Raw genomic sequence first — 144,179 nt, 5'->3', positions numbered from 1 at the left:
TCTCCTCTGAAACTACTGAGCCAAATTAATCCAAACTTGGCCACAATCATCTTTGGGGTATCTAGTTTAAAAAATGTGTGGCGTGACCTGGTCAACCAACCAAGATGGCCGCCACGGCTAAAAATAGAACATAGGGGTAAAATGCAGTTTTTGGCTTATAACTCAAAAACCAAAACATTTTGAGGAAATCTGACATGGGATAAAAATGTTTATCAGGTCAAGATCTATCTGCCCTAAAATTTTCAGATGAATCGGTCAATCGGTTGTTGGGTTGCTGCTCCTGCATTGTTAATTTTAAGGAAATTTTGCTGTTTTTGGTTTTTATCTTGAATATTATTATAGATAGAGATAAACTGTAAACAGCAATAATGTTCATCAAAGTAAGATCTACAAATAAGTCAACATGACGGAAATGGTCAGTTGACCTGTTTAGGAGTTATTGCCCTTTATAGTCAATTTTTAAAATTTTTTTCGTAAATCTTAGTTATCTTTACAAAAATCTTCTCCTCTGAAACTACTGGGCCAAATTAATCCAAACTTGGCAACAATCATCTTTGGGGTATCTAGTTTAAACAATGTGTGGCGTGACCAGGTCAACCAACCAAGATGGCCACAAAGGCTAAAAATAGAACATAGGGGTAAAATGCAGTTTTTGGCTTATAACTCAAAAACCAAAGCATTTAGAGCAATCTGACTTGGGGTGAAATTGCTTATCAGATCAATATCTATCTGCCCTGTAATTGTCAGATGAATCTGACAACCTGTTGTTGGGTTGCTGCCCGTGAATCGGAAATTTTAAGGAAATTTTGCTGTTTTTGGTTATTATCTTGAATATTATTATAGATAGAGATAAACTGTAAACAGCAATAATGTTCAGCAAAGTAGGATCTATAAATAAGTCAACATGACCGAAATGGTCGATTGACCCCCTAAGGAGTTATTGTCCTTTATAGTCAATTTTTAATTAACATTTCCACTGATACTTCTGGGCCAAGTTCATTATAGATAGAGATAATTGTAAGCAGCAAGACTGTTTAGTAAAGTAAGATTTAAAAACACATCAGCATCAACAAAACACAATTTTGTCATGAATTCATCTGCTTCCTTTGTTTAATATTCACATATACAAAGGTGAGCGACACAGGCTCTTTAGAGCCTCTAGTTTTTTCACACAAAGTGCATATCAGTATTGTTAGAGGTGTAACAGGAGGGGGTCAGTGTCTACACCTCCTGGGGTCAATTTCACAAAAATACTTTAGACTAAGATTGAACGTAAGTCATGAACAATTCAATATACTTACCATCTTAGTCTTACGTGTTTGTGTGAAATCTACTCATTGTTAGAGGTGTAACAGGAGGGGGTCAGTGTCTACACCTCCTGGGGTCAATTCCACAAAAATACTTAAAACTAAGATTGAACGTAAGTCATGAACAATTCAATATACTTACTATCTTAGTCTTACGTGTTTGTGTGAAATCTACTCATTGTTAGAGGTGTAACAGGAGGGGGTCAGTGTCTACACCTCCTGGGGTCAATTTCACAAAAATACTTTAGACTAAGATTGAACGTAAGTCATGAAAAATTCCAATATACATGTACTTACTATCTTAGTCTTACGTTTTTGTGTGAAATCTACTCATTGTTAGAGGTGTAACAGGAGGGGGTCAGTGTCTACACCTCCTGGGGTCAATTTCACAAAAATACTTTAGACTAAGATTGATCGTAAGTCATGAACAATTCAGTATACTTACTATCTTAGTCTTACGTGTTTGTGTGAAATCTACTCATTGTTAGAGGTGTAACAGGAGGGGGTCAGTGTCTACACCTCCTGGGGTCAATTCCACAAAAATACTTAAGACTAAGATTGAACGTAAGTCATGAACAATTCAATATACTTACTATCTTAGTCTTACGTGTTTGTGTGAAATCTACTCATTGTTAGAGGTGTAACAGGAAGGAGTCAGTGTCTATACACCTCCTGGAGTCAATTCCACAAAAATACTTTAGACTAAGATTGAACGTAAGTCATGACAAATTCCAATATACATGTACTTACTATCTTAGTCTTACGTTTTTGTGTGAAATCTACTCATTGTTAGAGGTGTAACAGGAGGGGGTCAGTGTCTACACCTCCTGGGGTCAATTTCACAAAAATACTTTAGACTAAGATTGAACGTAAGTCATGAAAAATTCCAATATACATGTACTTACTATCTTAGTCTTACGTTTTTGTGTGAAATCTACTCATTGTTAGAGGTGTAACAGGAGGGGGTCAGTGTCTACACCTCCTGGGGTCAATTTCACAAAAATACTTTAGACTAAGATTGATCGTAAGTCATGAACAATTCAGTATACTTACTATCTTAGTCTTACGTGTTTGTGTGAAATCTACTCATTGTGAGAGGTGTAACAGGAGGGGGTCAGTGTCTACACCTCCTGGAGTACATATCAGTATTGTTAGAGGTGTAAAAGGAGGGGGTCAGTGTCTACACCTCCTGGAGTCAATTTCACAAAAATACTTTAGACTAAGATTGATCGTAAGTCATAAACAATTCAGTATACTTACTATCTTAGTCTTACGTGTTTGTGTGAAATCTACTCATTGTTAGAGGTGTAACAGGAGGGAGTCAGTGTCTACACCTCCTGGAGTCAATTTCACAAAAATACTTTAGACTAAGATTGAACGTAAGTCATGAAAAATTCCAATTTACATGTACTTACTATCTTAGTCTTACGTTTTTGTGTGAAATCTACTCATTGTTAGGGGTGTAACAGGAGGGGGTCAGTGTCTACACCTCCTGGGGTCAATTTCACAAAAATACTTTAGACTAAGATTGATCGTAAGTCATGAACAATTCAGTATACTTACTATCTTAGTCTTACGTTTTTGTGTGAAATCTACTCATTGTTAGAGGTGTAACAGGAGGGAGTCAGTGTCTACACCTCCTGGAGTCAATTTCACAAAAATACTTTAGACTAAGATTGAACGTAAGTCATGAAAAATTCCAATATACATGTACTTACTATCTTAGTCTTACGTTTTTGTGTGAAATCTACTCATTGTTAGAGGTGTAACAGGAGGGGGTCACACTAGTGTCTACACCTCCTGGGGTCAATTTCACAAAAATACTTTAGACTAAGATTGAACGTAAGTCATGAAAAATTCCAATATACATGTACTTACTATCTTAGTCTTACGTTTTTGTGTGAAATCTACTCATTGTTAGAGGTGTAACAGGAGGGGGTCAGTGTCTACACCTCCTGGGGTCAATTTCACAAAAATACTTTAGACTAAGATTGATCGTAAGTCATGAACAATTCAGTATACTTACTATCTTAGTCTTACGTGTTTGTGTGAAAGCTACTCATTGTTAGAGGTGTAACAGGAGGGGGTCAGTGTCTACACCTCCTGGGGTCAATTCCACAAAAATACTTAAGACTAAGATTGAACGTAAGTCATGAACAATTCAATATACTTACTATCTTAGTCTTACGTGTTTGTGTGAAATCTACTTATTGTTAGAGGTGTAACAGGAGGGGGTCAGTGTCTACACCTCCTGGGGTCAATTTCACAAAAATACTTTAGACTAAGATTGAACGTAAGTCATGAAAAATTCCAATATACATGTACTTACTATCTTAGTCTTACGTTTTTGTGTGAAATCTACTCATTGTTAGAGGTGTAACAGGAGGGGGTCAGTGTCTACACCTCATGGGGTCAATTTCACAAAAATACTTTAGACTAAGATTGAACGTAAGTCATGAAAAATTCCAATATACATGTACTTACTATCTTAGTCTTACGTTTTTGTGTGAAATCTACTCATTGTTAGAGGTGTAACAGGAGGGGGTCAGTGTCTACACCTCCTGGGGTCAATTTCACAAAAATACTTTAGACTAAGATTGAACATTAGTCATGAAAAATTCCAATATACATGTACTTACTATCTTAGTCTTACGTTTTTGTGTGAAATCTACTCATTGTTAGAGGTGTAACAGGAGGGGGTCAGTGTCTACACCTCCTGGGGTCAATTTCACAAAAATACTTTAGACTAAGATTGATCGTAAGTCATGAACAATTCAGTATACTTACTATCTTAGTCTTACGTGTTTGTGTGAAAGCTACTCATTGTTAGAGGTGTAACAGGAGGGGGTCAGTGTCTACACCTCCTGGGGTCAATTCCACAAAAATACTTAAGACTAAGATTGAACGTAAGTCATGAACAATTCAATATACTTACTATCTTAGTCTTACGTGTTTGTGTGAAATCTACTTATTGTTAGAGGTGTAACAGGAGGGGGTCAGTGTCTACACCTCCTGGGGTCAATTTCACAAAAATACTTTAGACTAAGATTGAACGTAAGTCATGAAAAATTCCAATATACATGTACTTACTATCTTAGTCTTACGTTTTTGTGTGAAATCTACTCATTGTTAGAGGTGTAACAGGAGGGGGTCAGTGTCTACACCTCATGGGGTCAATTTCACAAAAATACTTTAGACTAAGATTGAACGTAAGTCATGAAAAATTCCAATATACATGTACTTACTATCTTAGTCTTACGTTTTTGTGTGAAATCTACTCATTGTTAGAGGTGTAACAGGAGGGGGTCAGTGTCTACACCTCCTGGGGTCAATTTCACAAAAATACTTTAGACTAAGATTGAACATTAGTCATGAAAAACTCCAATATACATGTACTTACTATCTTAGTCTTACGTTTTTGTGTGAAATCTACTCATTGTTAGAGGTGTAACAGGAGGGGGTCAGTGTCTACACCTCCTGGGGTCAATTTCACAAAAATACTTGAGACTAAGATTGAACGTTAGTCATGAAAAATTCCAATATACATGTACTTACTATCTTAGTCTTACGTTTTTGTGTGAAATCTACTCATTGTTAGAGGTGTAACAGGAGGGGGTCAGTGTCTACACCTCCTGGGGTCAATTTCACAAAAATACTTTAGACTAAGATTGATCGTAAGTCATGAACAATTCAGTATACTTACTATCTTAGTCTTACGTTTTTGTGTGAAATCTACTCATTGTTAGAGGTGTAACAGGAGGGAGTCAGTGTCTACACCTCCTGGGGTCAATTTCACAAAAATACTTTAGACTAAGATTGATCGTAAGTCATGAACAATTCAGTATACTTACTATCTTAGTCTTACGTTTTTGTGTGAAATCTACTCGTTGTTAGAGGTGTAACAGGAGGGAGTCAGTGTCTACACCTCCTGGAGTCAATTTCACAAAAATACTTTAGACTAAGATTGATCGTAAGTCATAAAGAATTCAGTATACTTACTATCTTAGTCTTACGTGTTTGTGTGAAATCTACTCATATTTAGAGGTGTAACAGGAGGGAGTCAGTGTCTACACCTCCTGGAGTCAATTTCACAAAAATACTTTAGACTAAGATTGAACGTAAGTCATGACAAATTCCAATATACATGTACTTACTATCTTAGTCTTACGTTTTTGTGTGAAATCTACTCACTGTTAGAGGTGTAACAGGAGGGGGTCAGTGTCTACACCTCCTGGGGTCAATTCCACAAAAATACTTTAGACTAAGATTGATCGTAAGTCATGAACAATTCAGTATACTTACAATCTTAGTCTTACGTTTTTGTGTGAAATCTACTCATTGTTAGAGGTGTAACAGGAGGGAGTCAGTGTCTACACCTCCTGGAGTCAATTTCATAAAAATACTTTAGACTAAGATTGATCGTAAGTCATGAACAATTCAGTATACTTACTATCTTAGTCTTACGTTTTTGTGTGAAATCTACTCATTGTTAGAGGTGTAACAGGAGGGGGTCAGTGTCTACACCTCCTTGGGTCAATTTCACAAAAATACTTTAGACTAAGATTGATCGTAAGTCATGAACAATTCAGTATACTTACTATCTTAGTCTTACGTTTTTGTGTGAAATCTACTCATTGTTAGAGGTGTAACAGGAGGGAGTCAGTGTCTACACCTCCTGGGGTCAATTTCACAAAAATACTTTAGACTAAGATTGATCGTAAGTCATGAACAATTCAGTATACTTACTATCTTAGTCTTACGTGTTTGTGTAAAATCTACTCATTGTTAGAGGTGTAACAGGAGGGGGTCAGTGTCTACACCTCCTGGGGTCAATTTCACAAAAATACTTTAGACTAAGATTGATCGTAAGTCATGAACAATTCAGTATACTTACTATCTTAGTCTTACGTTTTTGTGTGAAATCTACTCATTGTTAGAGCTGTAACAGGAGGGAGTCAGTGTCTACACCTCCTGGGGTCAATTTCACAAAAATACTTTAGACTAAGATTGATCGTAAGTCATGAACAATTCAGTATACTTACTATCTTAGTCTTACGTTTTTGTGTGAAATCTACTCATTGTTAGAGGTGTAACAGGAAGGAGTCAGTGTCTACACCTCCTGGGTCAATTTCACAAAAATACTTTAGACTAAGATTGAACGTAAGTCATGAAAAATTCCAATATACATGTACTTACTATCTTAGTCTTACGTTTTTGTGTGAAATCTACTCATTGTTAGAGGTGTAACAGGAGGGGGTCAGTGTCTACACCTCCAGGGGTCAATTTCACAAAAATACTTTAGACTAAGATTGAACGTAAGTCATGAACAATTCAATATACTTACCATCTTAGTCTTACGTGTTTGTGTGAAATCTACTCATTGTTAGAGGTGTAACAGGAGGGGGTCAGTGTCTACACCTCCTGGGGTCAATTCCACAAAAATACTTAAAACTAAGATTGAACGTAAGTCATGAACAATTCAATATACTTACTATCTTAGTCTTACGTGTTTGTGTGAAATCTACTCATTGTTAGAGGTGTAACAGGAGGGGGTCAGTGTCTACACCTCCTGGGGTCAATTTCACAAAAATACTTTAGACTAAGATTGAACGTAAGTCATGAAAAATTCCAATATACATGTACTTACTATCTTAGTCTTATGTTTTTGTGTGAAATCTACTCATTGTTAGAGGTGTAACAGGAGGGGGTCAGTGTCTACACCTCCTGGGGTCAATTTCACAAAAATACTTTGGACTAAGATTGATCGTAAGTCATGAACAATTCAGTATACTTACTATCTTAGTCTTACGTTTTTGTGTGAAATCTACTCATTGTTAGAGGTGTAACAGGAGGGAGTCAGTGTCTACACCTCCTGGGGTCAATTTCACAAAAATACTTTAGACTAAGATTGATCGTAAGTCATGAACAATTCAGTATACTTACTATCTTAGTCTTACGTTTTTGTGTGAAATCTACTCATTGTTAGAGGTGTAACAGGAGGGAGTCAGTGTCTACACCTCCTGGAGTCAATTTCACAAAAATATTTAGACTAAGATTGATCGTAAGTGATGAACAATTCAGTATACTTACTATCTTAGTCTTACGTGTTTGTGTAAAATCTACTCATTGTTAGAGGTGTAACAGGAGGGGGTCAGTGTCTACACCTCCTGGGGTCAATTTCACAAAAATACTTTAGACTAAGATTGATCGTAAGTCATGAACAATTCAGTATACTTACTATCTTAGTCTTACGTTTTTGTGTGACATCTACTCATTGTTAGAGGTGTAACAGGAGGGAGTTAGTGTCTACACCTCCTGGGGTCAATTTCACAAAAATACTTTAGACTAAGATTGATCGTAAGTCATGAACAATTCAGTATACTTACTATCTTAGTCTTACGTTTTTGTGTGAAATCTACTCATTGTTAGAGGTGTAACAGGAGGGAGTCAGTGTCTACACCTCCTGGGGTCAATTTCACAAAAATACTTTAGACTAAGATTGAACGTAAGTCATGAAAAATTCCAATATACATGTACTTACTATCTTAGTCTTACGTTTTTGTGTGAAATCTACTCATTGTTAGAGGTGTAACAGGAGGGGGTCAGTGTCTACACCTCCTGGGGTCAATTTCACAAAAATACTTTAGACTAAGATTGAACGTAAGTCATGAAAAATTCCAATATACATGTACTTACTATCTTAGTCTTACGTTTTTGTGTTAAATCTACTCATTGTTAGAGGTGTAACAGGAGGGGTCAGTGTCTACACCTCCTGGGGTCAATTCCACAAAAATACTTAAGACTAAGATTGAACGTAAGTCATGAACAATTCAATATACTTACTATCTTAGTCTTACGTCTTTGTGTGAAATCTACTCATTGTTAGAGGTGTAACAGGAGGGAGTCAGTGTCTACACCTCCTGGAGTCAATTCCACAAAAATACTTTAGACTCAGATTGAACGTGAGTCATGACAAATTCCAATATACATGTACTTACTATCTTAGTCTTACGTTTTTGTGTGAAATCTACTCATTGTTAGAGGTGTAACAGGAGGGGGTCAGTGTCTACACCTCCTGGGGTCAATTTCACAAAAATACTTTAGACTAAGATTGAACGTTAGTCATGAAAAATTCCAATATACATGTACTTACTATCTTAGTCTTACGTTTTTGTGTGAAATCTACTCATTGTTAGAGGTGTAACAGGAGGGGGTCAGTGTCTACACCTCCTGGGGTCAATTTCACAAAAATACTTTAGACTAAGATTGATCGTAAGTCATGAACAATTCAGTATACTTACTATCTTAGTCTTACGTGTTTGTGTGAAATCTACTCATTGTGAGAGGTGCAACAGGAGGGAGTCAGTGTCTACACCTCCTGGAGTCAATTCCACAAAAATACTTTAGACTAAGATTGATCGTAAGTCATGAACAATTCAGTATACTTACTATCTTAGTCTTACGTTTTTGTGTGAAATCTACTCATTGTTAGAGGTGTAACAGGAGGGAGTCAGTGTCTACACCTCCTGGAGTCAATTTCACAAAAATACTTTAGACTAAGATTGATCGTAAGTCATGAACAATTCAGTATACTTACTATCTTAGTCTTACGTGTTTGTGTAAAATCTACTCATTGTTAGAGGTGTAACAGGAGGGAGTCAGTGTCTACACCTCCTGGGGTCAATTTCACAAAAATACTTTAGACTAAGATTGATCGTAAGTCATGAACAATTCAGTATACTTACTATCTTAGTCTTACGTGTTTGTGTGAAATCTACTCATTGTTAGAGGTGTAACAGGAGGGGGTCAGTGTCTACACCTCCTGGGGTCAATTCCACAAAAATACTTAAGACTAAGATTGAACGTAAGTCATGAACAATTCAATATACTTACTATCTTAGTCTTACGTGTTTGTGTGAAATCTACTCATTGTTAGAGGTGTAACAGGAGGGAGTCAGTGTCTACACCTCCTGGAGTCAATTCCACAAAAATACTTTAGACTAAGATTGAACGTAAGTCATGACAAATTCCAATATACATGTACTTACTATCTTAGTCTTACGTTTTTGTGTGAAATCTACTCATTGTTAGAGGTGTAACAGGAGGGAGTCAGTGTCTACACCTCCTGGAGTCAATTTCACAAAAATACTTTAGACTAAGATTGATCGTAAGTGATGAACAATTCAGTATACTTACTATCTTAGTCTTACGTGTTTGTGTAAAATCTACTCATTGTTAGAGGTGTAACAGGAGGGGGTCAGTGTCTACACCTCCTGGGGTCAATTTCACAAAAATACTTTAGACTAAGATTGATCGTAAGTCATGAACAATTCAGTATACTTACTATCTTAGTCTTACGTTTTTGTGTGACATCTACTCATTGTTAGAGGTGTAACAGGAGGGAGTTAGTGTCTACACCTCCTGGGGTCAATTTCACAAAAATACTTTAATCTAAGATTGATCGTAAGTCATGAACAATTCAGTATACTTACTATCTTAGTCTTACGTTTTTGTGTGAAATCTACTCATTGTTAGAGGTGTAACAGGAGGGAGTCAGTGTCTACACCTCCTGGGGTCAATTTCACAAAAATACTTTAGACTAAGATTGAACGTAAGTCATGAAAAATTCCAATATACATGTACTTACTATCTTAGTCTTACGTTTTTGTGTGAAATCTACTCATTGTTAGAGGTGTAACAGGAGGGGGTCAGTGTCTACACCTCCTGGGGTCAATTTCACAAAAATACTTTAGACTAAGATTGAACGTAAGTCATGAAAAATTCCAATATACATGTACTTACTATCTTAGTCTTACGTTTTTGTGTTAAATCTACTCATTGTTAGAGGTGTAACAGGAGGGGGTCAGTGTCTACACCTCCTGGGGTCAATTCCACAAAAATACTTAAGACTAAGATTGAACGTAAGTCATGAACAATTCAATATACTTACTATCTTAGTCTTACGTCTTTGTGTGAAATCTACTCATTGTTAGAGGTGTAACAGGAGGGAGTCAGTGTCTACACCTCCTGGAGTCAATTCCACAAAAATACTTTAGACTCAGATTGAACGTGAGTCATGACAAATTCCAATATACATGTACTTACTATCTTAGTCTTACGTTTTTGTGTGAAATCTACTCATTGTTAGAGGTGTAACAGGAGGGGGTCAGTGTCTACACCTCCTGGGGTCAATTCCACAAAAATACTTTAGACTAAGATTGAACGTTAGTCATGAAAAATTCCAATATACATGTACTTACTATCTTAGTCTTACGTTTTTGTGTGAAATCTACTCATTTTTAGAGGTGTAACAGGAGGGGGTCAGTGTCTACACCTCCTGGGGTCAATTTCACAAAAATACTTTAGACTAAGATTGATCGTAAGTCATGAACAATTCAGTATACTTACTATCTTAGTCTTACGTGTTTGTGTGAAATCTACTCATTGTGAGAGGTGCAACAGGAGGGAGTCAGTGTCTACACCTCCTGGAGTCAATTCCACAAAAATACTTTAGACTAAGATTGATCGTAAGTCATGAACAATTCAGTATACTTACTATCTTAGTCTTACGTGTTTGTGTGAAATCTACTCATTGTTAGAGGTGTAACAGGAGGGGGTCAGTGTCTACACCTCCTGGGGTCAATTCCACAAAAATACTTAAGACTAAGATTGAACATAAGTCATGAACAATTCAATATACTTACTATCTTAGTCTTACGTGTTTGTGTGAAATCTACTCATTGTTAGAGGTGTAACAGGAGGGAATCAGTGTCTACACCTCCTGGAGTCAATTCCACAAAAATACTTTAGACTAAGATTGAACGTAAGTCATGACAAATTCCAATATACATGTACTTACTATCTTAGTCTTACGTTTTTGTGTGAAATCTACTCATTGTTAGAGGTGTAACAGGAGGGGGTCAGTGTCTACACCTCCTGGGGTCAATTTCACAAAAATACTTTAGACTAAGATTGAACGTAAGTCATGAAAAATTCCAATATACATGTACTTACTATCTTAGTCTTACGTTTTTGTGTGAAATCTACTCATTGTTAGAGGTGTAACAGGAGGGGGTCAGTGTCTACACCTCCTGGGGTCAATTTCACAAAAATACTTTAGACTAAGATTGAACGTTAGTCATGAAAAATTCCAATATACATGTACTTACTATCTTAGTCTTACGTTTTTGTGTGAAATCTACTCATTGTTAGAGGTGTAACAGGAGGGGGTCAGTGTCTACACCTCCTGGTGTCAATTTCACAAAAATACTTTAGACTAAGATTGATCGTAAGTCATGAACAATTCAGTATACTTACTATCTTAGTCTTACGTTTTTGTGTGAAATCTACTCATTGTTAGAGGTGTAACAGGAGGGAGTCAGTGTCTACACCTCCTGGGGTCAATTTCACAAAAATACTTTAGACTAAGATTGATCGTAAGTCATGAACAATTCAGTATACTTACTATCTTAGTCTTACGTTTTTGTGTGAAATCTACTCATTGTTAGAGGTGTAACAGGAGGGAGTCAGTGTCTACACCTCCTGGAGTCAATTTCACAAAAATACTTTAGACTAAGATTGATCGTAAGTCATGAACAATTCAGTATACTTACTATCTTAGTCTTACGTGTTTGTGTAAAATCTACTCATTGTTAGAGGTGTAACAGGAGGGAGTCAGTGTCTACACCTCCTGGGGTCAATTTCACAAAAATACTTTAGACTAAGATTGATCGTAAGTCATGAACAATTCAGTATACTTACTATCTTAGTCTTACGTGTTTGTGTGAAATCTACTCATTGTTAGAGGTGTAACAGGAGGGGGTCAGTGTCTACACCTCCTGGGGTCAATTCCACAAAAATACTTTAGACTAAGATTGAACGTAAGTCATGAACAATTCAATATACTTACTATCTTAGTCTTACGTGTTTGTGTGAAATCTACTCATTGTTAGAGGTGTAACAGGAGGGAGTCAGTGTCTACACCTCCTGGAGTCAATTCCACAAAAATACTTTAGACTAAGATTGAACGTAAGTCATGACAAATTCCAATATACATGTACTTACTATCTTAGTCTTACGTTTTTGTGTGAAATCTACTCATTGTTAGAGGTGTAACAGGAGGGGGTCAGTGTCTACACCTCCTGGGGTCAATTTCACAAAAATACTTTAGACTAAGATTGAACGTAAGTCATGAAAAATTCCAATATACATGTACTTACTATCTTAGTCTTACGTTTTTGTGTGAAATCTACTCATTGTTAGAGGTGTAACAGGAGGGGGTCAGTGTCTACACCTCCTGGGGTCAATTTCACAAAAATACTTTAGACTAAGATTGAACGTTAGTCATGAAAAATTCCAATATACATGTACTTACTATCTTAGTCTTACGTTTTTGTGTGAAATCTACTCATTGTTAGAGGTGTAACAGGAGGGGGTCAGTGTCTACACCTCCTGGTGTCAATTTCACAAAAATACTTTAGACTAAGATTGATCGTAAGTCATGAACAATTCAGTATACTTACTATCTTAGTCTTACGTTTTTGTGTGAAATCTACTCATTGTTAGAGGTGTAACAGGAGGGAGTCAGTGTCTACACCTCCTGGGGTCAATTTCACAAAAATACTTTAGACTAAGATTGATCGTAAGTCATGAACAATTCAGTATACTTACTATCTTAGTCTTACGTTTTTGTGTGAAATCTACTCATTGTTAGAGGTGTAACAGGAGGGAGTCAGTGTCTACACCTCCTGGAGTCAATTTCACAAAAATACTTTAGACTAAGATTGATCGTAAGTCATGAACAATTCAGTATACTTACTATCTTAGTCTTACGTGTTTGTGTAAAATCTACTCATTGTTAGAGGTGTAACAGGAGGGAGTCAGTGTCTACACCTCCTGGGGTCAATTTCACAAAAATACTTTAGACTAAGATTGATCGTAAGTCATGAACAATTCAGTATACTTACTATCTTAGTCTTACGTGTTTGTGTGAAATCTACTCATTGTTAGAGGTGTAACAGGAGGGGGTCAGTGTCTACACCTCCTGGGGTCAATTCCACAAAAATACTTAAGACTAAGATTGAACGTAAGTCATGAACAATTCAATATACTTACTATCTTAGTCTTACGTGTTTGTGTGAAATCTACTCATTGTTAGAGGTGTAACAGGAGGGAGTCAGTGTCTACACCTCCTGGAGTCAATTCCACAAAAATACTTTAGACTAAGATTGAACGTAAGTCATGACAAATTCCAATATACATGTACTTACTATCTTAGTCTTACGTTTTTGTGTGAAATCTACTCATTGTTAGAGGTGTAACAGGAGGGGGTCAGTGTCTACACCTCCTGGGGTCAATTTCACAAAAATACTTTAGACTAAGATTGAACGTAAGTCATGAAAAATTCCAATATACATGTACTTACTATCTTAGTCTTACGTTTTTGTGTGAAATCTACTCATTGTTAGAGGTGTAACAGGAGGGGGTCAGTGTCTACACCTCCTGGGGTCAATTTCACAAAAATACTTTAGACTAAGATTGAACGTTAGTCATGGAAAATTCCAATATACATGTACTTACTATCTTAGTCTTACGTTTTTGTGTGAAATCTACTCATTGTTAGAGGTGTAACAGGAGGGGGTCAGTGTCTACACCTCCTGGGGTCAATTTCACAAAAATACTTTAGACTAAGATTGATCGTAAGTCATGAACAATTCAGTATACTTACTATCTTAGTCTTACGTGTTTGTGTGAAGTCTACTCATTGTGAGAGGTGTAACAGGAGGGAGTCAGTGTCTACACCTCCTGGAGTCAATTCCACAAAAATACTTTAGACTAAGATTGATCGTAAGTCATGCACAATTCAGTATACTTACTATCTTAGTCTTACGTGTTTGTGTGAAATCTACTCATTGTTAGAGGTGTAACAGGAGGGGGTCAGTGTCTACACCTCCTGGAGTACATATCAGTATTTTTAGAGGTGTAACAGGAGGGGGTCAGTGTCTACACCTCCTGGAGTCAATTCCACAAAAATACTTTAGACTAAGATTGATCGTAAGTCATGAACAATTCAGTATACTTACTATCTTAGTCTTACGTGTTTGTGTGAAATCTACTCATTGTTAGAGGTGTAACAGGAGGGAGTCAGTGTCTACACCTCCTGGAGTCAATTTCACAAAAATACTTTAGACTAAGATTGAACGTAAGTCATGAAAAATTCCAATATACATGTACTTACTATCTTAGTCTTACGTTTTTGTGTGAAATCTACTCATTGTTAGGGGTGTAACAGGAGGGGGTCAGTGTCTACACCTCCTGGGGTCAATTTCACAAAAATACTTTAGACTAAGATTGAACGTAAGTCATGAAAAATTCCAATATACATGTACTTACTATCTTAGTCTTACGTTTTTGTGTGAAATCTACTCATTGTTAGAGGTGTAACAGGAGGGGGTCAGTGTCTACACCTTCTGGGGTCAATTTCACAAAAATACTTTAGACTAAGATTGATCGTAAGTCATGAACAATTCAGTATACTTACTATCTTAGTCTTACGTTTTTGTGTGAAATCTACTCATTGTTAGAGGTGTAACAGGAGGGAGTCAGTGTCTACACCTCCTGGAGTCAAGTTCACAAAAATACTTTAGACTAAGATTGATCGTAAGTCATGAACAATTCAGTATACTTACTATCTTAGTCTTACGTGTTTGTGTAAAATCTACTCATTGTTAGAGGTGTAACAGGAGGGGGTCAGTGTCTACACCTCCTGGGGTCAATTTCACAAAAATACTTTAGACTAAGATTGATCGTAAGTCATGAACAATTCAGTATACTTACTATCTTAGTCTTACGTGTTTGTGTGAAATATACTCATTGTTATAGGTGTAACAGGAGGGGGTCAGTGTCTACACCTCCTGGGGTCAATTCCACAAAAATACTTAAGACTAAGATTGAACGTAAGTCATGAACAATTCAATATACTTACTATCTTAGTCTTACGTGTTTGTGTGAAATCTACTCATTGTTAGAGGTGTAACAGGAGGGAGTCAGTGTCTACACCTCCTGGAGTCAATTCCACAAAAATACTTTAGACTAAGATTGAACGTAAGTCATGACAAATTCCAATATACATGTACTTACTATCTTAGTCTTACGTTTTTGTGTGAAATCTACTCATTGTTAGAGGTGTAACAGGAGGTGGTCAGTGTCTACACCTCCTGGGGTCAATTTCACAAAAATACTTTAGACTAAGATTGAACGTAAGTCATGAAAAATTCCAATATACATGTACTTACTATCTTAGTCTTACGTTTTTGTGTGAAATCTACTCATTGTTAGAGGTGTAACAGGAGGGGGTCAGTGTCTACACCTCCTGGGGTCAATTTCACAAAAATACTTTAGACTAAGATTGAACGTTAGTCATGAAAAATTCCAATATACATGTACTTACTATCTTAGTCTTACGTTTTTGTGTGAAATCTACTCATTGTTAGAGGTGTAACAGGAGGGGGTCAGTGTCTACACCTCCTGGGGTCAATTTCACAAAAATACTTTAGACTAAGATTGATCGTAAGTCATGAACAATTCAGTATACTTACTATCTTAGTCTTACGTGTTTGTGTGAAATCTACTCATTGTGAGAGGTGTAACAGGAGGGAGTCAGTGTCTACACCTCCTGGAGTCAATTCCACAAAAATACTTTAGACTAAGATTGATCGTAAGTCATGAACAATTCAGTATACTTACTATCTTAGTCTTACGTGTTTGTGTGAAATCTACTCATTGTTAGAGGTGTAACAGGAGGGGGTCAGTGTCTACACCTCCTGGAGTACATATCAGTATTGTTAGAGGTGTAACAGGAGGGGGTCAGTGTCTACACCTCCTGGAGTCAATTCCACAAAAATACTTTAGACTAAGATTGATCGTAAGTCATGAACAATTCAGTATACTTACTATCTTAGTCTTACGTGTTTGTGTGAAATCTACTCATTGTTAGAGGTGTAACAGGAGGGAGTCAGTGTCTACACCTCCTGGAGTCAATTTCACAAAAATACTTTAGACTAAGATTGAACGTAAGTCATGAAAAATTCCAATATACATGTACTTACTATCTTAGTCTTACGTTTTTGTGTGAAATCTACTCATTGTTAGAGGTGTAACAGGAGGGGGTCAGTGTCTACACCTCCTGGGGTCAATTTCACAAAAATACTTTAGACTAAGATTGATCGTAAGTCATGAACAATTCAGTATACTTACTATCTTAGTCTTACGTTTTTGTGTGAAATCTACTCATTGTTAGAGGTGTAACAGGAGGGAGTCAGTGTCTACACCTCCTGGGGTCAATTTCACAAAAATACTTTAGACTAAGATTGATCGTAAGTCATGAACAATTCAGTATACTTACTATCTTAGTCTTACGTTTTTGTGTGAAATCTACTCATTGTTAGAGGTGTAACAGGAGGGAGTCAGTGTCTACACCTCCTGGGGTCAATTTCACAAAAATACTTTAGACTAAGATTGAACGTAAGTCATGAAAAAAATTCCAATATACATGTACTTACTATCTTAGTGTTACGTTTTTGTGTGAAATCTACTCATTGTTAGAGGTGTAACAGGAGGAGGTCAGTGTCTACACCTCCTGGGGTCAATTTCACAAAAATACTTTAGACTAAGATTGAACGTAAGTCATGAAAAATTCCAATATACATGTACTTACTATCTTAGTCTTACGTTTTTGTGTGAAATCTACTCATTGTTAGAGGTGTAACAGGAGGGGGTCAGTGTCTACACCTCCTGGGGTCAATTTCACAAAAATACTTTAGACTAAGATTGAACGTAAGTCATGAAAAATTCCAATATACATGTACTTACTATCTTAGTCTTACGTTTTTGTGTGAAATCTACTCATTGTTAGAGGTGTAACAGGAGGGGGTCAGTGTCTACACCTCCTGGGGTCAATTTCACAAAAATACTTTAGACTAAGATTGATCGTAAGTCATGAACAATTCAGTATACTTACTATCTTAGTCTTACGTGTTTGTGTGAAATCTACTCATTGTTAGAGGTGTAACAGGAAGGAGTCAGTGTCTACACCTCCTGGAGTCAATTTCACAAAAATACTTTAGACTAAGATTGAACGTAAGTCATGAAAAAAATTCCAATATACATGTACTTACTATCTTAGTGTTACGTTTTTGTGTGAAATCTACTCATTGTTAGAGGTGTAACAGGAGGAGGTCAGTGTCTACACCTCCTGGGGTCAATTTCACAAAAATACTTTAGACTAAGATTGAACGTAAGTCATGAAAAATTCCAATATACATGTACTTACTATCTTAGTCTTACGTTTTTGTGTGAAATCTACTCATTGTTAGAGGTGTAACAGGAGGGGGTCAGTGTCTACACCTCCTGGGGTCAATTTCACAAAAATACTTTAGACTAAGATTGAACGTAAGTCATGAAAAATTCCAATATACATGTACTTACTATCTTAGTCTTACGTTTTTGTGTGAAATCTACTCATTGTTAGAGGTGTAACAGGAGGGGGTCAGTGTCTACACCTCCTGGGGTCAATTTCACAAAAATACTTTAGACTAAGATTGATCGTAAGTCATGAACAATTCAGTATACTTACTATCTTAGTCTTACGTGTTTGTGTGAAATCTACTCATTGTTAGAGGTGTAACAGGAAGGAGTCAGTGTCTACACCTCCTGGAGTCAATTTCACAAAAATACTTTAGACTAAGATTGAACGTAAGTCATGAAAAATTCCAATATACATGTACTTACTATCTTAGTCTTACGTTTTTGTGTGAAATCTACTCATTGTTAGAGGTGTAACAGGAGGGGGTCAGTGTCTACACCTCCTGGGGTCAATTCCACAAAAATACTTTAGACTAAGATTGATCGTAAGTCATGAACAATTCAGTATACTTACTATCTTAGTCTTACGTTTTTGTGTGAAATCTACTCATTGTTAGAGGTGTAACAGGAGGGAGTCAGTGTCTACACCTCCTGGAGTCAATTTCACAAAAATACTTTAGACTAAGATTGATCGTAAGTCATGAACAATTCAGTATACTTACTATCTTAGTCTTACGTTTTTGTGTGAAATCTACTCATTGTTAGAGGTGTAACAGGAGGGAATCAGTGTCTACACCTCCAGGGGTCAATTTCACAAAAATACTTTAGACTAAGATTGATCGTAAGTCATGAACAATTCAGTATACTTACTATCTTAGTCTTACGTTTTTGTGTGAAATCTACTCATTGTTAGAGGTGTAACAGGAGGGAGTCAGTGTCTACACCTCCTGGGGTCAATTTCACAAAAATACTTTAGACTAAGATTGAACGTAAGTCATGAAAAATTCCAATATACATGTACTTACTATCTTAGTCTTACGTTTTTGTGTGAAATCTACTCATTGTTAGAGGTGTAACAGGAGGGGGTCAGTGTCTACACCTCCTGGGGTCAATTTCACAAAAATACTTTAGACTAAGATTGAACGTAAGTCATGAAAAATTCCAATATACATGTACTTACTATCTTAGTCTTACGTTTTTGTGTGAAATCTACTCATTGTTAGAGGTGTAACAGGAGGGGGTCAGTGTCTACACCTCCTGGGGTCAATTTCACAAAAATACTTTAGACTAAGATTGAACGTAAGTCATGAAAAATTCCAATATACATGTACTTACTATCTTAGTCTTACGTTTTTGTGTGAAATCTACTCATTGTTAGAGGTGTAACAGGAGGGGGTCAGTGTCTACACCTCCTGGGGTCAATTTCACAAAAATACTTTAGACTAAGATTGAACGTAAGTCATGAAAAATTCCAATATACATGTACTTACTATCTTAGTCTTACGTTTTTGTGTGAAATCTACTCATTGTTAGAGGTGTAACAGGAGGGGGTCAGTGTCTACACCTCCTGGGGTCAATTTCACAAAAATACTTTAGACTAAGATTGAACGTAAGTCATGAAAAATTCCAATATACATGTACTTACTATCTTAGTCTTACGTTTTTGTGTGAAATCTACTCATTGTTAGAGGTGTAACAGGAGGGGGTCATTGTCTACCCCTCCTGGGGTCAATTTCACAAAAAATACTTTAGACTAAGATTGAACGTAAGTCATGAAAAATTCCAATATACATGTACTTACTATCTTAGTCTTACGTTTTTGTGTGAAATCTACTCATTTTTAGAGGTGTAACAGGAGGGGGTCAGTGTCTACACCTCCTGGGGTCAATTTCACAAAAATACGTAAGACTAAGATTGAACGTAAGTCATGAAAAATTCCAATATACATGTACTTACTATCTTAGTCTTACGTTTTTGTGTGAAATCTACTCATTGTTAGAGGTGTAACAGGAGGTGGTCAGTGTCTACACCTCCTGGGGTCAATTTCACAAAAATACTTTAGACTAAGATTGAACGTAAGTCATGAAAAATTCCAATATACATGTACTTACTATCTTAGTCTTACGTTTTTGTGTGAAATCTACTCATTGTTAGAGGTGTAACAGGAGGGGGTCAGTGTCTACACCTCCTGGGGTCAATTTCACAAAAATACTTTAGACTAAGATTGAACGTAAGTCATGCAAAATTCCAATATACATGTACTTACTATCTTAGTCTTACGTTTTTGTGTGAAATCTACTCATTGTTAGAGGTGTAACAGGAGGGGGTCAGTGTCTACACCTCCTGGGGTCAATTTCACAAAAATACTTTAGACTAAGATTGAACGTAAGTCATGAAAAATTCCAATATACATGTACTTACTATCTTAGTCTTACGTTTTTGTGTGAAATATACTCATTGTTAGAGGTGTAACAGGAGGGGGTCAGTGTCTACACCTCCTGGGGTCAATTTCACAAAAATACTTTAGACTAAGATTGAACGTAAGTCATGAAAAATTCCAATATACATGTACTTACTATCTTAGTCTTACGTTTTTGTGTGAAATCTACTCATTGTTAGAGGTGTAACAGGAGGGGGTCATTGTCTACCCCTCCTGGGGTCAATTTCACAAAAAATACTTTAGACTAAGATTGAACGTAAGTCATGAAAAATTCCAATATACATGTACTTACTATCTTAGTCTTACGTTTTTGTGTGAAATCTACTCATTTTTAGAGGTGTAACAGGAGGGGGTCAGTGTCTACACCTCCTGGGGTCAATTCCACAAAAATACTTAAGACTAAGATTGAACGTATTCAGTATACTTACTATCAATCTTAATCTTAATTGTTTTTGTGAAATCGACCACTGGACCGTCAAGTGGCTAGTACTTAGTCCCTATTAGATCATCAGGATACCTGCTATAATAATTTGGCTGAACAAACATAGATTGATTGATTATTGGTGTTTTAACGCCATTTTTAAGCGCCGCATTTGGATCATTTTGGTTTTTTTTGGCCGGTTACGGGACGTATTATGGTATACCGTTGTCCATCTTTCTGTACGTCTGTTGCAACATGTCAGACATTAACTCAAAAACGCTTTACCCAATTTGTATAAAACTTTGGTGAATTGTATATCTATTGACGTGAGCTCCCTTTCGTGTTTCATAAATTGTAGATTTTATGTTTCCGAGAAATGGGGTTTTATTCATTAATTTTTAGCTCACCTGGCCCAAAGGGCCAAGTGAGCTTTTCACATCACTTGGCGTCCGTCGTCCGGCGTCGTCCGGCGTTAGCTTTTACAAAAATCTTCTCCTCTGAAACTACTGGGCCAAATCAAATCAAACTTGGCCACAATCATCATTGGGGTATCTAGTTTAAAAAATGTGTGGCGTGACCCGGTCAACCAACCAAGATGGCCGCCACGGTTAAAAATAGAACATAGGGGTAAAATGCAGTTTTTGGCTAATAACTCAAAAACCAATGCATTTAGAGCAAATCTGACATGGGGTAAAAATGTTTATCAGGTCAAGATCTATCTGCCCTGAAATTTTCAGATAAAATCGGTCAATCGGTTGTTGGGTTGCTGCCCCTGAATTGGTAATTTTGAGGAAATTTTGCTGTTTTTGGTTATTATCTTGAATATTATTATAGATAGAGATAAACTGTTAACAGCAATAATGTTCAGCAAAGTAAGATCTACAAATAAGTCAACATGACCAAAATGGTCAGTTGACCCGTTGAGGAGTTATTGCCCTTAATAGTCAATTTTTAACCATTTTTCGTAAATTAAAGTAATCTTTTACAAAAATCTTCTCCTCTGAAACTACTGGGCCAAATTAATCCAAACTTGGCCACAATCATCTTTGGGGTATCTAGTTTAAAAAATGTGTGGCGTGACCTGGTCAATCAACCAAGATGGCCGCCACGGCTAAAAATAGAACATAGGGGTAAAATGCAGTTTTTGGCTTATAACTCAAAAACCAAAGCATTTTGAGGAAATCTGACATGGTATAAAAATGTTTATCAGGTCAAGATCTATCTGCCCAAAAATTTTCAGATGAATCGGTCAATCGGTTGTTGGGTTACTGCCCCTGAATTGGTAATTTTGAGGAAATTTTGCTGTTTTTGGTTATTATCTTGAATATTATTATAGATAGAGATAAACTGTAAACAGCAATAATGTTCAGCAAAGTAAGATCTACAAATAAGTCAACATAACCAAAATGGTCAGTTGACCTGTTTAGGAGTTATTGCCCTTTATAGTCAATTTTTAACCATTTTTCGTAAATTAAAGTAATCTTTTACAAAAATCTTCTCCTCTCAAACTACTGGGCCAAATTAATCCAAACTTGGCCACAATCATCTTTGGGGTATCTAGTTTAAAAAATGTGTGGCGTGACCTGGTCAATCAACCAAGATGGCCGCCACGGCTAAAAATAGAACATAGGGGTAAAATGCAGTTTTTGGCTTATAACTCAAAAACCAAAGCATTTTGAGGAAATCTGACAGGAATAAAAATGTTTATCAGGTCAAGATCTATCTGCCCAAAAATTTTCAGATGAATCGGTCAATCGGTTGTTGGGTTACTGCCCCTGAATTGGTAATTTTGAGGAAATTTTGCTGTTTTTGGTTATTATCTTGAATATTATTATAGATAGAGATAAACTGTAAACAGCAATAATGTTCAGCAAAGTAAGATCTACAAATAAGTCAACATGACCAAAATGGTCAGTTGACCTGTTTAGGAGTTATTGCCCTTTATAGTCAATTTTTAACCATTTTTTGTAAATTAAAGTAATCTTTTACAAAAATCTTCTCCTCTGAAACTACTGGGCCAAATTAATCCAAACTTGGCTACAATCATCTTTGGGGTATCTTGTTTAAAAAATGTGTGGCGTGACCCGGTCAACCAACTAAGATGGCCGCCACGGCTAAAAATAGAACATAGGGGTAAAATGCAGTTTTTGGCTTATAACTCAAAAACCAAAGCATTTTGAGGAAATCTGACAGGGATAAAATGTTTATCAGGCATGTCAGGTCAAGATCTATCTGCCCTGAAATTTTCAGTTGAAACAGTCAACCCGTTGTTGGGTTGCTGCCCCTGAATTGGTAATTTTGAGGAAATTTTGCTGTTTTTGGTTATTATCTTGAATATTATAATAGATAGTGATAAACTGTAAACATCAATAATGTTCAGCAAAATTAGATTTACAAATAAGTCAACATGACCGAAATGGTCAGTTGACCCCTTTAGGACTTATTGCCCTTTATAGTCAATTTTTAACCATTTTTCATAAATCTAAGTAATCTTTTACAAAATCTCCACTGAAACTACAAGGCCACAATCATCTTTGGGGTATCTAGTTTGAAAAACGTGTCCGATGACCTGGCCATTCAACCAAGATGGCCGCCACGGCTAAAAATAGAACATAGGGGTAAAATGCAGTTTTTGGCTTATAACTATGAAATCAAAGCATTTAGAGCAAATCTGACAAGAAGTTAAAGTGTTAAGCAAGTCAATATATATCTGCCCTGAATTTGTCAGATGAATTGGACAACTGGTTGTTGGGTTGCTGCCCTCCAATTGGTAATTTAAATTTTTACCAAATATAGTTCTCTGTTACTAATGGGCAAAGTTCATTATAGATATAATTGTAAGAAGCAAAATCGTTCAGTAAAGTAAGAACTTCAAACACATCACCATCACCAAAATACAATTTTGTCATGAATCCATTTGTGTCCTTTGTTTAATATGCACATAGACCAAGGTGAGCGACACAGGCTCTTTAGAGCCTGTAGGTTTTTTTTTCAGTTTTCAGACAATAACTCAAAAATTTGCAAGAAACTTTTGTCAATTGTTTTTATCTATTGACATGCGCTACCTTTCAATTTTTATAAATTTTAGATTTTGCGGTTCCGAGAAATGGGGTTTTATTCATTAAAAAAGGGGGATTTTCCAGTTTTCGGACAATAACTCAAAAATGCTTTCAGCAGTTCTCATGAAACTTTGGTAACCCTAACCCTTAAACCCTGTTAAAGTTCATGAAGAGTCTGTAATCGTCATTATGCAGGATAAACAAGAAATAATATTTGTTCCTTAAGTACCTAATTACAATTTCCTTACAACAACAGTGCTGATTATCATTTATAAGAATTCAATTTGCTGAATAATAAGTGCAATATAGCATTATCATTTTTCAACCAATCTCTCAATATAGGAACGATATAAATATCAAAATGATTCTCTTTTAGTTGTGGCCTGTTATCTATTAAAGAGATAAATCTTTATCACACTGCAAGGAGTAAGATACGAAAACGTAATACAAAAACTGATTTAATTTGATTGGCCTAATTTCCCATGACGATATCATATGACGATATCAATTATTTTTAAATGATTTATTTCATGTTTATTTGCAGATTGTTATTGACCTGTGGTAGCTGGTATTAACGCCATGATGACACCCTTTGAAATAAGCTGAAGTTTTAACTGGAGTTTGTTGAAGGATAATTTGTAGTTGACAGTTTCAGAACTAGAACCAACAGACTTCTGGTTGGGACTTTGGGTACTTAATCATACTCAGTATATATCTATACGATTAAACGAAAAGACCTCATTTTTGGTGTCGCTTCTCTTCTTTCCACAATAAATTAATCAACACGCCTCTGTGTCCTATAGGTACAGTGCATAGTGGCATTTGTCATCCATTCATATGATTATTCAGATTGAGGTATTTTTGGAGAAAAACGAGAAAAAAGGCATCCGGATATTGTTCCGCCATTGGACGAAATTTTAAGTAAGATTAGACTTCCGGTTTGCGTTTTTCTGTATACTTTGAACATACATATACAAAGAATAAAGTGTATTTTCAAAATTCTATCTGCTATCATTTTCTTTTAAGTTAACTATCCACGGCAGTCACAGAGTTTATTAAATAGAGAGGGTCTGTATACTTTTCTGTATACTTTGAACATACATATACACAGAATAAAGTGTATTTTCAAAATTCTATCTGCTATCATTTTCAAGTTAACTATCCACGGCATTCACAGAGTTTATTAAATAGAGAGGTCTGTATACTTTATCAATGACCACTATGGATCGATTTGTAAACTTCGAATATAAAAAGAATAAAGTGTATTTTCAAAATTCTATCTGCTACCATTTTCAAGTTAACTATCCACGGCATTCACAGAGTTTATTAAATAGAGAGGTCTGTATACTTTATCAATGACCACTATGGATCGATTAGTAAACTTCGAATTGAAAGTAAATACACTATATTTATATAGTAATGAATGTTCATAATATACAGATAAGCGCTACAATTATTCATGTGAACTTTTTCTGAAAATTTTACAAAATTCATTGATTACAAAAAAAGAAGATGTGGTATGATTGCCATGTTGAGACAACTCTCCACAAGAGACCAATATGACACAGATATTAACAACTATAGGCTACCGTACGACCTTCAACAACGAACAAAGCCCATACAGCATACTCAGTTTTAAAAGGCCCCGAACTGACAATGTAAAACAATTCAAACCAGAAAACAAGCGGCCTTATTTATGTTCAAAAAAATGAACGAAAAACAAATATGTAACACATAAACAAACAACAACCACTGAATTACAGGCTCCTTACTTGAATGTTCATAACATACTAAATGTATGTTCATATTGAAATTGATAGAGAACCAAAAAATGGGAATATTGGAAATAAAGGAGGAGGGATAAAAAAAAAGCATTTTCCTGTCCCCAATAACCTATGACTTATGATACTTTTGCTGAAATTTTCCAGTCATTCAATATTTTACAAAATTCTTCCAACAACACTTTAATACTTTAAACTACGCTCTGAATGCCCGCGATTTCGCGGGTGTGTTCTAGTATATATATATTTCTGATATGAATAAAAACATTGTCAGTGCAACAGCTAAACAGAAATTATTTCTAGTGATCAAACATGCTAAAGGAGGGATAATCACATTAACTTTCTTCAATATACTGGCCATATGTCTGTGTGCCTTGTCATTGTAACACCTGGACAAATATTGTTTCTGGTGGTCTAACATGTTAAAGGGGAGATAATCAAATAAACTTACTTCTATATACCATGTATACTGTCTGTATGTCTGTGTGCCATTCAGTGTAACAGCTGGACAAATATTGTTTCTGGTGGTCTAACATGTTAAAGGGGAGATAATCAAATAAACTTACTTCAATATACCATGTATACTGTCTGTATGTCTGTGTGCCATTCAGTGTAACAGCTGGACAAATATTGTTTCTGGTGGTTTAACATGTTACAGGGGAGATAATCAAATAAACTTGCTTCTATATACCATGTATACTGTCTATGTCTGTGTGCCATTCAGTGTAACAGCTGGACAAATATTGTTTCTGGTGGTTTAACATGTTTAAGGGGAGATAATCAAATTAACTTGCTTCTATATACCATGTATACTGTCTGTATGTCTGTGTGCCATTTGTTGTAACAGCTGGACAAATATTGTTTCTGGTGGTCTAACATGTTAAAGGGGAGATAATCAAATAAACTTACTTCAATATACTGTCTATATGTCCATGTACCTTGTCGTTGTAACAACTGGACAGATATTGTTTATGGTAAACCAAAGTTTACATGTTAAAGGGGAGGTAATAAAATCAACTGTCTTTAGTAAACTTATGTCTGTTTGCCTTGTCAGCCCTTTACTTCTTCTCAGATGATGGATACATTAACCTTTACATAGTGGAGAAAAAGTATGGCCTAAATCAATGGTTAAAATATTAGTCAAAGAATTTAAACTAATATATATATATATTTTAAATGTGTACTTTTTTGCAGGATAAAATGGCAGATTGGAATAAGGTAAGATTTTCTTCTTAAAGGTTAATGGTCATGTGACCTATTTGTGTCTATAAATGTGTAATTTATTGTATTCATTGAGGGAAAATAGAAGAAATTCAAAATGACAAGAGTTATAAGAATGTTAATGGACAAAATTTGAAGGAGCAAACCTGATGCATTATACAATGATACAAAGTGTTTTCTTCTCTAAAAAACTCAGAAATTACAAACAGCGGTTTAACTGTCTTAGTCAGTTGGTAGTTGTTACATTTGAAAAGCAAACTTTAAAAGTAGACATCTTAAGCAGAATAACTCAGACTATAAAAAAAGTAGTTTGTTAATTTGTTAATTACAATATTTTTAATGTATAACACATGTCACTATAATTACCAATATACTCAATTAGTTACTTAATTTGAATTTATACATTTATCATACATTAGTATGTGCAGGAGAGAAATGCTTAAGCTTTGTTTTACTTACAGAAACTTTGTACAGCTGCTCTGGAGGGAAATCTTAAAGATGTGGAATTATCATTGAGGACTGGAGCTGAGTTGGAATATAAAAGTGTAAGTGAAGTAGAAATATTTGATCATAAAAAGGTATTTACTGACAGTACACACAAGATGAATCATATATAAATCCCCCTTGTTTGTTCTGAGTGATTTGTTATATAGATGAATATTGGTTATCACATGTATTTCTGTATTTTACATAAGAAGTAAGAAACATTGTTATTTACATTTTTTTTGTATAGATTAGACCATTGGTTTTCACGTTTGAAAGGTTTTACACTAGTAATTTTTTGGGGCCCTTTATAGCTTGTCTTTAAGTGTGAGCCAAGGCTCCCTGTTGACGATCATACCTTGACCTATAATGGTTTACTTTTATAAATTGTGACTTGGATGGAGAGTTGTTTCAGTGGCACTCATACCAAATCTTCCTATATCTATTTACACACCAACAATACACTTAACTTCTGTTTTTACACGAAATTTATCAACAAAACATGGATGTATTACCTATCAACCAGAGAAAATAGAGGATAAATACCAAGGAGGCAATCAACTTACATAAGTAGAAGTAGAATTCAATGGCAGAAACAAAATATTAAAAAGACAAAACAATAGTTCCTAAAACACTTCACAGGGCACCAAGAACAGACATGAAATATGCTATTAAACTTTTATGTTATTGGGTTACTGTCTCAAGCTTTAAAATAAGACACAGTCAAATCTTATTAACATGATTAAGTTGAAGGGACTGGACAAAAGTATTTGACTTATCTGAGGTTAGAATCATCCAAGTTCAAAAGTGTCATAATCTAGAATGCATAAAATACAGTATGAGATTTGTGTAAACTAAATATTTTGAATAGTGTGACATGACAATTTGTTATTATGTATTGAAGCTCCATCTTCTTTTTTTTATCCTTCATAATAATTGAACACACAAGTACAGATACAAAACATTCACAAACAAAATCAATAAACAAATATTTACAAACATTTGACAAAGGGCAGTCACTATAAATTATGGAATCACTTTCATAACAAAACAAAATCAATAAACAAATATTTACAAACATTTGACAAAGGGCAGTCACTATAAATTATGGAATCACTTTCATAACAAAACAAAATCAATAAACAAATATTTACAAACATTTGACAAAGGGCAGTCACTATAAATTATGGAATCACTCTCATAACAAAACAAAATCCCAAAAGATCACTGGTAATGGTTGTCTGCTTTGCATTCAATAATTGTAAATTTGTCATAATTCTGCAAAACCTTTAATTATTGCAATTAAGGTGGTACATAGCACTACAGGGAGATAACTCTGTATAAATCAGCTGAACGTTTTAATCACGTTCTATTGTTAAGGAAATATTAAGTTTCTCAATGATCAAAATTAGTGTTTGTCAAACTGCTATATATATCCAATGAAATTTTTCTGATAAAGTGTGTAGTTAAAATTTTTATATTTTTGTCAAAGGGTCAAGGTAAATATTTTGTCAAAATTTTATGAAAATTAAACAAGACAAATTACTTTTAGTCAATGTGTTTGGTACCACCTTAATGAATGTTGGTTCTAACTATTTATCTGATTACACTCTGGTCATTTAAGTTTGTTTTGTTTTAATATCAGGTGAAATATGTTAAAGTTCCGCATGGACGATCGAAACAGGTGTTAATTACTGGTCATCAGAAACATGTCATTTTAAATGTTATACGAACAAGTATGTGTGACACCTGATAATAAAACACTCTTGTTCTCTTGTAGTGAATATGACATGTGACACCTGATAATAAAACACTCTTGTAGTGAACATGACATGTGACACCTGATAATAAAACACTCCTGTAGTGAACATGACATGTGACACCTGATAATAAAACACTCCTGTAGTGAACATAGCATGTGACACCTGATAATAAAACACTCCTGTAGTGAACATGACATATGACACCTGATTAAACATCATTCATTGACCACTTCTGTACTGAAAATGACATGTGACACTGGATCATACAACATTCATTGACCACTCCTGTACTAAACATGACATGAGACACCTGATCATACAACATTCATCATCCACTCCTGTATTGAACATGACATGTGACATCTGATCATATAACATTCATTTACCACTCCTCTACTGAACATGACATGTGACACCTGATCATACAACATTCATTTACCACTCCTGTACTGAACATGACATGTGACACCTGATCATACAACACTCATCAACAACTCTTGTACTGAATATGACATGTGACACCTGATCATACAGCATTCATTGACCATTCCTGTATTGAACATGACATGTGACACCTGATCATACAACATGTCATTAACCACTCCTCTACTGAACATGACATGTGACACCTGATCATACAATATTCATTGACCACTCATGTACTGAACATGACATGTGACACCTGATCATACAACATTCATCATCCACTCCTGTATTGAACATGACATGTGACACCTGATCATACAAAATTCATCAACCACTCCTGTATTGAACATGACATGTGACACTGGAACATACAACATTCATTAACCACTCATCTAGTGAACATGGCAAGTAACACCTGATCATACAACATTCTTTGATCAGTACTCTAAGGAACATGACATGTGACACATGATCAAACAACATTCATTGACCAATCCTGTATTGAACATGACATGTGACACCAGATCATACAATATTCATTGACCACTCCTATACTGAACATCACATGTGACATCTGATCATACAACATTCTTTGACCAGTCCTCTAAGGAACATGACATGTGACACTGATCAAACAACAGTCATTGACCAATCCTGTATTGAAAATGATATGTGACATCAGATCATACAATATTCATTGACCATTCCTATACTGAACATGACATGTGACACCTGATCATACATCATTCATTTACCACTCCTGTAGTGAACATGATGTGTCACACCTGATCATACATCATTCATTTACCACACGGTACCGAACAAGACTTGACATCTGATCATACAACATTCATTTACCACATGGTACTGAACAAGACTTGACATCTGATCATACAACATTTCGTTACCCCTTCTGTACTGATCATGACATGTGACATCTGATCATACAGCATTCATTTACCACAAGGTACTGAACAAGACTTGACATCTGATCATACAACATTTCGTTACCCCTTCTGTACTGAACATGACATGTGACATCTGATCATACAACATTTCGTTACCACTTCTGTACTGAACATGACATGTGACATCTGGTCATACAAAATTCATTTACCACTCCTGTACTGAATGTGACACTTGATCATACAACATTTTATGTACCACTACTGTACTGAACATGACATGTGACACCACATCATACAATATTCATTTATTACTTCTGTACTGAACATGACATGTGACACCTGATCATACATCATTCATTTACCAGTCCTATGCTGAACATGACATGCAGCACCTGATGATACAACATTCATTTACCACTCCTATGCTGAACATGACATGTGTCACCTGATCATACATATTCATTTACCACTCCTGTATTGAGCATGACATGTGACACCTGATCATACAACATTCATCATCCACTCCTGTATTGAACATGACATGTGACACCTGATCATACAAAATTCATCAACCACTCCTGTATTGAACATGACATGTGACACTGGAACATACAACATTCATTAACCACTCATCTAGTGAACATGGCAAGTAACACCTGATCATACAACATTCTTTGACCAGTCCTCTTAGGAACATGACATGTGACACATGATCAAACAACATTCATTGACCAATCCTGTATTGAACATGACATGTGACACCAGATCATACAATATCCATTGACCACTCCTGTACTGAACATGACACGTGACACCTGATCATACAACATTCTTTGACCAGTCCTCTAGGGAACATGACATGTGACACCTGATCATACAACATTCATGTACCACTAATGTACTGAACATGACATGTGACACCACATCATACAATATTCATTTACCACTTCTGTACTGAACATGACATGTGACACCTGATCATACATCATTCATTAACCACTCCTGTAATGAACATGACATGTGACACCTGATCATACAATATTCATTGACCACTACTGTACTGAACATGACATGTGACACTGGATCATACATCATTCATTTACCAGTGCTGTACTGAACATGACATGTGACACCTAATCATACATTATTCATTTACCACTCCTGTACTAACATGACATGTGACACATGATCATACAATATTCAGTCACTACTCCTGTACTGAACATGATATGTGACACTGGATCATACATAATTCATTAACCACTCATGTAGTGAACATGACATGTGACACTGGATCATACAACATTCATTTACCACTCCTAAATTGAACATGACATGTGACACCTGATCATACAATATTCAATCACTACTCCTGTACTGAACATGAAATGCAACACCTGATCATACAACATTCATTTACCACTCCTGTAATGAACATGACATGTGACACCTGATCATACAACATGCATTTACAACTCCTGTACTGAGCATGACATATGACACCTGATCATACAACATTTATTTACCACTCCTATGCTGAACATGACATGTGTCACCTGATCATACATCATTCATTTACAACTCCTGTACTGAACATGACATATGACACCTGATCATACAACATTCATTTACCACTCCTGTACTGAACATGACATGTGACACCTGATCATACAACATTCATTTACGACTCCTGTACTGAACATGACATGTGACCACTGATCATACATCATTCATTTATCACTCCTGTACTGAACATGACATGTGACACTTGATCATACATCATTCATTTACCAGTCCTGTACTGAACATGACATGTGACACCACATCATACAACATTCGTTTATTAAGTCTCCCAAACAAAGTTTGGAGACTTATTGTTTTTGCTCAGTTCTTATTATTTTTATTATTCTTCTTCTTTTTATGGCACCCTCAACGGAGTTGGGGTGACATATTGTTATTGTTCGTTTCTTTTTATGTCACCCTGACGGAGGTCGGGTGACATATTGTTATTGTACGATTCTTTTTTTCTTATTATTCTTATTCCGCACTTTTTGTCCAGCTTAGTTCTTGGAACTGAATGGACCAATGTTGATGGAACTATAACATAATGTTAATCACCATGTGTAGTTTTGCATCTTACTTTGGAATTTAAAAAATGGCTGCCATTGCCATGGAAACAGCAAAAATGTGAAAAATAGAAGTGTGTTCCAATCTATATGAAACTTCTATGATATTAAGAGACTCATGCACACTTCAACATGGTACATTTTTTTTTCAACTGGGGGGTCTCTTGACATAATTTGAGGGGGGTGAATTTTTCATGGAACATTCCAGAACATAAGTGTTAAAATAGTTTTGCAGACATTTTAAAAATGTTATATAATTGTATATTATTATGGGGAGAACAATATGCAGCAGTAATTTGACTTTGGAATTTTTAAAATGGCGGCCGTTACCATGGAAACAGCAAAAATACAAAAAATATCAAAATGCTCCAAATTCATTGGAATTTAAAACAGAAATATCTATTGTCATGCAAAAATCTGCATTCACTGATGGACAATTTCGAAATGGCTGCTGTTTAGTGTCAATTGGCAGACCAGGGTGACATCCGCTATTGCTTGCAATGGCAATTCAAGTTTTTCTTATTTTTATTTTTCCACACATTTTGTCCACGCTATTTCTCGGAATTGGTCAGACCAATGTTGATGGAACTATACCATAATATGAACCTCCATGTGAAGTTGTGCAAGAGACATTGGAATGGTAAAAAATGGCCGCCGTTACCATGGAAACTGCAAAAATGTAAAAAAAAATCCAAATTCTAAATCTTTTATTATAAGAGCCAACCTAATGAAACTTTATGTAAATGTTGGCAGAGATGCCCTGAGGTACCAACAGTACTTAGCTTCTGCAAAATCTGTACCATTGCCATGGAAACTGGAGAAAAGTATAACATTGAACCTATGGGAAAAAACATCAAACTAGCCTTTTCTAAAGGAATATAAGATCAAACTCAAAGAAACTTTATGAATATATAACATGGCATAAGTCGATATTGAACTGTTGTTGGAATTTTCGAAATGGACACCGTTACCATGGAAACAGCAAAAATGTCCAAAAATCTCAAAATGCTCCAAACTTAATGAAACTCATTATAAATGACCAATGGCAAGTAAAGATCAGACTTTTGACTTAGGAATTTTCAAAATGGCCGCCGTTGCCATGGAAACTACAAAAATTTCAAAAACTTCAAAATGCTCCAAAATTGAGGAAGCGTTACAGCAATGTTAGTAAACATCTGTAGATGCGGTTTTTGACTTTGGAATTTTCGAACTGGCTGCAGTTTAGTGGCAATGTGGGAAGGGTGCCATCCGCTATTGCTTGCAATGGCAAATCTAGTTCTTTTTCTTTTTCTTCTTCCGCCACTTTAAAAAATGAACTTGTCCGCAGCGTTTCTCCAAAACCGCTTGTCAGATTTACTTAGGGTTTCATAAAATGTTAGACTAATATGTCTAGGTGAGCCATCAATCGTACGTTTGTGCATTGGGGTCTATTAAGGGATATTTTCGGGGGCCGAAAGAAGGGAGGGGTTTACTATAGAACCCTATGGGATTTTCAAATGAATATAAACACACAGTCTTCAGAAATGATCATAGGACAACAAAACAAATCACATGAAATAAAGGGGGAATCCCTGAGGGGTCATTCCCACCCCCTTAAATTTGAGAATATGCTATTATCATGTAAACAGTCCAATCCCTACTCCTAAACCATATATATATTCTTGAATGGGACGATAAAACAAATTTAATAAAATAAAAGGGAAGTCCCTGGGGGTCACCCCCACCCCATTCAATTTGAGAATGTTCTATTATCTTGTAAACGGTCCAGATCCCCACCCCTAAACCATACATATTCTTGTAAGGGACAATAAAACAAATAAAAAGAAAGAAAAGGGAAGTCCCTAGGGGGTCACCACACCCCCTCTTGTTTGAAAAGTTGTAAACGGTCCAAATCCCCACCCCTAAACCATATATATTATTGAATGGGACGATAAAACAAATTTAATGAAATAAAAGGGAAGTCCCTGGGGGTCACCCCCACCCCATTCAATTTGAGAATGTTCTATTATCTTGTAAACGGTCCAGATCCCCACCCCTAAACCATACATATTCTTGTAAGGGACAATAAAACAAATAAAAAGAAAGAAAAGGGAAGTCCCTAGGGGGTCACCACACCCCCTCTTGTTTGAAAAGTTGTAAACGGTCCAAATCCCCACCCCTAAACCATATATATTATTGAATGGGACGATAAAACAAATTTAATGAAATAAAAGGGAAGTCCCTAGGGGGTCACCACACTCCCTCTTGTTTGAAAAGTTGTAAACGGTCCAAATCCCCACCCCTAAACCATATATATTATTGAATGGGACGATAAAACAAATTTAATGAAATAAAAGGGAAGTCCCTGGGGGTCACCCCATCCCGTTTAATTTGAGAATGTTCTATCATCTTGTAAACGGTCCAGATCCCCACCCCTAAACCATATATATATTGTTGTAGGGGACAATACAACAAATCAAATGAAAATTGAAGGGAAGTCCCTGGGGTCACACCCACCCCATTCAATTTGAGAATGTTTTATTATCTTGTAAACGGTCCAGCTCCCCACCCCTAAACCATATATATTCTTGTAGGGGACAATAAAACTAATGAATAGAAATAAAAGGGGAGTCCCTAGGGGGTAACCCCACCCCCTCTTGTTTGAAAACTTGTAAATGGTCAAGATCCCCACCCCTAAGCCATACATATTCTTGTATGGGACATTTAAACAAATCAAAAGAATATGGGAGCTTTGTTTGGGAGACTTCGTAACAGCATCCTGTTACAATTACTTCTTGTTACTTCTGTACTGAGCATGACATGTGACACCTGATCATACAACATTCTTTGACCAGTCCTCTTTGGAACATGACATGTGACACATGATCAAACAACATTTATTGACCAATCCTATATTGAACATGACATGTGACACAAGATCATACAATATTCATTGACCACTCCTGTACTGAACATAACACATGACACCTGATCATACAACATTCATGATTCTTTGACCAGTCCTCTAAGGAACATGACATGTGACACTGATCAAACAACATTCATTTACCACTCCTGTACTGAATATGACACCTGATCATACAACATTCATTTACCACTCTTGTACTGAACATGACATATGACACCTGATCATACATCATTCATTTACCAGTCCTGTACTGAACATGACATGTGACACCACATCATACAACATTCATTTACTACTTCTGTACTGAGCATGACATGTAACACCTGATCATACAACATTCATTTACCACTCCTGTAATGAACATGACATGTGACACCTGATCATACAACATTCATTTACCACTCCTGTTATGAACATGACATGTAACACCTGATCATACAACATTCAATTACCACTCCTGTACTGAGCACAACATGACAACACCATCATTTGACCTAACACTCTTTTCCTTAACACCAACATGTGACATATCTTGGACACTTTTATACTCAACACCAATATGTGACATAGCAATAACACTCTTAAACTAAACACATCGCATAAACTAGCCATACCAATCTTATATGTAACACTCTTATGCTCAGCATCAATTAATCTGAATCAGAAAATATAACTTGTTTTTATTTTTCTTGAAATATTTTTTTTAAACTTTGATCATTATTGTTAATCAGACAGATTTAATGAAAAAAAAATATTTGTTAGAATTTTAATGAGAAGTTGATGAGAACAAGTTGTGTTAACATCTTTAGTCAGATAATGTTAATTCTACAGATCTAATGTAAAACATCTTTTAAAAATAACAAATACTTGACAGAATTATATAAAGTGGGGTCTTATTTTTCTTGTCTCTTTGTACTGAATTCGAAAATATAACTCGTTTTTATGTTTCTTGAAAAAAAGTTTTTTTTAACTTTGATCATTCTACTGAATCATTGTTAATCAGACAGTTTTAATGGATAACAAATATTTGATAGAATTATATAAAGTGGGGTCTTCATTTTAATTGTCTTGTTCAGCTGAGTCCATTGATATAAATATTGTTTATGTTTCTTGAAAAAAGTTTTTTTTTTAACCTGACAGTTCTGATGGAAGTTCTGACATCTCACAATAAAAATGGGCGTCAAGTTGGTTACCTATTCCCTATTCCCTATTCGTTACCTATTCCCTATTCCCTATTCGTTGCCTATTCGTTACCTATTCCCTATTCCCTATTCGTTACCTATTCGTTACCTATTCCCTATTCCCTATTCGTTACCTATTCGTTACCTATTCCCTATTCCCTATTCGTTGCCTATTCGTTACCTATTCCCTATTCCCTATTCGTTACCTATTCGTTACCTATTCCCTATTCCCTATTCGTTACCTATTCGTTACTTATTTGATTTTTAATATCCTTCCCCCTTTTTAATTATGGCATGGAATAGTTTAATATGGCTGCCGTTACCATGGAAACAGCACAATTGTGAAAAAAATGAGCTTTTGGTTTTTGGTGAACTGTTTGGATATGCTTCAACTCAGAATCATCATATTTTAAAACAATGTAGGTGCCCACTATATACAGGTGTTGGATGATTTTGGCGATCATTGGAACTACTATGTTGCCATGGAAACTACACCAAAATTTTCAAAATTCTAAAAATGCTCAAAACTTCATGAAACTTCACAGTAATGATGAGCAACATTGGAGTTGGAATTTCCAAAATAGGTCTTGTTACCATGGAAACAATGCAAAAAGGTCAAAAATTTCAAAAATAAGAATTTTCCGCAAACTGGATGAAACTTTACAGGAATGGTAACTGGCATAGGCAGAGTTGGATTTTGAAGTTAGAATTTTCAAAATGGCCGCCGTAACCATGGAAACAGCAAAAATATCAAAAATTCAAAATGTTCAAACTTAATGAAACTTTGCAAAAATGTTACTAGACATCTGTAGATGCTCTCTTTGACTTTGGAATTGTCAAAATGGCTGTCGCTCACCTGGTAATAGGGGGAAGGGGTGCCTTCCGTTATTGCTAGCAATTACAAATCTAGTTGTTAATAGTCTTACATATGGTAATAGTTCTGAATTGGTTGAGGTAAAATGATCTTTTTATGACCTATTTATATGTGTTTGTGCTCAACCGATCCTTTTACTTCATGTTCGATACGCATTTGTTCCTTACTTGTTTTTTATACGTTCTACCTTTTAACTGCTTTATGTCCGTATGTTTGAAGATGGATCTTGGTTCGACGGGATGAAATCACCGTGTTAGCGCTTGCGTAAAAACGAAGATGTGGTATGATTACCAATGAGACAACACTCCACATTAGACCAAAATGACACAGAAATTATCAACTATAGTTCACTGTACGGCCTTCAACAATGAGCATAGCCCAAACCGTGTAGTCACCTATAAAAGGCCCAGACATGACAACCTCATACAATTCAAACAACAAAACTGACGGTCGTATTTCATATACAAAAAAATGAACGGAAATATGTAACACAAAAACAAACGATAACTACTAAGGCTCTTGTCTAGAAACAGGCACATACTTACATAATGTGGTAGAGTTAAACATGTAAGCAGGGTGTACATCGTTTCGGAGCATGCTATTACCTTGTTTAATTCGTTCCATCACTCGCTTATAATTCGCTTATAATACGTGTATCTTACGTTGCACCTTTTAAAACATGATTTTCAATTGTTTTGTTGTCTCTGGTGGAAGATTTGGGCTCTTAGAGGTGATATAACTCTATAAGTGCATTTGTATCCGTTCCAGCGGTCGGATAATACCCTGTTAAATATTCGTTACTAATTCGCTTTTAAAAAGTTTGTTGTACGTTGCACCTTTTAGAAAAGGATTTCCAATTGTGTTCATATCTCTGGTGGTAATAATGTGTTCTTATAGATGAAATACCCCTATAAGCGCATATGTACTCGTTCCAGCGATCGGTTAATACCCTGTTACCTATTCGTTACCTATTCGTTACCTATTCACTTATAGTACGTTTGTTGTACGTTGCACCTTTTAGAAAAGGATTTTCAATTAAATTCATATCTCTGATGGTAACAATGTGTTCTTAGAGATGAAATGACCCCATTAGAGCGCATGTACCCGTTCCAGCGCTCGGTAAATAACCTGTTACCTATTCGTTACTTATTCGCTTTTAACGCGCGGGGTATACGGTGCACCTTGAAATAAATCGTTTTTTAATTGTGTTCAGGTCTCTGGTGGTAAGAATGTGTTCTTAGAGATGAAATTACCCTATTAGCGCGCATGTACCCGTTCCAGCGCTCGGTTAATACCCTGTTACCTATTCGTTACCTATTCGTTACCTATTCGCTTATAATACATTTTTTTATACGTTTCACCTGTTAGAAAAGGATTTTCAATTATGTCCAGGTCTCAGACGGTAACAATGTGTTCTTAGAGATGAAATGACCCCATTAGAGCGCATGTACCCGTTCCAGCGCTCGGTAAATAACCTGTTACCTATTCGTTACCTATTCGCTTTTAATGCGCGGGTTATACGGTGCACCTTGAAATAAATCGTTTTTTAATTGTGTTCAGGTCTCTGGTGGTAAGAATGTGTTCTTAAAGATGAAATGACCCTATTAGCGCGCATGTACCCGTTCCAGCGCTCGGTTAATACCCTGTTATCCATTCGTTACCTATTCGTTACCTATTCGCTTATAATACATTTTTTTTTATACGTTTCACCTGTTAGAAAATGATTTTCAATTATGTCAATGTCTCAGGTGGTAACAATGTGTTCTTAGAGATGAAATTACCCTATTAGCGATCATGTACGCGTTCCAGTGCTCGGTAAATAATCTTGTTACCTATTCGTTACCTATTCGCTTTTAATGCGCGGGGTATACGCTGCAACTTGAAATAAATCGTGTTTTAATTGTGTTCATGTCTCAGGTGGTAACAATGTGTTATTAGAGATGAAATGACCCCATAAGAGCGCATGTACCCGTTCCAGCGCTCGGTAAATAACCTGTTACCTATTCGTTACCTATTCGCTTTTAATGCGCGGGGTATACGGTGCACCTTGAAATAAATCGTTTTTTAATTGTGTTCAGGTCTCTGGTGGTAAGAATATGTTCTTAGAGATGAAATGAACCTATTAGCGCGCATGTACCCGTTCTAGCGCTCGGTTAATACCCTGTTACATATTCGTTACCTATTCGTTACCTATTCGTTACCTATTCGCTTATAATACATTTTTTTATACGTTTCACCTGTTAGAAAAGGATTTTCAATTATGTCCATGTCTCAGGTGGTAACAATGTGTCCTTAGAGATGAAATGACCCCATTAGAGCGCATGTACCCGTTCCAGCGCTCGGTAAATAACCTGTTACCTATTCGTTACCTATTCGCTTTTAATGTGCGGGGTATACGCTGCACCTTGAAATAAATCGGGTTTTAATTGTGTTCAAGTCTGGTGGTAACAATGTGTTCTTAGAGATGAAATGACCCCATTAGAGCGCATGTACCCGTTCCAGCGCTCGGTTAATAACCTGTTACCTATTCGTTACTTATTCGCTTTTAACGCGCGGGGTATACGGTGCACCTTGAAATAAATCGTTTTTTAATTGTGTTCAGGTCTCTGGTGGTAAGAATGTGTTCTTAGAGATGAAATTACCCTATTAGCGCGCATGTACCCGTTCCAGCGCTCGGTTAATACCCTGTTACCTATTCGTTACCTATTCGCTTATAATACATTTTTTTATACGTTGCACCTGTTAGAAAAGGATTTTCAATTATGTCCAGGTCTCAGACGGTAACAATGTGTTCTTAGAGATGAAATGACCCCATTAGAGCGCATGTACCCGTTCCAGCGCTCGGTAAATAACCTGTTACCTATTCGTTACCTATTCGCTTTTAATGCGCGGGGTATACGGTGCACCTTGAAATAAATCGTTTTTTAATTGTGTTCATGTCTGGTGGTAACAATGTGTTCTTAGAGATGAAATTACCCTATTAGAGCGCATGTACTCGTTCCAGCGCTCGGTTAATACCCTGTTACCTATTCGTTACCTATTCGTTACCTATTCGCTTATAATACATTTTTTTATACGTTTCACCTGTTAGAAAAGGATTTTCAATTATGTCCAGGTCTCAGACGGTAACAATGTGTTCTTATAGATGAAATGATCCCATTAGAGCGCATGTACCCGTTCCTGCGCTCGGTAAATAACCTGTTACCTATTCGTTACCTATTCGCTTTTAATGCGCGGGGTATACGCTGCAACTTGAAATAAATCGTGTTTTAATTGTGTTCATGTCTGGTGGTAACAATGTGTTCTTAGAGATGAAATGACCCCATTAGAGCGCATGTACCCGTTCCAGCGCTCGGTAAATAACCTGTTACCTATTCGTTACTTATTCGCTTTTAATGCGCGGGGTATACGGTGCACCTTGAAATAAATCGTTTTTTAATTGTGTTCAGGTCTCTGGTGGTAACAATGTGTTCTTAGAGATGAAATTACCCTATTAGCGCTCATGTACCCGTTCCACCAGAGACATGAACACAATTAAAAAACGATTTATTTCAAGGTGCAACGTATACCTCGTGCATTCAAAGCAAATAAGGAACGAATAAGAAGCAGGGTATTAACTGAGCGCTGGAACGAGTACATATGCGCTAATAGGGGTATTTCATCTAAAAGAACACATTATTACCACCAGAGATATGAACTGAATTAAAAATCCTTTTCTAAAAGATGCAACGTACAACAAACGTAATATAAGTGAATAGGTAACGAATAGGTAACAGGTTATTTACCGAGCGCTGGAACGGGTACATGCGCTCTAATGGGGTAATTTCATCTCTAAGAACACATTGTTACCACCTTAGACATGGACATAATTGAAAATCCTTTTCTAACAGGTGAAACGTATAAAAAAATGTATTATAAGCGAATAGGTAACGAATAGGTAACGAATAGGTAACAGGGTATTAACCGAGCGCTGGAACGGGAACATGCGCTCTAATGGGGTCATTTCATCTCTAAGAACACATTGTTACCACCAGACATGAACACAATTAAAACACGATTTATTTCAAGTTGCAGCGTATACCCCGCGCATTAAAAGCGAATAGGTAACGAATAGGTAACAGGTTATTTACCGAGCGCTGGAACGGGTACATGCGCTCTAATGGGGTCATTTCATCTCTAAGAACACATTGTTACCACCAGACATGAACACAATTAAAACACGATTTATTTCAAGTTGCAGCGTATACCCCGCGCATTAAAAGCGAATAGGTAACGAATAGGTAACAGGTTATTTACCGAGCGCTGGAACGGGTACATGCGCTCTAATGGGGTCATTTCATCTCTAAGAACACATTGTTACCGTCTGAGACCTGGACATAATTGAAAATCCTTTTCTAACAGGTGAAACGTATAAAAAAAAATGTATTATAAGCGAATAGGTAACGAATAGGTAACGAATAGGTAACAGGGTATTAACCGAGCGCTGGAACGGGAACATGCGCGCTAATAGGGTCATTTCATCTCTAAGAACACATTCTTACCACCAGAGACCTGAACACAATTAAAAAACGATTTATTTCAAGGTGCACCGTATACCCCGCGCATTTAAAGCGAATAGGTAACGAATAGGTAACAGGTTATTTACCGAGCGCTGGAACGGGTACATGCGCTCTAATGGGGTCATTTCATCTCTAAGAACACATTGTTACCACCTGAGACATGAACACAATTAAAACACGATTTATTTCAAGTTGCAGCGTATACCCCGCGCATTAAAAGCGAATAGGTAACGAATAGGTAACAAGATTATTTACCGAGCACTGAAACGGGTACATGAGCGCTAATAGGGTAATTTCATCTCTAAGAACACATTGTTACCACCAGACATGAACACAATTAAAACACGATTTATTTCAAGTTGCAGCGTATACCCCGCGCATTAAAAGCGAATAGATAACGAATAGGTAACAGGTTATTTACCGAGCGCTGGAACGGGTACATGCGCTCTAATGGGGTCATTTCATCTCTAAGAACACATTGTTACCGTCTGAGACCTGGACATAATTGAAAATCCTTTTCTAACAGGTGAAACGTATAAAAAATGTATGTATAAGCGAATAGGTAACGAATAGGTAACGAATAGGTAACAGGGTATTAACCGAGCGCTGGAACGGGTACATGCGCGCTAATAGGGTAATTTCATCTCTAAGAACACATTCTTACCACCAAAGACCTGAACACAATTAAAAAACGATTTACTTCAAGGTGCACCGTATTCCCCGCGCATTAAAAGCGAATAAGTAACGAATAGGTAACAGGTTATTTACCGAGCGCTGGAACGGGTACATGCGCGCTAATAGGGTCATTTCATCTCTAAGAACACATTCTTACCACCAGAGACCTGAACACAATTAAAAAACGATTTATTTCAAGGTGCACCGTATACCCCGCACATTAAAAGCGAATAAGTAACGAATAGGTAACAGGTTATTTACCGAGCGCTGGAACGGGTACATGCGCTCTAATGGGGTCATTTCATCACTAAGAACACATTGTTACCACCAGACATGAACACAATTAAAACACGATTTATTTCAAGGTGCAGCGTATACCCCGCGCATTAAAAGCGAATAGGTAACGAATAGGTAACAGGTTATTTACCGAGCGCTGGAACGGGTACATGCGCTCTAATGGGGTCATTTCATCTCTAAGAACACATTGTTACCGTCTGAGACCTGGACATAATTGAAAATCCTTTTCTAACAGGTGAAACGTATAAAAAAATGTATGTATAAGCGAATAGGTAACGAATAGGTAACGAATAGGTAACAGGGTATTAACCGAGCGCTGGAACGGGTACATGCGCGCTAATAGGGTAATTTCATCTCTAAGAACACATTCTTACCACCAGAGACCTGAACACAATTAAAAAACGATTTATTTCAAGGTGCACTGTATTCCCCGCGCATTAAAAGCGAATAAGTAACGAATAGGTAACAGGTTATTTACCGAGCGCTGGAACGGGTACATGCGCGCTAATAGGGTCATTTTATCTCTAAGAACACATTCTTACCACCAGAGACCTGAACACAATTAAAAAACGATTTATTTCAAGGTGCACCGTATACCCCGCACATTAAAAGCGAATAAGTAACGAATAGGTAACAGGTTATTTACCGAGCGCTGGAACGGGTACATGCGCTCTAATGGGGTCATTTCATCTCTAAGAACACATTGTTACCACCAGACATGAACACAATTAAAACACGATTTATTTCAAGGTGCAGCGTATACCCCGCGCATTAAAAGCGAATCGGTAACGAATAGGTAACAGGTTATTTACTGAGCGCTGGAACGGGTACATGCGCTCTAATGGTGTCATTTCATCTCTAAGAACACATTGTTACCACCAGAGACATGGACATAATTGAAAATCCTTTTCTAACAGGTGAAACGTATAAAAAAATGTATTATAAGCGAATAGGTAACGAATAGGTAATGAATAGGTAACAGGGTATTAACCGAGCGCTGGAACGGGTACATGCGCGCTAATAGGGTCATTTCATCTCTAAGAACACATTCTTACCACCAGAGACCTGAACATAATTAAAAAACGATTTATTTCAAGGTGCACCGTATACCCCGCGCATTTAAAGCGAATAGGTAACGAATAGGTAACAGGTTATTTACCGAGCGCTGGAACGGGTACATGCGCTCTAATGGGGTCATTTCATCTCTAAGAACACATTGTTACCACCTGAGACATGAACACAATTAAAACACGATTTATTTCAAGTTGCAGCGTATACCCCGCGCATTAAAAGCGAATAGGTAACGAATAGGTAACAAGATTATTTACCGAGCACTGGAACGTGTACATGAGCGCTAATAGGGTAATTTCATCTCTAAGAACACATTGTTGCCACCTGAGACATGGACATAATTGAAAATCCTTTTCTAACAGGTGAAACGTATAAAAAAATGTATTATAAGCGAATAGGTAACGAATAGGTAACGAATGGATAACAGGGTATTAACCGAGCGCTGGAACGGGTACATGCGCGCTAATAGGGTCATTTCATCTCTAAGAACACATTCTTACCACCAGAGACCTGAACACAATTAAAAAACGATTTATTTCAAGGTGCACCGTATACCCCGCGCATTAAAAGCGAATAAGTAACGAATAGGTAACAGGTTATTTACCGAGCGCTGGAACGGGTACATGCGCTCTAATGGGGTCATTTCATCTCTAAGAACACATTGTTACCGTCTGAGACCTGGACATAATTGAAAATCCTTAACAGGTGAAACGTATAAAAAAATGTATTATAAGCGAATAGGTAACGAATAGGTAACGAATAGGTAACAGGGTATTAACCGAGCGCTGGAACGGGTACATGCGCGCTAATAGGGTAATTTCATCTCTAAGAACACATTCTTACCACCAGAGACCTGAACACAATTAAAAAACGATTTATTTCAAGGTGCACCGTATACCCCGCGCATTAAAAGCGAATAAGTAACGAATAGGTAACAGGTTATTTACCGAGCGCTGGAACGGGTACATGCGCTCTAATGGGGTCATTTCATCTCTAAGAACACATTGTTACCATCAGAGATATGAATTTAATTGAAAATCCTTTTCTAAAAGGTGCAACGTACAACAAACGTACTATAAGTGAATAGGTAACGAATAGGTAACGAAGATTTATCCTGCAATTGGGTGTCCTACTATACAGATACAACCCTACAGATATCGCTATGCTGTATCTGTATACTATACAGATATCGCTTTAAAGCTCCACCCACTGCCGGACTGAGGATTGTTTGAACCTAAGTGACCTCAGAATGTGTATTCCCGTTGCATGCCAATGACGTTGACAATTGTCGATTTCAAAACTTGAATGTGTATGATTGTATTACAAAATCAACCATGTCAATTTCAGCATGCATGTTTGGTGAATGTCAAGTCTGAAGCGTAGGACAATTCGTACACTTCTGTTTCAAATTTGATAATGCTTTGTTATTTGTTTTTACTGTTGAAATTAGTTGTTATGTTAAAATAGATAATTATATACCTTGAGCGATGTATTATTGTTGATCATTCGAGATTCTTGTTTTGCGAACCCGTCTTCAGCGTAATGTGTGATTTTGATATTACTACGCGGGCCTCTAAGGGGTTACAAATCGAAAATAAATGCTAAATATGTTAGTTTTTGTGTCTTTCAAAACAAAAACAATATACGGAATTAATTGCAGGATAAAGACAATAACTGTTTAGTGTCTTTAAATATCAGCTGTATGTGTACTCGGCTCGAAACAGGTGTAGTAGCTCGCTAAAAGCTCGCCTACACCTTGTTTCCTAGCCTCGTACAAATACAGCTGATATTTAAAGACACTAAACAGTTATTGTCTATGTAACAGGGTATTAACCGATCGCTGGAACGAGTACATATGCGCTTATAGGGGTATTTCATCTATAAGAACACATTATTACCACCAGAGATATGAACACAATTGGAAATCCTTTTCTAAAAGGTGCAACGTACAACAAACTTTTTAAAAGCGAAATAGTAACGAATATTTAACAGGGTATTATCCGACCGCTGGAACGGATACAAATGCACTTATAGAGTTATATCACCTCTAAGAGCCCAAATCTTCCACCAGAGACAACAAAACAATTGAAAATCATGTTTTAAAAGGTGCAACGTAAGATACACGTATTATAAGCGAATTATAAGCGAGTGATGGAACGAATTAAACAAGGTAATAGCATGCTCCGAAACGATGTACACCCCGCTTACATGTTTAACTCTACCACATTATGTAAGTATGTGCCTGTCCCTAGACAAGAGCCTGAAATTAAGTAGTTATCGTTTGTTTTTGTGTTACATATTTCCGTTTATTTTTTTGTATATGAAATACGGCCGTCAGTTTTGTTGTTTGAATTGTATGAGGTTGTCATGTCTGGGCCTTTTATAGGTGACTACACGGTTTGGGCTATGCTCATTGTTGAAGGCCGTACAGTGAACTATAGTTGATAATTTCTGTGTCATTTTGGTCTAATGTGGAGTGGTGTCTCATTGGCAATCATACCACATCTTCGTTTTTACGCAAGCGCTAACACGGTGATTTCATCCCGTCGAACCAAGATCCATCTTCAAACATACGGACATAAAGCAGTTAAAAGGTAGAACGTATAAAAAACAAGTAAGGAACAAATGCGTATCGAACATGAAGTAAAAGGATCGGTTGAGCACAAACACATATAAATAGGTCATAAAAAGATCATTTTACCTCAACCAATTCAGAACTATTACCATATGTAAGACTATTAACAACTAGATTTGTAATTGCTAGCAATAACGGAAGGCACCCCTTCCCCCTATTACCAGGTGAGCGACAGCCATTTTGACAATTCCAAAGTCAAAGAGAGCATCTACAGATGTCTAGTAACATTTTTGCAAAGTTTCATTAAGTTTGAACATTTTGAATTTTTTTTTATATTTTTGCTGTTTCCATGGTTACGGCGGCCATTTTGAAAATTCTAACTTCAAAATCCAACTCTGCCTATGCCAGTTACCATTCCTGTAAAGTTTCATCCAGTTTGCGGAAAATTCTTATTTTTGAAATTTTTGACCTTTTTGCATTGTTTCCATGGTAACAAGACCTATTTTGGAAATTCCAACTCCAATGTTGCTCATCATTACTGTGAAGTTTCATGAAGTTTTGAGCATTTTTAGAATTTTGAAAATTTTGGTGTAGTTTCCATGGCAACATAGTAGTTCCAATGATCGCCAAAATCATCCAACGCCTGTATATAGTGGGCACCTACATTGTTTTAAAATATGATGATTCTGAGTTGATCAGAAGCATATCCAAACAGTTCACCAAAAACCAAAAGCTCATTTTTTTCACAATTGTGCTGTTTCCATGGTAACGGCAGCCATATTAAACTATTCCATGCCATAATTAAAAAGGGGGAAGGATATTAAAAATCAAAAGTAACGAATAGGTAACGAATAGGGAATAGGTAACGAATAGGTAACGAATAGGGAATAGGGAATAGGTAACGAATAGGCAACGAATAGGGAATAGGGAATAGGTAACGAATAGGTAACGAATAGGGAATAGGGAATAGGTAACGAATAGGCAACGAATAGGGAATAGGGAATAGGTAACGAATAGGGAATAGGGAATAGGTAACCAACTTGACGCCCATACAATAAAACATGTTGTTTATTTGTTGTTTATGTAGAATATAAATACAAGTGTGACTGGTCATTTTATTCAGTTTTGACCACTGATTCATGTGATATATATTTTGTTTATATTTATTACACAACATTGTCCAGTTTATGACACAAGTTTTGATGTCTGTTATATGTTGATATTACAGGATGGAAAGACACCATTAATGTTGGCGGCTGTGGGAGGACACCTGGAGGTAGTGACGTACCTCATCAGTCACAGCAGTCGGTTAGAGGCCACAGACTACGTAATGATAGATATAATCAACTTACTCTGACCAAACATCACTTTATACAGTATCTACACAAAATCATGTTGTTAATCAGACAGGTTTAATGGACAACAAATATTTGTTAGAATTATATAAAGTGGGGCCTCATTTTATTCGTAACACAAAACTGAATCAGAAATTTAAGGTTTTATTTTGTTTCCTGACAAAAAATTATTTTGTAAACATCTGATTTTAATGAGAACAAGTTGTGTTAACATCTTTAGTCAGATAATGTTAATTCTACAGATCTAATGTAAAACATCTTTTAAAAATAACAAATACTTGACAGAATTATATAAAGTGGGGTCTTATTTTTCTTGTCTCTTCGTACTGAATCAGAAAATATAACTTGTTTTATTGTTTCTTGAAAAAAAGTTTTTTTTAACTTTGATCATTCTACTGAATCATTGTTAATCAGAGAGATTTAATGGACAACAAATATTTGTAAGAAATATATAAAGTGGGGTCTCATTTTAATTGTCTTGTCCAGCTGAGTCCATTGATATAAATATTGTTTATGTTTCTAGAAAAAAGTTATTTTTTTAACCTGACAGTTCTGATGGAAGTTCTGACATCTCACAATAAAACATGTTGTTTATTTGTTGTTTATGTAGAATATAAATACAAGTGTGACTGGTCATTTTATTCAGTTTTGACCACTGATTCATGTGATATATATTTTGTTTATATTTATTACACAACATTGTCTAGTTTATGACACAAGTTTTGATGTCTGTTATATGTTGATATTACAGTTTGGAGGAAAGACACCATTAATGTGGGCCGCTATGAGAGGACACCTGGAGGTGGTGACGTACCTCATCAGTCAGGGCAGTCAGTTAGAGGCCACATCCTTGGTAATGATAGATATAATGACCTTACTCTAACCAAACATCACTTTATACAGAATCTACACAAAATCATGTTGTTAATCAGACAGGTTTAATGGACAACAAATATTTGTTAGAATTATATAAAGTGGGGTCTTATTTTTTTCGTAACACAGAACAGAATCAGATAGTTAAGGTTTTATTTTGTTTCCTGACGAAAAATTATTTTGTTAACATCTGATTTTAATGAGAAGTTGATGAGAATAAGTTGTGTTAACATCTTTAGTCAGATAATGTTAATTCTACAGATCTAATGTAAAACATCTTTTAAAAATAACAAATACTTGACAGAATAATATAAAGTGGGGTCTTATTTTTCTTGTCTCTTCGTACTGAATCAGAAAATATAACTCGTTTTAATGTTTCTTGAAAAAAAGTTTTTTTTTAACTTTGATCATTCTACTGATTCAGAATCATTGTTAATCAGACAGATTTAATGGACAACAAATATTTGATAGAATTATATAAAGTGGGGTCTTATTTTAATTGTCTTGTCCAGCTGAGTCCATTGATATAAATATTGTTTATGTTTCTTGAAAAGAGTTTTTTTTTTTAACCTGACAGTTTTGATGGAAGTTCTGACATCTCACAACAAAACATGTTGTTTATTTGTTGTTTATGTAGAATATAAATACAAGTGTGACTGGTCATTTTATTCAGTTTTGACCACTGATTCATGTGATATATATTTTGTTTATATTTATTACACTACATTGTCCAGTTTATGACACAAGTTTTGATGTCTGTTATATGTTGATATTACAGTTGGGAAGGACACCATTAATGTGGGCGGCTGGGGGAGGACACCTGGAGGTAGTGATGTACCTCGCCAGTCAGGGCAGTCAATTAGAGGCCACAGACGACTTGGTAATGATAGATATAATGACCTTACTCTGAACAAACATCACTTTATACAGAATCTACACAAAATCATGTTGTTAATCAGACAGGTTTAATGGACAACAAATATTTGTTAGAATTATATAAAGTGGGGTCTCATTTTATTCGTAACACAGAACTGAATCAGATAGTAAAGGTTTTATTTTGTTTCCTGACAAAAAATTATTTTGTTAACATCTGATTTTAATGAGAAGTTGATGAGAACATGTTCAATGTGTTAACATCTTTAGTCTGACAGATAATGTTAATTCTACAGATCTAATGTAAAACATCTTTTAAAAATAATAAATACTTGACAGAATTATATAAAGTTGGGTCTCAATTTTCTTATCTCTTCGTCCTGAATCAGAAAATATAACTGGTTTTTATGTTCCTTTTTTTTCAACTTTGATTATTCTACAAAATCAACATAAAATCATGTTGTTAACCAGATAGGTTAAATGGACAACAAATACTTGTTAGAATTATATTAAATAGGGTTTGCTATTATTTTTTCATGTTTTGTAGAACTGAATCAGAAAATATATATTTAGTTTATAATCTTAATCTACCATTTATCAGTTTATACACAAGTATAATTGGATATTTTCTTAGCCAATGTTATATTTCTTACATTTAGATAAATTGTTTGACACCTCTCTTGATTTATTATCACACACCATTAACATGTTTATATATTATATTGTTATAGTTTGGAGAAACAGCTTTACATCATGCTGCTAAGTATGGACGGATTGATGTAACAAAATGGTTAATAGATCAAGGATGCAGTCCTTGGGTGAAATCAGAACAGGTAACATTCATTTTTATTCGCGATCTTTCTTAACAAAAAATGTATACATTTTAAATTGATATATAGAACAAAATTTCACTTGAATTTATGTGAAACAAGTATTTAACATGGTGTAGTCACTTGATTTACAAACATTAATCAGACCAACCCACAGACCACACTTTAAATCACCAATCAACACAGACAAATAATCAAAGTATTTAACATGGTGTAGTCACTTGATTTACAAACATTAATCATACAAACCCACAGACCACACTTTAAATCACCAATCAACATGGACAACCAATCAAAGTATTTAACATGGTGTAGTCACTAGAATTACAAACATTAATAAAACCGACCCACAGACCACACTTTAAATCACCAATCAACATGGACAACCAATCAAAGTATTAAACATGGTGTAGTCACTAGAATTACAAACATTAATAAAACAAACCCACAGACCACACTTTAAATCACCAATCAACATGGACAAATAATCAAAGTATTTAACATGGTGCAGTCACTTGATTTACAAACATTAATCAGACCAACCCACAGACCACAATTTAAATCACCAATCAACATGGACAAATAATCAAAGTATTTAACATGGTGTAGTCACTTGATTTACAAACATTTATCAAACCAACCCACAGACCAAACTTTAAATCACCAATCAACATGGACAAATATTCAAAATATTTAACATGGTGTAGTCACTTGATTTAAAAACATTAATCAGACCAACCCACAGACCACACTTTAAATCACCAATCAACACGGACAAATAATCAAAGTATTTAACATGGTGCAGTCACTTGATTTACAAACATTAATCAGACCAACCCACAGACCACACTTTAAATCACCAATCAACACGGACAAATAATCAAAATATTTAACATGGTGTAGTCACTTGATTTACAAACATTAATCAGACCAACCCACAGACCACACTTTAAATCACCAATCAACACAGACAAATAATCAAAGTATTTAACATGGTGTAGTCACTTGATTTACAAACATTAATCAGACCAACCCACAGACCACACTTTAAATCACCAATCAACATGGACAAATAATCAAAGTATTTAACATGGTGTAGTCACTTGATTTACAAACATTAATCATACCAACCCACAGACCACACTTTAAATAACCAATCAACACAGACAAATAACTAAAATATTTAACATGGTGAAGTCACTTGATTTACAAACATTAATCAGACCAACCCACAGACCACACTTCAAATCACCAATCAACACAGACAAATAATCAAAGTATTTAACCTGGTGTAGTCACTTGATTTACATACATTAATAAGACCAACCCACAGACCACACTTCATATGATGTCAACACACTGATCACCAATCAAATGTTAACACAATGACAACCAAAGTAATTAACATGGTGCAGTCACTTGAATAACAACTAATAACATGAGTCATAAAAACTGATATACCTTAATTCAAACAATGTCAACAAAGGGATAACCAATCAAAGCATGGCAATACAATGATCACCTAGCAATCACTACCAACACACCTTCCACCAATCATACATTACAAACACACCTTCCACCGATCATACATTACAAATACACCTTCCACCAATCATACATTACAAACACATCTTCCACCAATCATACATTACAAGCACACCTTCCACCAATCATACATTACAAACACATCTTCCACCAATCATACATTACAAACACACCTCCCACCAATCATACATTACAAATACACCTCCCACCAATCATACATTACAAACACACCTTCCACCAATCATACACTACCAACACACCTTCCACCAATCATACATTGCAAACACATCTTCCACCAATCATACACTACCAACACCCCTTCCACCAATCATACATTACAAATACACCTTCCACCAATCATACATTACAAACACATCTTCCACCAATCATACATTGCAAACACATCTTCCACCAATCATACATTATAAACACACTTTCCACCAATCATACATTACAAATACACCTTCCACCAATCATACATTACAAACACATCTTCCACCAATCATACATTACAAATACACCTTCCACCAATCATAAATTACAAACACATCTTCCACCAATCATACATTACAAATACACCTTCCACCAATCATACATTACAAACATACCTTCCACCAATCATACATTACAAATACACCTTCCACCAACAATACATTACAAATACACCTTCCACCAATCATACATTACAAACACATCTTCCACCAATCATACATTACAAACACACCTTCCACCAATCATACATTACAAATACACTTTCCACCAATCATATATAACAAACACACCTTCCACCAATCATACATTACAAACACATCTTCCACCAATCATACACTACCAACACACCTTCCACCAATCATACATTAAAAACAAACATTCCACCAATCATACATTACAAACACACCTTCCACCAATCATACATTACAAACACCCCTCCCACTAATCATACATTTCAAATACACCTTCCACCAATCATACATTACAAACACACCTCCCACCAATCATACATTACAAACACACCTTCCACCAATCATACATTACAAACACACCTTCCACCAATCATACATTACAAACACAACTCCCACCAATCATAGATTACAAACACACCTTTAACCAATCATACATCACAAACACACCTTCCACCAATCATACATTACAACCACATCTTCCACCAATCATACATTACAAACAAACATTCCACCAATCATACATTACAAACAAACATTCCACTAGTCATACATTACAAACACATCTTCCACAAATCATACATTACAAACACACCTTCCACCAATCATACATTACAAGCACACCTAACCAATCATACATTACAAACATACCTTCCACCAATCATACATTACAAACACACCGTCCACCAATCATACATTACAAACACATCTTCCACCAATCATACATTACAAACACATCTTCAACCAATCATACACTACAAACACACCTTCTGTCCAGCTTCAGGTTAAAGTTTTCACTTTTAACAATAGATTTGTATGCCCCATTAATGGGAATTATGTTTTCAAGTCTGTTCCTTTGTTCGTTCGTTCGTCTGTCTGTCCCGCTTCAGGTTAAAGTTTTTGTCGAAGTAGTTTTTGATGAAGTTGAAGTCCAACCAACTATAAACTTAGTAAATATGTTCCCTATGATATTATATTTCCAATTTTATTGCCAAATTAGAGCTTTTACCCCATTACATAATCCTTAACATAGTAAAAGATAGTGCTGATATGGCATCTGTATACTATGGACACATTCTTGTTTCCACATGTTTTACTTATTTCAATATATATGCAACTGGTATGACCCCTTAGATAGTAAATATTTCAGAAAAAAAGGTAGACAGAATACAGAGAGTCTGTATATTATAGTAATATAATCGTAGTTTTCACGTGGATAAACGCGAAAACATAATTGTCTCTAAGGAGGTATAACAGTTGTGGTTCTTGCGACCTAAAACCATGATATGGAGAACGCTCTGATTGGCTTATTCATTTTTCATTTTTGTAATCTATCATACGATTGGTTGTTCTTGTGCACGTTTAAAACCTGAAGTTTTATCCATGACTAATAGTTAGTCTGATAACGGAAACAATATCTGGACACCTATTTTGTCGTTTTTCTCCCAAAATAACTCAATCTGAATAGTCATAAGAATGGATGACAAATGCTCTATGCATGTTACCTAAAGAACGGAGGCATGATGATTAATTTATTGTGGAAGGAAGAGAAGCGACACACAAAATGAGGTCTTCTTGTTTAATAGTACAGATAGGTAAAATTTATTCAACAATTAGCTATTATTTATTGTTTTACAGTTTATAGAATAAAAGAAGATGTATATTTGTATGACTGATAAAAGAGTTTTTGATTGTATTTCAGGGTCAGACTCCCTATGATCTGGTAACAATGGAAAGCTTTGATGATTCTGAAAAGAAAAAGAAGAAGAAAGAAGTGATGGACTTCCTTAAGGTAGATATTTTTTCTTAGTAAAAAAGGGATATTCACAAATATGTCACAGATTGTTAGAGTCACAACAAACTTGGTACAAAGAAGTTACAATAAAACATTTGCCTTTAGTTGTCTATGTGGTATTTGTTGTCAGTTAACAATTTCAAGCTTGTTGCCTAATGTAGATGTTGGCATATGTGAAAGAAAAATGTTTGAAAACTGTGTACTCATCTGTTTGGATATCTTTTTGGTATTTGTTTTGTTGGCTTGCTGTCTTCTTGGTTGATACATCACATCTCCTTTTATTTAAGCAAAATATGTGCATTATGTATCAGTGTATGAAAAGATTATTTTAAATGTTTCTCTAACTCTATGGAAATTTATCCCTTTCCGAAACCCATTGTATAAAAAAATTTAATCAACGTGTGGTTGCCGGTGATCTCAAAAGATCATTGGATGATTTTAAGGGTCATCAGTTTTTAGCTCACCTGGCCAAAAGGGCCAAGTGAGCTTTTCTCATCACTTTGCGTCCGGCGTCCGTCGTCGTCCGGCGTTAGCTTTTACAAAAATCTTCTCCTCTGAAACTACTGGGCCAAATCAAACCAAACTTGGCCACAATCATCATTTGGGTATCTAGTTTAAAAAATGTGTGGCGTGACCCGGTCAACCAACCAAGATGGCCGCCACGGCTAAAAATAGAACATAGGGGTAAAATGCAGTTTTTGGCTTATAACTCAAAAACCAAAGCATTTAGAGCAAATCTGACAGGGGTAAAAATGTTTATCAGGTCAAGATCTATCTGCCCTGAAATTTTCAGATGAATCGGTCAATTGGTTGTTGGGTTGCTGCCCCTGAATTGGTAATTTTGAGGAAATTTTGCTGTTTTTGGTTATTATCTTGAATATTATTATAGATAGAGATAAACTGTAAGCAGCAATAATGTTCAGCAAAGTTAGATTTACAAATAAGTCAACATGACCAAAATGGTCAGTTGACCCGTTTAGGAGTTATTGCCCTTTATAGTCAATTTTTAACCATTTTTAGCTCACCTGGCCCAAAGGGCCAAGTGAGCTTTTCTCATCACTTTGCGTCCGGCGTCCGGCGTCCGTCGTCCGTCGTCCGTCGTCCGTCGTCCGTCGTCCGTCGTCGTCCGGCGTTAGCTTTTACAAAAATCTTCTCCTCTTAAACTACTGGGCCAAATCAAACCAAACTTGGCCACAATCATCATTGGGGTATCTAGTTTAAAAAATGTGTGGCGTGACCCGGTCAACCAACCAAGATGGCCGCCACGGCTAAAAATAGAACATAGGGGTAAAATGCAGTTTTTGGCTTATAACTCAAAAACCAAAGCATTTAGAGCAAATCTGACAGGGGTAAAAATGTTTATCAGGTCAAGATCTATCTGCCCTGAAATTTTCAGATGAATCGGTCAATTGGTTGTTGGGTTGCTGCCCCTGAATTGGTAATTTTGAGGAAATTTTGCTGTTTTTGGTTATTATCTTGAATATTATTATAGATAGAGATAAACTGTAAGCAGCAATAATGTTCAGCAAAGTTAGATTTACAAATAAGTCAACATGACCAAAATGGTCAGTTGACCCGTTTAGGAGTTATTGCCCTTTATAGTCAATTTTTAACCATTTTTAGCTCACCTGGCCCAAAGGGCCAAGTGAGCTTTTCTCATCACTTTGCGTCCGGCGTCCGGCGTCCGTCGTCCGTCGTCCGTCGTCGTCCGGCGTTAGCTTTTACAAAAATCTTCTCCTCTTAAACTACTGGGCCAAATCAAACCAAACTTGGCCACAATCATCATTGGGGTATCTAGTTTAAAAAATGTGTGGCGTGACCCGGTCAACCAACCAAGATGGCCGCCACGGCTAAAAATAGAACATAGGGGTAAAATGCAGTTTTTGGCTTATAACTCAAAAACCAAAGCATTTAGAGCAAATCTGACGAGGGATAAAAATGTTTATCAGGTCAAGATCTATCTGCCCTGAAATTTTCAGATGAATCGGTCAATTGGTTGTTGGGTTGCTGTCCCTGAATTGGTAATTTTGAGGAAATTTTGCTGTTTTTGGTTATTATCTTGAATATTATTATAGATAGAGATAAACTGTAAACAGCAATAATGTTCAGCAAAGTAAGATCTACAAATAAGTCAACATGACCAAAATGGTCAGTTGACCCGTTTAGGAGTTATTGCCCTTTATAGTCAATTTTTAACCATTTTTCGTAAATTAAAGTAGTCTTTTACAAAAATCTTCTCCTCTGAAACTACTGGGCCAAATTAATCCAAACTTGGCCACAATCATCTTTGGGGTATCTAGTTTAAAAAATGTGTGGCGTGACCTGGTCAACCAACTAAGATGGCCGCCACGGCTAAAAATAGAACATAGGGGTAAAATGCAGTTTTTGGCTTATAACTCAAAAACCAAAGCATTTTGAGGAAATATGACATGGGTAAAAATGTTTATCAGGTCAAGATCTATCTGCCCTGAAATTTTCAGTTGAATCAGTCAACCTGTTGTTGGGTTACTGCCCCTGAATTGGTAATTTTGAGGAAATTTTGCTGTTTTTGGTTATTATCTTGAATATTATTATAGATAGAGATAAACTGTAAACAGCAATAATGTTCAGCAAAGTAAGATCTACAATAAGTCAAAATGAACAAAATGGTCAGTTGACCCGTTTAGGAGTTATTGCCCTTTATAGTAAATTTTTAACCATTTTTCGTAAATTAATCTTTTACAAAAATCCTCTCCTCTGAAACTACTGGGCCAAACTAATCCAAACTTGGCCACAATCATCTTTGGGGTATCTAGTTTAAAAAATGTGTGGCATGACTTGGTCAATCAACTAAGATGGCCGCCATGGCTAAAAATAGAACATAGAGGTAAAATGCAGTTTTTGGCTTATAATTATGAAACCAAAGCATCTAGAGCAAATCTGTCAAGAAGTTAAATTGTTAATCAAGTCAATATCTATCTGCCCTGAATTTTTCAGATGAATTGGACAACTGGTTGTTGGGCAAAAATGTTGGGTTGCTGCCCTCCAATTGGTAATTTTTAAAGAAATTTTGCCGTTTTTGGTTATCTTGAATACTATTATAGATAGCAATAAACTGTAAACAGCAATAATGTTCAGCAAAGTAAGATCTACAAATAAGTCAACATGACCTAAATAGTCAATTGACCCCTTAAGGAGTTATTGCCCTTTATAGTCAATTTTTAACAATTTTCATTCATTTGGTAAATTTATGTAAATTTTTACCAAATATAGTTCTCTGTTACTAATGGGCAAAGTTCATTATAGATATAATTGTAAGAAGCAAAATCGTTCAGGAAAGTAAAAACTTCAAACACATCACCATCACCAAAATACAATTTTGTCATGAATCCATCTGTGTCCATTGTTTAATATTCACATAGACCAAGGTGAGCGACACAGGCTCTTTAGAGCCTCTAGTTTGTAAATTAAAGTAATCTTTTACAAAATCTTCTCCTCTGAAACTACTGGGCCAAATTAATCCATTCTTGGCCACAATCATCTTTGGGGTATCTAGTTTAAAAAATGTGTGGCATGACTTGGTCAACAGACCAAGATGGCCGCCACGGCTAAAAATAGAATATAGGGGTAAAATGCAGTTTTTGGCTTATAACTCAAAAACCAAAGCATTTTGAGGAAATTTGACAGGGGTAAAAATGTTTATCAGGTCAAGATCTATCTGCCCTGAAATTTTCAGATGAATCGGTCAATTGGTTGTTGGGTTGCTGCCCCTGAATTGGTAATTTTGAGGAAATTTTGCTGTTTTTGGTTATTATCTTGAATATTATTATAGATAGAGATAAACTGTGAACAGCAATAATGTTCAGCAAAGTAAGATCTACAAATAAGTCAACATGACCAAAATGGTCAGTTGATCCGTTTAGGAGTTATTGCCCTTTATAGTCAATTTTTAACCATTTTTCGTAAATTAAAGTAATCTTTTACAAAAATCTTCTCCTCTGAAACTACTAGGCCAAATTAATCCAAACTTGGCCACAATCATCTTTGGGGTTTCTAGTTTAAAAAATGTGTGGCGTGGCCTGGTCAACCAACTAAGATATACGCCACAGCTAAAAATAGAACATAGGGGTAAAATGCAGTTTTTGGCTTATAACTCAAAAACTAAAGCATTTTGAGGAAATCTAACATGGCATAAAAATGTTTATCAGGTCAAGATCTATCTGCCCTGAAATTTTCAGTTGAATCAGTCAACCCGTTGTTGGGTTGCTGCCCCTGAATTGGTAATTTTGAGGAAATTTTGCTGTTTTTGGTTATTATCTTGAATATTATTATAGATAGAGATAAACTGTAAACATCAATAATGTTCAGCAAACTTAGATTTACAAATAAGTCAACATGACCGAAATGGTCAGTTGACCCCTTTAGGAGTTATTGCCCTTTATAGTCAATGTTTAACCATTTTTCATAAATCTAAGTAATCTTTTACAAAATCTCCACTGAAACTACTAGGCCACAATCATCTTTGGGGTATCTAGTTTGAAAAATGTGTTCGATGACCTGGCCATTCAACAAAGATGGCCGCCATGGCTAAAAATAGAACATAGGGGTAAAATGCAGTTTTTGGCTTATAACTATGAAAACAAAGCATTTAGAGCAAATCTGACATGAAGTTAAATTGTTAATCAAGTCAATATTTATCTGCCCTGAATTTTTCAGATAAATTGGACAACTGGTTGTTGGGTTGCTGCCCTCCAATTGGTAATTTCTAAAGAAATTTTGCCGTTTTTGGTTATCTTGAATACTATTATAGGTAGCGATAAACTGTAAACAGCAATAATGTTCAGCAAAGTAAGATCTACAAGTAAGTCAACATGACTTAAATGGTCAATTGACCCCTTAAGGAGTTATTGCCCTTTATAGTCAATTTTTAACAATTTTCATTAATTTGGTAAATTTAGGTAAATTTTTACCAAATATAGTTCTCTGTTACTAATGGGCAAAGTTCATTATAGATATAATTGTAAGAAGCAAAATCGTTCAGTAAAGTAAGAACTTCAAACACATCACCATCACCAAAATACAATTTTGTCATGAATCCATTTGTGTCCTTTGTTTGATATGCACATAGACCAAGGTGAGCGACACAGGCTCTTTAGAGCCTCTAGTTTAGCTAACCGGATGAATCAAAATATGCTAACAGGTGTTAATGAAATTGACAACTTCATGGAATGTGAAAGGCACACGAAGGGGATTTTCGTTTAACAAAAAAAGAAAAATTTGTTTTTAATCATTAGAGAAACAGATTCTTACATAGTTACTCGTGGATCATCGTGTTTATCCAATCTCGATAGTTAAATTATAACTGAGGCTCTGACTTTAAAATTGATAATTTAACTATCTCGATTGGATATATCAGATAATCCACTGTTATCTATGTAAGAATCTATATGTATGTAAGTATGTGATAAACATATATATAAATGCTCTTCTTTACATCATTTTTTACATGTGTAGAAAAACCTGTGTAAAATCTTTTACAATCTAATATAAATACAATTACAAGTTAATCACAACATTATTAAATATGCTAAAATCTACCATCATTTTGTATTGCATATAAGAAAAACAAATTATCATGACTAGTAAAGGATAATGATTTTTTTTCAGTGCGTGCAAATACAAATATTTGAGACATTATTTGTAGCTATAGTAATGATGCTCTCAAAATTCATATTAGTTATAAATGTAACCTCAATTTTAATATTTTGATTAATTTTTCCACGTTTAATTAAAAAAAAAAGTAAACCTGTGTACAGTAGTTTATATACATACATATGCAGATACAGTGAGGTATTTTCAGTTTGAACCTGGTACACAAATAAAGCAAGTTATTTATAAATTTGAATACATCATGAATCTTGTCCTTTGTGATTTATTTGTATGCTAATCAAATATAACAGTATTATAACAAGAAGAAGATGCATAACCCTTATAATGTAAATAGACTTTTTTGTGGTTTGTAAAAGATTTTACAGATGTTGTTTTGATTGTTTTTATGCCCAAGCGAAAAAATGTTGGGGGAGCATATTAATCTACCCCTGTCTGTCCGTCCGTCCATCTGTTTGTCGTTCGTCTGTCCGGATTAGGATACATTGTTCGTCCGGCTATCTCCTCCTACAGTTTTGAAGGTACAACTTTAATATTTGAAGGATGTTCATAAACATCAAAAAGGTGTGCATGGCCATAGGGTTTTGATTTTTTTCAAATATTCTGAAAATGACAGGTAGTTGGACTTAGTCATTTTTTTTGGTACTAACTGCACAAAGAGATCATGGTTTGTCCGTCTATCTCCTACTACAGTTACATCATCATACATAATGTTAAATTTATAATTTCCTATGGTCAGGCGGAGGCATCATTTGTGTCTTACAGACAGCGTAACAATTTCAAGTTGTATGCCAACATTACTGTTTGTCAAATCTAAAATATGTGGAACTATACTCGTGCATATGGCAGAGCAGAAAAGGAGGTGGGGGGCATTGTCCATATCTAGTATTGTGCATAGTCATGTTTACATTTTTTCATGGTTTTTTGCTCACCTGTCCTGAAGGGCCAAAACAGTGTTTGTCATCACTTTTTGTCCATTTCAAACTGATACGTCAGATATTTTCAAACTGATATGTTATTATGATGTGTTGTTGCACCATTGTCTCAAGTTTAGGGGGAGTAAGCACTCACAAACCTGTTTAACCACCACATTATGTATGTGCATGTTCCAAGTCTGAAGCCTGTACTTCACCGGTTGTTTTTGGTTGCTGTCTGATATATTTGTTTTTCGATTATTGATTGCTCGATATCAAACTGTTGATTTTCTCGTCTTAATGGCTTTACATTTTACCGTGGACACACCAAGTTAATGAATTGTTATGTGATATCAGATTGTTTATTCTTTTGTAGACTGACATGTTAAAGACTCCAGAAGGTAAGTCTAGTTATGATCTGCCAGTATTCTTGTCTATCATTCCGTTATTTAAGAATAAAGTGTTTTTCCTGTAGAAAGTTTTTGGATGTCTGCTTTATTAAACTTCTGATCGGGGATAAAAGAAGGTTGGGGGTTGAGATATCAAAACACTAATTTAAAACTTCAATATATTCATGTGCTGTCCCAAATCAGAAATCCTTAAAAGAGTTGTATTTATGCTATACCTTTTTCGTTATTTTCAGAATTTGGTGTTTATGGCAGATCTTGTGTTGTATCTGTTTAAAACAACATCTATACTATTTGTTCTGCACCAGATACGGATGTCCACATTAAATTTCTTTCACTGATACTTTTGACCAATTTAAAAAAAAAGCAACAGAATGTAAATGAAAAAAGTAAAATTAGTACAGTTAATATGTTATGCTCGTGCATATTCACAATATACAGACTTCATTTGATTAATTTTTCAATCTGTTTACATTTACTAAACATGTGTCTTTCTACAGACTGATATTATCTTCGAAAGTTAATATTGACCACAGCTTCTTCAAACCAATCTCCTGTATTGTTAAATGTTTCAAAAATAACTTGTGCTCCCTGACCAATTAAATATAACAGTAATGCCCATGTCTGTCCTCCCCAGAAACATTAGAAGCTGTCATGTGATACTAAAAAAATTTCTTCAATTTTATACATCTTTGTGAAAGTAAAGATTGTTCCCCATAACTGCTCTAACACAGCAATGAGAAAAAAAAAGACTTAAATTAACACTACCTTAATTCTACAGTCACCATTACAAATTGGTTGACTGATATACGATGTGTCTGTGTCTTTACTCACTGATTTTGTAAATATTTAAATACCATTAAAGTCCTCTGATCTGTTATTTATTGATTGAATCCTTTTTTCGAATGTGACTTTTTACTAAGTGTGAATTTGCATGGCGGGTGATGTTTGCATAACAGGAGACGCTTACCATGTCGATGCACCTTTTGAGTTCATAGGGTTCCCTCAGTTTCTGTTTGTTACCTTGATCTCTTTCTAATCGATTTTCAAAATTTGAGCATCAATAAACTACTGTTTCCTTTATTTATAGGTGTTATTCCCCTTTAATTGCCAATTTGCGGTTAAGGACACAATTTTGAATTGATCAGATTATTATTTTAAAATGAACATATATCTTCCTGACAGAGTTGGCCAAAATGATACATTCCTGATTTTATGGTTTGTTAGATGATTGGTCAAATTATTTGTTCCATATATGATCAAAGTTTGAATGGATAATACATTGAGGGTTGTTAAAAAAAGTGTCATCTAGATGATAGGATGCAACACCTGCTTGCTATAGGAATTCTTTAGTTCTGATTGGCCAAACTTCCTGAAGCTTTTTTGAAGCTACACGAACACAGTGAGATCATCAGATATGGACATCTGAAAATAAATTTTAATATACATTGTTCATTATTTTCTATTTTTGGAATACATACCAGTAAAAGTTTATTTTGACATTACAAGACCTAAAACAAAAATGGATGTTAATATCTATCACCATGGTAGGCAATGGGATTTTAAAAATCCTTTTTATAAGGAGGTATTTTAACATCAATAGTAACTTTTATGTTTATATTTGTATACCTCCGAGATTTTTTAAAAGAAAGGATATTTAAAAAGTCACATAAAGACCCATCTCTGACCAAGAAGAACATCACTATATCATTAAGTGGTAAATTGGAAAAATTAATTGTTAAAGAAGCATTAGCTACAAATTCGATAAGTAATCTAAACAGTTGGACGGCAAACGATTTAATGGCTTCTTATGTCAAGACATTGGTCACGTGACAGAAGGTTGGAGTTTGGAGTTTCTTTTGTAAACGTGCATGCCTTGTGGTTTTTTTACTACCACAAAAAATTTGCGGCCGTATATTGGTATTGCGTCGTCCGAAGACACTAAGTTTCCAGACAATAACTTTAGTTTAAGTGAATGGATCTCCATGAAATTTAAACACAAGGTTTGAAACCACAAAAGGAAGGTCGGGATTGGTTTTGGGGAATATGGTCCCAACAGTTTAGGAATTAACAGCCTAAAAAGGGGTCCAAATGCGCATTTTTGTCGAGCCTGCAACTTTTGTTGCAGAAAGCTCGACATAGGGATAGTGATCCGGTGGCGGCTACGGCGGCAGCGTTAGCTAACTTTTTAAAAGCTTTATATTTTAGAAGGTGGAAGACCTGGATGCTTCATACTTTGTATATAGATGCCTCATGTTACGAAGTTTCCGTCAGTCACATGTCAAATGTCCTTGACCTCATTTTCATGGTTCAGTGACCACTTGAAAAAAAGTTCAGATTTTTGTAATGTTGAATTCTCTCTTATTATAATTAATAGGGTAATTATATTTGGTATGTGCGTACCTTGCAAGGTCCTCATGCCTGTCAGACAGTTTTCACTTGACCTCGACCTTATTTCATGGATCAGTGAACAAGGTTAAGTTTTGGTGGTCAAGTCCATATCTCAGATACTATAAGCAATAGGACTAGTATATTCGCTGTATGGAAGGGCTGTAAGGTGTACATGTCCAACTGGCAGGTGTCATCCAACCTTGACCTCATTTTCATGGTTCAGTGGTTATAGTTAAGTTTTTGTGTTTTGGCCTGTTTTTCTTTTACTTAATGCAATAGATCAACTATATTTGTTGTATGGAATGATTGTAAGGTGTACATGTCTAGCGGGCAGATGTCATCTGACCTTGACCTCATTTTCTTGGTTGAGTGGTCAAAGTTAAGTTTTTGAGTTTTGGTCTTTCTATCTAATACAATATGTCATAGGTCAACTATATTTGGTGTATGGAAATATTTTATGATCTTTGTCAGTCACGCAGGTTTTATTTGACCTCGACCTCATTTTCACGGTTCACTGCTCAGTGTTAAGTTTTTGTGTTTTGGTCTATTTTTCTTAAACTATAAGTAATAGGTCAACTATATTTGTTGTATGGAAGCATTGTTAGCTGTACATGTCTGTCTGGCATGGTTCATCTGAAATTGACCTCATTTTCATGGTTCATTGGTCTTTGTTTAGTTATCTTGGTTAATAAGTTTATGTGGCAGTTTTTAATAAAGCTTTATACTTACGACTATCAGCATAATATCAATGATTAGTAAAGAAGGCAAGACATTTCAGCGTGTGCACTCTTGTTTCTAGTTTCCAGACAATAACTTGTGTGTAAGTGTATGGATCTTTTTGAAATTTTGTACCACAAGGTTCCATACCAAAAAAGGAAGGTTAGGATTGATTTTGGGGGTTATGGCCCTAACTGTTTAGGAATTAGGGACCAAAAGGGGCCAACAACAATACTTTTCTAATACTTTGTATAAATTACTTATTTCTTGAACAATTTCAATGGGGTTTTATTCTTGAATTATTTGGGTTCTTTAGTATGGTGATTCTTACCGTGTATTAAGTTTTTGGATTTTGGGCCCCTTTTAAAACTGGTCCACATTGAGGTCCAAAGGGTCCAAAATTAAACTTTGTTTGATTTCATAACAAATTGAATTATTGGGGTTTCTTTGATATGCCAAATCTAACCGTGTTTTAAGTTTGTTTTTTTTTATATTGGGCCCCGTTTTTAAATTGGTCCACATTGAGGTCCAAAGGGTCCAACATTAAAATTTGTTTGATTTCATCAAAAACTTATGTATTGGGGTTCTTTGATATGCCGAATCTAAAATGTGTATTTAGATTCTTAATATTTGGTCCCCTTTACAAATTGTTCTACATTAAGGTTCAAAGGGTCCAAATTTAACTTAGTTTGATTGAAGAAAAAATAGAATTTTTGGGATTCTTTGATATGCTGAATCCAAACCTGTAATTAGATTGTTGATTTTGGGCTCAGTTTTCAAGTTGGTCCAAATTGGGGTCCAAAATTAAACTTTGTTTGATTTCAACAAAAATTGAATAGATGGGGTTCTTTGATATGCTGAATCTATCCGTGTATTAAGTTTTTGGATGTTTGGCCCCGTTTTTAAATTGGTCCACATTGAGGTCCAAAGGGTCAAAAATTAAACTTTGTTTGATTTCTTCACAAATTTATTTATTGGGGTTTCTTTGATACGCCAAATCTAACCGTGTATTAAGTTTTTTGATTTTGTGCCCCGTTTTTGAATTGGTCCACATTGAGGTCCAAAGGGTCTAAAATTAAACTGTGTTTGATTTCAACAAAAATTGAATATATAGGGTTCTTTGATATGCTGAATCTATCCGTGTATTAAGTTGTTGGATGTAGGGCTTGTTTTTAAATTGGTCCACATTGAGTTCCAAAGGGTCCAAAATTAAACTTTGTTTGATTTCATCACAAATTGAATTATTGGGCGTTTCTTTAATATGCCGAATCTAACCGTGTATTAAGTTTTTTTTGATTTTGGGCCCTGTGTTTAAATTGGTCCACATTGAGGTCCAAAGGGTCCAAAATTAAACTTTGTTTGATTTCATCAAAAATTTATTTATTGGGGTTCTTTGATATGCCGAATCTATCTTTATATATATATATATATATATATATATATATATATACCACTCGTCTAAAAATCAACCCAACAATGTTAGATCTGTAAATTTGCTTTCGCAAATTTTTGGTTCTTTCCTCGCCGGGATTCGAACCCATGCTACTGTGATATCGTGACACCAAATCGCCTGCACTGCAGCCGTCCCGCTAGACCACACGACCACCTGGGCTCTCAAAAAAAGAGCTTTCGCTGGCCATGTGTTACCTTTCCACGTCAGTTTTAATCTAGCGGCGTACTACAGTACATGATATATAAGGCATGAAGATGTTATTGTTACAGATCAGCTAAATTATCTATAGTAAAGGATCCTACAAATTAATGTAAGATACAGTCACAGAAAATAGTTATATTCATAAGTACGTCTGAGTCAGTGACAACCCCACAACAGATGTATCCATCGGATCGCCATCAATGATGGTGATACATGGCTGTGTACATAATGTATATACAACTCGTCTAAACATCAACCCAACAATGTTAGATCTGTAAATTTGCTTTCGCAAATTTTTGGTTCTTCCCTCGCTGGGATTCGAACCCATATATATGTATATATATATATAATATTGCGCAATAGCAAGAAATTTTCTATTTAATTCATAGGTTAATTATATTTGGTATGTGCGTACCTTGCAAGGTCCTCATGCCTGTCAGACAGTTTTCACTTGACCTTGGTTTTGCGCAATAGCAAGAAATATTCAATTGCACAGTATTGTCCCGTTTTTGAATTGGTCCACATTGAGGTCCAAAGTGTCCAAAATTAAACTTTGTTTGATTTTAACAAAAATTGTATATATGGGGTTCTTTGATATACTGAATCTATCCGTGTATTAAGTTTTTGGATGTAGGGCTCGTTTTTAAATTGGTCCACATTGAGGTCCAAAGGGTCCAAAATTAAACTTTGTTTGATTTCATCAAAAAATGATTTATTGGGGTTCTTTGATATGAAAAATCTAACCGTGTATTTTGATTCTTAATTTTTGGTCTCCTTTTCAAATTGTTCTACAATACAGTCCAAAGGGTCCAAAAATATTGAATTCTTTGGATTCTTTGATATGTTGAATCTAAACATGTAATTAGATTTTTGATTATGAGCCCAGTTTTCATGTTGGTCCAAATCGGGGTACAAAATTAAACTTTGTTTGATTTCAACAAAAATTGAATATATGGGGTTCTTTAATATGCTGAATCTATCCGTGTATTAAGTTTTTGGATGTTGGGCCCCATTTTTAAATTGGTCCACATTGAGGTCCAAAGGGTCTATAATTAAACGTTGTTTGATTTCATAAAAAAATAAATTACTGGGGTTCTTTGATATGCCGAATCTAACCGTTTATTTAGACTTTAAATTTTTGGTCTCGTTTTCAATCGATCTACATTAAGGTCCAAAGGGTCCAAAATTAAACTTAGTTTGATTTTAACAAAAAATGAATTCTTGGGGTTCTTTGATATGCTGAATTTAAACATGTATTTAGATTTTTGATTATGAGTCCAGTTTTCAAGTTGGTCCAAATCTTTAATTTTTACAGAATATACTATGTTAAATCGTTTAACGGGTAAAGGAACCTATGAATCTTATGACATGCGCTGTATGGTGACTGGCCAGTTCGCCGTCGGAAAATCTACTCTGGTGAAGCTATTAGTGGGGGACATCATTCCCGAAGGGAGACATCCTACAGATGGTATCTCTCTCCTTGAAGGTCGATGTGGCCTTGACGTCCAGACAAGAGAATGGATTCTTATAAATCCAGGTAAGAGGTGAAATATACAAAATGTTTGTTTATGCCCCTGTCGCATCGGAGGGGAAATTAAGTCTTACCCTTGTCCGTCTGTACGTCTGTCCGAGCATTATGTGAAGTTCGGACATGCATCCCAAAATTAGTGTCTGTACTCTTACATTAGTTTGCCTCAACCAAATTTGTATGCCCCACTTACGATAGTAGATGGGCATTATGTTTTCTGGTCTGTTCGCTCATTTGATCGTCCGTCCGTTCGTCTGTCCCGCTTCAGGTTAAAGTTATTGGTCAAGGTAGTTTTTGATGAAGTTGAAGTCCAATCAACTTGAAACTTAGTACACATGTTACATATGATGTGATCTTTCTAATTTAAATGCCAAATTAGATTTTTCACCACAATTTCACAGTCCACTGAACATAGAAAATGATAGTGCAAGTTTCAGGTTAAAGTTTTTGGTGAAGGTAGTTTTTGATGAAGTTGAAGTCCAATCAACTTGAAACTAAGTACACATGTTCCGTATGATATGATCTTTCTAAAAAAATGATCATGCGAATGGGGCATTCGTGTTCTATGGACACATTCTTGTTTGAAACTGATATACGATGCTCATTACCACAAAACTAACAACAATTTTGAATTTTGGTGGCGTCCATTTTAACGTTCTTGAGTTAAAACATTATATGCAAACAGGGCATCATGTGTGTCCCATGGACACATTCTCAATCTATTTTAAAAGATATAAGATGACCCGGCCCTTTAACAGTGCACAGTTTTTAACACATTTTTCTAACGACAAGTGCCTTGGTAACGATCGCTTTGAGGGTTCTTCTCAAAAAAACAGTTTTGACGACCTTGAAACGTGGACGTGTCTGAAAGCACCCTTTACCAATGTCAACAAGCAATGCAAAACTTTCCATGTAAAAATGGAAATACGGTCAGAAATACAGAGTGGTTTGTTGATTTTTCACATAAAATTTTAGATATAAGGACAGAAATATACATGATATAAGAATAAAGCATAACAATAAAAAAAAAAAATAAAAAAAATATTGACATGTTGTTGTACGACTGCCAATGACGCAATGTTTACCCGTAAACAAACTGTTAGAGAGGACTGCAATGTTAACAACTGCATGTCAAAAACAAGTAAAACCCATATATAGTATACTATGAAGGTGTCGGAGTTCATCTGCACGCTATCTGTTTTGCCTATTACTACATTTTGTCACTGTTAAAAATTCTTCTTTTTTAACATGAAATATTTTCATTTACAAGTTTTGTCAGGAATTTATTCCGAATATGTGAAATATTTTCTCACTGCAAAATTTTGGTAATAGTTAGGTATTTTCTGAAACAGTTTTGAACATAACAATTTTCCAGCAAAGACTAAATACTTGACAGTCACATCTAAAATTAATTTACAGATGTATATACTTTATCAAATCATGGGCACGAAAAGGCACTTTAAAACAACCACTGTCCTCTAACTGGAATTTTTGTTGTTGTATTTGTTAGCGTAAAGAGGATTTATAACAAATTCTTTCATATCAGGCCAAAAAAATATATATGTCTGTTTAAGATTACATAATTTAAATAAATAAATAAGGTAGGTCTGTATTTCTGTTTTATTTTATTTTTTCATTTTATTTTTTGTGTCATGATTTTGAGTCATGCGGTTTCGTCTTGTTGTGGTCCGAGTTGATCATGGGTAGAGTTTACCCGTATTTTTAATGATTGGATTGTTTCCCTTTGTTATAGGTTGGAAAAAATGATGGCAAAGTGTTCATTTCATCACACGAGTCGCGAATTTCCTTAAAACAGCTGTCATATTCACGATTGTGAACATTAGGATATAATTCTTAATGATTTGCATATCTATAAATACTTCAATTGGATTGGTCAATTAGAATTTTTCTCTAAGTTTACACTTCGATAAACCATGTTTCCGAAACTACTTTTGTAATCTATTCATGCGCGATACACAAGCTTGCAGTGATCCCGGGATTTTCAGCAAATTGAGATTAAAAAACAATTGCATAACAGTTATGACTATTCTAGTGCATATATAACAAAAAAAGAAATAAATTTATTGCACTAAAGCTTCGAAAATGTACAAAAATTAAATTTAATAAAATTCCGCGAAATTTCATGAATGATTTGGCGAATTTACGTCATGGCAAAACACGACGTCATACGAATGGAAATTTTCAAGGGAAATATTATTTCGTTACGTGTACGCTTTAAATTCGGATAAAATTTAATTAAAATGAAGTTTTTGAGGTAGGTGCTATTTCATTTAAGATTCCGTTGTATTTATTGGACATTTATGGTTTTTAGAAAGTCAAGATGGCGGCGTACTCCTTAGTTACGACTTGCCATTGTGCTTTTGATGGTAAAAATATATAGTAGCCATCAACAACAAAAATGTTTTGCTGAAGAATTATAAGGATTAAACACATATTGGCAATACTAACTTCACTTTTGACACGAGTTCAGTTTATTTTTCACTTTACGATGGAAATAAAATGACTTAGGGTCGGCGCTGAAAAGTAGGGTAGGTTGGATAACAGTAAACAGACAGATATTTCGTTTTTGCCTTATAATTCAATGATCTCCGGAACTTAACATAAATCCTCGGGGTTTTCTATTTATGATATTTTCTTTTACTTGTTTTGATATTTGTTATTTTGTATTTTATGTTTTATCTATCAATGTGCCAACCGAGTTCGCATTAAAAAAGAGGAAATATCAGCGTAAAAATGTTAACAATTGAATAAGAATGTGTTATCACAATAGACTACCGGAACTCGAGCAACACATTTCACTAAATTGATTATTTGTTTTACCCAGAAAAAACAGGTCTATGCAATTATCCCTCAATACTGCATGCTTTGCGGAGAAGCACAAAATCTTTGGTTTGAATAAGTCGGGATTCAGCCTATGACACATGCAGTCTACCGGGCAATTCCAAACACTACCAGCTAAAGGCCGTATATACACAAAATGTAATTACTACTTACTTGGTTCAGGAAAAGTTGGGATTGGAATTCTAAATCTCCGTGCAGTACACAGGAACGCTATATTAGATGATGTCCGCAAACTTTAACTTCTGTCATATTTGTTGACATGCGTATTTTTTTTTTTTTTTGAAAAGCGAAGCTAATAAGGAAAGTTCTTGATTTCAAAAAATGAAAGTGTATATTAGCATGTCATTGCATCAAAAATTATGAATGGCAATTTTCTAAATGATTTGTGAACACTGGTTTGACCAACTTGCGGCAAAGTAACATCTTATCGGTAAAGGATGATAATAAGGAGATGACTTTTTAAACTGCACACGTCTGGTTAACATCAGACCTTGACCTCATTTCATCGTTCATTGATCAAGGTTTAGTTTTCCTGCTTAAGTCTTTTTCTTCAAAACTATAAGCAATAGGTCAACTTTATTTAGTGTATTGAATGATTGAAAGGTGAACATGTATTTCCCGTTTGGTTTATCTGACCTTAACCTAATTTTCTTTGATCATGTTAAAGTTATGTGATACTTGTAGTAGACTTTATATTTATGACTATCAACATAAAATCAATGGTCAGTAAAGAAGGCGAGACATTTCAGCCTGAGCACTCCTGTTACCCTTTTTTGCATTTTCGTTGAAATCAAAGTAGATAAACGGTATGGTTCGTGAGTAATCAATGATATAAGGATTTAATTTGATACCATTGAAAGATGGTTTTTACCTGTAGTTGCATTTTTATACTGGTCCGAGACCACAATTATTTCGTAGTGCATTTCTTTTAGAACATAAATGAAAATAAAAAAAATCCCACCTGCGCTTTCTCAAAGAAACTTTTACAGTGTGTTGTACTACTTTTGGGACAAAATATATCAAAATAATAGAAAACGTCATCGCCTCTTCAAACTCAAAATATGGACAATTTTATCTTTAGGGCGCCTTGAAATCTTTTGACAGCTTCCGAAGTACTATTTTTCAACCTTTTTCACCTGGACCAAATCACTACTTTCCTTTAAAATTCTTGACCCAATTTTTTTTACAGTGTACTTTTACCCCCCTACTTGCAATTTGATGCATTAAACATGGAGAAATAAATTTGGAAGGGTTATAAAAATTAATGGCAAGTAACCCACTGTCAACACTAGGGACTATATTTGTGAACAACGAAAATCAAGGGACGACAATTGTGGTCTCGGACCTAATACTCCACGCAACGAAGTTGCCGAGAGTTTAATGTTTTTCACCCCCCTGTCTGTCCGTCCGTCCATAAGTCAGTCCTGTTCTTGTTATCGCAACTTCTTTAAAACCCCATAACAGAATTTTAGGAAACTTTGTAGATAATAGGGACATACTAGGTAGATTTCCATACAGACAGGATATAACAATTCATTTTTTTTCACCCCCCTGTCTGTCCGTCCGTCCGTAAGTCAGTCCTGTTCTTGTTATCGCAACTCCTTTAAAACCCCATAACAGAATTTTATGAAATTTTGTAGATAATAAGGACATACTATGTAGATTTACATATAGACAGGATATAACGATTCAATTTTTTTAGGAGTTATGCCCCATTAACTTAGAATTTTGGCCAGAACGCAACTCCTCTGAAACCTCACAACAGAATTTCATGAATGTTTGTAGATAATATAAACATACTATGTAAATGTGCATATCGACAGGAAACTACGATTCAATTTTTGTCGAGCCTGCAACTTTTGTTGCAGAAAGCTCGACATAGGGATAGTGATCCGGCGGCGGCTACGGTGGCGGCGTTAGCTAACTTCTTAAAAGCTTTATATTTTAGAAGGTAGAAGACCTGGATGCTTCATACTTTGCATATAGATGCCTCATGTTACGAACTTTCCGTAAGTCACATGTCCAATGTCCTTGACCTCATTTTCATGGTTCGGTTCAGTGACTACTTGAAAAAAAAGTTAAAATATTTTGTAATGTTAAATTCTCTCTTATTATAAGTAATTGGATAACTATATTTGGTATGTGCGTACCTTGCAAGGTTCTCATGCCCGTCAGACAGTTTTCACTTGACCTCGACCTCATTTCATGGATCAGTGAACAAGGTTAAGTTTTGGTGGTCAAGTCCATATCTCAGATACTATAAGCAATAGGTCTAGTATATTCGGTGTATGGAAGGACTGTAAGGTGTACATGTCCAACTGGCAGGTGTCATCTGACCTTGACCTCATTTTCATGGTTCAGTGGTTATAGTTAAGTTTTTGTCGAGCCTGCAACTTTTGTTGCAGAAAGCTCGACATAGGGATAGTGATCTGGCGGCGGCTACGGCGGCTACGGCGGCAGCGACGGTGTTAGCTCACTTCTTAAAAGCTTTATATTTCAGAAGGTGGAAGACCTGGATGCTTCATACTTTGTATATAGATGCTTCATGTTATGAAGTTTCCGTCAGTCACATGTCCAATGTCCTTGACCTCATTTTCATGGTTCAGTGACCACTTGAAAAAAAAGTTCAAATTTTTTGTAATGTTGAATTCTCTTTTATTTTAAGTAATAGGATAACTATATTTGGTATGTGCGTACCTTGCAAGGTCCTCATGTCTGTCAGACAGTTTTCACTTGACCTCGACTTCATTTCATGGATCAGTGATCAAGGTTAAGTTTTGGTGGTCAAGTCCATATCTCAGATACTATAAGCAATAGGGCTAGTATATTCGGTGTATGGAAGGATTGTAAGGTGTACATGTCCAACTGGCAGGTGTCATCTGACCTTGACCTCATTTTCATGGTTCAGTGGTTAAAGTTAAATTTTTGTGTTTTGGTCTGTTTTTCTCACACTATATGCAATAGGTCTACTATATTTGTTGTATGGAATGATGGTAAGGTGTTCATGTCTAGTGGGCAGATGTCATCTGACCTTGACCTCATTTTCATGGTTCAGTGGTTAAAGTTAAGTTTTTGAGTTTTGGTCTTTTTATCTAATACTGTATGCCATAGGTCAACTATATTTGGTGTATGGAAATATTTTATGATCTTTCTGTCAGTCGCGCAGGTTTAATTTGACGGTGACCTCATTCTCACGGTTCATTGCACAGTGTTAAGTTTTTGTGTTTTGGTCTATTTTTCTTAAACTATAAGTAATGGGTCAACTATATATGTTGTATAGAAGCATTGTTAGCTGTACATGTCTGCCTGGCATGGTTCATCTGACCTTGACCTCATTTTCAAGGTTCATTGGTCTTTGTTCAGTTATCTTGGTTAATGTTAAGTGTATGAGACAGTTGTAATAAAACTAAGCTTTATACTTAGGACTATCAACATAATATCAATGATTAGTATAGAAGGCGAGACATTTCAGCGTGTGCACTCTTGTTGTGTTTTGGTCTGTTTTTCTTATACGATATGCAGTAGGTCTACTATATTTGTTGTATGAAATGATTGTAAGGTGTTCATGTCTAGCTGACAGGTGTCATCTGACCTTGACCTCATTTTCATGGTTCAGTGGTCAAAGTTAAGTTTTTGAGTTTTGGTCTATTTTTCTAATACTCTATGCATTAGGTCAACTATATTTGGTGTATGGAAATATTTTATGATCTATACGTCTGTTACGCAGGTTTTATTTGACCTTGACCTCATTTTCACGGTCCATTGTGAAGTGTTAAGTGTTTGTGTTTTGGTCTGTTTTTCTTAATTTATAAGCAATTAGTCAACTATATTTCTTGTATTGAAGAATTATTAGCTGTACATGTCTGCCTGGCATGGTTCATCTGACCTTTACCTCATTTTCATGGTTCATTGATCAATGTTTTGTTTTCTTGGTTAATGTTGAGTTTATGTGACAGTTGTAATAAAGCTTTATATTCAGGTCTATCAACATAATATCAATGATTAGTAAAGAAAGCGAGACATTTCAGCGTGTGCACTCTTGTTTTTCTAGGAGTTATGCCCCTTTAACTTAGAATTTTAGCCAAAATATACTACTGCAACAGTTTGTCATCGCAACTCCTCTGAAACCACACAACAAAATTTCATGAAACTTTTTAGATAATAAGGACATACTATGTAGATGTGCCTATAGACAGGAAAATATGATGTAATTTTTAGCTCACCTGGCCCAAAGGGCCAAGTGAGCTTTTCCCTTCACTTTGCGTCCGGCGTCCGTCGTCGTTGTTAACTTTTACAAAAATCTTCTCCTCTGAAACTGCTGGACCAAATTAAACCAAACTTGTCCACAATCATCATTGGGGTATCTAGTTTTAAAAATGTGTCCGGTGACCCGACCCACCAACCAAGATGGCCGCCATGGCTAAAAATAGAACATAGGGGTAAAATACAGTTTTTGGCTTATAACTCAAAAACCAAAGCATTTAGAGCAAATCTGACAGGGTAAAATTGTAAATCAGGTCAAGATCTATCTGTCCTGAAATTTTCAGATGAATTGGGCAACCCGTTGTTGGGTTGCTGCCCGTGAATTGGTAATTTTAAGGAAATTTTGCTGTTTTTTGTCGAGCCTGCAACTTTTGTTGCAGAAAGCTCGACATAGGGATAGTGATCTGGCGGCGGCTACGGCGGCGGTGTTAGCCAACTTCTTAAAAGCTTTATATTTTAGAAGGTGGAAGACCTGGATGCTTCATACTTTGTATATAGATGCCTCATGTTACGAAGTTTCCGTCAGTCACATGTCCAATGTCCTTGACCTCATTTTCATGGTTCAGTGACCACTTGAAAAAAAAGTTCAGATTTTTTGTAATGTTGAATTCTTTCTTATTATAAGCAATAGGATAACTATATTTGATATGTGCGTACCTTGAAAGGTCCTCATGTCTGTCAGACAGTTTTCACTTGACCTCGACCTCATGTCATGGATCAGTGAACAAGGTTAAGTTTTGGTGGTCAAGTCCATATCTTAGATACTACAAGCAATAGAGCTAGTATATTCGGTGTATGGAAGGACTGTAAGGTGTACATGTCCAACTGGCAGGTGTCATCTGACCTTGACCTCATTTTCATGTTTCAGTGGTTATAGTTAAATTTTTGTGTTTTGGTCTGTTTTTCTCATATTATATGCAATATGTCTACTATATTCCTTGTATGGAATGATTGCAAGGTGTACCTATCTAGCGGGCATATGTCATGTGACCTTGACCTCATTTTCATGGTTCAGTGGTCAAAGTTAAGTTTTTGAGTTTTGGTCTTTTTATCTAATACTATATGCCATAGGTGATCTATATTTGATGTATGGAAATATTTAATGATCTTTATGTCAGTCACGCTGGTTTTATTTGACCGTGACCTCATTTTCACGGTTCATTGCACAGTGTTAAGTTTTTGTGTTTTGGTCTATTTTTCTTAAACTATAAGTAATAGGTCAACTATATATGTTGTATAGAAGCATTGTAAGCTGTACATGTCTGCCTGGCATGGTTCATCTGACCTTGACCTCATTTTCAAAGTTCATTGGTCTTTGTTTAGTTATCTTGGTTAATGTTATGTTTATGTGACAGTTGTATGAAAGCTTAGCTTTATACTTAGGACTATCAACATAATATCAATGATTAGTATAGAAGGCGAGACATTTCAGCGTGTGCACTCTTGTTGTTATTATCTTGAATATTATTATAGATAGAGATAAACTGTAAACAGTAATAATGTTCAGCAAAGTAAGATTTACAAATAAGGCAACATGACCAAAATGGTCAGTTGACCACTTTAGGAGTTATTGCCCTTTATAGTCAATTTTTAACCACTTTTCGTAAATCTTAGTAATCTTTTACAAAAATCTTCTCCTCTGAAACTACTGGGGCAAATTTAACCCAAACTTGGCCAAAATCATCATTGGGGTATCTAGTTAAAAAAAGTGTCCATTAACTCGGCCAACAAACCAAGATGGCCGCCATGGCTAAAAATAGAACATGGGGGTAAAATGCAGTTTTTGGCTTATAACTCAAAAACCAAAGCATTAAGAGCAAATCTGACAGGAAGTAAAATTGTTGATCAGGTCACGATCTATCTGCCCTCGAATTTTCAGATGAATCGGATAATCCACTGTGCTTAAACAGCCGTGGGTAACTTAAGTTACCCACAGCCCAAGATGGAGCCGCCTGGCTTCGGTTAGGAAGTTTGCTCCTATATAATTACAATACCATGAATACAAAAGAAATGTTCAGTAATTAAAAAGTTATATAAATCTTTTAGGGAAACTCTGCAATGTAAAATGTGGTGTGTTACTACAAAATAAACAACTACAGCACGATTTGCCAAAACACTCATGATGTCAGTAACTTCAAAACAACTTCGTAACTTTTTTCCTTATACCAATAGGGATGTCCGTAACTTTAGCATGATGTCAGTAACTTTTAAAGAATCTTTATTCGTGGAAGTAATTATTTTAAAAAAGAAATGATAAATAACAAAAATACCGAACTCCTAGGAATATTCAAACGGGAAGTCCTTAATGGAATGGCAAAGCCAAAAGCTCAATTTAACACACCCAACGAATGGAAAACAACGGTCATATTCCTGCCTTGGTACAGGCATTAAAAAGTAAAATTACAAACATACTGAACTCTGAAGAAAATTCAAAAAGGAAAGTCCCTTATCAAATGGAAAAGTCCAAAGCTCAACCGAATGGATAACAACTGCCATTTTCCTGACTTGGTACAGGCATTTTCTTATGTAGAAAATTGTACGGCAAAATTAATGTATCTTACATTCTACTGGCTTTATAGATTGTTAACTGCTTAAGTTTTAGATGATAAATTATGACATGCAGGTTATAAATCTCACCATTTCCAACTGTAGAAATTACATTGATTGTGAACATATGGAAATCACCTTAGGAGAACAAGTTCGGAGGTCAATCCTTAGCAGAAAAACATAGATGAATCAGTCCAAACCTCTAAAGAAGATATGTATGATTTGATACCCGATCTTATTGAATCACTGGGGTCAATGAAACTTTTAGAAGATTTTAAATCTACCTTTATTGCTATAATAAACTGACACCTGTTCAACAATATAGCCTTCCATCTACTCCTAGATATTGGCATATTTTTTTTTCTCACAATCATTAACATATCACACTAGATATAGTGAAGAGACCATATTGTTTTGGCTAACAATTCAGAAATTATTTAAAAGGAAAGGATATCAATTTTTTCCGCGGCTACACAGGCCAAGGACTCATCAGTGAACAATCTAAAACGCTAGAAGAATGTTAGATACATTTTGCCGTACCGTCAGATCCCGTTTTATCCCGGGAATATTTTTTTAAAATTTAACGGAAAATCCGTGACACTCTGGTTTGCTTTTTTCTCTTGTTTAGTTTGAAGCATATCGTTATTGTATAAACCTATGTAATAATTAAGGGGTGTGCTAGTGTTTATTGTCCTTTAAGTGTTGAAATTGCTAATCTTACAATTTAAAAAGAAAAAAGTTACCCACATCCGAAAATAAAGTTACGGACAGTCTGATTATTTTTTACTTATAAGTTACGGACATCTTATGCATTTTTTAAAAGTTGGCCTTGCGCTAAAGTGAAGTCAAAATTAACAAATTTATAGTGATGGTAATTGATTTCTTTATTCTAAAATCCTATCAATATTTACATAGATCATGGAAAACATTGCAAAATGTAGATTTCGTATCAACTATCATCTCAACGAGTTTAGATTCCGCCTTCTTGGGCGGTGGGTAACTTAAGTTACCCACGGCCGTTTAAGCACAGTGATAATCGGTTGTTAGGTTGCTGCCCCTGAATTGGTAATTTTGGGGAAATTTTGCTGTTTTTTTGTTATTATCTTGAATATTATTATAGATAGAGATAAACTGTAAACAGCAATAATGTACAGCAAAGTAAGAACTAAAAATAAGTCAGTATGACCAAAATAGTCAATTGACCCCCTAAGGAGTTATTGCCCTTCATAGTCAATTTTTAACAATTTTCTTAAAATTTGAAGATTTTCAATAACATTTTCCACAGAAAATACTGTTATAGATAGAGATAATTGTAAGCAGCATGAATGTTTAGTAAAGTAAGATCTACAAACACATCACCATCACCAAAACACAATTTTGTCATGAATCCATCTGTGTCCATTGTTTAATATTCACATGGACCAAGGTGAGCGACACAGGCTCTTTAGAGCCTCTAGTTTTTCTATGAGTTATGCCCTTTCGAACTTAGAATTTTGGCCCAATTATACTACTGCAACATTTTAATCATCCCAACTTCTCTGAAACCATGCACACACCAGAATTTCATTAAACTTTGTATATAATAAGGACATACATGTACTATGTAGATGTGCATATCGACAGGAAATTACTATTGAATTTTTTTTCTAGGAGTTATCCCCCTTTTAACTTCGAATTTTGGCCTAAATATACTACTGCAACAGTTTGTAATCACAACTTCTCTGAAACCACACAACAGAATTTCATGAAAGTTTGTAGTTATTGAGGACATAATATGATGATATGTAAATGTGCATATCCACAAGAAAATTTTGATCAGTTGACTTTTGACAGTTTTGTAGAGTTATGAGTCTTTGAACTTAGGAATCTGGTGAATTTGTGTTTGTCCAGTGACAATGTGGGGGCGTGGGGTATGTGAGCGTGCTCACAAAGGTTCTTTATTTTTTAACTAATATATATGATAAACAGTAAATCTCCAACTTAGTCTATTTACTAAGATTTTAAATAGACTCCTTATATGATTTATTCTCCTTAAATGACCATTTTCACCCGTTTTTATGATTCGTTTGTCTAACTTTGATAGATTGGTTGCAATAATAATTTCAAAAATGGGCAGGATTTAAGATAAACCAATAAGTCAACCTGGTTAATATCCTCAGTTGGCCCTTAGGTCAACTATTGCCCTTAGATTATGATTTTTTTCCATTTTTGCATTTTTTTGGAAGAAACTACACAAATGTGTAAAAGATGGAAAGAGAAAATAAATTGCATAGTTGGAGCCTCTTGTTTACCGACTGTCTGCACAAAATTTCACAAATAGCTGAAACAAAACAATTCATTTTATGATTTAACTTTTTCTTCTTTCGTATAAATGTTTACAGACCATGTCAGGTACAGGCTCAGATTTAAGAAGAGTTGTTTCTGTCCTAGAAAATTGTTACTTTAAAACAACAAAAAATAATAAGGAGGGAAAAAAATCTCAAAGCCTTAAATGCACTTGCTTCAGAAATATTTGAAAACCAGAAATCACAAAACTTCTTAATTATCACGTAAAATTTAAAATTTAAGCATTCTTGAGAAGTTATGCATTTTATCATTTTGTTTATCATTTCATTCATGCAGTCACCCTTTATTTTTTTATGCCAAGTGAGCTTTTCTCATCAATTGGCATTCGTTGTCATCATTGTCTGTTAACTTTTACAAAAAATCTTCTCCTCTGAAACTTAACTGTGCCAAATTTCACCAGACTTTGCAACAATCATCATTAGGGTATATAATTCAAAAACGTTTCTGATGATCCCGTCTGCCAAGCAAGATAGCCGACATGGCTAAAATAGAACATAGGGGTAAAGTGCAAGTTTTGTCTATTATTTCGAAAATTGTTATAAAGGAGCAGACATGTTCATAATGTTGAGTGCCAATTGTCCATATACGTCAAAACTTTCAGACAGCTTCTTATATGAGTTATTGCCCTAAAATGACAAATTTTACCATTTATTTTCATACTTGCCTATTATCTTGAAAACTTAATTATTGATTGAGAGAAACTTTTAAATTGAAACAATGATTATCAAGACAAGTTCTACAAATCTGCATGGTCAAAATCGACAGCCGACTCCTTATTAGAGTTCTTGCCCATTGATAATCATTTGTACCATTTTTTGGGGAAAGACATTCCCTCACATCATTCATTTTGTTTTTATAGTGTGGAAAACCCCCCAACAAATCTAACTGAGATTGATGAGAAGAAAACACACAAATGAATATTGACTTTAAACACTTTTCTACACATTTCCCTTCTGTATCTAGCGAAATTATCGTATTTTGAGCTCTCTTTTAGGCCAACCTTAAAAATATGTTTGTTTGCAGTTTTCCGACTGTACCTTCAGACTGAAGGGTCGGTAGGTAGGAAAAATATTTTATTTTATCAGCCAAAATACAGTTTAAACAAGCAGTTACACTAAACCAAGTTTCTTGTGAAGAAAAAAAAACATTTTAAAACAACAAACACTGGACATGCTGAAAACCAACATCAAATGAACAGTCATTTTCAGATAAAAAACTTTTTAACCAAAACTGAAACTTTAACATAGTGTCATTATCCAATTTATGACATAAAATATGGTATAATTATTAAATAATGGAACACTTATAAACAAGGAATGTCATTATGACTAGAACTGTTTTAAAGAAATATATTCAGACATGTATGCTTCTTGACTAGAATGTTTTCATGAGTAGAGTATTTTCATCAGAAAAATGTAGATATTAAAGAGTGTATTTTTAATAAAAAAAAAATAACCATTGAATCTTCCTCAATTGAAAAAAAGGCAACTTGAAAAAAAAGTATTAAGACATTCGACTGTTTTCATATTTCTAACAATATTTAATTATATGCGATCCCGGGGGAGTTACTTCCTATATTTTTAGTGGTATGAGTGTACCGCAAAACAGGGTCACTTTTTCATACCCTGCTGGTTAGAGCAGGGTCCCTTTTCCATGTCCTACTGGTTAGAACAGGGTCGCTTTTTCATGCCCTTCTGGTGAGAACAGGGTCTTTTTTTAAACAAAGTATTTGTTTAGAACAGGATCGCTTATCTAACTGTTTGAAGATAGTCTAGAACCCGGGTCTAGAACTGCATCTATTTTATACGGTCTAGAACAGGGTATACATTTTCTGAGCGTGTATAGAACAGGGTATGTTTTTAAATATTTTTGTTTAGAACAGGGTATGTTTTTCAGTGTTTTCTGGTTAGAACAGGGTATGATTTGGCAAGTGCTGTCGGCACAGTTATACCCGAAAGGATAGTCAGTAACCCCCCCCCCCCCCCCCACACACACACACACGGGTATGTGATAAGGTTATATTTTTGCCAGGCTTTAATGAAAACCAAAGAAATCTAAAGTTTGGGGCAAAATCCATAGCACCCCATTAAAAGTAAATGGTCTTTACTGAAATGTTTTTAATACATACAAAAATTGGCAGCATAGCTCCTAAGGACATGTTTTAATTGAATTCACACAGGCCACACAGTTTGGGTATATTTAATATTGTAAGAAAGAGAATAATTGCAATGAGTGGGGCAGCCCCCCTTATCCTAAAGGAGCATACTCATTGAAATCGAAGATAGATTTAATATAGAGAGAGTATATTTATTTTTCAAGCTAACCATTCATTTTCTCTACATCTTTGTGTAGTTAGGGTTGCTTCTTATTGATTTGGCATGATCTATATCCATTAACATTTCAAATGAGCCCTTCCTCCGTACAGACGTGTTTACAGATATCCATGAAGATTTAAGTCACAGAGGAGTGGTTTCATCTTCGTCGTTTTCACAACGATTTGTAGAAAATATGCCATTAACTTCAAGCTGCTGTCGAATTATTTAACCACTGAAATTGGTTCCATAAAGTCAGGCTCCACAGATTCTGTACCCGATTTGTTTGAGACAGAATGGTTATTGTGTCAGTTATGAATATCCACTGCATCATCGTCAATGATATCATCACCCATCATTACATGTGCCTGAATCTGTATAAACAGTTTACTAATAAACTTTTTTGTTTGTTATTTGTCTTAAAATTAACACGAGACGACAGCGTAAAGTACTCGTCCGTGACTTAATTGATACCTATAGGGAAAACGATAGTATTTAATTTTCCCAGCATTAGGTTGGCCTTTTGTGTACCCAAGGCAGGTGAAGGAAGTCAAATTAGGAGCGCTGTGATTGGATGTAAGGGTACAATATATTTTTTATTTATCTATGAATAACTGCAGTGTGTATATTTACAACATAAATTTTGAAACCTATTGAAATATTTTCTAGAGAATTATTTGAAAAGACTTACAAAATTTCACAAATTTGGTGCAAAATGACGGTGGGCATGGATAACATAAACAAGCTCCGTTGGAAGTTGGTCATGATACTATTTGGCTTTAATTTTTAAAACACAATAATAAAGTACTAACACAACATATAACTGTTTTATCCAGGTTTTTATCTTAAAAAGTTGTAAATTTAGAAAATGTTAATATTGTCGCCTATGGCAGAATAAATAGTACCGTTTTTCCTATACTGAAGATAGCAAGGGAAATCAAAGTCACTAAGACTTCAATTCTTTTATACTATTTTGAAGTTTTTGATTAGTACATTTGATTTTTATCACAAAGAATAGAAATTTTTCACTGAGAACAATATTGTGTTGAGAAAAGTGCTGAGTCATCATGATAGGTCAAATTGATTGGTAATGATATAAAACTTTATTCTAGGATGTCAATACTAACTATATTGTGTAAAATGCACCATATTATAGTTCTTTTGTATTTGATTTCACCTTTCGCAATGATTTTTTCAATTGGAAACACCAGAATTCAAGTCGCGACAAATATTTTTTACTGAAATGTTTGCCTTTTTTGCTGCGTAATTCCCTAAATGTATCACTTGGGTATTTCTGTAAACATAATGTATTAAAATGGGAAATTGTCTGGTTTAGTTTGTACTGTTTATGGAATTAGGCATTATTTGGTCACATTGGAAGCATTTTCAGTGTAGAATTGTTCATCTAAGAAAAAAAGAGGCCCACTTGAGGCTAAATTTACATAGAATTTATGCTCTCCTGTCTAAAGAATTGTTCACATTCTTGATAATTCATGCAGCAAATATTTCAAAAGTGCTTCATTTTGTAGTTTCTTTCTTTTATTATATCAGACATAAATAATTTTTCATTTCCTACTGTTTGAATGGACTTTTGGTGGAAATTAATACTCCCAAGGGACATAATTCAGCTTTTTCATTGATTAATACAGGCAACAAATGCAACTTTACAGCTGAGTATTTTGCATATTTAATGTTTAAAGTGTCTAATATCTTTGTTTTCATCATCTCAAGACAGAATAGTAGATTTTATAACAAGCTCTGAAATTTTTAACCACAATATGGCATATACTAAAGCATGGAATGGAGATTAGTATGAAAAATCTTGAATTTGTGCATTTGTTGTAAATTTTTGATAAAATGAATACAAATTGAATGGAACTGTCTATTTTATCTGTTTAAATGGAACTATTTATCATTCTTTTTGAATAAGATAAGATATGATTGGATACAGGTTGTTTATTTAGGCTTTTCTGAAAGAAGTAGAGAATGAGGCAAACCAGCATGTGGGGGTGGGGACATAAAATGATCTATGTTTCTTTAAGTACTGGGAACATACAAGTATTTATTATAGCCAAGGTTTTCACAATAGCCCAGTATTGCAATCATAATGTCATAAGAATTCTTTATATCTTTATGTCACAGTATAGGGAAAACGGTAGTATTTAATTTTCCCAGCATTAGGTTGGCCTTTTGTGTACCCAAGGCAGGTGAAGGAAGTCAAATTAGGAGCGTTGTGATTGGATGTAAGGGTACAATATATTTTTTATTTATCTATGAATAACTGCAGTGTGTATATTTACAACATAAATTTTGAAACCTATTGAAATATTTTCTAGAGAATTATTTGAAAAGACTTGCAAAATTTCACAAATTTGGTGCAAAATGACGGTGGGCATGGATAACATAAACAAGCTCCGTTGGAAGTTGGTCATGATACTATTTGGCTTTAATTTTTAAAACACAATAATAAAGTACTAACACAACATATAACTGTTTTATCCAGGTTTTTATCTTAAAAAGTTGTAAATTTAGAAAATGTTAATATTGTCGCCTATGGCAGAATAAATAGTACCGTTTTCCCTGTAAACAATTTCCATGTGCTTTATCTTAAATGGTCACATGAACGCTTGACGGGAAGCTAAGAAAACCCGAACTTGAAATGCGTAATTGACCCAGACTTTAAATCATTTCCGGAAAGGACCCAAAGTTCCGGATCGCGTCAATAGAAGTATTAAAAAAAATTTCTTCAAATTTAAAGCAATAAAATTTTCACAGTCTGGAGGATTTTCAAGGGTCGGTCGGTAAACTGCAAACAAACAATATTTTAATTTAAGCCTTACACTATTTACGTTTCTTTTACAATCCGGAAAAATTGGTATGACGAGATATTCTAAATATATCCAACCTACATTATATTTTATAATGACGTCATTGTTGGAATGCCACACTATGCAGAAGCAGGGATATCCTTCACTGGTTATTTAAATCATTCTCAGAGTTTGTGCACTAATTATAAATTGTTATTTGTTAAATTTAAACATAATTATGTTTGCTGTAGATGATTCAAACATCAACATGCAATACTTTAATTTGTAGGTCAACATCTTTCAAAGTAAACAAGAAGTTCGTGGAAATACATGAGATTGGGGAGAGAAACGATTTTTTTCTTTTTTTTTCTGTAAAATTCTGTTTTGTGAATCTTCCTCCAAATCAGGAGCACCTTAATTGATGAGTAATTATCCACTAAAATAAAACTTGAAAATGTGACATTTAGTATATGATAAGTAGTCTTCCATTAAACTTAATTATGTGTACCAACAAATAAATTATTGTTATGGGAAAAAAAAAATAAAAAAAAAGTTGCATTTTATAGTTTAAACCTATTTATTCATGAAATTTACAAATATTTCAAAATGTAGGATCTGGAAACAAGCATCACACAATTTACATCAATCATATCATTTTTTTTTAGTACCTGTATCCCTGTGATGAGAGTTGTAACTGGGAACTTTATCAATGGAAATTTAAAATTAAATGGATTTTTCAGTCCTAACTTTCTTAAAAAAAAATTAAAAATCAGGGTACTGTCACAAAAAATGAAAAATGGCCTAGCCTGCAATTCAGTGGTACACAATTAAGATTTCAGAAAACATTGTTGTTGTTGTTAAATGACAGAAATCAGTTGAATTTTACATAATTAACTATCAACTTTAATCGAATGTTTAGATTTAGAAGATGCAGATCTCTTGGTCCAAATTGAATCCTAAACTAAGGAAACAAAATTAGATTAAACAACAACAATTGACTTCAATATTGTCAACCTTTCTACATGTTCTAGCTGTTCTTTTTTTCATTCTTTATATGAAGACTATCAAAAGATACCCCCCCAAAAAAAAAGACGTTGGCCGTCTTTCCCCTCAGAGCTATTCAGCTCTTTGATTAAGCGGTTTTTTTTTGGCCTTATATCTTAAAAGTTAAAAATCCAATACCACAAAAGGAAAGTTTGGATTGATTTTTGGGGTTATGGTACCAACAGTTCAGGAATATGGGGCCAACAAGGGGTCAAAAACAAGCATTTTTTTATACGACCGCAAAAAATTTTAATTTTTCGTCGTGTATTGCTATCACGTTGGCCTTGTAGTCGTCGTCGTCGTCGTCCGAATACTTTAGTTTTCGCACTCTAACTTTAGTAAAAGTGAATAGAAATCTATGAAATTTTAACACAAGGTTTATAACCACAAAAGGAAGGTTGGGATTGATTTGGGGAGTTTTGGTCCCAAAATTTTAGGAATTAGGGGCCAAAAAGGGCCCAAATAAGCATTTTCTTGGTTTTCGCACTATAACTTTAGTTGAAGTAAATAGAAATCTATGAAATTTTGACACAAGGTTTATGACCACAAAAGGAAGGTTGGGATTGATTATGGGAGTTTTAGTTCAAACAGTTTAGGAATTAGGGGCCAAAAAAGGGCCCAAATAAGCATTATTCTTGGTTTTCGCACAATAACTTTAGTATAAGTGAATAGAAATCAATGAAATTTAAACACAAGGTTTATGACCACAAAAGGAAGGTTGGGATTGATTTTGGGAGTTAAGGTCTGAACAGTTTAGGAATTAGGGGCCAAAAAGGGGCCAATGTAAGCATTATTCTTGGTTTTCGCACCATAACTTTAGTATAAGTAAATAGAAATTTTTGAAATTTAAACACAAGGTTTATGACCATAAAAAGAAGGTTGGGTTTGATTTTGGGAGTTTTGGTCCCAACAGGTTTTTAGGAATAAAGGGTCCAAAATTGAACTTTGTTTGATTTCATAAAAAATTGAGTAATTGGGGTTCTTTGATATGCCGGATCTAACTGTGTGTGTAGATTCTTAATTTTTGGTCCCGTTTTCCAATTGGTCTACATTAAGGTCCAAAGGGTCCAAATTAAACTTAGTTTGATTTTAACAAAAATTGAATCCTTGGGGTTCTTTGATATGCTGAATCTAAAAATGTACTTAGATTTTTTATTATTGGCCCAGTTTTCAAGTTGGTCTAAATCGGGGTCCAAAATTAAACTTTGTTTAATTTCATCAAAAATTGAATAATTGGGGTTCTTTGATATGCCAAATCTAACTGTGTATGTAGAATCTTAATTTTTAGTCCCGTTTTCAAATTGGTCTACATTAAATACCAAAGGGTCCAAAATTAAACTAAGTTTGATTTTAATAAAAATTGAATTCTTTGGATTTTTTGATATGCTGAATTTAATCATGTACTTAGATTTTTGATTATGGGCCCAGTTTTCAAGTTGGTTCAAATCAGGATCCGAAATTATTATATTAAGTATTGTGCAATAGCAAGAAATCTTCAATTGCACAGTATTGTGCAATAGTAAGAAATTTTCAATTGCACAGTATTGCGCAATAGCAAGAAATATCTAATTGCACAATATTGTGCAATAGCAAGAAATTTTCAATTGATTGGAGTTATCTTTCTTTGTCCAGAATAGTAGTTGAATCAACTTAAATCATTGTTTTATACAATACACAATGTATATTCACTTTTACTACCAACTGATAAATTAAAACAATCTTTACTATTCAGTGATAACAAAGGGAAAGGGGGATGTGAGAGAAAAAAATGGGGGGGGGGGTTGTTAACCTTTTATCATTTCAGATTTCATAAATAAAAAGAAAATTTCTTCAAACATTTTTTTGAGAGGATTGATATTCAACAGCATAGTGAATTGCTCAAAGGAAAAAAAAGTATTTTAAGTTCATTAGACCACATTCATTCTGTGTCAGAAACCTATGCTGTGTCAACTATTTAATCACAATCCAAATTTAGAGCTGAATCCAGCTTGAATGTTGTGTCTGAAAAGTCAATATTATACAGTAATGGACTCACCAAGTTGTGTCTGTATCTGTCGGGCGCCCTGCTCGAACTCCATGTGCAATCAGAATAACTATTCCCGCCACTTGCGGGTCTGACTAAAAACCAAAAGTCCGGAACTTCCTAATAAACGGAACTTAACAAACTCCCCTTCTTTCTTTTGAAGGAACTAACTGTTCAATAATGTTGTCAACAAAAAGTAGATGTTCAATTCCTTTGAACTCATTAATATAATCCACATGGTCTATGTACACTATTTACAATTCTGGCTTTAGAAAGTTACTCATCCAAACACCTGTTCCCTAAGACACCATCTTGAAGTGCCCTGAGCAGGTTATGGCATGAAGCTCCTTTTTTAGTCAAGCAATCAGCCAGTTGATGTTTTGTTTTAATCCATTTGACCGATACTATTTGGTGCATTTGAATTAATTCTCGAATGTTGCTAATTTCAAGTCTAAGCCTTTTTTCGGATACTTGTTTTGTGGATTTTATGGCATCCCACAATGAATGACAGTCCGTTAAGCAAATTATTGGCAATTGAGTTGGATCAGCTTTACCATACATAAGGCCACGGTTTTTTAATTTGTTGGTTTACGGATTTTCTCCATGAAAAAGTCGGGTCGGTCGGTCGGGAAAAAAAAAGAAAAAAATATCTTTCAAGACATAAAACAGATACGCAAAATAAATATATATTTCACCTTTCTAATAATGTTTGTTATGCTTTTTTGTCATATTTCTTAAATTTTAGTTCGATGAAATACTATTGCTCAGCTGTAATAAACATCTCATAACATTGTCTAATAATTTCCCGTACAAAAAGGGGGATGCACCGATACTTAAATCGTCATTTCACAAACAAGAAAAACAGATTCACGTAGCTCTTAATCAATTCCAGAAAACTTGGTGAATAATGATCTTCAAGCACGAAAACTGATAAAGAAAAAAAATAATGTAAAAACTTCGTACGAAAATAAGTTTCAACACACGTGTCAAAAACGTTATAGACTCGTCCACTGGAAAAACGAGAATATCGGGTAAATCTGTTGTCATGCATTCCCGTTTTTTATCCAAATGGACGATATTTTTTTTATTATCTATGAAACAAGATAATTTCAAATGATTTGTTAATATTCAGTACTTTAACTTGATGTCTTAAACTTCCACCTGTTCACATATTTAGACAAGTATGAAAAGATGCATCTTACGGACTGGTGACAAATAAGGGAAACGGAACTTATTGCGTAATTGGTTTGAATCACAGGTTTCGTTCCGCAAAATTATTTGCGCAAACGACATTTCAAGGTCATTAATAATTGATTTGTCTATTTTTAGAAACGTAACCTGGAAGTTTTCTTTTTTTCACAACAGAAAGTGTTATCAATTCTGTTTGTGATTAATGCATTTCATTTCATAAAAAAGGATATTTTAATTATTTTTCAGGGAAATGCATTTGTTAGGATCGGCAGGAATAAAAAAGCATGAAAAGTCAATTTTATTTTTATTCTGGAAATCGGCAAAATCAGGTCGGCGGATCCGTAAACCAACAAATTAAAAAATCCTGGCCTAAGCTCTGTATACAGTGAAGCTATAAAAATACCACTGTCAATAGCATCAGCCATAGCCAGGGTTTCTGCTGCTAGAGTGCTTCTTGCCACTCTTCTTATTCTTTTTGATTGCCAAGTTATAGGCGAGAAAATTCCATTTTCACCAACAAGCACAATGAAGTGTCCTCCTTGTGTGCCTCCGTCAGATAAATTACCAAGGGAAGAATCACTAAATACTACAAGTCTAATTGCATTATCATTTCCAAGTTTTCTGAATTTCAAAGTGACAGTTTCAGATTTAAGGTTCTTGATTATTTTGTTTGCTTCATTTAATGTTTGTACGTTTGCCTTTTTAAGAGATGAAGCAAGGTTTGATGCATCAAATATCACATCTGGTCGACTTTGTCTTGCAATCCAAAGTATTTGTCCAATTTTAGATTGTAAAAGTTCTCTTTCTTCTTTGGTAAGAAGTTCTTCTTTGACTCCCATACGACTTTTTTCAATAGGAATAAACTTGAGACTATTTTGATAAGTGTTTTGTCTTAAATGCAAGTCATTTTCATGTTTTGATAGTTCTATTCCAACATATGGGAATGACCCATTTTCCTCTAATTCTTCTTTTCCAACACAAAATGTTGATCTTATGCTATTTATAACTTTCTCTTCAAATTCTTTTGATCCTCCCCATAAAAAGTCATCAACATGACAAGTAAGTACACCTTCTACGCTGCCTTTATTGTTTTTCCAGAAAAATACAGCTGGGTCAACCTTGGATACACTGACTTTACATTGTTCAAGAACTTCTTTTACTCTATTATACCAACTAAGAGAGGCATCTGACAGACCATAGACACATTTGCGAAGTTTCCAGATAATATCTTTGCACTGAGCTTCCATTGGTGGTTTGACATAAATCTTTCTTTCTATTCCAGCTCCTTGTAAAAAAGCAGTTTTAATATCCATTGTTCGTGTTTTCCAACTTCTTTGTGCTAGAATAGCTAGAACTAATCTTAGGGAATCTGTTCCACAAGTGGGTGAATCTTTCGGTATATCATCTCTGTTAAATTCTTCAAATCCTCTCGCAACTAATCTTGCCTTATGTATTGTACCTTCTGAGGTGTCCTTCAAACTACATATCCATCTCGTAGAAATACACTTTTGACCGGTATCTGTGCATTCTTCATAAACACTGTTGTTTTCCATGAATTTAGTTCTTTTAGTTTAGCTTCCCTGAATAATACATCTTCAAAAATCATAACACTATCGTCATCAGAACTAGGAAGTTCTACTTCTGTAGCAACATTTTCTAATTCCTTTAACTTACTCATGTCAACTGAAATTTTTGCTCCTTTAAGTGTAATAGGTTCCAAGTATTGCAGGTTAAACCAGTTTTTATTACTTCCTGTTGCCTTTCTAGCGCGTCCAGTAACCTTTGCAACACACTGTTCACCACTTTCAGCATTTTTATATTTCACTGTTTGTCCTGTTTTCATGTCTGCAAGTTTGGGTCGTTCTGTTCCTGCTATTGCATGTTCTACTTGTTCTTCGTTATTTACATTTTCGTCTTGTCCGTCGTTATTTACATTTTCATCTTGTCCTTCATTATTACCATTTTCAATCGCTTCAACATTACTATCACTATCATTTTCATTATCAGTGTCACTGTCACAATAATTTACAAATTTGTTTTCATGAACTGGCATTGACTTAGATATAATCCTCTTAGCTTCTTTTTCTTGTTCAAAATTACCAGTATTTTTGTTTTCTTCTGTTTCAGGTATTGTTGATACCTTCGTTAATCTGCACTGATGCACTCTTACAAGCATACCACCATGTCTTACAAAAACAACAGCTCCATCCTGTCCAATCACAACGCCAGGCCCTTTCCACTCTTTGTTATCTGGTCTTTTATAGTAAACTTTATCACCTGTCTGGTAGGAAATACCACTTGGACGAGTTTGTTTTCTCAATGCTCTGCGAATTCTTTCAGAACATTCACTTCTGGTGAAAGCTGCTCTAGCTGAGTGCAAGGTCTCAATATGTTTTCCAACCACTTCACTCATAGTGGTACCCTCTAGGGCAGGCAGCTTATCTGTTAAAACACTAGGTAGGTTTGGATTGCGTCCATAAACTAACTGGTATGGACTATACCCATGTTCATTATCTAAAGCATTCTTTGCCATGAGAGCCCAACTTAAAGCAATGTCCCAATCACAATTATTATCTGCTTTCAATTTTAGTAATGTGTCCGTAAGAGTTTGATTATGCCTTTCTAGAAGCCCATTACTCCAAGGACTATAAGCAGCAGTAGTTTTCACTTCAATGTTAAAGTTCTCTGCCATATCTCGTACTTCGTCATTATTGAATTCACCGCCATTATCACTGTAAAGACGCCTTGGTGAACCATGTATTGAAATCCAAGATTCCAAAAATTTCTTTACAAATTCTGATCCTTTTTTTGTTTTCATAATACACCCTGCACTAAAGCGTGTGAATTCGTCAATTATATGAAGATACCATACAATGTGTTCTAGGTTATGCAGATCAACTGCTACTGTTTCGTTAAACTCTGTTGCCAATGGCAGTCCAACCACCGGTTTAGAAATGGTCTTTTGTTGGTCATACAAATGTCACAATTTTCACAAACTGATCGCAAAAGCTCTAAAGTATCAGCATTATTCATTCCAGCCTTATTTATAAGTTTAGATAAACGGTTAAATGTTGCATGTCCAAATTGTTTGTGTATCTTAACCAATGTCTTACGTTTCTCCGCTGTACTCATGTCATCTGTGATATTAAGTACGTTCTCCTCTACGTTAACAGGTGAATTTTGTATTTCAGGTTTTGTTTTCACAATATTTACACAATAATGTCCACTAGATGTGAACTCCAATTCCACTGGTTTGTTAAACATGATTGCCCTATCATTCTTTAAGTCCAGTACAGTACCAGGCTTCTTCAATGATGCCTTACTGAGTAACAAAGGGATATCAGCTTTTACAATTTCAGTTTCAATTTTGCAATTGGTACTTCCTATCTGAGCAGGTATAGTGGCACGCATAAAAGAGTTGACTACTTTTCCATCACCAAACTTAAACGCTCTACTACTTTTCACTGTAGTATTGTCCCCAGTTCTCTCTAAAAGCTGTTTAAACCAATTTTCCCCACACACAGTACGAGTACATGCAGTGTCTATGATTGCTGAACATGCTGATTCAAGTACAAATATTTCACTGACGGGTGGCTGCTCTTTTGTGAAAAGCGTTATGTTACAATTCTCTACAATTTCACTTTCAGACTCGACAAAATTAACAGAATTTACTTTGTCAGGACAGTCCTTAGCCCAATGAAATACACTCTGGCAGATAGCACATTTTGTTCTTTTTCCAAACCTGTTTAAAGGATTAGTGCCCTTTTCTTTTGATTTACTCCCTTTATTTTGTTGTGTATAATATACTGGTTCTTGTTTAATTGTTATACTTGGAACAATACCAGTATTTTCTGAAGGTCCAGACATTCGTTCACCAAATATACGTTGCAATGCTGACTTCATAGAGGTATATTTTACATCACTAGATGCTGTTAAGGCTAGTTGTTTGTCTCTGGAAGACAGGCCAGCATTATCTAATAGTTTGAAAGCAAGGACAGCTTCTGGGAGTGTCATGTCATATTTTTTAGATTTGCTATATCTTTTGTCGAATTCTATAATGTAGTCTGACATTGACAAATTTTCAGTTTTTACAAACGTATCAAAATTTTTGTAAGCTTCGTATGCTTTGTCCTTATCATCTCGTAAGAAGGCCTTGTCCAATTGTGTTATCAGTTTGGCCATGCCGTCTTCCTTGGCCAGATCGGCAGCCGGGACATCCATAGCCACTTCCCGTGCATTTCCCGTAAGTGTAAGTGAAACAGCAAGTGCTTGTTTGTCAACTTTCAAATCAGTAACTAATTGCCAGACGGAAATTTCATTCTTCCATGTTTCGTAAGTCATTGACCTCGGGTCAAACGTAGGTGGATTCTTAAAACTTGTTGCCATTATGATCGCTATGCTCTGCTACCATGAAAAGTCAATATTATACAGTAATGGACTCACCAAGTTGTGTCTGTATCTGTCATGCACCCTGCTCGAACTCCATGTGCAATCAGAATAACTATTCCCGCCACTTGCGGGTCTGACTAAAAACCAAAAGTCCGGAACTTCCTAATAAACGGAACTTAACAGTGTCCATACTTGCCCCAACCGTTCAGGGTTCAACCTCTGGGGTCGTATAAAGCTGTGCCCTGCGGAGCATCTGGTTCTAGTTTCAAGACAATAAATTGTGTGTAAGTGTATGGATCTCTCTGACATTGTACCACAAGGTTCCATATCACAAAGGGAAGGAAGGCTGGGATTGAGTTTGGGGGTAATTGCCCAAACATGCAGGAATTAGGGGTAAAAAAGGGGCCAAAAACAAATGTTTTTTCTAGTTTCCAAACGATCACTTGTTTTTTAAACAATAGTTTGATAACAACAGCAGCTGCAAGAGGGAAACATAGTTCTGTGGAACTCCTAACACACTCTGATTTTACAAGGTTTTTTTAGTGGTTTTTATTTTGGGGTACAACAGTTTAGGAATTGGGGGCCAAAAAGGGGACAAAAACAAGCATTTTTTTGTAGTTTCAAGACAATAACTTGTGTTAAAATGAATGGATCTCTCTAAAATTGTACTACAAGATTCCATACTACAAAGGGAAGGCTTGGATTGAGTTTGGGGGGTAATTTCTCCAAAGGGGGGATTTTTTTCCCAATTTTATTAAAGAGTTCATATTTTTATTTTTTTTTATTTTTTCAAATTTCAAATTTTTGAAAGTTTCATTTGCACAGTATTGCGCAATAGATTTTTAAAATTTTTGACCACATTTATTTTGTGTCAGAAACCTATATTATGTCAAATATTTGATCACAATCAAAGTTCAGACAGTATCAAGCTTGAATATTGTGTCAAAAAAATGCCCCCAACTGTTCGACCTCTGTGGTCATGCTAGGCTCAAGTTCAGACAGTATCAAGCTTGAATATTGTGTCAAAAAAAATGCCCCCAACTGTTCGACCTCTGTGGTCATGCTAGGCTGCGCTCAGCAGAGCATTTTATTAGTTTTGGAAGAGGGAGGTTTTTTTTATTGTAATTTTTGTATTAGAAATAAGAAATTTGCATGCAAGCCATAGATTTGTTGGACATTTTGGCATGGCCTGAGCTGTTTAAATTGAAATTTTATACCAAGGGTAAGCCTTATTTTCACGACTGTTTACATTAAATCAATCATGGTTAGTAAAGCAGCCGAAACATTTTAGCATTTGTACTCTTGTTTTTAATTTCAATTTTAACTCAGTGAAATTGACAAAGTTTATGTACATAGGTTATTATACATGTGGATTAATGTGGAGGTAAATTGTAACAGTCAAGTACATCTGCAGTAGGTATATTTATATGTATAGAATTTTATTACCCTCTTATGTACAAAGCGAAAGAAGCACTTCATATAAAAATTAGCATTTATATTAATTTTATCTTTTTATGATTCTATAAAGTGGTGTGTTTTTTTCCATACAGAAACTTATAATGCCATGGATGTGGTATACAATAAGGTTTTAATGACTTCAACAGAAGAAAAAGATCCTCATCCAAAAGAAAAGTTGGACCAACAACAAGCCTCAGATACAAGTCCTTCTGGAAGTAAAGATGATGAAATGGTTAATCCAGGTGTTCTACAGCAGTCACAAGCTATTGCATTGCCTCTCCCATTAAACACATCAGTTAATCTCTCCAACCAATCTCCAGCAGCCCTTACTTTGTCACCTCAGGCATCCTCCATTGTGCCTCTATCACGACAGCAGCTGAAACAGAAAATGAAAGCAAAGATGACTAAAGATGAAATCAGAAGAAAAATGGAAAAAGTTCTAAAGAGTGGGAAATACAAGATGAAAGTGGGACGACTTATTTTCTGGGACTTTGGTGGACAGTATGTATATTATACAACACACCAGACCTTCATGACCTACAGGGCTTTGTTTCTTGTTGTATTTGATGGCAGCAAAGGATTACATGAACAGGTTCCTGATGTCTTGTGTTTTCCTGGGCAGCATATGACTCCAACCCCAGCAGGTGATATAATAAAACTATTCAATACATGATTGACCTATTCAAAAATTCTACTTCTGTCTTCATAAATGGCTTTCCGCAGTCCTATTTGAAGCATTCTGATTTGCTTACTTTTATATGATATTGAGATAAATCAGAAAGTATCATTCAGTGATGTGCCCATTACGCATCAATATTGATGAATTTAACCATTATAAAACCTATTTTACATTTTTAACAGACTTAACATGTAAAGACCAGATGGATGGATAGATTGTTCTTAAAGTCCAATGTTAAAAAATTGCATGTATATTATTACGGGAACATGTTAATGACTATGATCATAATATAAATCATAATTTTTACTAGACAGCAGGGCTCGACATTACTGTTTGTCTGATTGTCTTGGACAAGTCGATATAGTGGTCGGACGAGTAGAATCATCATATTAGTTGTCCGACGGGACAAGTGAAAAATCCTTGACATAAAACATATAAAACTTTCAAGACTTACAAATTTCTAAAATATGAACTATTTTTTAGCTCACCTAGCCCAAAGGGCCAAGTGAGCTTTTACCATCACTTTGCGTCCCTCGTCCGTTGTCCATCTTCGTCCGTTGTCCGTCGTCGTAAACTTTTACAAAAATCTTCTCCTATGAAACCATTTGGCCAAATTAAACCAAACTTGGCCACAATCATCATTGGGTATCTAGTTTAAAAAATGTGTGGCTTGACCCTGCCTACCAACCAAGATGGCCGCCATGGCTAAAAATATAACATAGAGGTAAAATGCAGTTTTTGGCTTATAACTCAAAAACCAAAGCATTTAGAGCAAATCTGACAGGGGATAAATTTGTTTATCAGGTCAAGATCAATCTGTCCTGAAATTTTCAGATGAATCGGACAACTCGTTGTTGGGTTGCTGCCCCTAAATTGGTAATTTTAAGGAAATTTTACTGTTTTTGGTTATTATCTTGAATATTATTATAGATAGAGATAAACTGTAAACAGCAATAATGTTCAACAAAGTAAGATTTACAAATAAGTCAACATGACCAAAACGGTCAGTTGACCCCTTTAGGAGTTATTGCCCTTTATAGTCAATTTTTAACAATTTTTAGCTCACCTGGCCCGAAGGGCCAAGTGAGCTTTTCTCATCACTTGGCGTCCGGCGTCCGTCGTCGTCGTCGTCGTCCGTCGTCCGTCGTCGTCCGTCGTCGTCCGTCGTCGTTAACTTTTACAAAAATCTTCTCCTCTGAAACTACTGGGCCAAATCAAACCAAACTTGGCCACAATCATCATTGGGGTATCTAGTTTAAAAAATGTGTGGCGTGACCCGGTCAACCAACCAAGATGGCCGCCACGGCTAAAAATAGAACATAGGGGTAAAATGCAGTTTTTGGCTTATAACTCAAAAACCAAAGCATTTAGAGCAAATCTGACAAGGTAAAAATGTTTATCATGTCAAGATCTATCTGCCCTGAAATTTTCAGATGAATCGGTCAATCGGTTGTTGGGTTGCTGCCCCTGAATTGGTAATTTTGAGGAAATTTTGCTGTTTTTGGTTATTATCTTGAATATTATTATAGATAGAGATAAATTGTAAACAGCAATAATGTTCAGCAAAGTAAGATCTACAAATAAGTCAACATGACCAAAATGGTCAGTTGACCTGTTTAGGAGTTATTGCCCTTTATAGTCAATTTTTAACCATTTTTCGTTAATTAAAGTAATCTTTTACAAAAATCTTCTCCTCTGAAACTACTGGGCCAAATTAATCCAAACTTGGCCACAATCATCTTTGGGGTATCTAGTTTAAAAAATGTGTGGCGTGACCTGGTCAACCAACCAAGATGGCCGCCACGGCTAAAAATAGAACAAAGGGGTAAAATGCAGTTTTTGGCTTATAACTCTAAAACCAAAGCATTTTGAGGAAATCTGACACGGGATAAAAATGTTTATCAGGTCAAGATCTATCTGCCCTGAAATTTTCAGATGAATCGGTCAATCGGTTGTTGGGTTGCTGCCCCTGAATTGGTAATTTTGAGGAAATTTTGCTGTTTTTGGTTATTATCTTGAATATTATTATAGATAGAGATAAACTGTAAACAGCAATAATGTTCAACAAAGTAAGATCTACAAATAAGTCAACATGACCAAAATGGTCAGTTGACCCGTTTAGGAGTTATTGCCCTTTATAGTCAATTTTTAACCATTTTTCGTAAATTAAAGTAATCTTTTACAAAAATCTTCTCCTCTGAAACTACTGGGCCAAATTAATCCAAACTTGGCCACAATCATCTTTGGGGTATCTAGTTTAAAAAATGTGTGGCGTGACCTGGTCAACCAACCAAGATGGCCGCCACCGCTAAAAATAGAACATAGGGGTAAAATGCAGTTTTTGGCTTATAACTCAAAAACCAAAGCATTTTGAGGAAATCTGACATGGGATAAAAATGTTTATCAGGTCAAGATCTATCTGCCCTGAAATTTTCAGATGAATCGGTCAATCGGTTGTTGGGTTGCTGCCCCTGAATTGGTAATTTTGAGGAAATTTTGCTGTTTTTGGTTATTATCTTGAATATTATTATAGATAGAGATAAACTGTAAACAGCAATAATGTTCAGCAAAGTAAGATCTACAAATAAGTCAACATGACCAAAATGGTCAGTTGACCCCTTTAGGAGTTATTGCCCTTTATAGTCAATCTTTAACCATTTTTCATAAATCTAAGTAATCTTTTACAAAATCTCCACTGAAACTACTAGGCCACAATCATCTTTGGGGTATCTTGTTTGAAAAATGTGTCCGATGACCTGGCCATTCAACCAAGATGGCCGCCACGGCTAAAAATAGAACATAGGGGTAAAATGCAGTTTTTGGCTTATAACTATGAAACCAAAGCATCTAGAGCAAATCTGACAAGAAGTTAAATTGTTAATCAAGTCAATATCTATCTGCCCTGAATTTTTCAGATGAATTGGACAACTGGTTGTTGGGTTGCTGCCCTCCAATTGGTAATTTTTAAAGAAATTTTGCCGTTTTTGGTTATCTTGAATACTATTATAGATAGCGATAAACTGTAAACAGCAATAATGTTCAGCAAAGTAAGATCTACAAATAAGTCAACATGACCTAAATGGTCAATTGACCCCTTAAGGAGTTATTGCCCTTTATAGTCAATTTTTAACAATTTTCATTAATTTGGTAAATTTATGTAAATTTTTACCAAATATAGTTCTCTGTTACTAATGGGCAAAGTTCATTATAGATATAATTGTAAGAAGCAAAATCGTTCAGTAAAGTAAGAACTTCAAACACATCACCATCACCAAAATACAATTTTGTCATGAATCCATTTGTGTCCTTTGTTTAATATGCACATAGACCAAGGTGAGCGACACAGGCTCTTTAGAGCCTCTAGTTCATAAATCTTAGTAATCTAATTCAAAAATCTTCTTCTCTCAAACTACTATGCCAAATTAATCCAAACTTGGCCACAATCATCATTGGGGTATCTTGTTTAAAAAATGTGTGGTGTGACCCTGCCAAGATGGCCACCATGTTAAAAATAGAACATAGCGGGAAAATGTAGATTTTGGCTTATAACTCTAAAACCAAAGCATTTAGATCAAATATGACATGGGGGTAAAATAATCTATAAGGTCAAGATCTATCTGCCCTGAAATTTTCAGACAAAACCCCTGACAACCTGTTGTTGGGTTGCTGTCCCAGAATTAGTAATTTTATGGAAATTTTGCAGTTTTTGGTTATTATCTTGAATATTATAATAGATAGAGATAAACTGTAAACAGCAATAATGTTCAGCAAAGTAAGATCTACAAATAAGTCAACATGACCAAAATTGTCAGTTTTACCCCTTAAGGAGTTATTGCCCTTTATAATCATTTTTTAACAATTTTCATAAATTTTTGTAAATTTCTGTAAATTTTTAGAATATATTTTCCACTGTAATTACTGGGCCAAGTTCATTATAGATAATTGTAGCAAGAAGAATGTCCAGTAAAGTAAGATCTACAAACACATCATGATCACCAAAACACAATTTTGACTTGAATTTATCTGTGTCCATTGTTTAATATGTACATATACCAAGGTGAGTGACACAGGCTCTTGAGAGCCTCTAGTTTATTGATCATACCAATTCTAATTTCATTGATTGAACCAGAGGGTGTAATTAAGTGGAAGGAAATCAAGGACAAAACATGCTGACAGACGGAAGCTTTCATATAAAGTGATAATAATAGTTATAACCATTTGAAAATCTGAGGTCTATAAATTTAGGGTTCATTTTTTCATGGCTGTCAGAGTAAAAATGTTTAAAAATATTTTCTAGCATGTTTTATTCCTTCCAAGCTTTTGAAAATGCATTAATGTCATTTGAAACCAGTTTTTTGAGATTTTAATATTATCGAAATTATTGAACAAATGCAAGCATTTATACTTAACTAAGGCTTGTATGCACATTTTTTTAAATTTCTTACAAATCTATGACATATTACCGACAAATACTATTTCATTCAGTGAATAATGTTCACATTAGCTAAGGCCACACCAATCATTTCCAATTTGATAAATAGTTCTTTGGACATTTACTCTAAAAAAAAAATGGGGCGAGCGAGCGATTTTTTTTTTTGTTTTTAAAATTTTTTTGAAAATGAGTTTTTGACAGGCGAGTGGTCTGCAAGAGGAGCGAGCGATATCTTTTATTTTAAAAAGTGTTACATGCTAGTTTTATCAAACAGAAAAAGAAGGAAAAACACTGATGTTTTGATGCATAAGGCCTGTTATCCCATTTGAATACATTATTCTGACTCTAATCAAACAACTGTAGACTCTTTCACCTTGCAGCAGGAAATATTTGAAAAAACCCTCTTAAATGTGACTTAGAAATGGCAATACCAATGACCTTCACAAATGTAAAGAGCACGAAAAACACATGACAATTATTAAATTGATACTTTCAGTTTGTAAGTTTTTGGTGAACAGCCTTTTTTGACAATGTTTCAGATTTTATTAAATTCCACCAAGGGCTGTTCCAAAAATAAATGTATGAGAAGAAGGGCACTTTTTATTTGACCCCACCATGTATACATTTTAAATTGGATTTAACATTTAAATGTTCAAGCAATCTTTCTTAAATACCCACCATCCATCAAATTTTAATACAGGTGCCTTCCTCCCCCCATATAATTAGTTTCCGGAAAGTCCCTAAACAAAACATTGGATTTTCTCATGGTTGAAGAAGGATATGTGTTCTCATCAAACTTAAGCTACTACTGTGAACTGTAAGATGCACCCTGGGAAGGAATACATTTTTAATGATATCACCTCGGATAGATTTTATTTTGATAGTAGGATTTTGACAGTATTAAAATTGCAGTCTTTTATTGATGTGGTCTATATACAACAAAGCATTTTTATACGACCGCAAAAATTGAAAATTGTTTGGTCGTATATTGGTATCATGTTGGCGTCAGCGTGGTCGTCGTCGTCCGCACTTTTTGGATTGATTTTAAAAGTTTTGGTCCCAACAGTTTAGGAATTAGGGGCCAAAAAGCACCCAAATAAGCATTTTCTTGGTTTTCGCACTATAACTTTAGTTTAAGTAAATAGAAATCTATGAAATTTTGACACAAGGTTTATGACCACAAAAAGAAGGTTGGGATTGATTTTGGGAGTTTTGGTTCCAATTGTTTAGGAATTAGGGGTAAAAAAAGGGCCCAAATAAGCATTATTCTTGGTTTTTGCACAATAACTTTAGTATAAATTAATAGAAATCTATGAAATTTAAACACAAGGTTTATGACCATAAAAGAAAGGTTAAGATTGATTTTGGTAGTTGAGGTCCCAACAGTTTAGGAATAAGGGGCCCAAAGGGTCCAAAATTAAACTTTCTTTGATTCCATCAAAAATTGAATAATTGGGGTTCTTTGATATGCCAAATCTAACTGTTGATGTAGATTCTTAATTTTTGGTCCCGTTTTCAAATTGATCTACATTAAGGTCCAAAGGGTCCAAAAATAAACTTCATTTGATTTTAACAAAAATTGAATCCTTGCGGTTCTTTGATATGCTGAATCTAAAAATCTACTTAGATTTTTCATTATTGGCCCAGTTTTCAAGTTGGTCCAAATCGAGGTCCAAAATTAAACTTTGTTTGATTGTTTGATTTCATCAAACATTGAATAATTGGGGTTCTTTGATATGCCAAATCTAACTGTGTATGTATATTCTTAATTTTTGGTCCCGTTTTCAAATTGGTCTTCATTAAAGTCCTAAGGGTCCAAAATTAAACTTTGTTTGATTTTAACAGAAATTGAATCGTTGAGGTTCTTTGATATGCTGAATCTAAACATGTACTTAGATTTTTGATTATGGGCCCAGTTTTCAAGTTGGTCCAAATAGTTAACAAAGGTAGCAGGGTTATAATTAAGTACGTCGGACGCGCGTTTCGTCTACATAAGACTCATCAGTGACGCTCAAATCAAAAATATTTATAAACCCAAACAAGTACAAAGTTGAAGAGCATTGAGGATCCAAAATTCCAAAAGGTTGTGCCAAATACGGCTAAGGTAATCTATGCCTGGGATAAGAAAATCCTTAGTTTTTCAAAAAGTTCAAAGTTTTGTATACAGGAAATTTATAAAAATGACCACATTATTGATATTCATGTCAGCACCGAAATCGAGGTCCAAAATTAAACTTTGTTTGATTTCATAAAAAATTGAATAATTGGGGTTCTTTGATATGCCAAATCTAACTGTGTATGTATATTCTTAATTTTTGGTTCCGTTTTCAAATTGGTCTACATTAAAGTCCTAAGGGTCCAAAATTAAACTTTGTTTGATTTTAACAAAAAATGAATCCTTGGGGTTTTTTGATATGCTGAATCTTAGCATGTACTTAGATTTTTGATTATGGGCCCAGTTTTCAAGTTGGTCCAAATCAGGATCCAAAATTATTATATTAAGTATTGTGCAATAGCAAGAAATTTTCAATTGCTCAATATTCAGCAATAGCAAGAAATCTTCAATTGCACAGTATTGTGCAATAGCAAGAAAATTTCAATTGCACAGTATTGTGCAATTGCAAGTATTTTCAATTGCACAGTATTGCGCAATATCAAGAAATATCTAATTGCACAATATTGCGCAATAGCAAGACATTTTCAATTGGAGTTATCTTTCTTTGTCTAGAATAGTAGTTGAATCAACTTAAATCATTGTTTTATACAATATACAATGTATATTCACATTTACTACCAACTGATAAACTAAAACAATCTTTACCATTCAGTGATAATAAGCACATTTTGTCGAGCCTGCAACTTTTGTTGCAGTAAGCTCGACATAGGGATAGTGATCCGGCTACGGCGACAGCGGCGTTAGCTCACTTCTTAAAAGCTTTATATCTTAGAAGGTGGAAGACCTGGATGCTTCATACTTTGTATATAGATGCCTCATGTTACGAAGTTTCCGTCAGTCACATGTTCAATGTCGTTGACCTCATTTTCATGGTTCAGGGACCACTTGAAAAAAAAATGTTTGTAATGTTGAATTCTCTCTTATTATAAGTAATAGGATAACTATATTTGATATGTGCGTACCTTGCAAGGTCCTCATGTCTGTCAGATAGTTTTCACTTGACCTCGACCTCATTTCATGGATCAGTGAACAAGGTTAAGTTTTGGTGGTCAAGTCCATATCTCAGATACTGTAAGCAATAGGGCTAGTATATTCGGTGTATGGAAGGACTGTAAGGTGTACATGTCCAACTGGCAGGTGTCATCTGACCTTGACCTCATTTTCATGGTTCAGTGGTTATAGTTAAATTTTTGTGTTTTTGGTCTGTTTTTCTCATACTATATGCAATCGGTCTACTATATTTGTTGTATGGAATGATTGTAAGGTGTACTTGTCTAGCGGACAGATGTCATGCGACCTTGACCTCATTTTTATGGTTCAGTGGTCAAAGTTAAGTTTTTGAGTTTTGATCTTTTTATCTAATACTATATGCCATAGGTCATCTATATTTGGTGTATGGAAATATCTTATGATCTTTATGTCAGTCACGCAGGTTTTATTTAACCATGACCTCATTTTCACGGTTCATTGCACAGTGTTAAGTTTTTGTGTTTTGGGGGGGCTGGAGGGTTCAATTTTTCTTATTTCAGATTTCATAAATAAAAAGAAAATTTCTTCAAACATTTTTTTGAGAGGATTAATATTCAACAGCATAGTGAATTGCTCAAAGGCAAAAAACAAATTTTAGATTTATTAGACCATATTCATTCTGATTCACAAACCTATGCTGTGTCAACTATTTAATCACAATCCAAATCTAGAGCTAAATCCAGCTTGAATGTTGTGTCCAAACTTTCCCAAACCGTTCAGGGTTCAACCTCTGCGGTCGTATTAAGCTGCACCATGCGGAGCATCTGATTAAATTTATTCTGCACAAGTTTCCCTGATTCTAAAGTATCTGAAGACCATCCACACTATATTACTAGGTCAATAAGGTTACACAACAGTTTCTCTAGGCCTGTCAATTTCTCCTTGCACTGTTCACACGATTTTGGTTTAGGTTTTTAAGGAAGTTCTACTGTTTTGTTTTTCATTAACACTGCAAACACATTTTTTAGGGGGACCTCTTGGTATTTCTTTTATTTTTTTTTGATCGGAGGGTGTTCTTCTATCTATTTCAAAATTCACAGATTTCCAGTTTAACTCTCCCAACACCGAAATATACAAGTCAGCGCCAACATTGATAGATGTAGTCCGAAATTACTCTGACGTCCAACGGCTGTTTTGTCAGACAAGCATCAGCCCCAGTAATATCTGACAATGATAGGTGATGCCGACGGCTGTTGTCGAATTTGTATGTGTTTGATATCAGCAAACGAAATATTGACAGACTTTACCCTTTTGGCTTCATCAAAGATATATTCGATGGGTAAATGATGATGAACAACGGATAGCCGTTTGTTCAATGAATTTGCCTGTCCTCGGCATTGAGCCGAAACCACAACAACTGATGGCTTGACATTTAGTTTTTAATATTTCCTATAACTTTTTATTGATTGGTCACACGTGGTTTTGAACCTAGATTTGATTATATGCAAAAAGAAAGCATCAGTGAGAAAGAAAAAGATTTCAAGGCAAGGCTAATTTCGAAGCGGCATGCAGACCAAAAAAATACGAAAGCGGTAGTTTTTTTTGTTTGTTGAAAACTTCATTTCTCAAAAACAGGAGCAGGAAAATCCATAGAACTATAAATCAAATATTAATAAACTTTCAAGTGTTTTGCTATAGTTTACTGGATCGTGAAATTAATAAACAATAAAAACAGAGCACATGCAAAACGTGAAAAATAAGTGAATTTTATATTATATTCATGTATTTTATTTTCAGTATTCTTACAACACTGGGTCAACTGTATCCTTACCTATTGTAAGGCAGTATATACAGCCATTCCAAAGATTTTGTTTGTTGCTACTCATAAAGACAAAGTACCAAAGGTAAGTGAACTAATTGTAGCTGATATAAAGGCATTCTTTAGATAATGTTAGCTGGTCTGAAGTCATACGTTAGATAATGTACTCTCGTATTAAGGCACGCGTTAGATAATGTACTCTCGTATTAAGGCATGCGTTAGATAATGTACTTTCGTATTAAGGCATACGTAAGATAATGTACTTTCGTAATAAGGCATACGTTAGATAATGTACTCTTGTATTAAGGCATACGTTAGATAATGTACTCTCGTATTAAGGCATACGTTAGATAATGTACTCTCGTATTAATTAAGGCATACGTTAGATAATGTACTCTCGTACTAGAGAAAACAACACAAGCGACATAAGTATCTACTGTATACATTAAATGTAACTTAACAATGGTATTTGTACGTATGAAGCGTCAACTTCATGTTATTTATACCTTTCAAGCGTCATTGTAACATACATTGTACGCATGAAAGTGAAAATTATAAATTTGGATTGTCTTTCTTTTCCCAAAATCGTTAAAAAGGTGAAAACTTATGTATTACGAACTTAATCACTGACTGCATACGTAAGATGTTAAGTCGGTGATTGTTTTTACAGATATATATATTTTTTTGACAGTATCTTTTAATTTAAGTTGACATTTGTTATACATTTTTTTCCAAATTGATTATTTAAGTTTTCGGTGAAGACAAAATTTGTATTTTTACAGTTGTTCCGTTAATGTGCAATGTCATTTGTCAACCGATGAACATTTATTTAGATTACTAAAGGATCTTTGTAGAGTCCCCTGTCATCAATTCCAATCTTTTTATTCTCTTTCATGCAAAAAGAGCAAACAACTATATGAAAAGTAAATTTGCAGAAATTTCAGTCAAACACTGGTACACGATTTCATATTACATTCATTTTTTTATAGTCTAAGAGTAAAGCCATTTTCAATTAATATTTTATAGTGCGTCTTTTCAATTGTAATGTTATACTGCTGTATCAGTTTTAGAATGAAGGTTGGCGCCTGTTAAAACGTCCAAACTCGCAGCATATATTATATGCACCTGTCCTAAGTCAGGAATTTAAGTCAGGAACAGTGCTTGTCGTTTGTTGGTATGTTTGATAAATTTTTCTCGTTTAAAATAATTAAAAAAAAAAAGATGAGGTGTGATTGCCAATGAGACAACTCTTCACAGGAGACCAAATGACACAGAAATTGATAAAAATGGTTACAGTAGAGCCTTCATCAATGAGCAAAGCCCATACCGTAAAGTCAGCTATAGAAGGCCCCGAAATGACAAATGTAAAACGTTTTACAATTCATAAGAAAAAGTAACGTCCTAATTAATGTACAAAAAAAATGAACGAGAAACAAATATGTAACACGGCACCAAACGACAACCACTGAATTACAGGCTCTAGACTTGGGGCAGGCACATATGTACGTAATGTGGCGGAATCCCAACCCTCCCCTAACCTGGAACAGTGGTTTTATGGTACAACATAAGAACGAACTGTAAAAATCATTTGAAAAAGGCTTATCTGTAGATATTCGGTCTCAACAGTATTTCATGTACATTGTAGAAACCCGCAAATATATTTGCTCTTCTCTTTATTTCATAGCAACGTTATGTTACATATTCATATATGGCTTTTAAAGCCAAGACGCAAAGATATGCTGATTTAGTTTAAGTTTGGTTAAGTTTAATTGGTAATTAAACTAAATTGATTTGTATGGGACTTGTGCCTAATTAGCTATAAAACATTTTGTTGATTGATATAGATCGTTAATCATCTAGTGTTAACTAGATATATAAGTCCCTGACCTGTGAAGTGGAGCTGTACTGTAGGAGACTTTATTATATTGGTTTGTCTGTCTTGTAGTCTTTTTTGTCTGTCTGTCTGGTGGTCTTGTTTGTCTTGTCTGTCTGGTGGTCTTCTCTGTATATCTGTGTGGTGGTCTTGTCTGTCTGTCTGTTTGGTAGTCTAGTCTAGCTGTCTGTCTGGTGTTCTTGTCTGTCTGTCTGTCTGTTTATCTGGTGTTCTTGTCTGTCTGTCTGTTTATCTGGTATGTCTGTCTGTCTGGTGGTCTTGTCTGTCTGTATGGTGGTCTTTTCTGTCTATCTGGTGGTCTGGTCTGGCTGTCTGTCTGTCTGGTTGTCTTGTCTTGTCTGGCTTGCTGTCTGTCTGATTGTCTTGTCTGTCTGTGCCTGTTTTGTAGTCTTGTTTGTGTGTCTGTCTGGTTGTCTTTTTTGTGTGTCTGTCTTGTGGTCTTGTTTGTGTGACTGTTTGGGGATCTTGCCTGTCAGCCTGTCTGTCTGATGGTCTTGTCGGTGTGGTGGTCCTATTTGTCTGTATATCTGTCTTTCTGGTGATCTGATCTGTCTGTTTATCTGTCTTTCTGGTGGTCTATCTGGTGGTATCGTCTGGCTGGCAAATGTCCATGATAAAATCCAGATCATGTTCGAATTTGTTTGGGTCCTATGTCTGGTTTGACCGAGTAATTCTCTTATATGCTGGATACTGTCCACGCTAGTCTGTGTCCACACTTGTTTCATTCGATATTTCATAAACGTATTTGCAAGAAATTCTTCCCCAAAAATACCTTCGTTATTTATATGTTCAACCTTACTGTGGATACTCGTTTAAAGAGATGTTTGGTAGAATATGGCAAGGAGATAGCAACTCAGATGTTCCGTTATTTTTCTTTCTAATGTTAACATCATAGAAGGAACGAACCATCTTTTTACGTGTTTATATATTTGGTGCGGAGTGGCATTTTAATTCGTACAGACAATTTGATGAAGTATATATATGAAGCCAACAAAAATAAACTTTTAAAAAAATCCTTTGTTCAACCACGAAAGATGAATAAAGAGATAACTGTATTGTATTTGAAGCTTTAAGGACGTCCATCGGTAGTTTTACTGTCGCAAATTTAGTTTACCTGGCGACGCGGAGCGGAGACAGGTAAACGGGTATTTGCGACAGTAAAACTACCGATGGACGTCCTTAAAGCTTCAAATACAATACAGTTATCTCTATTCTAATGCAAATCGAGTTCATATTGAATTTCAATCATTATTTCAGTCTTAAACGTTCATTAAAGAAAATTCCGCGAAAAGATGTTATCTTCTTTGGTCCCTACACTAGGTGACGTCATAGGTATGCTTCCGGCGTCAAACATAAACACCGGGCGTTTTCTGGAATATAATAAAATTTGATAAAAAGAAGATTTTAAAGTGCAACATGTGAGTTTTTTGGCTTATTATTGTAGAAACTACATGTCAATACATTCAGCAATTCAAAATGTCGGCTTCCTTAGTTACAGACAAGGAGATAGAGAATTTTACGCTTACTGTCATCCAATCAGAACCATGGATACAAAATAATTGCATTAGATATACGACACATTTATATGTTGGCGTGAAGTTTTGTATCAACCATAAACATTTAATATCTTTTGATTTTTTATAATTTCACACAAATGTTGATTCTGACTTGACTATAAAGTATATCTGAAGGTTTTTTTTCCGGAGAAAAAAAACCCCTTCAAAATACTAGTTTTGATAACTGTACGTTAAACACAACTTTAAATTAGAGATACAACCTATTTTGGTTTGAAAATCGTGGATTGACGGTCAACAAAGAGAGATGATATTTGTATTTTGAGATTTTTTATTTCGATTATAATAGTTTAATGATAATGTGCTTTGACTTAATAATTAACCCTTGGCATTTTAAACAAAGTACAACAGATGTATAGCAGTGTCTCCAGTTATTGAATCCTAAACTGGATATCAGCTCTTTATACCTTCCTTTGTTTCCATTAATTACGATTATTTTTCTTAAGGTTTAATGGTCAATAATTTTAAGTTACCAAAATCACTATAAATACTAAAATATCGAAACTGCTTTTTCAAGTTGAAGACGTGCATGCACGCTTAAAGGTCGATTAATTATGCACTGACAAAATCTCTATTTTGGAAAGAAAAAGGCAAGGGAATTAAAACGAGAAAGCAAACATGTGCGAACCAAACACAAATATTATAAACAGCAACAAAGTCAAGCACTGAGTAGCATATGACCGAGCATAAATTATGGCGGTGGACAAACATGTTTACCGACTCAAAATGCTCTTCTAAGTTTAGAAAGTGATGCAACAGCAGTCGGTAAAAATCAATTTAAAAAGACAGTTGCAACAATTCACACTAAATAACTCGTAAGAAATAGTCTAAGCTAGGACATAGATTAACGATCTGAGATATTAAAGCCCGGGATGAAGAAGTATGAAAAAAAATGAAAGACGAAAACATTCCAAAAAAGACCACACCAGACTATAAAGCATAAAACTATCCATTAATGGCATTGGGCTGTATCTGGTTTTTGATCGGTTTGTTTCTTATAAACAAATAGACTTTCACGTACAGTATCAATTAAGATTGTTTTAATTGTGGTAACAGTCCAATGTATTCATGATTCCCTAACTGAAAATAAACGTTTTTCCTATGTACAACAATGTTGTCTTAATTCAAATATCCTAATTAGATTAACAAAAATATGAAGATAATGGCGAAATTATAGCTGAATACATTTTGATATGGTTTGGTTTTTTTTGAAAAAGGGAGACAATTCAATCTCAAATATAGTCTTAATTGTGATTTATTAAGTATACTTTATGTATGACGTTAGTAAAGTCAGATATCGAGAATTCTCTACTAAGGCATACGTTAGATAATGTACTCTCGTATTAAGTCTTACGTTAGATAATGTACTCTCGTATTAAGGCATGCGTTAGATAATGTACTCTCGTATTAAGGCATACGTTAGATAATGTACTCTCGTATTAAGGCATACGTTAGATAATGTACTTTCGTATTTAGGCATACGTTAGATAATGTATTCTCGTATTAAGGCATACGTTAGATAATGTACTCTCGTAATAAGGTATATGTTAGATAATGTACTCTCGTATTGAGGCATGCGTTAGATAATGTACTCTCGTATTGAGGCATGCGTTAGATAATGTACTCTCGTATTGAGGCATACGTTAGATAATGTACTCTCGTATTGAGTCATACATTAGATAATGTACTCATGATTAAGGCATACGTTAGATAATGTACTCTCGTATTAAGGCATACGTTAGATAATGTACTCTCGTATTAAGGCATGCGTTAGATAATGTACTCTCGTATTAAGGCATACGTTAAATAATGTACTCTCGTATTGAGTCATACGTTAGATAATGTACTCTCATATTAAGGCAAGGGTTAGATAATGTACTCTTGTATTACGGCATACGTTAGATAATGTACTCTCGTATTAAGGCATGGGTTAGATAATGTACTCTCGTATTAAGGCATGGGTTAGATAATGTACTCTCGTATTAAGGCATACGTTAGATAATGTACTCTCGTATTAAGGCATGCGTTAGATAATGTACTCTTGTATTAAGGCATACGTTAGATAATGTACTCTCATATTAAGGCATGGGTTAGATAATTATGTACTCTCGTATTAAGGCATACGTTAGATAATGTACTCTCGTATTAAGGCATACGTTAGATAATGTACTCTCGTATTAAGGCATGCGTTAGATAATGTACTCTCGTATTAAGGCATGCGTTAGATAATGTACTCTTTTATTAAGGCATACGTTAGATAATGTACTCTTGTATTAAGGCATACGTTAGATAATGTATTCTCGTATTAAGGCATACGTTAGATAATGTACTCTCGTATTAAGGCATGGGTTAGATAATGTACTCTCGTATTAAGGCATACGTTAGATAATGTACTCTCGTATTAAGGCATGCGTTAGATAATGTACTCTTGTATTAAGGCATACGTTAGATAATGTACTCTCGTATTAAGGCATGGGTTAGATAATGTACTCTCGTATTAAGGCATGGGTTAGATAATGTACTCTCGTATTTAGGCATACGTTAGATAATGTACTCTCGTATTAAGGCATGCGTTAGATAATGTACACTTGTATTAAGGCATACGTTAGATAATGTACTCTCGTATTAAGGCATGGGTTAGATAATTATGTACTCTCGTATTAAGGCATGCGTTAGATAATGTACTCTTGTATTAAGGCATACGTTAGATAATGTACTCTCGTATTAAGGCATGCGTTAGATAATGTACTCTTGTATTAAGGCATGCGTTAGATAATGGAAAATGATCTATAAACATTCTTTACATCACTTATTTACACAAACAATTCAGCAAAATTGCAACATAATCTACGAAAATGAGAGCTGTCAATCAAACTAATTCATTTTATGTATGACATAATAACTACTGTCCCTACTGTGACAAGGTTGCAGAGGGGATAATACTAACTGTTGTGTGGTATAGGTGTTAAAATTAGTGAATTAATGTAACCACTTATTAAGGGCAATACTTTTTGTTATGAAGTTTCATTAGCTTTGATAGATAGTGCTACGAATGAGCAATACACGTTGTACCTTTGATGCATAAGTAACCATGAAGTAAAATTGATATGTAAAATCTTTAAATCATTTGTCAAACCTTCAACATTCGCTTGATATGTCCATTGTAATGGTAATTGTTTAATAATAAACCAAACTTAAGGTAAAAATGTTTTTGTCAAAAAATTATGTTACACAAATGTATGGACAAATATCAGACCACTTGTGGATGAAGCATCGTTTCATACAAAAGTCTAGAGTCAAAGGTCAAAATCACAGCAGCAGATTGACATTCAGGCATTTTTGTTGTTAGAATAAAACAGAAAAAGGCGAATTTATGTTAATAGAGAATACCTATAAATGATATGACATCATGGATTTAATTGCACCAGATGCACAATTCTACAATGTCTCTTTACTGATGCTAAGGGTTCAAATATTTTAAAATCAAGAATTTTTTACAGACTTTAAAGATAGGATTTTACCAACAAATTGAGAAACTCGAGCTTTTTGCAGTCCAATAACTTAAGTTTTAATCATGACACAATGGAAATCAGTTTCAATATTGACGTATTTCACTGTTACTGTTATAATGTTATGATCTTTATTTGTTTGGAAAATGTACCAGAATGTTGTTTCTGTGTGAAAACTTCAGAAAAATCTATATCCAGTCCCCTTCCAAAATGTTGTTTCTGAAAAAAGTTATGGAGGTGAAATCAAATATTCAAAATTCCATTAATATGCTGTTTTTGAGGATTAATCCATGATTCGTTGGAAAATAACACTTTATATCGAGTATGTACAATACCTAAGAACACTTAACATATTTTAATGTAATCACATAATCCGCCCTTATTTAGTTTTTCATTCAATTGTTTAAGAATATTAAACATGTCCAAGATCATCGACTTTTTATTTTGGATTAATGGATTCAGTGATAAATTTGTTTTACATGAACTGAGTCAGTGCATACTTTGCATTTCACCATATAATCTTATTACTCTCTGTTCTTCTGTATTTCTTAATAGGAGGATATTGAAACACGGCGTACAGAGTTATATAGTGGAGTAGAAGAGTTATTTAAAGACCATGACGGACGAGGACATCTGGTCATCGACAACAAATTATTTGTTAATGCCACAGACAACACAGATCCAGAGATCGACGTCCTTAAGAAAGCAATCACAGATCTTACCTTTCAACATCCTTGTTGGGGAGAGGAAATGCCCAATGCCTCTGTTCCCCTTGAACTTGAGATTGCTAACTTGGTAGCAAAGGGGAAACAAGTATTGTCTTTGAGAGAAGTTGAAGAATTGAATTACATCAGCAAGGTGTCCGTCTTGTCTAATGAAGAGCTGAGAGATTTCCTAAAATTTCACCACTCACTTGGGAAATTAATCTATATTGATACCCCACAGTTGAGAAGTTATGTGATTATCAGTCCGCTACTTCTGGTCGAAGTGATGAGATCCTTTGTTACAGGTATTATATGATATAATATCCACTTATATACTCTTCATGGTCATCAAACACAGCCAGGTGTCTATATAACATGCTAATAATCTCTTTTTTTGCCTTAGGCTAGATAATTGTCATATTTTTTCTAAAGACTATAAAGAATAAAGACTTGCAGTCATAAAAATTTCTGAAAAAAATTCTCATACTCTGATTCAGAAATCAACCAATTGTAATACTAGATATGATGTTTGAGGGAGTACAAATGAAAGTTTTATTACTAAAAGGCCTGATCATGCTGATATTAACACATTTTTCCACAACCACGGATAAGAAAGTGAAAATAAGACATGCTCACCTGATAATTGCAGATTTTGAATGTCAAAAAATGTTCTTCTCTGAAACTACAAAAACAGTTGCAACCACATCTTCATTGGAGTATCTGTTCTAAAGAGTATGTGTTTTTTTTGTATGGCTCCAATCAGTAAATCAATTGGCTACCAAATAATACATTAGGTTAAAATGTGTCTATCATGTTAATGGTCTCAATATGTTGAAGTACGTATTATAGATAGGGAAAATATAACAAGGTCAAATATGATCACAAAGTTAAGATCTAAATACTTCCTGTCTTTATCCTAATTAACAGATCACCCCTAGAAGGAGTTTTTGTCATTACGTAAGGTTTCTCAACTTTTTATCATGTCTTTTTACAGACTGTCTATTTAAATCAAAACTGTCTGTTAGACAATGTCTTATAGGAGTAATTGTCCTTAAATGGCAAATGATAACAGTCTGTTGTTTTTATTTGTTTGCCTATTAAGTTAAAAAATTATAAAAGAAAAATGGAAACATAAAAGCCGACATGCTCATGCATGCAGCCAGAGAAGATTTACAAATAAAGCACTCGTTTCATTATCATGAGGTACTTTTAAAACTCTTTTAATTTTTAATTTGATTCAATTTAACTTTACAGATATTGCCTTCTGGCCAAAGAAAGGTCTTATAAGAAATACTTTTGAAAGGATGTCAGCGAGTGGTATAATACAAAGAAAAGATCTGTATCTTATTTGGGAACAAAAGCACTTCAATAAAATATCACCCTACAAAGAGTTCATATTTGATATGCTTATCCACCTTGATATTCTATCAGAGCAGCGTAGGTATGATATTGCTACGGGAAGTCGGTTACCAGTGGAAAACTTCTTTGTTCCCTGTATGTTCACTCAAAGAAATGACACAAGATTCATGACCCATGAATGTACACAAGAAAAAGCCATCAGTCTAGCTTTTGTTTTCAAAGGGACAATAATACCACCAGCCTTACCAAATCGTCTCATTAGCGCATGTCTCAGTATGTGGACCGTGAAGACATATGAAGGAAAACAACTCCTGTTTTCAGGGTTCATTGGATTATCATTCGATAAAGCACATGATATTGTTGTATGTGTTGAAGGCAACAAGATATTGCTCTACATAGTCCACGAAACCTCCAATGGACTGATTGTACCAGATATAGCCACTGGTATCAAGGAATGCATGTATACAACATTGCAGAGAATCTCAGAATTCTATAAGTCCACAGTCCAGGCCACATCTATCAGCCAAAAACTACCCTTCCACATTGAATATATATGCTCCAGGTTAGAATGCCATATAACTGAAGAGGCAGCATTCACAACTGATGAATGGATCTGTAATAAACATCAGATTGTACATACTAAAGACAAGTGGAATATTTGGAATCAAGATCAGGTAAATTAGAACTATTAAGTTGAAAGTATATGATAAATTCTTGAATCAACTCATAGAGTGCTGACTTGCAGTTTGATTATGCAATCTCCAAAAATAGAAAACAACATGTTAAATAAAATAAAATTACAAACATACAAGCTAAATTCCTGTGTGACTGATCTTACAAGAATATTTGCGTGTTACATACCTCACAAGGGAACATAACAAAAGTACAAGCTTTTCTCCGTATGTCACTAATGAATTCTGGGATTGAAAAATATTGTGAGCATTACCATGATTACTAGTTACAGGGTTAAGACGTATTCGCAAAGTTGCAAAACGTAGCAATTGTAATGTTTGTTTTACATTAGGGTCTACCAATGCAAGTCATAGGTCTGTTTTTATTTTGAACCATAATATTTTTTGTTGAATAAAATAGGATTTGAGGTTAAATGCCAATGATACAGTAATTACAAATCTAACCAAACTATTTCGAGAACGCACCATACAGACCAACAAAATACAAGTGTCTATGCAATATGTATAATTATCTTAGTTACACCAAGTCTACAACGTTGTGTAAAAAGTAAAGAAGGAATCAAAATGGGTAACATTAACCAAAACTAAGGTGTATAAGTCCCCCACACAATATGTAGGTATCTGTATGACTTGTGCCCCAATTTAAATAATTGGAAGGCTAAACAACGATTAAGTTGAAGAGCAGTGAACAACAAGTATTCCATAAAGTTTTGCGTAGAAGCAAACAAAAACTTTAAAAGGAAGTTGTCAGCACACTATGTTTATAATTTCAATTGTGTGTTATGACCGTTTTGATTGTTAATAGCTTTGATAAGGAGTAGGTTTTTTTAGGAGTACATGATTAGTGATTGTTTACTGAGTTGACAATAACAGCTGTACGTATAGTAGATATGTTACATGCCATTGTTTGGCTCATAATGGATGGGTAACCCTCACATTATAAACAATAGGACTAATCATTGTTGATTATCACCCTGAAACAAATTTGCAATAGTTGTAAACATGTAAAATCAAATAGACAGGCAATGCTAACAATTTAACCATCACTATGAATAACTCAAGTCTTAACCTCATACTGTTGTATCCATTGTTTTTTGTAAATACTAATTTTTGTATCCACCAATATTGTTTTCAGGCAAAAGAAGAATGTGAAATAAACTGTCAAGGTAAATCGTACATAATAAGTACTTACTGATGTATAAAATATTGTAAATAGTTTTGTATACGTCCGTTTACGGGACATAGTGTGGCATATCGTTGTCTGTCGTCAACATGTTGGACCAGAACTCAAAAACGCTTTAGTCAATGTTGCATGAAACGTTATTGAATTGTTTATAGCTATTGACTTCCCTTTAAATCTTTTAAGATTTTATGTTTCCGAGTTATGGGGTTTTATTCATAGAAAAAGTGTGATTTTTCAGTTTTAGGACAATAACTCAAAAACACTTTCATTAATTTGGAAAAAAAAACTTTGATGAATTGTTTATATCTATTGATGTTTGCAAACAATATTAAGGCATCTGAAGCAGAATTAAATACACTGACCCCTCAGTCGAGTATCCTAGTAGTAGTACCGGATTCTAAATTGGAATTCAGAGTCCTTATTGAGGACAGTGTAAATACATTTTTTGAAACATCTTCCAAATTCATTTATTGATATTTTATGCATAACATAGTGAGTAGGGGGATAAATATACATGTACACTTTTTTAGGTAAAGAATTTATTAGGGCCCCGCCTTTAGGCTGGTCGCCCTATAGTGATCAGTCTGTCCGTCCGTCCGTCCATCCGTTCGTAACACTTAAACTTTGTGTCCGCTCCATATCTAGAGAACCATTATGATTTCATACTTTATACTTTACATGTTTATTAACCACCACCAGAGAGCGTGTCATGATGTATGTACAACTTCCTAGGTCAAAGGTCAAGGTAACAAAACTTTGGTTTTAGTTGACAACCCTGTGTCCTGTGGTGAAGATCGTGTCCGCTCTATATCTTTAGAACTGTTATGATTTCAAAGTTTATACTTGACATGTATATGAACCAACACCAGAGGGTGTGTCATAATTTATGAACGACTGCCTAGGGCAAAGTTCAAGGTCAAAAACTTTGGTTTCAGTTGACAACCCCATGTCCTATGGTAAAGATTGTGTCCGCTCTATATCTTGAGAACCGTTATCATTTCAAAGTTGATACTTGACATGTTTATAAACCAATATCAGAGGGTATGTCATAACTTATGTACAATTTCCTAGGTCAAAGGTCAAGGTCAAAAACTTTGGTTTCAGTTGACAACCCCATGTCCTATGGTAAAGATCGTGTCCGCTCTATATCTTGAGAACCGTTATTATTTCAAAGTTTATATTTGACATGTATATAAACCAACACCAAAGGGTGTGTCATAATTTATGTGCAACTTCCTAGGTCAAAGGTCAAGGTCCAAAACTTTGGTTTCAGTTGACAACCCCATGTCCTATGGTAAAGATCGTGTCCGCTCTATATCTTTAGAACCGTTATCATTTCAAAGTTTATACTTGACATGTTTATAAACCAACACCAAAGGGTGTGTCATATTTCATTTACAACTTCCTAGGTCAAAAGTCAAGGTCAAAAACTTTGATTTCAGTTGAAAAACCCATGTCCTATGGTAACGATACAATTTTTTAATGCACATTATTCACAGCGGGGCGCACAGAGATTGCTCCCATCTCAATGATATCTAGATTGGTAGTTATTTGGTATAGTTTGAAAGGTAAAAAAATGAGTATGTCTGAAGCTGTCAAACTTACCTACAGACCTCTTTAAGGTAGATTAACTGTCATCTTGATGTCATATAGTGGTAATAAATAGGTTCAGTTATTTGCGTGAATCTGCAAATTTTGAAACATATTTGCGAATTATTGGTTTTACTGTTTCTTGGAATAAAGAAAAATAAGTGATTTGTTGCATTATTCAGTTCAGAATAATTATCTGATATCAAATAAAATTGAGAATGGAAATTTGGAATATGTCAAAGAGACAACAATCCGACCAAAGAGCAGACAACAGCCGAAGTCCACCAATAGGTCTTCAACGCAGAGAGAAAATTCTGCACCTGGAGACGGTACTCTGGATCCCCTAAATAAAATTGTGTACTAGTTCAGTGAAAATGGACGTCACACTAAACTCCAAAACATATAAATGAACTAAAATTAAAAAAACATACAAGACTAACAAAGGACAGAGGCCCCTGACTTTGGACAGGCGCAAAAATGCGGCACAGTTAATATAGGAAGATTAGATGTGGTATGATTGCCAATGAGACAACCCTCCAGAAGAGACCAAATGACACATAAATTAACAACTATAGGTCACTGTACGGCATTCAACAACAAGCAAAGCATATACCTCATAGTCAGGTATAACAGGCCCGGAATGACAAATGTAAAACAATTCAAAAGAGAAAACTAACGGCCTTATCTGATATCAAATGTTTGAGCTAGTTATTCGAATCAAATTGTCAATTTTAGTCATTTGAGGGGAGACAACTCAAAGAGTAATTTTTTTTTATAAAGGAATGAACTTTTTAGAATTTTTACTTGAAGAGAGAAAGCAAGTTAGGTGACAACATTTTTTTCTTTTGTATTTTATATACGCATATTTCCAAACAACTTTTATTTCAAAATTCTATCTCATGGATATCTTTTTTATTCCCAAAAAAGGTTATTGACAATTTTGACTTGTAGCTTAATAAAAATAGCACAGTGACCAACACTTTTATTATATTTTTGGAAAAAGAATACTTTCTCTATATTTGAACCACATATATGACAACCAGTGTCTCGTATTTCAAGGGTATCCGGGTCATACATTAATACTTCTTTTGTATTTGCTCCACAGATATGACAACCAGTGTCTCGTATTTCATGGGTATCCGGGTCATACATTACTACTTTTTGTGTATTTGCTCCACAAATAGAACAACCAGTGTCTCGTATTTCATGGGTATCCAGGTCATACATTAATACTTTTTGTGTATTTGCTCGACAGATAGAACAACCAGTGTCTCGTATTCCATGGGTATCCGGGTCATACATTACTACTTTTTTGTGTATTTGATCTACAGGTAGAACAACCAGTGTTTCGTATTTCATGGGTATCTGGGTCATACATCAATACTTTTTGTGTATTTGCTACACAAATAGAACAACCAGTGTCTCGTATTTCATGGGTATCCGGGTCAAAAGTTAATACTTTTTTGTGTATTTGCTCCACATATATGACAACCAGTGTCTCGTACTTCATGCGTGGGTATCCGGCTTATACATTAATTCTTTTTGTGTATTTGCTCCACATATAGAACAACCAGTGTTTGACTCTCGTATTTCATGAGTATCCGGGTCATACATTAATACTTTTTGTGTATTTGCTCAACGAGTAGAACAACCAGTGTCTCGTATTTCATGGGTATCCGGGTCATACATTACTACTTTTTGTGTATTTGCCTCACAGATAGAACAACCAGTGTCTCCTATTTCATGGGTATAGGGGTCATACATTAATACTTTTTGTGTATTTGCTCGACAGATAGAACAACCAGTGTCTTGAATTTCATGGGTATCCAGGTCATACATTAATACTTTTTGTGTATTTGCTCCACAGATAGGATAACCAGTGTCTCGTATTTCATGGGTATCCAGGTCATACATTAATACTTTTTGTGTATTTGCTCCACAGATAGGACAACCAGTATCTCGTATTTCATGGGTATCCGGGTCATACATTACTACTTTTTGTGTATTTGCTCTACATGTAGAACAACCAGTGTCTCGTATTTCATGGGTATCCGGGTCATACATTAATACTTTTTGTGTATTTGCTCCACAAATAGAACAACCAGTGTCTCATATTTCATGGGTATCCAGATCAAACATTAATACTTTTTTGTGTATTTGCTCCATAGATATGACAACTAGTGTCTCGTACTTCATGCATGGGTATCCGGGTCATACATTAATTCTTTTTGTGTATTTGCTCCACATATAGAACAACCAGTGTGTGACTCTCGTATTTCATGAGTATCCGGGTCATACATTAATACTTTTTGTGTATTTGCTCCACAAGTAGAACAACCAGTGTCTCGTATTTCATGGGTATCCGGGTCATACATTACTACTTTTTGTGTATTTGCATCACAGATAGGACAACCAGTGTCTCCTATTTCATGGGTATACAGGTCATACATTAATACTGTTTGTGTATTTGCTACACAGATAGGACAACCAGTGTCTCCTATTTCATGGGTATACGGGTCATACATTTATACTTTTTGTGTATTTGCTCCACAGATAGGACAATTAGTGTCTCATATTTCATGGGTTTCCGGGTCATACATTGATACTTTTTGTGTATTTGCTCCACAGATAGGACAACCAGTGTCTACTTTTTCATTGGTATTCAGGTCAAACATTCATTCTTTCAGTGAGTTTGCTCCACAGATAGGACAACCAGTGACTAATGTTTCATGAATATTCAGGTCAAGCGTTTATACTTTTTCTGTATTTGCTACACATATAGGACCACTATTGGCTAATATTTCATAGTATGGATATTCAGGTCAAACATTCATTCTTTTTGTGTATTTGTTTCACAGATAGATAGGACAATAATTGACTAATATGTCATGATGTGGGTATTCAGGTTAAACATTCATACTTGCTGTGTATTTGTAAAGGATCATAAGTAATATACTTGTTACAGTAAGAGTTGATTTACTGTATTTGTATTTTGAAGCAATTTCATTCAAATTTAGGTTTACAAGAAGATGCCTTGAATCAAATTCCAAGTGATATTGAACTTCAACGATTTTCATCACATTGTGAGGAAACCATAATACGAGAGTTGGCTATACATCTTGGTATTACTTTGCACGAATGGGAAAAACTTAGATCTGATTATGAATTCGTCGACATTGTAAAATTTAGAGTACTGGTCACCTGGAGAGAAAAGTATTCAGGAAGATTCATTAACATAGCAAAAGCTTTACAAGATATGGATTTGACTACCCACACACTGTGTCAGGTAAACTATTAAAATATACTGCACTTATCAAATTATTTAATGTCAAATAATACTATTCGCATTACAAATTTTTGCTATAAGGAATAGGTTTTTTGTTCGATGTTTTCTTTGTTTTTATACAATATTTCAACACTTTCTGGGATTTTGTATATGGGTTGGTTACATGTTTTAGATGTCTTGCTGCTGCATAAGATATTATTTGCAAACAAAATTTGTCAGAACAAGTTTCACAATTGAGGTTTGTGCCCAACTATTTTTTATCAATTAGTGTGGAATTAATGACAAAAGTATATAAATTTACCTTAAATATTGTATATGACCTTGACGTGTCCTTAATTTTGAAATTTTTTTGGTAATAAAATTTTCACTGTTAATTTATCGTTACACCTTTTGGAATGCACACCAACATGAACTTAACATTTTAAATAATGAACACAAAAAATTAAAAAATATATTTATTTTGATTAAAACAATTAAAATATTTGACTTTTCTCTGTAGTATTATTCTATTTCCCAAATCAGAATGAGTATTCTTCCGACAAATTCGAAAGGGACTTCAGATTTGCATTTTGTCTGTCCATCCGTCAGTCAGGCAAATTAGTTTTCCACACCCTTTATTCATTCTGAAAGATATTGATTTAACATGTTTGATATTTGGTATATATAGTCTTATCATGACCAGTTACGTATCAAGTTTAAATTTTGTTGCAGTCCGCTGATTTGTTTTGCAGAGTTATGGTCCTTAAGGATGTTGGCTTCTCATGTTTTGGAATTTTTGTCAGATTTTTGAAATCCTCTGGTTTTATCAATTTGAATGCCTTAAAAAAATGCCCATAGACCCCATTAATAGTACATATTATCATTTCTGTACTTTCTTCTAAACATCCGACGTTCAGTGCATTATTAAATATGTGTAAGGCCACTTGTGTTTCCCTTGCATCATTTGAATAGAAAACAGATTATTAATTTTGTATTCGTTTCTTAAGAGATGTCCTTAAGTTCTTTTGATTGGTTGGAATAAAAATGTGATATAAGACATATAAAAGCACTTTGATCAATAGATTAAGGTCAAGTTACAGTAAATAGGCTACACCATATTAGATTTTAGCGAGATATATTTATGTATTACTGAACAATTATTACACCAGGGTTTTCGATATCACAAACTAGTCAAAACTAAATTTTATCATCGGTACAAGGACATATTTTCTAAATATAACTCAACATGCAGACATCTTAAACGTTCAGGTATTTCACATTCAATCTTTTATGGGAATATTATCTACAAAACACACCAATGTCAGTATTCACCTCAACAGGTAATACCAGATGCTCCGCAGGGCGTAGCTTTATACGACCGCAGAGGTTGAACCCTGAACGGTTGGGGCAAGTATGGACACAACATTCAAGCTGGATTCAGCTCTAAATTTGGATTGTGATTAAATAGTTGACACAGCATAGGTTTCTGACACAGAATGAATGTGTTCTAATGAACTTAAAATTTTTGTTTTCTCTTAGAGCAATTCACTATGCTGTTGAATATTAATCCTCTCAAAAAAATGTTTGAAGAAATTTTCTTTTTTATTTATGAAATTTCAAATGAGAAAAATTGAACCCAATTTTTTTTATCACATCCCCCTTTCCCTTATTCCAAAACTAATCTCAATTAAAATTTCTAATGGAGTTTGCAACAATAACTACTCATTTAAATACATCATAAAATATTAAGATGTAAAAAAAGTGCTTGTTATCACTGAATGGTAAAGATTATTTTAATTTATCAGTTGGTAGTAAAAAGTGAATATACATTGTATATTGTATATAACAAAGATTTAAGTTGATTCTGGACAAAGAAAGATAACTCCAATTAAAAAAAAAATCTTGCTATTGCACAATATTTTGCAATAAGATATTTCTTGCTTACTATTCTGGACAAAGAAAGATAACTCTAATTAAAAAAAAATTTGCTATTTCACAATATTGTGCAATTAGATATTTCTTGCCATTGCACAATACTGTGCAATTGAAAAGACTTGCTATTGCACAATACTTAATATAATAATTTTAGATCCTGATTTGGACCAACTTGAAAACTGGGCCCATAATAAATAATCTAAGTACATTTTTGGATTCAGCATATCAAAGAACCCCAAGATTTCAATTTTTGTTAAAATCAGACTAAGTTTAATTTTGGACCCTTTGGACTTTAGTGTAGACCAATTTGAAAACAGGACCAAAAATGAAGAATCTACATACACAGTTAGATTTGGTATATCAAAGAACCCCATTTATTCAATTTTTGATGAAATCAAACAAAGTTTAATTTTGGACCCCGATTTGGACCAACTTGAAAACTGGGCCAATAATCAAGAATCTAAGTACATTTTTAGATTCAGCATATCAAAGAACCTAACTGATTCATTTTTTTGTCAAAATCAAACTAAGTTTAATTTTGGACCCTTTGGACCTTAATGTAGACCAATTTGAAAACAGGACCAAAAGTTAAGAATCTACATACACAGTCATGACAGTTAGATTCGGCATATCAAAGAACCCCAATTATTCAATTTTGATGAAATCAAACAAAGTTTAATTTTGGACCCTTTGGGCCCTTATTCTGTTGGGACCAAAACTCCCAAAATCAATACCAACCTTCCTTTTATGGTCATAAACCTTGTGTTTAAATTTCATAGATTTCTATTTACTTATACTAACGTTATGGTGCGAAAACCAAGAAAAATGCTTATTTGGGTCCCTTTTTGGCCCCTAATTCCTAAACTGTTGGGACCTAAACTCCCAAAATCAATACCAACCTTCCTTTTGTAGTCATTAACATTGTGTTTAAATTTCATTGATTTCTATTTACTTAAACTAAAGTTATTGTGCGAAAACCAAGAATAATGCTTATTTGGGCCCTTTTTTGGCCCCTAATTCCTAAACTGTTGAAACCAAAACTCCCGAAATCAATCCCAATCGTTCTTTTGTGGTCATAAACCTTGTGTCAAAATTTAATAGATTTCTATTAACTTAAACTAAAGTTATAGTGCGAAAACCAAGAAAATGCTTATTTGGGCCCTTTTTGGCCCCTAATTCCTAAAATGTTGGGACCAAAACTCCCAAAATCAATACCAACCTTCCTTTTGTGGTCATAAACCTTGTGTTAAAATTTCATAGATTTCCATTCACTTTTACTAAAGTTAGAGTGCGAAAACTAAAAGTATTCGGACGACGACGACGCAGACGACGACGCAGACGACGACGCCAACGTGATAGCAATATACGACGAAAATTTTTTCAAATTTTGCGGTCGTATAAAAACCTTTAAACAGACTTATTAAGAAGGGATATAGTTACCATACTGTTGTCAGGTCATTAAAAATGCATATTTTGGCTTTAATATTGATTCACTTATAGGGTCATTGGAATCAAACACATTTATTCGAAAACCAGTTGTTGGCATGACACGGGTTATGTTCTTCTCATATATTTTATGATTGTATAATACTAAACCACTAACGGGACTTCGGACTCAGACTTCTCTTCAAGTTTTACTGTGCGTATTATGTGTGTTTGTTTTTTCTACATTGGCTAGAGGTATAGAAGGAGGGTTGAGAGCTCTGGCCTTTGTTAGTCTTCTTAGTTTCTTCAAAGTAGATAGATATTTGTTCCGAAGCACATACAATCTCTTAAAAAACTATGTTGACTTGTTGGTACATGCATTTCTGTTTAAATGATATAACATAATCATGGGGTCACCGAATTATAAAGGAATATTCTATATAAAAAATAACCAAAACGTCAAAATAAGCATAACATTATCGCGTCATAGGTCTTTAAAAACGTTGATTTTTTATGTTTTTCACAACTAACTGAATAACGGATTGGTAAATAAAGGCAACAGTAGTATACCGCTGTTCGAAACTCATAAATCGATAGAGATAAATACAAATCCGTGATACAAACTTAAACCGTGGGAAACGCATCAAATATAAGAGGCGAACAACGACACAACATAAACACAACATTAAAATGTAACACACACAGAAACTAACTATAATATAACAATGGCCATTTTCCTTACCTGGTACAGAACATTTTAAGAAAGAAAAAAGGTGGATGGAACCTGGTTTGGTGGCATGCCAAACCTCCTGCTTGTATGGCAATGTTAAATATAACATTGAAATGACAACATTACATGACAGGACTACAATACTAATAAATTGGATGAATGCATTATTTTTCGATTTATAACCGGATTTTTGTGACAGAAATGTCGGTTATTGATTTGGGGATGTACGGCGGCCAGGCGGCAACCAAATGTTGTCCGTGCATTTACTCATGAACCGTTCCACCAAAGCTTTTAAAATTTTAATATGTTGTTACTGACAACAAAATGAAAATCAAGTTCAATAATGACGATTTTGACTTTTACCGTTCAGGAGTTATGATTCTTGAAAGATTGAAAAATGGCATTTCCAGTCGTGTCCGTTCATTTACGCATGAACTGTTCAACCAAAGCTTCCAAAATTTTAATATGTTGTTACTGATGACAAAATGGAGGTCAAGTTCAATAATGACGATTTTGACTTTTACTGTTCAGGAGTTATGGTTCTTGAAAGATTGAAAAATGGCTTTTCTAGTCGTGTCCGTGCATTTACTCATGAACTGTTCAACCAAAGCTTTTCAAATTTTAGTTTGTTGTTACTGATGACAACATGGAGGTCAAGAACAATAATGTCGATTTTGACTTTTACCGTTCATCAGTTATGGTTCTTGAAAGATCGAAAAATGGCGTTTCCATTCATGTTGTTGCATTTACTCATGAACCATTAATTTCAAATTTTAATATGTTGATACTGATTAAAAAAATGGATGTCAAATTTGATATTGACGATTTTCACTTTCACCGTTCATCAGTTATGGTTCTTGTGATATTGGCAGCACACAAATAAATGTTAATAAATCCGGTTTGCTGTCCTTGTGACAGCCTCTTGTTAAATATAGTTCAGCGAGTCAAGTATGTATGCAAAAGTATATAACATTCTGTGACATAGCCCATTTACTGTTCCTTGATCTTAAAATTAAAGATCACTGACTAATAATAGAATTTATTTGTTTTGAGAATTGTTTCTGTTGTGGTCCCTTGCTAAAGTTAATGGAACTTGCGCAGAGACAACATATGAAACAGTAAGTCAGCTAAAGTCCAAAGTTCAAGATCATTGTTACAAAAATGAATATTTGGAGTAATGAGTGTGAATGTCAATTTAGTATCTTCTGCGTCTCTTTTAGAAGATATTGGTTTCCTGGAAAATTATTAATGAAATATAAGATATGACATATATGTGCGGCATTTATTTTTATACTATCTTAGTAAACTAGTAACGGTCTTGATCATTATATATCATTAACAAGTAAGTTGGGGTAAAAGTCTACAACGTTAAGACACAGACAAAAACCATACCATACCGAACCTGTTGTTCATTTCTGTATTAAATACAACATATTTTGTAGGTAAAAAGAATCAGAAAAGGTCATTGTGGTATGTATTTAGAAAATATATGGTTATGATTATCATTGAAGCCTAGATATGATTTAATCTTGATACTGTGATGACAACTATTTATACATACATGTATACTTTGATAAATATGTGGACCGGATTGTGTTGTATACATAAAATGTCCACTGAAATATAACAAATAACATGCATTATATATGATCTGCAACCAGTACATTGCATTCATTGATCTGTTACCAGTACCTTGTATTCGTTGATTTGTAACAAGTACCTGACATTAGTTGAGTTGTAACCTTAACATTGCATTTGTTGATTTGTAACCAATACCTTGTATTCGTTGATATATAATCAATACCTTGTATTCGTTGATATATAACCAATAACTTGGATTCGTTGATATGTAACTAATACCTTGTATTCGTTAACCTGTAACACGTAGGATGTAATGTTTGATTATGAACTATTTGCATGCATTCTATGGTCTGTAACCAGTAACATGAATTCTCAGATCTTAGATAAGTCGGAAATAAACTGACAAAACTGAGGCTGAAAGGTAGACAGACAAACAGACACACATGAACATAGAACACTAATTGATGACCTTCACAAACCGTACTGTAAACGGGGGTGATATCGGATTCTCCGAAAGGGAAAGCACATATGGCATTATTTGTGTTGATCATATTAATAAACACTCGTTTATAAGTCTAATTCGGTATGTCACATTCTGTAAAAGTGGATTGCTGTCATGACTTTATGAACATATCTGTTATCATTTGTGAAACGGATATTCCATAACGGACAAGCAACTAGTGATGCAGTCCGTAAAACTTGCAAAGAAATGACTTTAACTTTCCCACATGGACCTTTTGGTTTAATAGATTCCTTATGAGCAGTAACCCTCTATAAAAGAAATCATGATGAGATTTACAAAGTAAAATAACAACAATACCGAACTCAACGAAAATATCCTGGAATATCGCATGTTTTCAGTATTGTCAGTAACATGCATAATTTGACCCGTAACCAGTACAATGCAATCTATGATCTATAACCTGTTATATGTATTCCTTGGTTTTAACTGTAACCTGTATTCTTTGATCTATATCCAGAAACAGGCATTCTTTTATTTGTAACATTAAATGCAGCCTTTTAGAGAACTTCAGCACACAGATATTACTTGATCGACTCTTAAGGATATTGTTTTAACCTTGCAATGATCACCTTTGAGCGAGCATTGATATTAAGATAGATACAATTCATCTCTGGTAACATCAAATTGAAATTAAGTACACATGTTCATTATGTTCTAAACCTAAAAACTATAATTAAAACAAAAAAAGATTCGGCCCTAATTTTATAGTACACTGCACATTTAAATGTAATGATAATAAATGCAGTTTGGCATAAAGTGGTTGGCATGTCAACTTTTAAAAGACTACTAGTAATTATGCATACTAGTATTCATTGTGGAGTGAACTTAAAATTATATGCGGAATTTTGACCCTGATTTCAAGGTTCAATGAGTACGGAATATGTTAGTGTCAGCGGGCAGTGGGCCTTAATAATACATACCATTGTTATTGTTATTACAGTTATCAATGAAGAATACATGGATTTAATTCCAACAGATGAAATACTAGATAAACTGGCACAAGTAATAGGTACAGTATCCTTCCAACTTGGTATAGAATTAGGACTACCTATAACATCAATAGATATTATACGGTACAACAATGGGCGGGATTTAGTGGGACAATGTAAGGATATATTATTTCAATGGAGAGAAGACCAGAGAATCCGGCCAACTATACGTGTTCTGGTCCAAGCTCTGGTAAATGTTGATAGAGGGGCTAAATGTTTGGAGGAAATCATTAAAACAGTTGGTGTGAAGAAATATACCCAACACGAGGAAGTTGAAGAGGAAAAGGAAGGAAAAGTTAAAACTCTAATGAAAAAACTGAATCCTTTTCAGAAGAAGAAATAGGAGAGATGTTTCAGTTCGTATTTGTTTTTATTATAACCATGTTTTACACCGTCTAGGATGTGTGTTAATCTTTGGGAACCGTTGTTATAGTACCTAGTGTGGTTTGCATGTTATATACAAACAAGAACAAAAACAAACTCCAAACAAATATAACTTGGAAACATCTAAACAAAATGTTGATGGCTCTATCACATTGTAACAAGGGTTTCAAAGGGTAGATCCATGTAATCTTAATATACAATACATTTGATATACCTGAAGTATCTTCACAAATTCCATGTATAGGTCAATGCTAATTTTCCTCTTGACAGAATATTTTATATTGGACTTATTAACATAGTAGTCAAGGTGGCTTTATATTTTACAAAGAGGACGTATTAAGTAGTAACAAATACTATGAAAACTTGTCAAAGATATCAGGCTAAATAATTAGGTTGCTAGACACGCAGATTGTCTACATCAGTATCATCCATGAGGCACGAATCTACAGGGAACCAAATCTACAATTAGCAAAGTACGAAGTTGAAGAGTTACCCATGTTATTAAATGTACCACTAATGTACCACTTATATTATAATCGCTCATGAAACACCATTGTTATTGTTTTATAATTCTTATCAACCTCATTTGATCCTGTTGTTTGTATCGTCACCCGTTTACTTTGTATTTAACATATTGAGCTAGTTGACCTACGTTTTATAGCAAATGTTTGTTATGGGACATTTCATTTCAATAATACTAGTTATTTTTCTCTGTACATATAACTTTTGCTTGTTCTGTTTTTACTTAAATTTTACATAACTATAGTCATAATTAATTTTGATTTGCTTCAAATATATGTTAGTTTATAATTATTAGATTTTTTATTAATACACATCTTATCTCAATTTGGGAATAAATTTGCCTTATCTCTTTTGCATCACGTTTTTATTTAAGAATTATGTCCACCTTGTTGCCGATGTTCACTCCTTATGAAGTTCACTCTTTATGAATTTTTAAACATTCTTTTATGTTTTGAGAAACTAAACAGAATTATAAATGGTCAGCAATACAAAATGTACATAGAGATGTTTGCTATGATTTTCACTTGTTGAATATGCTCTTAGACCAAGGTGATCGACAAAGGTTATCTAGTTTTACAAATAACATTCTTCTTCAAGTGTCTTACAAAAAATAATTATAGCAAAGGTGTATTTATTGTATTTGTTTAATGCAGTAATGTTGTAGATTGTGTCCTTACATCTATCTAACAAATTGTGTCATACAGATGATAACATTGTGTTTCAATGAAGCTGTATGTACGCTTATTTTCCAATAATGTTGTAGATCGTGTCATTATAACACACGTTTGACAAATTCTATCATGTAAATAAAAGAATGTTAAATTGTTTATATAAAAAAGAAGATGTGGTATGATTGCCAATGAGACAACTATCCACAAGAGACCAAGATGAAGCAGACATTAACAACTATAGGTCACCGTACGGCCTTCGACAATGAGCAAAGCCCACATCGCATAGTCAGCTATAAAAGGCCCCGATATGACAATGTAAAACAATTCAAACGAGAAAAATAACGGCCTAATTTGTATAAAAAATGAGCGAAAAACAAATTTGTAACTCACATAACTTATATCTTGTTTGTATATATTTTTTGTTCTATTGATGTAGAGTGTGTCATTGTTTTATATGTTTGTAGATTTGTATCTTGTAACTAAAGCATGTTGAATTGTTTATAACTTGTTTGTAAATATATTTCGTTCTATAGATGTAGAGTGCGTCATTGTTTGACGGTTTTTGTCTTGTAAATAAAAGCATTTTGTTTCACATTTTATAAATGAATTGATACATGACTGATGTTTTAGTAATACGTTGTATGTTATTGGTAAATGACATGGCTCAATAAAATGAGGGCCAAGATGAATAAATTGCAACCAAAATCTATAACTTGAAGAAAAACAGACCATCAAAGTCGAAAAGGAAAAACAATAGAAAAAACAAACACAACAGTCTTTACAATACGAAGCAAAATGAGTAAAGAAAAGAGCAACACAATAACACAGAAAAACGGAAATAACCGCAGGCGCATGATCAGGAAAAGGGCAACACATAAATGAAAAACGAGAATGATCGTAGGTGCTCAGGTAAAGAACAACAAGATAACACTAAAAAACGAGTATCATCGTATGTGCTCAGGTAAAGAGCAACAAGATAACACTAAAATACGAGTATGATCGTATGTGCTCAGGTAAAGAGCAACAAGATAACACAAAAGAAACCGGATATGATCGTATGTGCTGGGGAAAAGAGGAACACAATAACACTAAAAAAACACAGGTTTGATCGTATGTGCTCAGGTAAAGAAAAACAAGATAACACTAAAAAATGGGAATGATCATATTTTCTTAGAAAAAGAGCAACAAGATAACACTAAAAACGGGTATGATCGTAGGTGCTCAGGTAAGAGCAAAAAGCTAACACTAAAAACGGGTATGATCGTAGGTGATCAGGAAAAGAACAACATAATAATCCTAAAAAACGGGTATGATCGTAGGTGCTCGGGTAAAGAGCAACAAGATAACACTAAAAAACGGGTATGATCGTCGGTGCTCAGGAAAAGAGAAACAAGATAACACTAAAAAACGGGTATGATCGTAGGTGCTCAGGAATAGAGCAACAAGATAACACTAAAAACGGGTATGATCGTAGGTGCTCAGGTAAAGAGCAACAAGATAACCCTAAAAACGGGTATGATCGTAGGTGCTCAGGAATAGAGCAACAAGATAACACAAAAAACGGGTATGATCGTAGGTGCTCAGGAAAAGAGCAACAATATTACACTAAAAACGGGTATGATCGTAGGTGCTCAGGAAAAGAGCAACAAGATAACACTAAAAAACGGGTATGATCGTAGGTGCTCAGGAAAAGAGCAACAATATAACACTAAAAAACGGGTATGATCGTAGGTGCTCAGGAAAAGAGCAACAATATTACACTAAAAACGGGTATGATCGTAGGTGCTCAGGAAAAGAGCAACAAGATAACACTAAAAAACGGGTATGATCGTAGGTGCTCAGGAAAAGAGCAACAATATTACACTAAAAACGGGTATGATCGTAGGTGCTCAGGAAAAGAGCAACACGATAACACTAAAAAACGGGTATGATCGCAGGTGCTCAGGTAAAGAGCAACAAAATAACACTAAAAAACGGGTATGATCGTAGGTGCTCAGGTAAAGAGCAACAAGATAACACTAAAAAACGGAAATGATCGTAGGTGCTCAGGAATAGAGCAACAAGATAACACTAAAAAACGGGTATGATCGCAGGTGCTCAGGTAAAGAGCAACAAAATAACACTAAAAAACGGGTATGATCGTAGGTGCTCAGGTAAAGAGCAACAAAATAACACTAAAAAACGGGTATGATCGCAGGTGCTCAGGTGAAGAGCAACAAGATAACACTAAAAACGGGTATGATCGCAGGTGCTCAGGTGAAGAGCAACAAGATAACACTAAAAAACGGGTATGATCGTAGGTGCTCGGGTAAAGAGCAACAAAATAACACTAAAAAACGGGTATGATCGCAGGTGCTCAGGTAAAGAGCAACAAGATAACACTAAAAAACGGGTATGATCGCAGATGCTCAGGTAAAGAGCAACAAAATAACACTAAAAAACGGGTATGATCGTAGGTGCTCAGGAAAAGAGCAACAAAATAACACTAAAAAACGGGTATGATCTTAGGGAGGGATACATCCTCCTTTGATTCAAACAAAAATTATCAAGATGTTTAATTTCTTGATTGACAACATATTTGTTACGTTTGGGGGACGTGTTTTTCAACAGACTGTCGGCATTCCAATGGGAACCAATTGTGCCCCTCTTCTTGCCGACTTGTTTCTTTATTATTATGATTCTGACTTCATACAGGAACTTCTTAGGATGAAAAATAAGAAGTTAGCAACATCCTTTAACTTTACTTTCCGCTATATAGATGATGTTCTCTCACTAAATAATTCAAAATTTGGTGACTATATGTTGAAGGCATCTATCCCATCGAACTAGAGATAAAGGATACAACAGATACAGTTAAGTCTGTCTCATATCTTGACTTACATCTAGATATGGACAATGAGTGTCGGTGGAAAACAAAACTTTAGAACAAACGAGATGATTTCAGCTTCCCAATTGTGAACTTTCAATTTCTATGTAGTAACATTCCAGCAGCACCTGCATACGGAGTATTTATCTCCGAATTGATACGATATTCCCGCGCTTGTATTTTCTATCATGATTTCCTTGATTGAGGGTTGCTGCACAAAAGGAAGCCATTAAACCAAGAGTTCGAAATGGTGAAGTTGAAATCATCCCTTCGTAAATTTTACGGACGCCATCACGAGTTGGTTGACCGTTATCATGGAATAACCCTTTCACAGATGATATCGGATATGTATCTTACGTCGTAACTACAACTCCCTTCCCTTTTCATGAATGTGACTTACCACATAAGACTATTTTCAATAGCATGAGCAACACGACGGGTGCCACATGTGGAGCAGGATCTGCTTACCCTTCCGGAGCACCTGATATCAACCCCAATTTTTGGTGGGGTTCATGTTGTTTAGTCTTTAGTTTTCTTTGTTGTTTCTTGTGTACTATTATTTTTCTGTTTTTCTTTTTCATTTTTAGCCATGGCGTTGTCAGTTTATTTTTAATTTATGAGTTTGACTGTTCCTCTGGTATATTTCGCCCCTCCTTCATGGGAGGCCGTTCCGATCAAAACTATTTTAAAACTATTTTTGAAACACACTGAAATTTAAAAGACGCACTGATACATGTATTACAAACAAAAATAATTATGCGTTATTGTGCTACTGGCCTATTACATGCCAAAACGAGTGTCTTTAGCTCCAAGAAGACATAGAAGCAACTATAAAATGGGACCACGACTGACTCATGTAATTCGACCCTGACAAATGTAACAACCTAAGAGTCTCAACAAAGAAAAAACAAATACCTTTTTATTATGACATGCATGGCCATATCCCAGAACAAGTACAATCAGCAAAATATCTAGGCATTACAATCTCTTTGATCTTAAATGGTACAAACATAACCCACAATCAGCAGCAAAAGACGAAATTAAAACATTATTTCAAAATTAGTAAAGAAGAGCATATCAAACTATAGTAAGACCAACATTAGAATGTTGTTGCACAGTTTAGGATCCACACACTTCAGAAAACATATATACAGACTGGAACAAGTGTCTTATTATCATCTTTGATTGTATAGTTCGACTATCAGAGAAGATATAGCGGACTTTCATCTACCTATCAGATCGGTTACAGATCGGGTTGGTTTGTACTGCGTTTTGCTTTCATCTTGCATCGAGGAGTCTGGTATGGTGTATCTGGCCGTTTCAAGATTAACATAGCTGTAAATACTGCCTCTGGAATTGGCATTATTAATGGTGATGTGTGTGGTGGTGTACGGAGTAACCCGGGATCGACTAGATCAAATCCCTCGTCAAAGTCAATCCGACATCGCTTACCTCTGTGGTTGGTTGGGTGGAGATATTACTGGCGATGGCATGTATTCCTGTGGTTGAATGGAATGATAACAATGTACGCATTAATGACGATCCCCTCGGGTTCACATTGGTATTTGGTAGGCTTCAGGGTCGGCTTGGGTTTACTGGAGGATGCCTCTGGTTCCTTAGGCTTATTCCACGTTAATTGAACTGTCACCTGGTCAGTACTTGACAAAATTTCCATGCAGGTTCTTTTCCAGAAACGTTCATGGCATCCAATAAAACATTTAATTCATCTGGGAATTCCATTATTGTTTGTCCAAGCAGTGTGTCGTGTTGTGAGCTGTGATCAGTAAAGTTAACTAGTAATCTAGTAGACCAAGTGCAAAGAAGATTTGCACCATGAATACTTGCAACAGATTTCACAACAACACCCGTGTATCTGAAATGCTTCAAAAGCTAAACTGGCAAACCCAACAAGAACACAGGCTAAAAACCAGACTTCAAATGTTCCACCAAGTTATAAACAATGAAAATGCAATACCATAGCAGGATATTCTCATAAAAAGCCAGTCTAAAACAAGATTTACCCATTAACAAACGATCGAAACGGTCCAGAAACAACAAGGGCAATCGCATAAACAATTTGAAGATTCCCGTAAAATTATCGGACTGTCTTGGATTAAACGACTTCAAACAGCTTATCCCCTGGGTCTAAATGACAATATACTTGGACAAGGGAACATATCTACTACTTCTTCTATTGATATCATGAATATTTTTGATAAAAAAACAACGAAATAATAGGTCTCATGGAAACATATCAATCGAAATCAACGAGTTAAACATCGTATGAATTATACACTTGGTAATCTCCTTTCCATATTTAAAAACAATGGTAGGCATCAATTATTATGTAAACTGGGTCAAATACCCATTAGTAAATTTCACGATATTTTCAGAGTGTGACACCATCTCTTTCTTCAGCCCACTATATGAATATTCTCGTATAACTACAGCTTTTTGCCGCCATACGCTGTTCCCGCGTATCGTCGACAAACCTGAAGATCATAAACGTCATTTTCTGAAAATTAAATATATTAGCAGAGGTATTGATTTTATCAACTTATCTAGTATATTTAATGACTCTACCGTTCAAAACTTTATACCTCCCTATTTTGATAACATAGAACCACCAATAATTTCATACACTTACAAAAAAAACAGCAGAAGTTTAATTTTTAATGATACGTCGGTTACATCAGACGTGAATATAGATAATAATACTCCTTTAACTTGAAACTGTGAATCGTCGAAGTTTAGATATGTTCCATATGGCCATGTTATTATAGGAGACCTCAATATCGTCCAGGACAGAGAGGTTAAACACCTTTTGAAAAAAGTATCAAAATGTCGTCCTCCATCTAAAATAGATTGGAAAGAGTGTCGTCAAGTCACCAAAGATACTCTTTCCTCGTTTTGTAAAAAATGGTGTAAACGGGAAAAATCTGATAAAAAATCTCTTGATTCTTTAAGTTTTTAAAATAAATGTATGAATGTGGTAGATAAGAGAATATCACATTTTGAAAACAATTTCGAAGTGAATAAAAGATTACATAAAACATGTAAAACACCTATTTCCAGAATAAGAACTTTCAACGCGTTTTGTGTTTGTACCGGCCGACAAAGCAGCCAACAATGTCGTGGTGGTATGCCGTAAATACTACACGGACGTTCTTAAGAATGAAATTTTAAATTCATCTACATTCAAGTCCACCCGCTCCACAGAGAGTCATATAGTAAACAAACATATCACAACCACATCAAAGCTTAAGGCTTCTTCTGAACATTTGAAGGTCTCTACTATGTATTGGTTACACAAACTACACTACACAAAAAACATTTAAATATCGTTTCATCTCGGCCTCTATTAAGTGTTCTACAACTAATCTTTCAGTGCTTTTAACAAGTTCATTAACTACTATTAAAGAGCTTATCATAAACTATTGTAATAAAATATATGAACATAGTGGTATAAAAAAGGGGGTGCGAAAGATACCAAAGGGACAATAGAATAAACTATTTTTGGAATGTAAAAAATTCTTTGGATGTTTCAGATAAATTACGTGGTTTTTGTTGGTCCTTTTGATTCTGTTGACAGTTTTGATTTTTCTACTCTTTACACTACACTTCCACACTATCTTATTAAACAATTTTTTTTCTATTTATTTAAATGGTCGTTTGGTAAAGCTGAATGCAGATATATTTGCTGCAACGCATTTAAAGCCTTCTTCTCTAATGAGAAAAGTAAATATGCTAGATATACTTACTAGAGGTGTGATGAGATGATTGAAGCTGTTAATTTTCTCCTTGATAATATTTATGTACGTTTCGGCAACAAAGTTTATCGACAGGTTGTAGGTATCCCCATGGGGACTGATTGTGCCCCTTTAATAGCAGACTTGTTGTCGAGCCTGCAACTTTTGTTGCATAAAGCTCGACATAGGGATAGTGATCCGGCGGCGGCGTTAGCTAACTTTTTAAAAGCTTTATATTTTAGAAGGTGGAAGACCTGGATGCTTCATACTTTGTATATAGATGCCTCATATTACGAAGTTTCCGTCAGTCACATGTCAAATGTCCTTGACCTCATTTTTATGGATCAGTGACCACTTGAAAAAAAGTTCAGATTTTTTGTAATGTTGAATTCTCTCTTATTATAAGTAATAGGATAATTATATTTGGTATGTGCGTACCTTGCAAGGTCCTCATGCCCGTCAGACCGTTTTCACTTGACCTCGACCTCATTTCATGGATCAGTGAACAAGGTTAAGTTTTGGTGGTCAACTCCATATCTCAGATACTATAAGCAATAGGGCTAGTATATTCGGTGTATGGAAGGACTGTAAGGTGTACATGTCCAACTGGCAGGTGTCATCTGACCTTGACCTCATTTTCATGGTTCAGTGGTTATAGTTAAGTTTTTTGTGTTTTGGTCTGTTTTTCTCATACTTTATGCAATAGATCTACTATATTTGTTGTATGGAATGATTGTAAGGTGTACATGTTTAGCGGGCAGATGTCATCTGACCTTGACCTCATTTTCATGGTTGAGTGGTCAAAGTTAAGTTTTTGAGTTTTGGTCTCTTTATCTAATATTATATGCCAAAGGTCAACTATATTTGGTGTATGGAAATATTTTATGATCTATATGTCAGTCGCGCAGGTTTTATTTGACCTCGACCTCATTTTCACGGTTCATTGCTCAGTGTTAAGTTTTTGTGTTTTGGTCTATTTTTCTTAAACTATAAGAAATAGGTCAACTATATTTGTTGTATGAAAGCATTGTTAGCTGTACATGTCTGCCTGGCATGGTTCATCTGACCTTGACCTCATTTTCATGGTTCATTGATCTTTGTTTAGTTATCTTGGTTAATGTTAAGTTTATGTGACAGTTTTTAATAAAGCTTTATACTTAGGACTATCAACATAATATCAATGATTAGTAAAGAAGAAGATACATTTCAGCGTGTGCAATCTTGTTTTTGTACTGTTACGAATCACAGTTTATGACTAAACTCAGTAAAGACTCGTCGAAATTGCATTTAATTGATAAACTCAACAACACTTACCGTTATCTTGATATTTTTTCGTTAAATATTACACACTAAAATTTACGATAAAAGGGACGATTTTTTCCCTATTGTTAATTTTCCATTTACTGAGATGGTGATGTTCCTTTGGCACCATCTTACGGTGTTTATATTTCACAGCTTGTTCGCTATGCCCGTGTTGGTTGCGACTTTTTGATTTTAACGAACGAAATCTATGTATTACTGGTAAATGATTAAACCAGGAATATCGTTACCATAAATTACTCAAAACCTTTACTAATTTTTTCCATAGATATAAAGGATTGGTTTGAAGTTTGGTTGTACCTGTTGAAAACTTATTTCAAACGGGATATAGCACATCCTCATTTTTACGGAAATGTAGTTAACCGTGCCCGGAAATTTAGAAATGACCCTTATAAACTTATCGCTCCTTTAAAAAAAACTTATTCTAAAAGGTTACCAACTCAACACTGTAATAAGATCATTGAATATTTGTTTTATTGGTATAAATATTGATTTTGTTATCAGTAAATTAAAAGCAAACTAAATATTACTAGTATGTTACATACATATACACATTCATGGATCTACAATCTGTCGATACCTGTAACTTAGCATTGCACAAGGTCATGTTTTTTCTCTGAATGTTTAAGACAATGTTTACACTTAATCCATTGGATGTTGGATGTGTACGGATTGATAGTTTAGTCTTAGATGCATGATTTTTTTTTATTAGTTGTAAGTGGCTTTGAACTAGCTTTCATATAACTGCGAGTACTCTCAGATCTGTTCTTAGTGTCTTTTTTTGTCGGGATGTACAAGTACCCGGCCACGTCCACTTGTTTTTTTTTTTTTGTTTTTGTTTTGTCACTCTGATGAGTTTAGCCTTTTGCAACTGATTTTTATAGTTCTTTCTTATGTTGTACTGTTATACCACTGTCCCAGGTTAGGGGAGGGTTGGGATCCCGCTTACATGTTTAACCCCGCCACATTATTAATGTATGTGTCCGTCCCAAGTCAGGAGCCTGTAATTCAGTGGTTGTCGTTTGTTTTTGTGTTACATATTTGTTTTTCGTTCATTTTTTATACAAACAAGGCCGTTAGTTTTTTCGTTTGAGTTGTTTTACATTTTCATATCGGGGACTTTTAATAGCTGACTATGCGGTATGGGCTTTTCTCATTGTTGAAGGCCGTACGGTGACCTGTAGTTGTTGTTAATGTCTGTGTCATTTTGGTCTCTTGTGGATGGTTGTCTCATTGGCAACTAAGACAGTTTTAAAATCTCATTCTTCAGCCAAACCATCAAAGATTGGAATAAGTTCTGCAAACCAAAACTCTATACAGAAAACTTTAAAGATGAACTCACTTATGAAGTCAATGTGACTATTGTTTTTATCTTAATAATTTTTTTTATTATAGAATGTAAAAATTAAAAGTTATCTAAAAATTGTAAATAGATATAGGATACAATAATAGATGTGGTATGAGTGCCCATGAGACAACTCTCCATCCATGTCACAATTTATAAAAGTAAACCATTAAAGGTCAAGGTACGGTCTTCAAGCCACGGTACGGTGTTAAAAATTGACTATAAAGAGCAGTTGCTCCTTAAGGGATCAACTTACCATTTTGGTCATATAGACTTATTTGTAGATTTTACTATGCTGAACATTATTATCTAATAATATTCAAGATAATAACCAAAAACGGCAAAATTTCTTTAAATTACCAATTTAGGGGCAGCAACCCATCAATGGGTTCTCCGATTCATCTGAAAATTTCAGGGTAGATAGATCTACCCCTAATAAAACATTATACGCCATGTCAGATTTGCTCTAAATGCTTTGGTTTCAGAAATTTAGGCGAAAAATCTATATTTTACCCCTAAGTTCTGTTTTAGCCATGGTGGCCATCTAGGTTGGTTGGCCGGGTCACCGGACACTTTTTTTTTAAACTAGATGCCCCAATGATGATTGTGGCCAAGTTTGGTTTAATTAGGCCCAGTAGTTTCAGAGCCAATCAGGGGAGAAGATTTTTGTAAAAGTTAACGACGACGGACGACGGATGCAAAGTGATGAGAAAAACTTACTTGGCCCTTGGGGCCAGATGAGCTAAAAATAAAAAGGGTACACGACAACTTGTACACAACAAACTCGTACCCTATTTTTACCGACTCGTACCCGTAATTTAGTTGATATTATGTATATACATAGTAGTTTTAACTTTCTTCATTTATCATAAAATATAGCAGCATATGAATAAAAACACTTTCCTATATAGTAGCAATAAACAAAAAAACTATGTCAATTGGACATGCTTTGATACTATATATGCCCTTGAATTTTTACTAGATAACATTTTTGTTCGCTTTGAGGATTTCGTATATCGGCAGATTATCGGAATTCCAATGGGGACTAACTGTGCACCCTTATTGTGGACCTGTTTTTGTATTGCATTAATTACAATTTATGACAAAAATAAGCAAAGACCCATCGAAACAACATCTGATAAACAAATTTAATAATACTTTTAGATATTTGGATGATATTTTGGCTCTCAATAATGACGACTTCAGTATGTATATTAAAGAAATTTATCCTGTTGAACTTACTTTAAATAAAGCTAATACTAACAATGACCACTGCCCTTTCCTCGATCTTGATATCTATATCACTAACGGAAAGCTGAATAGATCTTACGGTGTTTATATATCTCAACGTGTACGATTCGCTCGTGTATGTAACAATGTTTTAGATTTTAACGAGAGAAATTTATGTATTACTTAAAAATTATTACACCAGGGTTTTCGATATCACAAACTAGTCAAAACATTTACTAAATTTTATAATCGGTATAAGGACATCATTCGTAAATATAGCTCAACATGCAGACTTCTTATACGTTCAGGTATTTCACATCCAATTTTTTATGGAAATATTCTTTATAAAGCACAAAGGTGTCAGTATTCACCTCAAAAACTAACAAAACCTTTGAATAAACTTATTAAGAAGGGATATAGTTACGATATTGTTGTCAGGTCATTAAAGATTGCATATTTTGGCGTTAATATTGATTCACTTATAGGGTCTTTGCATCGGAACTAAACACATTTATTCAAATACCAGTTGTTGGCATGACACGGGTTATGTTCATTTTCATATATGTAATGATGGTATGATACTAAACCCCTAACGGGAAGGATTGTGCCTGATGTTCATATGATGAAATCATAATCTTTCAGTCAGTTTAATTGAAGTCTGGAGCTGGCATGTCAGTTAACTGCTATTAGTCTGTTGTTATTTATGTATTATTGTCATTTTGTTTATTTTCTTTGGTTACATCTTCTGACATCAGACTCGGACTTCTCTTGAACTGAATTTTAGTGTACGTATTGTTATACGTTTACTTTTCTACATTGGCGAGAGGTATAGGGGGAGGGTTAAGATCTCACAAACATGTTAAACCCCGCCGCATTTTTGCGCCTGTCCAAAGTCAGGAGCCTCTGGCCTTTGGTAGTCTTGTATTATTTTAATTTTAGTTACTTGTGTACAATTTGGAAATTAGTATGGCGTTCATTATCACTGAACTAGTATATATTTGTTTAGGGGCCAGCTGAAGGACGCCTCCGGGTGCGGGAATTTCTCGTTACATTGAAGACCTGTTGGTGACCTTCTGCTGTTGTTTTTATCTATGGTCGGGTTGTTGTCTCTTTGGCACATTCCCCATTTCCATTCTCAATTTTATCTTTATTTCCTATATCAAAGCTGATCAAATGCTAATCATTAATCATTAGATCTTAGAATTTTGATTATATGAAATATTGTTTGAACGCCAATTTATTTGATATGCATTTTAATGATTATAAGCACAAAATTACTTATGAATATCAATGTTCATTAGTGGATAATATTATAGACCTGCAAAAAAAAAAATAAGAAATAAACATAGAGAAGTATATAAATGCGGCACTTTAAACATCGAAGTCAGTTGAGTTATATACTTGAACAATCACCATCGGCATCCTAACCGGGGGGAAATGCACGGCTTAATCGTTGTTAAAACCAACCCTTGTGAAATATATTATATACAAAAGAGACTGAGTTCACGTAGAAATAAAGGTATGCATATGATCATATAGTATAAAGAGTCTATAAACTAACACGAAAAAAATCACGAGTTCATCGCAATATTCACTTCAGTAAAAAAATATCTTTTTTCATTATTCTACTTCCGTTCACACTGGGGTATTTTTTCAGATATAAATATAAAATTATATATTTTAAAATATAACCTTATAAATGAGGGGGATAGGACCTTTATCGGGACTCCGGGATCGTGTGTTTTTAAGCTCGGGATTTCGGGATTGACCCTTTCGGGATCCGGGAATTTCTTTATTCGAATTTCGGGACCTCGGGATATCGTTTTTTTAAGCCCGGGGATTCGGGATTTCGTGTTTTTAAGCCCGGGATTTCGGGATCAGGACCCCTCCTATCCCCCCTCATAAATGTTATAACAATATAGAGTACGACGATAGTTTCTGTGTGTATTGATTTGTAAAATATATATAATTTGGAAATGTTTGATTATGTTTTATCAGAGACATATATATATTTTTATTATGTACCCGATATAAGATATCTATCTCAGGTATTTTTTTAAAATTGATTATATCGATCGCACTGTAGTTTGCCACCTACGCAACAACTTGCATTGTGACGTCATAGCATTATTGATCGTAAATAAAACGATGCTAGCTCTGCTTCTGTGATTACCCGGATAAACAGACTTTTGGCACCTGTCGATTCCCATATGGACAATTTTATTGCATAGGAAAACATGACAAAAAGTAGGTAAAATCTCCTTACATCAGATTTAGCGAGAGGGTATGATTCGGTGATACTGTTACAAACAACACACAACGACAGTGTAGCGTCAGCAACTTGATAAAAAAGGGGGGACAATATTCGGTAAACATGATCCTGTCTGATTCCTGACCAAAGAGATTTATACAAAATGGTCATGGCAATCTGTTACAATTATACCTTCATGTTGAACAAAATGAGTTTCTTTCAAGTATTAAAGTAACATAATTATGTATATATATGTTTGAAAACAGTCATAATTTATCTTAGTCCCAATAATTATGAGTCTTGAAAGGCTATTATATTTTTTTTCTTTGACGCGTCGATGTAAGGACGCGTCGATGTAAGGCGTCAAAGAAAAAAAATATAATAGCCTTTCAAGACGTCATAATTATTTGGACTCAATTTATCTGTACACTGTGTACATAATAATGTAATAGTGATATAAATACATGTTGTTTACATGATATGTCCTATTTAAAGTTACATCTTATCGCTATTTGTCCGCCATTACTTGATACCACACTGCAGGTTCCCGTAAAATTTTGACGTCATAAAGCAAAATATCTGACGCCACAATGGAAAAGTGATTGTTGTTGACATCAAAAGTTCAAGCGGCCGGTCTGCCGGGATTACTGATAAGGTGTATTGCTCCAGGTTAGGTGAAGGGTTGGCACCTCCAAACTAGTTTAAACCTGTGAATTCTGTATGTTCCTGTCCCATGCAAGTCAGTAGCCTGTAATTCAGTAGTTGTTTGTCGCTGTATATCATTTTTGATTTTCGTTCATTTATATTCTATCTACATCAACATCTAAGGCTTGTCCAATACATCGTATTACTATATGGCTGACCTGAGAATCTGTCCTGCTTGAACTATTGACCTTATGCAACAATCACTTTTCCATTGTGGCGTCAGATATTTTGTATTATGAAGTAAAAATTTACGGGAACCTGTGCGATGTCCAGTAATGTGGAACAAATAGCGATATTAAAGGTGTTTTGTCCAGTACCAGACTAGCTCAAATAATTATGACGTCTTGCAAGGCTATTTCATTATTTTTTGGCGATGCCGTCCCAAAAAATGTCCTAGGTTAAAATGTACGTCAGACGTCCAATAATAATGACACAGACAAAAAATAAAACAGCCTTGCAAGATGTCATAATTATTTGGATTAGTACCAGAGGTAAAAACCCAATAAAGCTTACAAGTCCAATGGGACAAGTAAAATAATCTGTAGAAAATAATTAAAGTCCCACTCTTATCAAACTTAATTGATTAATGTGAAAAAAAATTAGTTATAACAATGTTATTTAATTTGACCAATGTTCAAGTTGCCTCTTTGGTAAACAAACCACAGCTTCTTATTGTTATACTAAAAACATGCTAGATCGTCTCAACATAAAATGTGTTCTCCCCTATTTTATTTTTTATTGGGATCATCAATTTCAATATACATATGTACAGTATCTGTGACTTGCTAGCCTACTCAGTACTGCATTGTACTGCCTGTGCCAATCTAATTAAAATTAGTTTTCCACACCTGCTCCTTGTAGTTTATATGTCGCATGTGGGATGTCCCATGAACAACATATAAACAACAAGGAGCAGGTGAGGAGAACTAATTTTAATCAGATTGTGCCTGTCCTGACTTTGTTCAGAAATATTTTATGAAAGTCCAACATCATGAACATAGTTTTTGTTGATTATTTTATATTTGATATTACAAAAAAATGTACAATGTACATGATAAAACAATACAAACAGAGCAAAACTTTTTGAAGGATATTTAACTTTGAATTATAAACATTGTAAAGCTGAAAGTTCTTCTTAAACAGACAGTAATAGTTATAGATAATGTACATTGTATTACAAATGTATTAAAAAAATATCATGGATAGGGGCAAAATTAAAAG

The 144,179-nt window shown here is 34.8% G+C and overlaps 1 protein-coding gene and 1 long non-coding RNA gene across 2 annotated transcripts; both read left to right on the top strand.

Annotated features, from left to right (window-relative positions):
* The first annotated feature begins 24,137 nt into the window (after positions 1-24,137).
* LOC143082057 (uncharacterized) lies at positions 24,138-27,136 on the top strand. The gene is made up of 3 exons (XR_012980245.1): positions 24,138-24,279; positions 26,565-26,588; positions 27,053-27,136. It is a non-coding gene; the product is annotated as an uncharacterized LOC143082057 (long non-coding RNA).
* A 22,361-nt stretch (positions 27,137-49,497) lies between these two features.
* Positions 49,498-130,107, top strand: LOC143084318 (uncharacterized). The gene is made up of 13 exons (XM_076260730.1): positions 49,498-49,545; positions 50,270-50,371; positions 54,296-54,385; positions 61,325-61,349; positions 67,433-67,654; positions 94,980-95,531; positions 104,941-105,047; positions 112,495-112,948; positions 113,898-114,676; positions 115,830-115,860; positions 120,485-120,753; positions 126,265-126,292; positions 127,867-130,107. The coding sequence occupies exons 1-13, from the start codon at positions 49,498-49,500 to the stop codon at positions 128,256-128,258; spliced, it is 3,099 nt and encodes a 1,032-aa protein (XP_076116845.1). The 3' UTR covers positions 128,259-130,107.
* Positions 130,108-144,179: the final 14,072 nt, after the last annotated feature.

This window comes from Mytilus galloprovincialis, chromosome 7 (assembly GCF_965363235.1).
Source record: "Mytilus galloprovincialis chromosome 7, xbMytGall1.hap1.1, whole genome shotgun sequence".
Classification (NCBI taxonomy): Eukaryota; Metazoa; Mollusca; class Bivalvia; order Mytilida; family Mytilidae; genus Mytilus; species Mytilus galloprovincialis.
Note: the sequence above shows the minus strand (reverse complement) of the source record. Positions and strands in the feature narration are given on the sequence as shown.

Coding starts and splice junctions, on each gene's coding strand:
- LOC143084318 (XM_076260730.1), top strand. CDS start 49,498: ATGTACCTCGCCAGTCAGGGCAGTCAATTAGAGGCCACAGACGACTTG. Junction 50,372..54,295: donor CTTGGGTGAAATCAGAACAG/GTAACATTCATT, acceptor ATTGTATTTCAG/GGTCAGACTCCCTATGATCT. Junction 120,754..126,264: donor CTACCCACACACTGTGTCAG/GTAAACTATTAA, acceptor CATATTTTGTAG/GTAAAAAGAATCAGAAAAGG.